This window comes from Tasmannia lanceolata, unplaced genomic scaffold (assembly GCF_043159265.1).
Source record: "Tasmannia lanceolata isolate RefF3 unplaced genomic scaffold, GAP_Taslan_0.1 ptg000002l, whole genome shotgun sequence".
NCBI classification, from domain to species: Eukaryota; Viridiplantae; Streptophyta; class Magnoliopsida; order Canellales; family Winteraceae; genus Tasmannia; species Tasmannia lanceolata.
Window position 1 is genome coordinate 45,009,489 of NW_027518679.1, and position 107,793 is coordinate 45,117,281.

A 107,793-nucleotide genomic window follows, 5' to 3' on the forward strand; every position below is an offset into this window, starting at 1 on the left:
TGTGTGCCTAAAAAATCATCTCCATATGATGATCTGAACCATCCGATCTATAGAGGTTCGAAATGGATGGTGTGGTACATATACGAACCATACAAATATTTCAACTTTTTTAAAACACTACAATTTTACTGGGACGTTTTGATAAAACAAACAAAAAACTCCAAAATAATTCAGGGATCTTAAAAAAAATTATTACAATATTTTCATTTCTATCATTTACAGTGAAAAGTATGGCAAAAAATGTCATGAGAATTTTACAATATTTTTAGGCTACTGATACCTGCATTACCATGTTTTGATAATGCCGCGAACTCACATCTTGTTTTTACATGGTTTAACCAGCCATCAAAGCCCATTGCAATCCCAAAAAAGCTTTCAACAGCCAATCAAAACGTGTAAAACAAGTGAGTTTGTCCCACTATCAAAAGACGGTCGTGCTTATATCAATACCCTATTTTTTTTTCTTAAATTAAATATTTTCATACATGTATGCGTGTATATATATGAGAAAACGGTTCTTACACATATGTGTAGAGAGTTCTCTACACACTAGCTTAAAAAACAGTGGGGGCCCACATTGTTTGGGTGATCCAAGCCATCCATTTTAAAGGCCCTCACATAGATAGGGTGTCTACAAAAAATCAGATCCATAGGATCATCCCAACCCTACGATTTGTGGAAGTAAAATGGATGTCTTTAAACCTTCACAAATTAGTCCATTTTTTGCCTCCACAGTTCGAATGGTTAGGATGATCCTATGGATCTGATTTTTTGTGGACACCCTATCTATGTGAGGGCCTTTAAAATGGATGGCTTGGATCACCCAAACAATGTGGGGCCCCACTGTTTTTTAAGCTAGTGTGTAGAGAACTTATCTACACATATGTGTAGGAACCGTTTTCTCATATATATATATATATATATATATTTTTTTTTTTTTTCAAATTTTAATTTCTTGATATAAACCAAAAATTAGCGGAATGATTTAAAATCTCCCAAGATACATTTCCAAATAATTTTTTTTTCATATGGTGAAATTTTATCAGATTTTCTGACAAATTCTCAAGACAAATATTTGTGACTATGATAGGAAACCTCTACAGATGGAGGGTTAGGATCATCCTGTGGAGATGATTTTTGTGGCCGGCCGATTTAAGTCAGGAACCAACGAATTCATGATTTGTATGGACTAATAATTCAGCATTTGCATATCAAATACAAAAGGGATCTTGCTTAATCAAACTTATTTGGACATGGTTTTAACAAAATAAACAAATGAAGACAAGGAATTCCGGGACAAAAACAAGAATTGTTATTATCTACTATCCCAGCAGCTTGCAAACTGAATATACAAATGACCAGAAAGAATTCCCAGACAAAAAATAGAATTGTTACAGGATATGGACAGGAATACAAGTGAGGGCTACTTTTTTTTTTCCATGGAAAATGAATATCTCAGTGTTTGATAAACTCATTCTTTTTTTTAATCACGGAAAAGTGCAAACCTAATAGACCCTGAAATTTTAGTTTTCATGGAAAATATTATTTTCCATAATTTTCTTTTCCCTAGAAATAAATGAACATCCACCATAGAACTCCATCAACAATGCCCCCACAAATCAACCACTTAGAGCTAGAGTTTTAACGTAGGGCCCAGCTATAGATTGCAAATAAACGTACAGTTTGTATCATTGAACAAGTGGGCCATACTAATACTTCTGCCGGCAAATATTTTTCTTGGAAAATTTGAATATTCACAGTGTGACAGCCCACAATGAGTAATTCAGTCCACGCGTTCATAAATTAATTTTTTTTTTCAAAGTTTAAGAACCTACCTTTGAAACTACAAATAACCAAAGGGGAATTAAAAAGAGAGAAGAGCCGACCAGTGGTCAAACTACAACAAACCAACAAAAAGAAAGATATAGAGAAGGAAAAACAAATGGGAATCATAACAATAATAAAGTGGGATTTCCGGCAATTTCGCAGAAAGCCATTTTGCAGGAGAGAACAGCCACCTCAGATGAATTGAATCAATAAGACAAAATGTGCTAGAAAGTGAACTTGTGTGGCTGTTCTCTCGTGCAAAAGTGGGCCGCGAATTGACTCCATGCGAGATTTCCTAGCAATACCTAATAACATAACAAGATGCATGTCTTTGCAAGTTCGCAAAAGCAATTTTTTAGCCCAACTTTTTCAACAGAGAAGTGCCACCTCATATGAACCCAGTGGAGAAAAATAAAGATTAGGGTATTTTGCGAAAGAAGTCGTCTACTTGCTTTATATGTAAAGAAAGACTTCTAGTTTGAGAATCTCCAAATAGTCATCACATTTGATTGAATTTGCAAATCAGGTCATGCCATCAATTTATGACAAAAATACCGTGGTAGATTTTTTTGGGCAGTGATATCGACCCGTATATCTTAATCGACCCCTTTTAACGTAAAACGTTAGGGCGTGTGAATAAAGCTTTTGCTAAAGTATAAAAGAATAAAAAAGGCCTTTCTCCAACAGTGTAACTAGTAGTGTAGTTTCACATGGTATAAGAGAAAGAATCATGAGTTCAAACTTCCCGAATAGCAAATTTCCACATGCAATGGCCAAACCCAAAAAGAGGGCCACATGTGCCATGTGTAGGCCAATCCAAGAAAGAGGGGCCACACGTGACGGGGAGTGTTAAAGTACAAAAGAACAAAAAACGCCTTTCTCCAACAGCTTAAGCTTTTGGAGTAATTTGTAGTTTCCCAGTTAAACACAGGACAAGTGTACAACTCACATACCCTAACTTTTTTGTTAAAAGAGGTCGATTTACGATATATGGGGGTTGATTTATCACTCCCCCTTTTTTTTTTACTCATTGAAAAAGACCAAAATACCAGAATTTTGCAAATCTGTGAAAAGACAAAAATTACCTCGTAGAAAGACCAAAATACCCATGAGTCAATGATATGTCATGAATCAAGGTTGTGGGTGTAGGATCGCGGTCCAACCATCTATCCCAAAATCAATTGGTGATGGGAAAGGTGCAAACATTATCTTTATTGAGTAGCAGCATCACGGTGTTTGGGGGCACAATGCCCTAAGACCACGCAGTCAACCTCCAATCTGGGTCCTAGAACTGAAGCCCAAGCTTGGGACCATGCAGCCACACTCTGATCCAGATCCCAAGGAGCATTTGTTGTTGGCACACTAGCGTAGACCATGCGGCCAACCTCCGATTTGGTCCGGAGTGTCATTTCTATAAATACTAGCATTCTTATGCATGGGTGTGAAAAAATGAGCCCACCCTATCAAAACTTCGTGTAAAAATGTGGACTACACCATATACATGGGTTCGAGTGGAGGTCATGGGGCCTACCTCATCAAAACATGAGGCAAAATGGTGGGCCCTACCAGATGCAAGGGTTTTAATTGAGTTTGTTGGACCCACTCTATCAAAACATATAATTGAGCATGACGGGTATTTTGGTCTTTTTACAAGGTAATTTTAATCTTTTCACACATATGAGGACAAGTTTCTCTTTTAAAAGTAAAAAAATTGTACCTTGGGTATTTTGTTCACAAATTGATAGCATGACCTGATTTGCAAAATTCACTCAAACATATGACTCTATTTGCAAATTGTCGAATAATAAGTTGTGTTTTTGCAAATAATGCAAAGTAGAAGACTTCTTTTGCAAAAATCACCTTCTGTCTTGAAAATCAGGGGCTGCAAAATTGCTTTGTGAGTTGTGACAAATGCGTTTGTACGAAATTGCTGAGACACAACCAACAATATAATAGCAATCATAAGTCCACACGGCTGAAAAAAGAGCTTCTCGGGTCAGCTTTCTTTCCTTTTAATTGCTATTCTCCAATTTCCCCGCTAATTTCTTCGGTCAACAGAACGCTTTGATCCAGTCAAATCTTACAAGCAATACCAATCTATCAAGTCATTGGTTCCTTCTCTTAGCTTCCTTCTATAAGTATCCAAATTCTATCCTACTTTCCTTGTGATTGATTGATAAGAAGAGTTTAAATCTTCTGTTTCATTCACTGAGACGTGTAATAACTAATAAGAGAGTGCTCCTTAGCCTATCACAAAAAAAAAGAGAAAAGAAAAGCCACCAGTTTCATCATCCAGTTTTCAATTCTTATTTGTATTCTGTGAGAAAAAGAAGGTGGAGAATGGCGGGGGGAGGCGGAGGAGGCAGTGGCTCTCGCTCTTTGGAGCAAACGCCTACATGGGCGGTGGCCGTGGTCTGTTTTGTACTGGTTGTTATTTCTATTTTAATAGAATACATCCTCCACCTTATAGGAAAAGTAAGTTATTCTCTCCTTATGTGTATTCAGCAACCATGAATTTTTTTTCCTTCGAAAATGATTATCCAATATTTAGGCCATGTTTAGCACCTTTGAAAATTTTTCGTGGAATATTGTCTTACCAAGTGTAAGATTGAGAGAGGGAGAGAATTGAGAGGGCATAAGTGAAGAGATGGTGCGAAGTGCGAATTGAGTGGAATATCTTTTTTCCTTTTTTTTCAGCCATTCTCACCCTCTCCTTACTGATGCCTTCTCAATTTTCAACCTCTCCCACCACCTGACAATCTTGTTTTTCATGGAAACATGCCCTTTGTTTTCAGCAATTACGAAAGGGAAATGATTTTAGATAGCGAAGGCTTCTTGTCTTCTGGCTTCTATTGGGCTGTCAAAAGGTTATTTACAGTTTCAAAAAGCTCCTGACACCACCAGTTAAAAATAAGAAGACATGCTACTTTGCCTTCCTATCAAAACATTGGAGTGTCTGGTTTTTAATTATGAGTACTGATATTGGCACCACAATGTTTTAATAATGGCACAAACTCAGCTTCTCTTTTATTTTTAATGGACTTTTGAGAGCTTTTTAGAAACTGTGATAAACTTTGACAGCTATTTAAATAATAACAGACAAATGAGTTAGTGCAATTATCAAAACACGACAATGCCAAGATCAACAGCCTTATATTATCTCTATATTAATCGAAACTCATATGTTTTTTTTTTTTTCAGTGGTTAACGAGGCGTCACAAGAGAGCCCTCTATGAAGCGCTCGAGAAGGTCAAATCTGGTAGAACATCAAAACCATTTCAATCAAACAAATATTTCAGGAATATGTAATTTCTAGGTTAGTTAATGGATTTTATTGGATTACTGGACTAAAATTTCTCCTTGTTTTTTATTTAAATTTTTTGTGTAGAGCTTATGCTGTTGGGCTTCATATCCCTTCTCCTAACAGTACTACAAAGCCCCATCTCGAAAATATGCATACCCATGAGTGTAGGTAACACATGGCATCCATGTAAAAGGAAAGATGATAATAGCACTGCCGCCGCCAGTACGGTTGGTCGGCGTATCTTGGCCGGAGGAGGAGGGGGTGAAGACGTATGCGGGAAAAATGTTCGTGATTTTTTTATAGGTCCCTTTTGTTTGGAGAAAGTTAGTAGTGATGAGATTATTTGTATAAAATTTGAATATGGTGTTGTTGGTGTGCAGGGAAAAGTTCCATTGATTTCTTCTGAAGGGATCAACCAACTTCACATTTTCATCTTTGTGTTGGCCGTGTTTCACATCATCTATTGTATTACCACCATGGCTTTGGGACGAGCAAAGGTACACTACACTTCTCTTTAAGAGAGAGAGAGAGAGAGAGAGAGAGAGAGAGAGAGAGAGAGAGAGAGAGAGAGAGAGAGAGAGAGAGGGAGAGAGGGAGAGAGAGAGAGAGAGAGAGAGAGAGAGAGAGAGAGAGAGAGAGAGAGAGAGAGAGATGCCAATGTGTATATTTTTGGATAGGAAAAAGATATTTTCACACCCTATTGTATGTTTTTTTCTCAGGATTGGATTGCAAGAAAAAACATTTCTTGAGGAATTTTTTTTGTTCCTGCAATTTAGAGGAAAATAATTCTTATAAATGAAAGGTCCCTGTAAATAAAACTTGAACCGAGGTGGGTCGAGGCTCTTTTTTTCATATGTAATCAAACAATGGAAAATTAAGCATGGAATTTTGATTTGTTTTTCTTTTCCGAACTTTTCCAAAAATATTCTTGCATTCCAAATATGGCCTAGAAATGAAATCAGTTTAAGAAAAAGACAAGCTAAGGGGGATGGAATAATCATTTTTCATATTTGACTTAAGGTTTTTTGATTTGGTTGCAGATGAGAAGGTGGAAGAAATGGGAACGAGAAACCAAAACTGTGGAATACCAATTCTCGCATGGTAATTTTTTTCTCTATGTTTGAAACGAATATTGGATTTACATAGAGAAGAAGGGGTGTTTGATGTTTGTATGGTTTTTCATGGCAGACCCGGAAAGGTTCAGGTTCGCCAGAGATACTACCTTTGGCCGACGACATTTGAACTTTTGGAGCAGTTCACCTGTTCTAATTTGGATTGTAAGATCTCTCTCTATGCATACATACATACATACATACATATATTTCTTAGCGTAGACATTTTTATCGTCAGGACTTATTTATTTCCTCTGGTAACCACCTGCATAAGTGAGGAAATTAAAGTCTTTAAGAAAAAGCCTCGGCTCGGCTTGCCTTGCCTACCTCCCATTTTTATACCTCATTCTAACCTTCTTCTTTTTTCATGTAATAATTTCAGGTGTGTTTCTTCAGGCAGTTCGTGCGCTCCGTTCCTAAAGTGGATTACTTAACCCTGAGACATGGATTCATCATGGTAACTTATAAACTCCCAATTACATAGCCCATGGTGGTGTGTCCAACACAATATGACTGACTAATATCTTATTTCAGGCACACTTGGCTCCCCAAACGACAATTAAATTCGATTTTCAGAAATACATCAAGAGATCACTTGAAGAGGATTTCAAAGTCGTAGTGGGAATCAGGTATGAGATGAACAGCGCGCCAAATATAATTAAAAAAATTCTAGTTTCTTCGTTAATTTTTATTCTACAGGCCTGTTTCACTGACAGATATTTTTCATATTTGCAGCCCAATTATATGGTTCTTTGCTGTGCTCTACTTACTATTCAACACACACGGTTAGAATTACTTCACCATTTCAATATCACAGTATGGGAAATGATATGTTGGCCCCTTTTTTAGTTGGGAATATTATTTCTTTCTATATAGTCTATATGTACAATAATTAATGTGACTAAGTTTGTCCCCTCTATATGTTTTTATGTACAGGGTGGTATTCCTACCTATGGCTGCCGTTTATTCCTTTGATTGTATGTATTAGTTGAAGCTTATCATTAAATCTTTTGAATGGAATAATGGATGGATGTGATTAACAATGAAAATTAAAGAATAGTAATAAGAAGGGTGGATTTTTGCAGGTTATTTTATTGGTGGGAACAAAACTTCAAGTGATAATCACAAGGATGGGACTACAAATTCAAGATCGAGGGGACGTCGTCAAGGGGGCCCCAACTGTCCAGCCCATGGACGATCACTTCTGGTTCAATCGCCCGAGTCTTATGCTCTTCCTTATCCACTTTGTTCTTTTTCAGGTATAATATCGCGCTTGATGCTTTTCCTTCTTTCTTTTTTTGAAATGGTTTCCTTCTTTCTTTTACTCTCTTCCATTTACATTTACACAATATCCTTCAAATTTTATTTAATTTTTTTTTTTTTGTTATGCAGAACGCCTTTCAGCTTGCATTCTTTATATATACCTGGGTGAGAACCACATAATCCAATCTCTTTATGTGTGTGTGTGTCTGTGTGTGTTTTATTCTTGCGAATCTGCTCTCCAGGAGGGATACATAGTATCCATCATTTACGGCTGGGATTACTGGCGCATATAATCCTATTTGATCCCCTTGCTATTCTTAGCATGAAGTTGGGAAATCTCATTATTACTACTTAAAAAAGCATGAAACACACACTACAACATCAATGTGGGGCCCAAGTGTATGTGGGACCCATGTGCATGATATAGCTAGGACTCATGGTAATACAATGCTTATCTGAAATGATTTTTCTCATCCAATTCTTTTGGCTTTTGCAGTATGAATTTGGCTTTCGTTCATGCTTCCATGAGAAGAAAGAGGATGTGATCATAAGAATCTCAATGGGGTGAGTGGCATTACAGCATGCTTATCATTGTCTAATTATTTTTTTTCCTTTTTAAGTTTAAAAATGAAGAGTGAAGGGTTCCATCTGTTCGTCAGATTTTTGGGAAATTGATTATCTCGACTGACCTCGCAATACCAAAACCCCAAGCCCCTGTTTGTTTTGGAATTTTAGAATGATTTCGAGTCCAAATATTACGGTCCTAATTGGGGGCCTGCCTAGGTATGGAACTAGGTAGGACCCAACATGCTATGTGACAAGTTTAAAGGGCACATCCTAACACGTTCCAAGAGTTCTTTGCTGTATTGGTTAGGTATCTAACATTTGGTATTTGAGTGAAACACGCCACAGAGTGGGCTGTGGGCTGTGGGCTGCAGGCTGCCTTTACGAAAGTGTGGTTGAATGTTACGGTTTTAAGTGGGGTCCTGCCTAGGTATGAGACTAGGTGGGACCCAACTTGGTATGTGATAGGTTTTAAGGGCATGCCTAGCCTAACACATTCCATCAAAGCTGTAGGGCTTTGGACATATTGGTTAGATACCTAACACAAAAACTGATTAGCGAACACAAAACTAAACGCTATTTTGAGTCCGAGAGCAGTTTTGGACTCAAAATCAATTCTCAAAATCTAAAACGAAAAAGGCCTAGATTGTCAAATTGTTGTGAGATTGATTAATGGGCCTAAGATTGTCAAATTGTTGTGAGAATGATTATCTCAACAATCTCTCGGCATGCAATACCAAAATGCTAAGACTGAATATCTCCTCCTTATAGGTCATGGAAGTGTCTGTACACCAAGGACTCATTCAAATGGGCCTAAAATAAATTTAATGTTCATTTGTTCACTTCAAAATGGGTGATAATTTTGTTTTATGCCCGTTTTACTTGAGAAACACAGCCCAAATGAAAATTATCCTTTACAAAAAGAGAAATACAAACAAGAAAATTGTTATCATCTCTAACATTCAATCTGGGTTCTTGGATCAGGGTCCTCATCCAATTTCTATGTAGCTATGTGACACTCCCTCTCTATGCATTGGTTACACAGGTAACAAGAAAAAACCAAAACTTTTCAAAGAAATTAAGAGCAAATTGTGTGAATTCAACTAATCTCTTACATGTACTCACACAGATGGGTTCCAACATGAAGTCCACCATCTTCAATGATAGAGTGGCAATTGCACTAAAAAAATGGCACCACACGGCAAGGAAGCACATAAAGCAAAACCAGAGGTCCGGGAGTGTAACACCATTGTCCATGAGCCGACCGGCCACCCCAGAACATGGCTTTTCACCTGTTCATCTTTTACGCCATTACCGGAATGAGGTCGATAGTATCCACGCTTCTCCCCAGTTCTATAATTCCGACAATGAGCCGTGCGACCACGAAGATTCAGCCTCACCATCAACCCACCATGGCCGCCGGGCCTACAACGAAGATACGGCCTCACCATCGACCCACCATGGCCGCCGGGCCCACAACGAACAAGAGAGAGACATGGAAGAGCTTTCTTCAACATCAATGCCTCAGGCTAACTCTGATCAACATGAAATCAGTATACATCCTGGTAATTTTTCCTTTGCCAAAAGATGAAGATGATCAACCGTACGGAGCCTTTGCCCATACATTAACACCTTTGTATTGTAGCCTCTGAGATGACACTTCTAGGAAATGGAGATATTTTGTATCCCATTATGGTGGAAGAAGTGAGTGATTTTTCGTGATGTCTTATTATTTTTCTCCCATGGATTAGTATCAGAGGAAGGGGAGAAGTACATTTGCTGTATACAAGAAAGCAGGAACTTGATTCATGGTAAAATATTATGTTTTTATGACTAATATTTCATTGAGGCTCAGTTTCTTTTGCAGTAAAATTTGTCACTTAAAAATGAGCGTAAAATTTGTTTTATGCCTGTTATATGTCGAAATAAATAGAGTTAAAAAAGAGATAGTAAACCTCTTTGGTGACAAGAGGAAAGAAAAATAAAAATCTAAGGCCAAGTGAGGTAACCAGAAATACATCACAGAAAGCATTTGCTATGAGATGGCAAACTTAAAACAAAATTCCATTCATCAATAAATATAGTCTCTCTTCCCAGAGGACAACAAGATTACACAACACTTTAATAGGCAGAAAGAGAAAAGCCTTACATATGACTTTTATCTTTGGTATTAACAAATTCTATGTATAGCCACAAATAAGAAGACAAAAGCCTTACAACTCTGCATACAGTTTTTGTTCTTTTTTCTTTCAAAATGGGCCTCAACTCTCTCAACATCATAAGACTACTTTCACAGAGAAAGTTCCCATCAAGTAAGCATATTCTACAACTTCTTGTATGTATAATCCTACCTATACAGCGATAGTCCACAAATTTCGCTTCCTCTCTTCCACTTGAATCAAGTCATATCAGAATGGTGTCTGACATAAGGGGCATGTTGCTTTAGGGGATGTCTTGAACCATTTGTAGAGGCATCGCGCATGGAACTTGTGCTTGCACGTCTTACAGGCTAGCCGCGGAAGGCTATGGTCATTAGTATGGATGATGCTGTAACAGATGGGACATTCTTCAACGCCTTCAAATTCTTTGTCGAGATTACTTTTCCAGATATTTATTGCTTCGGCTATGGCTCCATTCTGCACTTAAAAAAGAAGATAATAAGCGTGTTTTTACATTATGTTCATTTGGGTAAAATCAAGTGAAACAATGCAATATTATGGCAGAATCATAATGAAAACAAGCAGCAGAAAGCTAGATGTATATATGTACACACACACACACATGGACTCCGGGAAAAACAAAGGAAAAAGGAATAAACAAAAAAAAATACTAGTGAGATAATGATGTTAAAAATTAGAGATGCGTTAGGTTGATGGAGCAGGAGGAATGGGTGTGTATGGAGAGCATGCCTTGCATTTGGGCCAGGCTGCACAGGCGGTCTAGCCCACATGCAAGGGGACCGGCCAGAGGTCATCTCGGCCTGCTGCCCCCTGCAGCCTCCCCAAATCATTTTCCTACAAATTAAGCATTCAGCAAATTAAAAAGTAAATGTGAACATGAATTGTAGTATCCGAGAAAAGCATAGAAGAAAGAAAAGCTTGCTGTTTGGGTGGAAAGCTCAGAACTAAGTTCTTCTTGCTTCCCAAAAGTAGGGGAAGCGTGCTTACTACATGCTTTCTCTTAATTACGAGTACGTTGCTTATTTAGGTGATATTTTCCAAAAAGAGTGTTTTCTAATTTTGATAATATGCTGAAGAAGCAATTTTTTTTTAAAAAAGTGTTTAATAAGAACTCATCTTAAAACATGTGAATTTTTTCTCAAAAATTTTAACATTAAATCTACAAAAATAAAACATGTGACACTAAATTCTTATAACTAGTAATACTAATGAGTCGGAGAACGCTCTTTAGTACTTGACTACTTGTAACCATGGTTTTAAATTTCGACACCGAAATTTCGGATTTCGGTCGGGACCGAAATGAAATGGCACCAAATTTCGGAAATTTCGGCGAAATAATTGATAAAATAATATTATTTTAATCATTTACCAAATTTCAATCGAAATTTTGGCTTTAAAAAATGACATTTTGAGAGCTTTTACCAAATTTCGGTTTCGGTAAGGAGCAAAATTTCGCCCGAAACCAAAATTTAAAACCTTGCTTGTAACCCTAACCTACATTATCCTTCTTCCCTAACCTACTATAGCCCTACTCTTTTCATAGGCTTCTTGTTCGCTTCCAATGAGACCTATTACATGCTTAATGTTGACTTTCAACGAAACCTCCCACACGTTTCCTCTTTAGAGCATTTTGCATCCTGCATTTTCTCTTGCCTAGACTCCTCGCTTCCTACGGCATTTCTTCTACCCATATATCAACTATGAGATATAAATTTAATTTCATATCTTTACTTTAAATGAATTTGGTTGTAGTCTTGCCAAGCCTAATATTTTTCTGTTTTTTTTTTTCGTTTGATAACCTAAATGTCTAGGGAAAATTTATTCCAAGAACTAAGAGTTTCAACAAACACTTTGGAAAACAGAAAAAAGAAACAACCCAGGATCCCTCCCTCTCTCTCGGCAATACTTCTGGAAGTAAGAATTTCAACAAACACTCAGGAAAAAGAGAAAAAAGAAACAACCCAGGATCCCTCCCTACCTCGGCGACACTTTTGGAAATGGGAATGCTTCAAGTCACTCGCTGGTAAAAAATAAAGTCACTTGCAGCTAAAAACTATAATCAGACATTTTTTTCTCAGTTTTATATTTCATCATTTATCTTGTAATTCTGAAAAGCTCTCAGATTTTTTCTTTTCTCCACTCACTTTCTATTACTAATATATCTCCCTGGAACACAAGAAAAAAAACGACCTATTTCAGGGAATGCCTACAAAGCAGTTATCTCTGCGAAATCTCAGAAAAAAGCATGGGGTTTGTTGATGTTTTCTAGCAATTCCGTGCAGAAACATGAATTTCCTATTTTAATGATGACCCATTTCAAGAATCCTCTATGTTGGCCAGTTTCCTTTCTGGGTTTCTCTAATTGGAGCTGCATGAAGACTCATGGTGTTTTTTTGTGGTGACCTTGATGCCAAAGATGATATGCGAAAAGGCTATGACTATGATACCAAGATAATTGTGGAGGCCCAATGTACAGGATATGATATAGATTGTCGTATTGGATACTCATGAGAACTTTTGTTGGTAAAAATATGTATCGTGTTTCATAGATATGTCAATCTATTTGAATTAGCTATCATGTTTTTTTGCTTGCTCCTATTGGATATTTGCAATTACAACTGTGTCATATATAGCCTATACAAAATCTATTAGCAATTCCATCTGTGTCAAATCCAATTAAGTTTTATAATTTTTATTTACTTAAGCCGTGGAATGGGATAACTGTGTCTATATCTGTGTTCTTCACTTCAGACAATGCCTAGAAGCATCTCCCTTCTTGTGCCCATGTCTGTATCCGTAACTGGGTATCCTAGTGAAGAGGTGCTCTCAGTCATGTCGTCGAGTAAATCAGATATTATCTAGAAGAGAGAACAAAAAGGGGATTTGAATGTAAACTAGGACCATCTAAATGTGTTTGGCGAATCGAAATTGAGCATCTTGTTTCATTTGATCGAGTTATGGTTTGAAGTGCATTTTTATCTAATTTCTATTAAGAGATGTGTATCATTTTTCTTTAACTCTTGATAAATTACCAGTTCATAAGAAAGAAGATTGAAGAAGAAGAAGAAAAAAAAGAAATTCGTGGAGGTTTAAACCCAAACTCGTGACCTACTGTATTTATACAGAATCCACTTAACAATGATTACAAAGATGCCACTACTAGAGCCATCTATGATGAGCCCCTTCCTAATAATATAAATAACATAAAGACATTATGCCAAATCTAAAATGTAAATCTTTAACACTCCCCCCTCAAGTTGGAGCATGGATATTGTCCTTGCCCAACTTGGAGAAATACTACGAAACTAATTACGACCAAGTGACTAAACGAGTAGATCTACTAATTGATCCTTGGAACTCAAACACGGAGTAGATATCAATTTGCTAGCAACCTTTTCCTGCAAAAAATAACAATCCACTACAATGTCAATGAGTGTCTTAAACCACATTCACTCACACGCTATGTGATCTACCACACGATACTCTGCATTTGCATTGGATTGTGCAACTTCATTCTGCTTCTTGCTGAACCAAGTAACTAGGCTTCGTCCAACAACAGTAAAGCAACTCATAATTGAGTGTCTTTCTAAAGGTGATCCAACCCAATCTGAATTTGAAAAACTCTCTACCCTTTTGGTCATTTTTATTGACAATAAATCCTCTAACCTTTATCTCAAAATGTGTAGAGTTGCATCCTAAAGATCAAAGGTAAAGAGAATGCATACACTGACTCACTACAAAGCAACAATAGGCCATACAATCATCAAGTAAATGAGCCTTCCCACAAGGCGGTAATATCTACCAGGGTCCTCAAACAAATCTACCTTGCCCTCCGACATTGCAGAAGACTCAAATAATGTAAAACTGCACTAAGCATGAACAATATAAAATATGAGAAATCATACTAATATAGTAGGATGACCACTCTTACATGTCAACTAGAAAGGGGAGACACTGAGAGAGGTTTTCGTAAAAGAGACTGTGCTGAGGTCCCTGCTTTTTATTTGAGTTTGTTGAAAATACTTTCTGTTTAAATAATATAGATTTTCTTTCGAGCAGAAACTAAAAGCTTTGTAACTTGTAAGGCACAAATATCAAGAAACTTCACTTTCTGATGAATAATAGCAAACGTCTCATAGTCAAACAGCATAGCCACGATGGCTAGGCTGGGCTTGAACTAAAACAAATATCTTTCCAAGCATATGATTTTTTTGTGGACGTCTTTCCAAGCATATGATTCTCCAGAAATGCAAATCCTTTTCAAAATATCAGTTACATCTACAAGGAGCTCCATAAATAAATGCAACCAGTGAAATCTTACGATTCAAAACAGCAAGTCGTTTGGCAGTTAAATGCAAGATAGAGTACACAAGAAATGAAAATATGATGTTAGAAGTAAATTTTGAGGAATCATATCATTAGAGGTGTTAAAGAGAACAAATCTACTATTAGTTTATATTAGGATAGAAGATGACCTGATTTCGAATGATTGCAGTCATAGACAGCAACCATTTTCTTTGCTTTACTTCACTAATACCAAGACTCTTTGTGCAATCCACATCCACTGGGAGCAGTGGGTAACAGGAAGGAAGGCGAATAACCAAATCCATTCCCGTCTCCTCCTTTTTATAGGTAGCAGTTATCTCGTGCGGTGATTTGTTGACACTAACTGAAAAATTCTCATCAGCAACAACAGCACCTTTGACCTACATAGCAGATGTAGATAATCTGATAATTCATGATGTCTCCAGTGAAATATTCCCAAGTAATCCACCACAAGTTTAAGTTGCAATGAGCAAGCAACTGTTTATAAAAATGGTATCTTTGTCATTTGATGGCTCTAAGGAGGGTTGATCTACTCATCTAGTGATGGATTTCATCATGCCACCAAAATCCCATAATGTTGTCAATATGTTCGTTTGCCTACATCTTTAAATGATACAACGTACTTCAAAGGCCGCTTTCATAGGCCTGTTCACAGTACTATGAGAAATCTATGATGCTATAACAAAGGAGCTTGTACTTACACATGCCAACCTTTAAAAAATGAATATGTGGGCATAGAGACACTGATTTTATAGTTAATATTTAAGAGAAATTATATGATGAAGGGCCATATAAACAAGTATCCATCATCCCATCCTTGACATTTGATCCAACAGCAGCTCACTTTTTTAGGAGCTGCTGTTGGATCAAATATCAAGGGTGGTACTTCCGTCGTACCACCTTTACGTGTTTATACGGCCTTTCATCATATAATTCCTCACTATTTAAATAGGTTCAAAATGTTTGATATCAGTAGCTTTTAAATATTAAAACGACGACATAACTTTGAATTCTATGCCCAGCATTGCAACAACCAAGAATCAAATAGAATGTTGAACATTAATATTATTTTATTTGCAAATTCAAAGTGTTCACAAATTTTAGCACTAACAGCATGATACTAATGTTGCACAGCCCATGTTTTATAACTAAAATCATATTTGTCCGCATTACTCAAAATGACCCAGCTCCATTTTGTATCCTTTTGGCAGAAGTCTCACATAAAACATACAATTTGCCCGAATTGAAATGAATTACAGTTTCATGATTGTTAATGGTTTTAATGACAATCTTTTACCATCTATAGCTGGAGATGAGTTTGAACTGTAGGTAAATTAATAAGGTCGGATTCTTGCAAATATATGACAGGTGGGAATGCTTTATGTAGTCCATGAGCTCATAGAAATGTCTAGTAATGTTATCAATTGAGTCCAGGGTCATAGGTGGGCCGTCCATGTTGAGTCCAGCCAAAGCAACACTCCCATGTGCAAATGGGGACATTGTAGACACATCACCAACCGGACCCATGATCCCTAGTATACAAATTCAAACACTTTATACCATGCAAATGTTTCAATTACCATATAATTTTAACTGGTCACCTAACAATTTGCCACGTCATGGAAAAAGCTTACTTGCTGAAAATTTTGAAGTAAAATGTTAACCGGCCATCATATAAAGTGATAGTAACATACTTGAGACAATTCCTCCAGAAGGAGAGAAGGACTGCACCATACTTTCATGAAAGATTCAATTGCAGATGACGTAGAACGGTCACGCAAACCAGCAAACCAATTGCGCACAAAAGCAGGTAGAAGACGAAGCATCAATCCAAATATCGCACCGGCCATTGTAGCAATTTCCTCATTTCCAACAGGCCAAAGGGACTCCACGGCAAAAAGTAATGAGCTCGTTGTGATGGCACATTTAGCAGAAGTAGCAGCCTTAGATGCCTCCGCTGGAAGTTCAACTTCTTTCTTCTTCAAATTGGGTGTTGAACCCAGCTTTAAAGGAATATGCTCGAAAATGCAATCCAGTATAGCTGAACTGACAGAATCCTGTATATACTGAACAAGTCTTTCTCTTGCTTGTGATGTCGATGGTTGGGATTGCAGATAAGTCAGCAACAAAGCCCAGGCAATGAAGACATTTACCTACAGATAATAGAAATATTTGTGAATCGTCAAACTCCCAATAGAATGGACTTTACAAAACACAACATCAAAAGGAGATAAAGAGTGATGGTTTTAAATTTCGGCCGAAACATTTCGGGTTTCGACTTACGGTCGACACTGAAATCACCGGTACTCCAAATTTTACAAGATTTCGGCGAAGGAATTTCGCCAAAATTTCGGTTAAATTTCATTTTTTTAACCTTTTTTACAAAATTTCTACAGAAATTTTATGATTTCCACCGAAATTTCACTGGAAATTTTATGAAAACCGAAATTTTATGTTTTTTTTTTTTGCACAATTTCGGCCGAAACCGACACTTCAATCCTTGGACCAGACCATAGGACTAGCAAAAGATCGCCTGACATATTTACCCGATTTTGTGCTACTAAATCCATTTCAAGAAGTTCTGATGGAGATTTTTCAATCATGAAAGAGATCTCATCTCTCAAATGGACATGCTTTTCCAGTGATGATTCAACAGAACGAGAGTGCTCAGCTTCCTGGTTGTCATTAACATCCCCATCCAAGCAGTGCCTAGTATCTCCTTTGGTGATGCCCATATGTTGAACAGGCTCAGTTGAAAGGATAATAAAAGCAGCAACCTGTAAGGAGGAAATAGGTCTGGCGGAGAAAAGAAGTGCATACAAAGAGCTAATAGGCCCTCTGCTTAGTCCCCAAAGCTCAACAGAATGAACGGCCGTATTTCTAACATGCTGAGGAGAATTAATAACATTGGAAGCAACTAACTCCCAAAAATGAAAATGTGGAAGTCTGGTTGATGCTACAATAGACGAAGCCTCTTCACAGTAGGAGCTTGCTATTGATTCAGCAACACCTGTTGCAAAAAATAAGCGAAGAACACCTTCGAGTATCCGGTCTTTAATATGATCCCATTTTCCCATTATCAAGGAATGAAAAAACTCAGTATTTTCTGCCTGTTGGAGTTCAGAAAGCCCGAGAAATAGAGACAATATAAAAAGTGCAGTCCTAGAAATAATCATAAGAGAAGGATCTAAACGAACTGCTTGTTCAAGTTTCTCTACGATAACATCCAAATTATCAGAAGGCAAAGTATTTGTGACAATATCATCAACACTCTCCGCCATTTCCTCCATCGGGACTACTGTAGATTCTGTCCACCTATGCAATTGAGATAATACAAAATCCCAATCATCCTCACTGAACTGCTGCCAGCAATACCCAACTGTAATTGCCGTAAGCTTTGGCAGCATCATCTGTAAAGCTATCTGCTTGGCTGTATTTGGGGAATTAACTACACACCTTTGCTTCCGAAACAAATCCATCAGTAGTGTTTTCTCCAATTCGCTAATATCTATTGACAGTGCCATTTTTAGTGTTCCTATTCCTCCTTTGGTAGTTAAAGGGTAGCAAGATAAGGCCACTTGAATCCATCCTTCCAACTCTGGAATAAGAAGCAAAAAGATGTCACCAAGTTGATAATGGAAAGGAAAAAGTCTTTGATTAAATCAAATTATTAATTTTAGAAGGAATTTAACTTATACAAAAATATCAGTTTACCATGCTGTTCTGTTTGCCAAGAAATTAAAGGTGGAGAAGAAAGAGTTCTTCGAAGCCATGCCAAGATAGTCTCCTGAATCTGATCTTCCCTAAGAGAATCAACTGGAATCTCTTTATTAGTTTCAACTGCACTAGTGGTTTTATTTCGTAGTGGTTGAATAAGAACATTTAAAACAAAAGGAAGAATCCTCAAACAGTGTATGTTTACTGTTGTGCCAATGAAGAGTTTATTGGCAACATGTTCAAAAATTGCAACAGCCTCATCCTTTCCCCAAATACTATTATTGACCATTAGAGTTGAAAGAAAGGATAGAAGAGCTCGCAAGAATGGATTTTGAATATTCTCCACCTCATCATCTGAGGCAGCCCATAAATTGAAGAAATTTGATTCGCTGCTGGATCCATAATCGAGGGCCCCATCAAGTAAAATCTTGACTATGGAAAATATCAGACTTTCTTCAGGAGAAAAATTTTCCTTTTTTGCATATTCACCCAAGAAGGGTAATAAAGAACCTAAAGCACTGCCGCCCCCTTGCCATTTCCAAGTGCACAATATTTCAGCAGCAAGCCATGCTCGGGAATAAGAAGTAAGCAATGGGGCCTCCTCATCTGGGGCTTCTACTGTTGAAGATGAACTGAGAGTTTGGAGAGAACCAGTAATAACCCTACTGCCCCCAATACTTGAAATAAGTTTGTTAACAAAAGCAACAACCTGGTGATGCCTGGATGCCTGCAATTAGTGAATATTTTGGAAGAAGTTAATTCTATATTTATAAAGTTGATTACACTAATGCATAGTATTTTTCAATGATTTCTAAAAAAATAAGTACGATTTAGAGAAGTAGCATACATAGCCATATAACTCCATGCTACTATAATACATAAATGATGCAGAATCATATTCGTTGGGCTCCCCACAACTCAATTTTAATCAGCTTGAACATTAAACAAGTATGACTAGAACATAAGATTGGAATAGCTAAATATCCATTAACCACGAAGAGATATCTTGTGAAGTAACAAATATGAGGGGAAAAAATCCCAGTTCCCTTTGACTGAGTAGTGAATGCCTGGCACATCACCAGGCCACCATGCTGTCGTGACCGACTACATAGGATGAGACAAGGCATGTTCTCATTTCTCAGTTTTCCTCTTTTGATCTGTTTTTTCCAAGTTACAGCTCTCATTGTGCCATCGTGACCGCCGTTTTTTTATTCCATTTCTCTATTTTTCAAACAATAAATCTCTCTCTCTCTCTCTCTCTCTCTCTCTCTCTCTCTCTCTCTCTCTCCACACACACACATATCATCGGTAGAAGGTGGGGTCTTGAAGAGGAGAACCATCATCTTGACGGTATTTTACATTCAACACGAGATAAGTATCCCCAGACTTGGTGTCAGCAAGGTGTGGATGAGCAATAAAATCTTTAGTATATTTTGTCTGGCTTATCAAAATCCTCCAACCAGAAAAGAGAGAACTCTAGACCAAGTGTGTAAGATGAACAAAGTCCTTTGGCAGGAAAGAACATTAAAGAAACAACTTCTACTTAGAGATACCATCCAACTATTACTTGCAGAAAACAATTTATCAATTACAATATTTTTATACCAGGAAAGTTGAGAAGTGGGTTTGTGTTGAAGATTGAAAAACATGTTTATCACATCAGGTCGACAAGAAGCAAACCAAGAGTTGATGCATTATGCTCAGGTTATTTTTATACTTAATTCATCGCACTTTGGTTTTCTTTGCCATTATAAATCATGAAATAACTTCCGCTACAGAATAGTAAATGGCGCTGTATCTAGATTGGTACTATTTAGCACAGATTTACATGTTTGAGATGCTAGCCACAAAGTGAAAATTGATAAACAATAATCTTCCAAAAGTTTGCTGCTTCTAGAATCCTGCACATACTAATTAATACAAGATAATTATGCTAATATGTTCAAAACCCACAGAAATCAAAGAGGAAAGATGGCACAAAATTCACTTAAGTAATTAATGGTAACTGAATTCTCAAAAATGGATTTCCTTACTTGAGATTCCAAGAACTTGTGTCCATCTTTCAAAGTGGCGGATCTTTTTCCATCAGTGACAAGAGGTGCCACCCACAAAGGCCAAGACTCGCCCTCAGATAACAATTGGTCTAACATACTTTGCTCCTCATAGTGATCCCGGCAACTAATTTCAAGCACATCCAGCACCCATCTACAGCATAAAGCAGGAATTTTATCCGTATGAAATGTTTCTGTCTTGAAGAGAGCAAGCCTCACAGTCTGAACTAAAATATTTCTCAATCTCTGAACAGTGTACAAACTAAGACTTCTCCAGAAATGAATACTTATTTTACCACGAAAAGCATCCATGGATTCACCAAAAGTCAACTTAGCATCAACCGGTTTTGGCAAATCACCATCAATTACATTTCCACATGTTGACAAAGAACTTCTGACATCATTCTTTGGACTCCCGTCTATCTCTGATGCCATGTTACATTCCCAGTCAATAATAAATATAGCAGACAAAATACATGGAACCAGTTCACAGTCCCCATCTAATATTTTTAAGGAAAAGAAACTGCCCTCCAGAATTTGAAAAGCAAACTGAGCCATCTCAAGCTTGTTAATAAATGATAATTCATGTTTCTGCGCCAAATGTTTGGCATCATTGCGCTGTATCAAAGAACTTGCACATTTTGCCCAAGTAAAAGAAGATTCCATAAGAAGTGGGACAAAGTTTGTTAAGACTTCTTCAAATACAAGGATCATGGTTTCCCTAGAAACAAAGGAACTTCGTTCATCTTCAGATGATCCACCAAGGACAGCCCTGCAGCATAACATGAGGAAGATCTTTTACAGAAATAAAAAGATGAATATCATAATAAAACAGCAACACAAATTATTATATCTCAAAATAACCCCTCAACCTCGAGGCACGAGGCATAAGCCTCACTAAGAAAAGAATTTTCCCTTTTCTTTTGTAGTGATAATAAACAAGGGAAAAGTAGGGTGAGAATGGATGGGCTAATAGGAAATATAGTTCCAGCAGAGCTAAGGGGTCCATTCAGTAGCAAAATCAACAAACGGTTGGTTCACTATAAGATCTTCTTTCATCTCTTCCCCAGCTAGGAACTGGTTGAGCTAAAACAATTATTGCGATAGGTTTCCAGACCTTCAAATAGAAGGAAGACCACGAAACTTGAGGATCATTTTTACTGTAAGAGGCAACTTTTGTTATGGCACCATTCAACAAAGAGATGCCTTGGGATGCAGTCCAAACCCCATAAAATAAAGACCCTCTGGTTAAAGTGGTTTTTCGATTATACAACAACCTTTATAGAGGACTTGACATTTTCAGAACCTATAAATAGACAGCATACTTAATAGCTAAATTAATATAAACACCTATCTAGGTTGCACAATATTAACAAATAACTGTGGTCGAAACTCAATGGCTGATCCACACTTCCAGAATGCATGAAAAGAGAACCTCATTTAAGAAATGGCTCCATGTTAGAACATAACACTAACTAATACTCGAAAAAGATTAGTAGGGAAAATAGAAAAGAAATAAAGAGCAACAATGATCAAGCACCTCATTAATTGAGATTTACAGGCATCCATTTGGGTAACAGTGAAAACAACAAAGGCACCAGCCATCATCTGGTCTCAAAAACAGTAACAAAGGATTACATTCACCAGACTCTTTTAATGCCTGAACCATCCGGCTTTCTTCAACACTTCTATGAAAAAAAAAATCATGACTTCCAACTAGTAAAGTTACACAAAATTATGCCCCAACAAGTCTTCTATAATGAAGAATAAAAATAGCCAAGATTTAGGTGTATTTTCAGTATGCACCTGTAACCCAGATTGCAATTTTGGTACATCCAATTCACACCCGCAAGAAAAATCTGGCTGCTATTCTTCTTTTTAACTAGTACTAGCTGCTATTCTAGTGAGACAATTTCTTCAAAAAATTATGCAGAATTAGGGACACATATATACCCAAATAAAAATTTACATACCGTAGAAAGCGAACTTGGGATGAGTGGAAGGGAGGAGAAAGGCGGGCAACAGACAAGGCAGCTGAATTTAACAATTCATGATGCCAGTGTTCTGGATGAGAGGGTTTCAAATGATTGGAGTAAAATATCACCTTCTTGCTATCAGTTCTTCCTCTTATTTTCTCTATGAGCATTGCCAGCATAGCAATACGATCAAAGTCAAAGTGCCCAACTCCGGTTCCAGGAATTTCTTCAGATTTTGTAGCATATGTAACAATGCTACACCATTGTTTAGAGAAAAGATCATCGTCAAGCAAAGCAAGTAAAAGATCGAGTTGGTAACTAGTGGAGCGGCACTTCCCATGCAAACACCATGGTACAAAGTCACCCTCGAAGACTTGGAAAAAATAATTCAATTTAGACTCATCACTGCCTTCATCAGAAAAATTACTGTTGGAGTGGCCTTTATTGTTATCGAGGAACTCTGACAGTACTGTCCGTGGTCCAAATATCTCAACCAGAACAGTTAAAATTCTGACACCATCTGGGGAGTCCTGCAGGCATGGATGGCCAAACTATTAAAATGTCTTCACTTTTTTTTTGTCCTTCTGATAATTTAAAGATGAGAAGCATTGAGAAGAGCGATATAAGCATGTGTATTATGCACAAAATGGTACACAGTATGCTAGCATAATACAACCGGGAGGAAATGGATGCATAATCCAAAGAAGCACACAAGAATGTTGAAACAGACACCATAGTTTCCTCTTAATGACTGCCAAAAATTAAGTGTTACAGTTACGACCAAACATTCTTCATGATCAAATTCCATTGTGGCAGATCATTTGATAAAAGTAACAACTTCGTTTTTTAGTGGTGAATTGTGCGATTAAAAGTCAAGTCCTCCACTGAACTGAACTTCTGTTGGCGGAAGTTCGATGGGAAATCCGGGTATGGCGGTGATTGGCGGCGCGATTCAGGACGCCAAAGGCACCATTATTATGTCATACTCCGCCCCGGCGGGTTCATGTGATGCAAACGAAGCGGAAGCTAAGGCTTTACTCTTTGGTCTTAGGTGGTTCCGATCTCATAACTTGGGACCTCTAATTGTCGAGGGGGATTCTACAAATGTCAATGTTTGGGCAACGAACCTGAGTGCGGGCCCATGGAGATTGGCTGATACTGTGGATGAGATCCGTGATATTATACAGATTATTCGTCCACAACTGAAGCATATGAGACGGCTAACTCGCCCGCAGACAGTTTGAAGAAGGAGGGGGTATGGCGATCTGATACAGCTGTTATTTATGATGAATCAAACATAGAGGTGCTATAACTCCTCCATTGGGCGTATCTTTTATTACTAAATTGTGTGTCATTCATGGGGACATCTTGTCCCTTCTGAATGTACTCCTTTATATATGGAATAAAATTTTGTTATCTTTCAAAAAAAAAGAAAAAAAGAAGTCAAGTCCTCCACTCCAGCAATTAGAATATAAAAATCAGAAAGTTCAGGATAAGCTCCAATCCCAACCTAACTAGAAAAATCTAGAGCAAAGTGCAAGAATAATTCTATTTGATAAAAACATAATGCAAGACTATGAGTAAGATACCAAAATAATTCACCGACAATCAAACATCCTGGACAGTAGCTCAATATATCAAGATTGTTCTGCAAGAAACATATACACAATGAACAGCTATGTAAGCATAAGTAAGGTTTCAAATGTTGGTTTTGATATGGACTTCGGTTCCCACGAAAGTGGCAGTGATTAGTGGAAGTCCAATAAGCATGGTTTTAAATTTCCCTGAAATGACTAAATGTTTCTGTTTCCATCCCCACCAAAACAAAATCCCAATGAATTCCTTCTCAAAATTTTGATCGAAATTCCTCAAATTCCAAAAATTCGACCGTCCAAAATTTGATTGAATTTTTCGAAATTTGACTGAAATGGTCGAAATGACAAGAAAAATGAAAAGATGTTATGATTTGCATTTTATTTCATTTCATTAATGTAGATAATGATATTTGGTAAGCAACATCATTGAACTGCACAACAAAATAACTGTATCTAATGCATGGGATGTCATAACGGCATGGGACCAATAATAACTCGTGACTCTAAGTGGTATTGACATAGAGTTGGGGTCCTTGGAGGGGAGACTGGTCATTGTACTTCCTTATACTTCATTACATTGTCCTTCTAAAAAAAAATACTTCATTACATTGTACTTCTTTATTGACTTTACTGTTCCAGACATACGCGACAACGCATGTCACTAGGTGTTAGATGTGATTAATCCATTATGTGTGGCTTTTTTGCTTATGTGATGATTTCTAAGTATGCATTTGTGCTTATTCTAGCATTTCCCAGAGTTTTATCTTAAAATCTCATCATTTGTATATGTTGCCATACATTTCCCTGATTTTACAAGATTTCTACGAAAAACAAAATGTTTCCATTTCCGTGCTAACCAAAACCAAAATTTAAAACCTTGCCAATATGGACCCTCTTGGTCTGTTTCTTATTATTGACAGGATCTTTGGACCATATCTTAGACATTAAGCCACAGTTTTCAAGTCAGTATGGAGAAGGTAACTAATTAGCAGATTCCCCTGCCAACGTTGCTTGTGACATGAGATGCAATAAAATTTTTGGAAGTGAAAGGACCTCCCTAGATCTTCCAAAGGGGCTTTGAGATGCGATTAATTGAGTGTTCCTAGCATTCATTTTAGTTGAATTTTTCTTATGTTTTCGAGTTTTAAGGCTAGGCGGCATGTCCTACTCTTGATTAATTTCTTATTATTATATAAGAGTTTTTATATGGTGCCCGACTGTCAAGTACCGTGAAAGCGTTACCACCCTTGATATTTGATCCAACAGCAGCCAACTTTTTAAGTGGGCTGCTGTTGGATCAAATATCAAGCGTGGTACGTTTGACGTACCACCTTCATGGGACTTGATGGTCGGACCAAGGTTGCCAGAGCGGGAAGCGAAGCGGGAAGTGAAGGCTCTCAGGAAGCGGGAAGCGTGAAGGGTCGGATAATTTTTTTTAATAGTTAAATATTTAAAAAAAATAAAAATATACTAAAAATATAAGAAATAATTATATGAACCAAAGATTTTAAAAAATACTTTTTATTAAAAGATCCAACATTTACTTAAACGAAAATCACTATCAACTGAAATGCCTGTGTTGACCACCAGTGCGTTGATTAATGCCTGACAAAAATAAAAAAATTTAGAAACCAAATCATGAGATTTTTTTTTCCGGTCTTTAGAGAGTTAATAATGTTTGGACATGATAGAATTTATGAATTTTTAAAATAGGAAAAATACCCCATCGTTTGGAAGTAAAGATTTTGACCCGACTCCTTTTTTCGAATTTTGTACTAGAACTGGAAAGTTGACTTTTTATCCTTTTAGATTTGGCTCTTGAAACTATTTTTAATAGATTCAAATGTGGGTTATTCCCTTATTTACATGTAAATCTTAAGTACTTAAATGACTTTGTGTTAGGAATTAACAACGCAGCAGAATAACGATGCAAAGATAAACGAAAATCACAGAACAGAACACCAGATTTATGTGGTTCACCCAACTAGTTTGGTATGGGCTACGTCCACGGCAGAGCGACAAGCCAACGATTCCACTATTCTGAAGAAGAGATTACAAATCCTCACGCCTCTCACTATGGCGGCTTCTGATATCACATCCTTTTATATGGCGTTCTCAGACGCGTTACAATAAAGGGGAAAACCCTAATTCATGAAAGTACAAAACTACCCCCAGTATAAAAATACCTTAAAAAATTCGAGTCGGGGGCTACCGCCCCTGAACCCCCGCAGTCGGGGTAAAGTGTACAGTACTTCCAGATTAGACTGAGATCAGGCTTCACCAAAAACACTTTGCATCTAAATACTAAGAAGATGAAGAGAAGAGGACTAGCAAGAGACAAGGAGGGTAGATAGGAAACGCACTTTTTTTTTATTGGAACTTCCCATAGAGTGGGATATGCGTTTCCCGTAGAGTGGGAATCGAATTTCCCACAGAGTGGGAATCGCGTTTCCCATGTTTTCGAAATGGGATTCCCAAAAATCGGGGAATCGAGAAGATTCCCGTTTCCGAATCGATTTTCGGGGAATCAAGATTCCCCATTCTGAGTAGAGATTCCTGCCTCCTTGGGTCGAACACCATATAAATTCTAATTAAATAAAATTTAAGGTGTCGGCCCTGTTTCCTAGATAAATTCCAGATAAAAAATTCTGCAATTAAAATCGGAGTTCTTTCGCACTCGTCATCAATTAAAGGTTAGATCTCTTCTTCAATGTTTGGAGCTATTGATCGATGGAATGGTCTCTAGATTGATGGTTCAAGCTGTCGATTGATGAATCACATCCTCGGCTACAGTAAAACATGGGCTCTTCTTGGCTGGTTCATTTGTGGCTTGATCTTGAACTTCTATGGCTTCTAGTGGAACTTGGATTGCACCACAACTACAGTTGAGACACTTCAGGGGCTCTACCTAAGATCAAATATCCATGTGTTATGCCATGACAACCAAATGCCATCAAGTTGTCACAAAATCCCATCTTTCATGTCAGGACCAAGTATGCCGAGATCGACTACTAGTTCATTGGGTGAAACATTTGAGAACAAAGAATTCTCTCTATATTATGCTACGGGGCAAGAACAAATTGCAGATATCTTCACCAAAGGACTCAAAGCCAACCACCATACTTAATTAGCAGACAAGCTTAAGATGCCTCATGGAACATGTTAGCCCGAGGGAGGGAGTGTTGGAAATGGACAATTTAGGTGTGTTACGAGTATTACGGCCATTTTGACTAAACCCTGCATTTTTTCTGACAAACATTGACTAAAGTCACTAAGCCCTGTACATATGATTAGTAACTTGTTTTCATTATAAAGGCTAGAACTGAGTCCCTACTCCCAATAAAAATCTCTCCACTCTTCCTAACTATCGCTATTGATTCATCACATTCTATGTAGATTTTACATGCATGTTTAGGTGATTGGCTGCTAACACGTGTATGTGATCATATATCCTTCTTAGGTGCATATATAGGTTTACATGTTTGTGGCCCTATGAGAATAACCCATAATGAAAGCAGCTCATACATCCTTCAGAAATTTTGCTCAAGCAACAGTTGAAAAGCAGCACATGCTCAATAATCATAAAATTTCACAGCATATAAAATATACATAATTATATCCTTCACCTAATAGAACCAATCGAAATACGGAAATGAAAATTCGACAGCAAACAGGAAGACAATCCTTACGGATTCGTAGAAGAGCATAGTACATACCACAGATTTAATCAATGGAAAGGTTTTCTCCACCATTGGTCCCGCTAAATAAATCAAAGGCCAAGTTTCACCTTTTTTAACTGCATGCTGTTCAAGTAACAACAAGAACTTCACAATTTGTTCTGCATGCTCTGAATGTTCTTCGAAACACTCGGTCCGCTGAAACATCCCCAGACAGTAATTTTGAAAAGGTGTACAAAACGCACTCAGCAAATTGCATTCCTTCGAGGAAATATCTGATAGAATTTCAATAATGCATCTCCCCAAGTCCTGGATGTAGTTTATGGGATACTTAACATTCATAGTTTCCATTGGTTTTCTGTGGACATTTCGAGTGTAATCCTCCAACGATCTCTTACCAGATAAAAGCTCATCCTGGTCTTCTGGGCTTATTAATAAAAGAAAGTCACGCCACAAAAGCATTACAAGGACATGGTCAACAAGGCCGACTTGAAATTGATTAACGGCGTTTTCTCCAACAAAGTATCTGCATTTAAAGTGGCCCAGCAAAAAAACACTTCAAAAATCCAGAAAACCAATCCAAATAAGAGAAATTGAAAAAAAAACGTTCAAATATGCTACGCACGTGATCACCAAAGCACAGAAAGCTGAAGAGACCTATAATGAAAACTTAATCAGAAAAGCTCAGAAATATTTGCACCTTGATGCGTTATATATTGCCCAAATGAAACACTCTTTAAATGCCTTGAAGAACGCCAAACGATCTGCAGATGAGCAGTGGGATGGATTTCTTCCCGCCCAGAGGTTTTGGAAGAAGTTCAGGAAGAACTGCTCTCCCTCTATTGATTTAGGAGGCATGGAATCAATGAATATCAATAAAATTGGGTATGACACTTGCTGTGATCCATAGCAACCATTTCTTAGAAAATGCCAAAAACGGGCTAGTACAATCTTTTGAATATTTCCAAGGGACCAACTTTCGGGGAATTTTTTAGAAAATAGCAATATCATATCCCACATTGAAGAATGACATGTTGGATCCTTTTCATGGAAAGCACCAAGTATTTGAGCAGAGAGCATCTTCAAATTCTCTTCATTAAAAGCATGAGGAATATGTCTAATGAAAGATCCTAGGACTGAATATGCAGCTGACCGAACTCTAGGGTTTTGGGACTTGAGAAATTCTAGAAAATATTTGTGAGTAGAGAACATCATTTCAGCAGAAGAAATGGCAGTTTGCCTAGCCTTGGAAGCATTTTTTAGTTCGGTTATTACATTTTCAGAGTCTTGCTTTTGTAATTGTATCCCCAACAAAATATCAATAAGTGTGGCTAATGCCAACAATGACGAAGAGATCACCTGCAATCCAAGGAACAGATTAGAAAAAGACAAATGACAGCAATGGGTAATGGCCCACAACAAAGATAAGGTGAAGAACAGGAATACATGAAATAACATAGTGATATGTTGCATTCAAAGTATTATTATAAGAATAAAATCCAGGGATCACAAGCATGGATTTAATCAAAAATATATATCTATAAGGAGATCGATCGTTCCTTTCAACAGTAAAGGGGATCCGTCATTTCTTTTTAACAATTGAAGGAAATCCAAAACCCAAAAAAGTTTGTCAACAACGGTGCAGAACAACAGGAAAGAGTCAAAGACAAAATAGCCACAAGCTTGAAAATCATTTACATGTGCAATAGCAGAAAGAAGAAAAAACGCCATCAAATATTGTAGACAGAAAATGGAAACGTTAATATTCCAATCAGTCCGTACAGATAGGGGCAGTCAACATCAGTAAAAGTTCCGGTATCCTTTCAGTTAGGCCTTCTCATCGAGGGTTACTTTAAGAAAGTGCCATATCTCCTCTGAGAGACCTGTTAAAGGTAACAGCAACTATGGCTCCTTACATGATGACTTACGGCTTCCAGGAACAAGATTCTCATGACTGACTAGCTTCGGCAATGCAGTGTCGTCCATTCTGAGTGTTGTTTATATTGAAGTCACGTGGTGGAAAAAGATTGTAAAGTTGTAATCTAATAGATGTGTGGCCCATGTCAAAATAATTTGGGCCTGTGTACCAACTCGTAAATTAGAGTTGGGTGCTTCCTTTATTACCATAGTGGTAAATATCAGTCCAGAGAATTGCCTTTTTTTAATGATTTCTACCCACATCAGTTTGGAGAAAAGTAAAAGAAGAAGAGTGAACATTTTTACTATTCATATTCATGATGTTTTTTAATCAAAACTGTAAGCCCAATGGTTCCCACCTTGGCAATCTTCTATGTTTTGTTGATTCCAAACACAAGTTGATTTGTGTTATTATTCTAACTTGTTTGATGTTTTAAGTGTATGTATTGGAAATCCAATCAATCAAAATCAAAGTCAAGGGAAACGGCATGGATCGTGGATAGAAATTATCATAAAGATCAAGATGAGAAGCCAAAGTAAAGATGAAGGCTTGGAACATTCATGAAGATCTTGTGGAGCCAAGAGAATAAAAAAGATAATCCATGGTAACAGTGAAAACTTGAAGAGATGAAGTCGCTGAAGATATCTAGTGTTTGTTAAGTCTTAGAATGTAAAAGTCCAATCCCTAGCTTAAGATCTATTAGAGGCATCAAGGAGGTATTAATAAGGTCCCAAAGAATATAAAAGGATAACGTAAAAACACATGGATCCACAGACCAAATGCCAAAGTGAACCCATATGTGAAAAGCATCAATTTGGCACTTAAATGAATGACAATTGGACAAATCCTATGATATTCAGTTTAAAACATTTTTAAATTATTTTTTTAAATATTTTTAACATATAGATCTCCTTCTTCTGATATCTATAGAGCACAAGAACATCAAAATCCGATAAGAAACGAGGGAGATGTGAATTTCGCAAGTTCAGTGCGTAAAACAATTTTTTCTGTGCGGACCTCCGTGGTACCCCACGGAGCTCCGAGCATGGAATTCCGTGGGTTCTCACGGAATTCCATGGAGGGTTCTGTTGGAAAATAAAAATAGGCTAACGGCTAGCGCGGAGCTCCGCCGGTAGCCTCCATACTAGCCGTTGGGAGACCTATAATGGCTAGTTTTGGTCTCCCTTGCCTATTTAAAGGACTCTAACCTTCTTGAACGGATCTAACACACTCCCTAAGACTACTTGAACATATTATTGAGTTTACAAACCCCCTTGTGCCTCTCTTAAAGATCTAAGCAAAGGATTGGAACTAGGATTCATTTATACATCTTCTATACTTTGATTGTACCCTTGCAAAGGAATTTTTTGTTCTTCCTTCCATTGTTTGAACACATTGTATTGGCGAGTGCTCGGGGATGCAGAGCCATCTCCGTGGTGAGGGTTTCCACCAAGGTTAAAGGAAACAGTGTAAAGTTTGATCAAGTTAGTAAAGTCATCAACGTGTTTGGTTGGTGGAGTGGAGTAGGTCCCGGATGTGGACTGAGCCACTTCAAATCTATTGGTGCACTCTCTCTAACTCTCTCTTTGTATTTCTTGCATTTTGATTTATCCTTCTTGGTTTAATTGATTTTTTAACTTCAATTTGGGTTAATATTGAATTAAGTTTTCAAAAGAATAATTGTTTTTGATAAACCCAATTCAACCCCTCTCTTGGGTTGCCACCATTTTACTTAGGCCTAACATTGCATTTTCACTTGGTATCAGAGCTTTGGCTCTTAGAAGAAATTTTTCAAAACATTGGTAAGGTTTTCAAAATCTAACAAGGGAAAGATCGTTGGCAACTCGTCTAATTGTGAAATGGCAAACATGATTGGAACCGGGCTTCCGGAATGCCATTCCACAACTAGACCTCCTTTCTTTGATGGGTCTAACTATGGACATTAGAAGATAAGGATGCACATCTATCTTTTTTCGATAGATGTGGAGCTTTGGCATATTGCCTTCCAAGCCATTTAAAGAATAGAGTGTTGTGGAGAAAAGGCAAGCAAACTCGAACTATAAAGCTATAAATTCTTTATTTTGTGCCTTATCTACGGAGGAGTTTAATAGGGTAGCTCTTTTTTATTCCGCCAAGGTTATTTAGGATACCTTTGCCGTTACTTATGAGGGAACATCTCAAGTCAAGGACTCCAAAATAAACTTGTTGAAGAGCAAATATGAAATGTTTAAAATAGATCCAAATGAAAGCATCTCCGAAATGTATACCCGATTTACTAGAATTACTAATGAATTGGCTAACCTTGGCCAAGGTTTAAAATTTCAGTTTCGGTACCGGTTTCGGACCCTAAAATTTCGAAATTTCGACCGAAATTTTGGTCGAAATCTAGTACAAAAATCGAAACTAATATTTTATTCAATACTAAATTTCGGTAATTTCAGTGGAATATTAAATTAATTTATAATTAAAAAAACAGATTTTTTGGGTCAAATTTCAGAAAAACCGAAATTTAGACCGAAATTTCTGCCAAAATAAATGACTGTTTTGGTTTTTAGTGGTTTCGACGTCGGTCTCCACCGAAATTTCGGATTTCGGTCGAAATTTAAAACCATGACCTTGGTAAATCTTATCCCAATAATGAGCTTGTGAATAAATTGCTTAGATCACTTCCACCAATTTGGGATTCGAAGGTGATCGCCGTGCAAGAATCAAAGGATCTCTCTAAGCTCACTTTGGAGGACCTTGTGGGATTTCTTATCACTCATGAGATGCTCCTCAATAGCCGACAAGAGGAGAAAGGCCAAAAGAGATAGAAAAAGAAATCAAGTCCCTAGCACTCAAAGCCACCAAGGCGAACTCAACATTTTCAAGTGAAGCGGAGAACGATGAGGAAGAAGCTTTGAGAAAATTCAAAAACCTATGGAGAAAGAAGCACAAGAAAGATAAAACGAAGGAGGAGGAAGAAAAAGAAAGTGACTTAGAGGGTGAAATAAGATGCTTCAATTGTAAGAAGCCGGGACACAAAAGGCCAGAGTGTCCACTTTTCAAGTCATCATCCTCGAAGTAAATGGGAAAGAAGAATGATTGGAAGAAGAAAAAATGACTTATAGCCGCTTGCGATGAGTTAAGATCTTCAAGCAAAAGCTCAAGTGAAAGGGAAACAAAGGAAGATTTACGCTTCATGGCACTCACCCATAAAGATGACGTAAATTCGTACCCCTCTCATAGTTCATCTAGTAGTGATAGTGAAAGCATGACTTATAATGAATTGTGTAGTACTTTGCATTCCCAAATCTCAAAAAATAAAGTTCTTAAGAAATCTATTTCCAAATTAGAAAAAAAACTTGATATTTTAAAAAATGAATCGTCTTCTTCCAAATCTCAAGCTCAAGTGCAAATTGAAAATCTTAAACTTGAGATTGAAACCCTTAAGGGTAGTTTGGATGAGAAAACTTGCCAAATAGCTAAATTCTAGAATATGGAAGCTCTTCCAAATCTTACAAAGATGAGAAAAGTGAGTTTTTGAAACAAATAACTCATCTTCATAATGAAAATGAAGTAGGAGGCTCAAGAGTTTGATGGAGAAGGTTGCTCGGTTGTGGTGACTTCATTTCTCTATTCCTTCTGTCTCGTGCAGCCTTCTAACTCCTTTTCTTTGTTATTTTGCACTCCACCTGCATAGTAGTAGAAATAGGAGACAGAGATAAAATAGGAAGCGAAAGAAGGAATATGAACAACAAGAAGACTAGGAGACCTCTCTTCTAACACAGAATATGCTCCCCTAAGAGAGATACAGAGAGGAAAATTATGGGACAGGCTCAAAACATGTTACATCATCATAACAAATTTCTTTCTAGACACTTGATTGAAACAATTATGCTCTTTTAAGGTGAACAAATAATGATGGAATCAATGTTTTAAATTTCGGTTTCGAACACTACACGGAAACACTTAGGTTTTGGTTAGAAATTTTGGTGGAAATCATGTAAAATCGTAGAAATGTATGAAAACATATCCAAATGATAGAATCTTAAGAAACTTCAGGAAATGTAAGAATAAGCACAAATACACACTTTGAAACCGTCGCATAAGCAAGACAACTGTCCCTAATAGTTTAATAACATTGAACACCTAGTGGCATGCGCGGGCACGCATGTCTGATAATTCATTAAATACCACATTTCACATGTAAGTCATATAAATATTTATGCATAATACATATGCCATATTTTTTATGGAATTCATAGAAATATAATTATGTAACGCATACTGACCACTAATGCAGTTACGATTTTGGTTTCAGTATGCATTTCGATTTCGGCATCGTTTCAGTGGGGCTGGAAATTGAAACATTTCGGTCGTTTCATGTCAGTTTCCGTGGAAATTTAAAACCATGGATGGAATATACCCCAAACAAATTTGGGATCCATCTTAGTCCGGTAGGGAACAAGAATGTGAATAAAAGCAACACAACCAAAGACTAGCAATGGGATGTTGAAAGGAGCATGCCCAAGACACAATAACTATGAGGTATTGAACTGTAGCACACGGGATTGCATTCAACTAATCAATTACACTGCTGTTAACACTGCTTTAGCCCGGAACTTCTTAGGGACATTTTCCCCAAGCAATAGCCCAGGTGTCCCTTCCAACAGATGTCAGTTCTTTCGATCAGCCACCCCATTTTGGAGCGGAGTATACAAGCAGGTACTCTGATGAACAATACCATGCTCAAATAGGTAAGTAAGAGTACCTTCAAAATACACATTAGCATTGTCAATCCTTAAAATCTTTTACATTTTTTTTAAACTAGTTATTTACCATCTTATGAAAATTCGTTATAATTGGAGAAGATCCCACATATCTGTAAGCAAAAGATGAAAAGGAAAAATATTTCTTTTATTACTAATTAGGAATGGTGATCTATAATGTTTAAATAATTAAAAAACCTCGTATTGTAGATTAGACAAAACACACATATAAGTTTGGAAATAATGACCCCACTTTTTGAAATTACAAATGGCCTATAAATGAAATGGCATGACATAATTTCACTCTCACCAACACTATTACTATTTTTTTTTTTTTAAATTGACAGGAGTATTCATTGATACTGTGAAAGGTACATTGGGGATCAGAGGTCCCATCTAGTATTACATAGTATCAATAAAGCATGGCTAGAAGCATACTTCTAAGCCATGAAGAAAATAAAAGACCAAGATAGTGTCATACTGCATCTAACCAACTTCACCTCCCCTTCTTCACTACACTTCACTGCCAAAAATTCCAACACCAACCAAATCGAAAGCACTAAGACCCCACCTTCTGCACCAATGAGACAGTAGAACATAAAGACAACACACCATTAGAGAAAACTAACAAACCTCTTTCACAGCCCATCAAAACATTAACTAGCCACCAAGCAAAAGTGCCTCCGCAGGCAAAAGAACTGGGGTCTCTCAAGCCAATGATGGACTAAAACGATTGGATGCACCTCGGGAATTTTAGAGCACACCTTCAGGACAGGTGATGAGGAAAACCTACAAATAGCATCAAACCTCCTAAATAAAACTAACTCTAGCCCCCAGATTACAAAAAAAACGCTAAACTCTGTCGCACTCAAGCTTAAAAAAGAGACATCAAACCTTCTAAAAACTCTCACTCTATTCTAGAGGTACTCCTTCAACTCAGAAACCATTAACCAGAACCTTCCAAACCCAAAAACCATAAAAAAAAACTCTTCATGATTCCAACAAAGACTTTTCTCCAAAAGACAGATAAGGCCAAAGAGAAGCAAAAGAAAGCACAAAAGACCAAACCAAAAGATATTTACAAAAACAAAATAAGGGGGAAAACTTTCTAATTACTGGGGTCAGAAGAACCACCCTTTTCCTGACCCTGACTTTTGTTTTCTTCCTTTTCCTCCCATTTATCCTCTGATGGTTGGTCTTCCAACCCTGTCCCGAAGACATCCCCTATTGCCAGGAAATCGGCCATCTCATCCGCTGAGCTGACATCCTCCTCAGCTCGACAGATCGTCGATTTATCTGAAGAACTTACCTTAACCCTCTCTCTCGCCCTTTGCTCGGATACCCACCTCTGCCTCCTTTCCTCTCTCTTCTTCTAAGGCTTTCTTAAAAAACGGAAGCTTGTATTTTGGGACACTGATTTCTTTGACATTTCTCTTTCCAGTTAGAAGGAAGAATTATTCTATATTCTTTCTGGCATCTGCCTTGAATTGCTTCTAGTCCTTCTTTAGGATTTCCATTTCTATTTCCCTTGGTGTTGGAGGTCCTTCATAAGGCCTTCTCTCCTTGACTTTAGTTTTTTTACTTTCGTCTGCTGGTTCCTCCCATCCAGTCTTCCTTTTTTCCTTTTTTGTCCTCCCCATTATCTTTACCGGATGAATTGAGGCTTTCCATAAGACTTTGAGTAACTGGAGGAAATTTTTTCTTCTTTCCTGTTTTTTGGCGACCCTAAAGCTTCCTTTTAAAGATTAATAGACCTCCTTTAGTGGACCGAAGCGACGGTGGTTTGAGGTAATGATTATTTCTCTTGCGTTGGATGCCACCTCTCGAGAAGGAAACTTCTCCTTTACAATAACTTATCGAATTCCGCACAGAAGAGACACGTTTCCTTCGGAAGTGACGCTTGCCCTCCTTAGCCCAATTAAGTTTCCCAATTAACTTTTTGGGGCTCTCATTAGATTTCCTTGAGCCCATCAAAAGTCCTGATTGTATATCCTTTCCTTTCCATGAAACGTTTCTGATAGCCTTCGTTTGGAAGCCATTTATTTTGGGCATTAATGCTCTCTGAAAATCCTTTTGGTTGGATTTTCCTGTTTTTCTTTTTTGACTCGTCATACGAGTCCCTGATTCCTGCGGTTTGATCTGTGACACCCAGTTTGGTTCAAATTCAAAAAATTGGGATGACTCTTTTTCCTCCATTGCTCCTTTTCCTGGAAAAGCTTTTCCTTTGCTCACACGAATTGAATCTTTCTTTGGCAATGACATGTCGGTACTGTGCTTATTTTCCGCCTCTTGAAGAATACTAGAAATGTCTTCTTTGTTTACTGGGCACTGGTTTTCACTAGTTATTGTCCCTTCTTCTACCTCCTCAGTATGTATCAAGAAGCTTCCTAAACCTACCTTAAGGCGGATGAAAGGAATCTCGTATTTCCATTCCGACGATAAAACTTTAGCAAAGGCATAATTCATGCAATGATCGTGATTGCCCGTCAACTGAACTTCAATTACCTGCCCAAAGTACTTCCCCAAGGCCTCAATTGTTGATGGGGTCCATGCATGTAGTGGGATATCGTAGAATCTAATCCATCTAGCTTTCATAGTAGAGGTGAGCATTGGGTCCCAGGGTTTCAACGAAGAGAGGAAGTCAGCAAAGACGTGTTGTTTCCTTTGTCAAAGATCCGTTTTGCTAGGGATTCCGGCTCAAAGCTGAAGAGGACTAATAATGGGCCAATACTTTGCCCCTTCAGAAGAAACCGTGTAACATGGCATGCAACCTACTAGGCCACTACATCAATAGTCCACCTTACAATCAATCCTAATGAACAACAGTTTTTGGGTGCCACATTGGAATATGCATGTGTGATCTAGACACTTAATCTTGTAGAACATGAGGGAACCATATGGTCCAGGTCCCACACCAAACAGACATCCCATTACTAAACTAAAGTGCTTAAAGGAGACGTCGGCGAAGAGTCCAAGATGTAAAGTCCATCAACCTAACATCTACCAATCATCCTCCGGTGAAAACACAGAAACTAGGAAAGGAAATTACCCGACAGTTTAAATTTTCATACGACTACTAACAGATAGCAGATTTGTGGACAATTTAGAAGCATGAAGACCAAATAAGAGTCAAGTGATCGTTGAGTCTAATGTCTCATTTCCCAAAAACTGATGAGAGGGAGTCATCGGCCACTTTCACCTTATCTCTCCAAAATTATACATGATTTAAACAAAAAAGTGTAGACATACCTAACATGTGGTCTGAGGCTCCTTAGTCATTGACCCATGATAGATTAGAAGGGTTATGAAATATGTGGTCTGCAGATGCAGATATGCCTGATTGAGCAAAGGAGACAGATGCAGAAATACGAACAAAGGTACCTTCTAACCGAGTCCTAGAGGGACTTCTTCCACCTTTGTTCTCTTCGTAGCCTCCTATGTATCGCATAACATGGTATCATATAAGAATTTGATCTATTTTTCCAAATGATACCCTTTTCTTCTTTCAGGTGAACTCCCTTATTCATTTGATCTCCCAAATTTTTTTTCAATCTTTCACCTTCTGCTTGATTCTTCTTCTCACGCTTGTGCGTCTGAAAGAAAAGCATTTTTAACAAATTTCATCTAAAAAGGTATTGTCACAATTTGAAACCCTATTTCTCGAATTCTGAAACACATTTTTTCGTTAATCAATCTTTCTAATTTATTTGTCTTCCCTTACCCCTTCAAATCTTTAACTCCAAAACAAGTGGGTCATGACATTAGATCCATTCTAAAGTTGGATACATTATGGAAGATGAATCACCAGCTTGGGAAGAACTCCCAAGCTGCTGCTCCCTGGTTTTAGTGTATTAGTCCCTTCTTCCCTGTTGATGTTTCCCTGGTGTTAGTGTGTTTCTGCCAAGTTAAGTTTCAGTTTTTCACTGGTTTTTCTTCAGTTTTACTCTGATTTTTGACCAGTTCAGTTTTCTGGTAAGCCTCGTTCAGTTACTTCATCCCTTTCCCCAATCCAGTTAAGCTGCCTTAGATGGCTGATTCTGATGAGGATTCGGCCCCAAAGCTCTTTGGCAATCTGAAATATTGGTCTCCAAGAATTGGAGATTCGATCCCATCTTCTCCAGTCTTGGACTCTCGGTTGGAGAACCAGACCCTTGAATCGGGCTCTTCAGCCAAGAAGAAGAAGAAAAATAAGAAATCCAGGAAGAAGGCAAACGCAGGTTTTAAGCATCTCATTGCTGAGGAGTTGTTCTTATCTTATGAAATCAGAGTTATGAGTCTCATTAATGCCCCCCCACCTGAAAAACCTGTTATAATGGAACCATATCCTGATCCAAATGGCTCCATTACTACTTTGCAACCAAACGTCATCAAACCCATTTGCCCAGCTACTGGTATTGATAAAACCACTCCGGTTTCTTTCAACCCATTACCTGGTTTCCAACAACCTGGTTTGAGCCTTATTAATTCAGACCCCTCAAATCTGATGGCATCTGAAAAAGCTGATGCAGTCATTACTCTGCACTCTGCATTTAATGCTTATTTGCCTGTCACTAAGCCCCTTGTTGACCTCTGTCCTTGTGTAGCTGATCTGCAGGAGATAGCAAAGTACCAATCTGCTTCTCCCTGTCAATTGGGCATGCCAATTCGGGAAAAAGACAAAGAGTTGGTTGGGGCGCCCTTTATAGAAGCTAGTGCTAATCCCTCTTCAAATTTTGAAAAAGACAAGTTTTCCCGCCCAGCAGTTTTTAGCACTAAAGTAGGTGACAGCTCCATTGCCTGCACGAATGGAAAGTTGTCCATGGTCAGCACCAAAGTAAAGTCTATTCTTGAGAACCCATCCTCTGCAGATCCTTGTGATCTGAAGACTTCCCCTCTAAATCCCATCAATTCCCTCAAGTGATTGGATTATCGATCCACCGCCCTCAACCCCTGGTTGCTCGAAATGACAGCACTCTTCCCCTGTCCTCTGAGTTTGCTTCCAGTGAAGTTCTTGGGAAAAATTACCCTGAGATATCATCTAATTTCGATCCAATTCTTCCCAATTCACCTCTGAAAGCTAGAAGTGTTCTTCCTTGCAATCCTACTCCTCTGAAATCTGCAAAGGATGATGATGCTCGTACCAGGAAGAGTGCTTCTGATTCAGAAGATAGAACTCTCCCTCGGAAAAACCTCTTCAATGATAACCCTATCACCCCAGCTTCACCTAGCCCTCCTGCTCCTACCAAGCTCAACCATATCTTTCCAGGAGAAGAGGAAAAGGCTAGCATGGAAATTATGTTTCAGGATGAAGAAATAAAAAAGCATGAAAATCTGTGGGCAAACTGTCTTGTGGGATACTTCTTGGGGAGGTGCCCATTCTTCCCCACTCTCAAGGACACTCTTGTTCGTAAATGGAATCTTATTGGAACTCTTCAGCTGACTCCTATGGATCATGGCTTCTTTCTTCTCAAATTTTCTTCCGATGAAGAATGCACCAGGGTTCTAGAAGCAAACAGCCTGCACTATGGTGGAAAACCTCTTATTCTACAGAAATGGGACCTAGACTCCCCCCCTGCTAAGAAAAAACTTCCAGAAATCCCAATCTGAGTTCGCCTTCCTGGCCTCCATCTGAAATTCTGGAATCCCCACTGTTTGAGTAGAATTGGTAGCATGATCCGAAAACCTCTTTTTATGGATAGCCACACTGCTGAGGCTTCAAGATTAAGCTTTGCAAGAATGTGTATTCAAGTTTCAGCTGAGCAACACCTCCCAGACTCTATTAAACTCCGTACATCCTCAGGTGAAATCATTCAGGAAATTGTATACGATTGGAAGCTAAAAGCCTGTTCAAATTGTATGGACTTCAGCCACCACTCTGGTAATTGTCCAGCTCACTCAGCCCCTCCAAAGATGGTATGGAGGCCTGTCCAAAGGACAATCGAACCTGCCCATGAACCCATTAGGAGTCCTATTCATCTTGAGCAGCCTCTTAAAGCCCCAACAAGCCCTCCTTCTCAGCTTCTCTCTAACAGTTTTGCTTCCCTTCGGTAGAAATTAGCCCTAGTCCCAATCTTCCCATAGCCTAGGGCAATGAAAAGCTGAAATCACCACTTGTCGATTCAGAAAGTGATTGGCAAAAAGTTCAGAAAAAGAGGGGGAAACCTGCATTATTCCTTCAACCATCATCAAGTGTGCTTCCCTCCCTCTCTAAGACTTTCCCCAAAGGTTAATTGTGGAGGTCCTACTTTTGGGATTGTTTTGGTGTTGCCCCTTCTTTTTGGAGCTCTCTATTTGCTTGCCTTTTAGTTGCTTCGGGGCTTTTTTGGGGCCTTTGTTTATTGTTGCTCTTTGGTCTTTGCTTTTCTAGCTTGTTCCCCCTCTTAGTAGAGTTGGGGCTGCTCCTTGTATTCCCTGTTGTATCTGTTTTTCTTATAAATATATCTGGTGGGGGTCTTGCCTAACCCCAGCTTACCTATCAATAAAAAAAAAATCTTTAACTCCAAAATGCTCAGTTCTCAACTTCCTCCCTTGAAAACCTATTTTCCATTTTATAGAATCCTCGTTCTCCTCAAAAGTCAAAACCTCATTTGTCACAAACTTATTTGATAATCTAGTACTGGAACCCTATTCCGCCATCTATTAAACCCTATATCACCAATCGCATCCTTTTTCCATCGTCAAAACCCAGAATAATCAGCATGCCCTCCCTATTCTCAATATCACTTATTAAAAGTTGTTCATCCCTAATATGATGACATGAGTTCCTCTCCCTGGCAAGAAGGGAAGTTTCTACAACGGCTTTGGTTGGTGAGCGTGCACTGCCCCTCTTTTACTTGCTTCGCTGATTTTTAATCAAGTATACATTATCAATCAAGAAAATAACTTCGATAAGTTGTTTAATAGAGAACCCGTAGCGAATTTGGGAGAACTTGATAACGCTTTTGATGATACAAACAGGAGGTTTGTCCGTAGAATCCGAACATCAAAGGTAAGAGTAGCTATGAAAAAGATCAAATTAGGTAAGGCTATGGGGAGTGACGGTATTCCTATTGAGCTTTGGAGAAACTTGGGTGAGGTGGGTTTGCTTTGGTTAACTAGATTATTTAACAATATTTTGAAGACTAAGAAGATGCCTGATGAGTGGAGGAAGAGTACATTAGTACCTATTTATAAGAATAAAGAGGATATCTAGAGTTGCACCAATTACGGAGGAATTAAGTTTATGAGTCATACCATGAAGCTTTGGGAGGGGGTAATTGAGCGTAGACTAAGAAGAGACTAAGGTGTCAGAGAATCAGTTTGGCTTCATGCCCGGACGATCGACTATGGAGGCTATCTTCTTGATTAGGCGGTTAATGGACAGATTTAGAGAAAATAAAAATGACATTCATATAGTTTTCATTGATTTGGAGGAAAGCATATGATAGGGTTCTTAGGAGTGTTATGTGGTGGGTTCTTGAAAGGAAAAAGTGCCTACTAAATATGTTGATATGATTAAGGATATGAACGATGGAGCAGAAACTAGTGTCAGAACTACGGATGGCACGCCTAGTGAGTTTCCAATTACAATAGGGCTACACCAAGGATCAGCTCTAAGCCCTTATCTTTTTACTCTAATTATGGATGAACTTACGGAGGGTATCCAGAATGAGGCGCCGTGGTGTATGTTATTTGCAAATGACATAGTATTAATTGATGAAACCAAAGCAGGAGTTAATGCTAAGTTAGAGTTATGGAGAACTACTCTGGAATCCAAAGGTTTTAGAATGAGCAAGACTAAGACAGAGTATACGGAGTACAACTTTAGTAATGTAAGGAGGCGGGGCGAGGATGTAGCAAATACGACTCGACAGGGGGTACCTAAGAGGGATATCTTTCACTATCTTGTTTCAATCCTACATAAGGAAGGAGAGATTGAAGAGGATGTTAACCATAGAATAAGAGCAGGTTGTTTGAAGTGGAAGCGTGCTCCAGGAGTTCTGTGCGACCGTAAAATACCTACCAAGTTGAAGGGAAAGTTTTATAAGACAGTTGTGAGGCCAGCCATGTTGTACGGCTCAGAATGTTGGGCCACCAAGAAGCAGCATGTGCATGAGATGAGTGTAGCAAGAATGCTTAGATGGATATGCGACCACACAAGGTTAGATCGAATTAAAAATGAAGACATCTGTAAAAAGGTGAGGGTGGCACCAATTGAGGAGAAGATGAGAGAGCACCGCTTAAGATGGTTTGGACATATCCAATGTAGGCCTTTGGATGTTCTAGTGAGAAGAAGTGACTCGTGCCAAGTTGATGGAGTAAAAAGAGGAGGTAGGGGCAGACCGAAAACAGCTTGGGTAGAAACAATGAGGAACATAACAGAGAACATGACACAGGATAGGATAGAATGGAAGAAAATGATCCATGTAGACGAACCCAACTAGTGTCAGGATTAGACTTAGTCAATTTGAGCCGGTAGATCCTTTCACCTTCTTCATGAAAATTTTCTAAAGGATTCATTAGCCGACCCCGACTAGTTTGGGACAAAGGCTTAGTTGAGTTGAGTTGAGTTGAGTATCAATGAAGAAATAAATGTTGTCTTCTCCCAAGAACTATTGATTGATCAAAAGCAAGGAAAAAAAAGATTATATCAGAAATGAAATAATGTCACTGTTTGCTGTTACAGGCATTTATAGAAAACAAAAACTTAATGAATCATCTTACAAAAGCAATTGAGAAATAAATTAATGTCAAGGGAAAAGTTTAAATAGAGTTTAAATGCATACACGCTGGCGTATGTCTTCCAATTCATCCAATGGAGCTGCTTTATCAGTAATAGCCTGTGGTGTCAGCTTTAGGTTCTCATTTAAATACAGAAAAATCTCACTCACACATAAAATCAAGGCATCCCGTCTCCTTTCAGGTGCTGGGAAGGCTGCCTAATATTCATAAAAAAGACAGTTAGTTTAAACCTTCTATAAAAACAGAACAAGAAACACCATCCCAAATTTAATGAGCTCAATCTATTAACGATCAAAACAATGAGCTTAATCTAGTGGTAATTCAAAATTTCTGATTTAAAAATATGGTTTAGACAAGCCAGATTGGAGAAGAAAAGGTAAAGTATGTCAAAAAATCAACTTAGATAGTTATTTAGGTTAGACCCTGTTTGTTTACCAAATCTAAGAAAAAATTACCAACCGCTACAATTTAAAGTTTAAAGTCCCATAAAGAGAACTCACTTGACTATTTAGGAGCATTTAATTTTTATACTACTGTTCATTGTTATCTAGTTCAATGGCATGCACACAAAAACACTTTGGATGTTATTGGTTAGATACATAGGTAAACTATTTGTCCCTTTTAAATCTAAGAAATTACCCAACGGCCACATTTTTAAGGTGCACGTTCAATATACAAATACGAACTTAGTATTTTGAAGCATTCAATTTTCATCTTTAGCTAGAATTTAGCTGGTTCGATGGTAAATTGGTAACTAAATCTGATTCTATTTCTTGGTCTGCCACTACAGTGGAGTAGGCTTACTAAGTTCGCTTCTGGATCTAATTGGCTGACTATCTAGTTTGCTGTGCTTCATTAATTTGCTAAGCACAAGTTAATTGATCTAGTTTGCCCCAATGTGATGTTGTGATTTTTGTTACTTATCTCCTTAACAAATATTATTTTAGTAAACTCCACTAGTTAAGTTTCCAATAAAATGTTAAATGTGCTCTGTTCCCCTACAGATTGTGTTCTACTCTTACTTTTGTAATAATCTTTCTCGTGCCAGAACTTCCAGATTACATGGTTGAGAAACTCAGTGTAGAAGAAGGTAAGACCACTGATATGTGCAATCGAGTGTACAAAACTATGGGACCAAACAGCCGTCTCAAGGTATGTTTTCCTAACTTCTGATCTCAACATCTGTAATTGGTTCAAAAAAAGGAAGGGGTGTTGACTTTGGAAGTAAAATTAGTTTACATATCTATGCTGAAAAATCAAAATATTTTTAATTTTCAAATTTCTCTACTTACAATTAACCAGGTTGTGAATCTTTTCCTTTATATATTTTGGATTGAATATGCCAAAAACACTTATGCAGTGTTACGTGTTTATAATATGTAAAACAAAGGGTGAGTGCGGAGGAAATAGGAATTCAGTCTCACAAAATGTTTCGCTTTATAGTTCAAAAAAAGGGATACGCTTCAATTCTCATTATTTTTTAGCAAATGCAATGATGAGTGTTATACTTATTTGGCTGTACACAATGAAGCACAGATACGGGTACGGAGTGCGGGTACGTGGATGTGATTTTTAAAAAAAAAATAGGATACGGGTACCTTGGGGGTACGTTGAATATAATATATTTTTATATTTTATTACATATTTATAAAAATAAAAAAAATTAATATTCTGTTAAAAAATTCAAACAATTTAATTGGAGAACAATCAAATAACAATAACATCACCAAAATCTAATATTACTTCTAAGTTGTTAGGTTTTTAATTACGGGATATATATATTATAGATATTTTGATATATTCACCCCCGCTTTTGTTAATTGGGACAGCCCCTCTATTGTAAATCTGTAATTTTTTATTTAATCTGAACCGGGTGCGCACCCGATACGTACACAAACCCGAGTGCGTACCCGGTACGCACCCAAAGAGTACCCAAGAGCACTCGCACCCGATACGCACCCGACACGGGTACGTGGGCCTCCGGAGAGTATCCGTGCTTCTTAGGCTGTACATCTTGACTAAATTTATGCGTTGAGCCATTACAAAATCCAAATTGAAAACATGTTCAACAGATAGTATACTCCAACGATGAGGTGAGTCATAACTGTGAGATGCACAATGCCATTGGCCATCTATGATTACTTTTCTAAGTGTAATTACTTTATTAAGTGTAACTTTATCTTCTATTCGCAATTAGAATTTCACTAAGCAAAGGGAATATAATACAAAAATAAGGCCACATGGCCAAACAAATGAGGCTAGATAATCATGGATGATTATGTTCCCCCACAATAATCCCGCAATATCATGCAAGTAAGCATTATACAGTTAGTTGTGTCGATCAGGAGCAAGCACTATATGGACACGGTTTATAATATTAATTCTTTATTTATAGATGGGTTATGGTTAAAAGGATGCGAGGACCATGATGAGACCAGGTAAAGAAGATTAGAACCCATCACAGGCGAAAATATGTGTTCCTGACATACCACCACAAAGAGGCTTGGACATCAACAAAACAATATAAAGACTAGAATGTATAATTTCAGAACTCCATGCATTTAAAAAATAACATTCAGAACACTAATTATACATATCCATTAGTGGACCATTGATCTAAGAAGAGTAGTTCCACTAGCATGTTGAAACTAGAATCAAGAGACTTTGAGAGGTAAAGTAACTCTAGAGTCGCAATCTGCCACACACATGTAATTACTTTCTTGTGTAATGAACTTCCAATTCCATCTTTCAAATGTTTGAAGTTCCATTTTTATCCAAGTTTGTCCTTTCCAAGCACATTTGACACAGAGCCATAACAGATGCACACAGGCCTACATATCGTGATGCAACCAATAAGCCTGCGATTTTTTTTTCTCAAGGAAGCAAAATGCAACAATACGCTAAGTTTCACCAGAGTGTTTATTGTTGTTTTTAATGATTTTAGAATGGTTTGCCTAAGAAACATCTTTGTTTTGATAATTTTAAGGTGATCTATAATCATTTATAGTGTGCCGGCAAGCCTATCAACTGTACCCTGTGACTCCTGTTCGCTTGTATATCAATTATTTCTATACTACATGAACTAGCAGTATAGAAACAAGGAAGAAATAAAAAATGGGCTAGCTCAGCCTCTTTATGATAAATGATCCGCTTGCCCTGAAATGACCTAGCCCAATAGGGAAATCAAAATTCATTGGGGCTCACCCTATGAGAATCTGTGTCTCTGCTCCCCTTCTCTACACAGTATTTCGTCAAAGATTATTAAATATTCACAAGAAAGCAATATATATATATATATATATATATATATGTAGTAATTAAACTCTAATGCAGACAGGGTTGTAAATGTTGGAATATCATATACAGCTATTGAAGTCTGGCATCATCTTCCTAAGTTGTAATTGTGTATTCCGTCTCTCTCTCTCTCTCTCTCTCTCTCTCTCTCTCTCTCTCTCTCTCTGACCTCTTCAATGCCTTGTAGTCCTCATGTTTTAATGGATTATCTATTAAAGAATGGTTGAAGGAGCATTATTCAGTAATTGATGGCAGTGATTACACCCTAACCTTCATAAAACAATTGAGGTATTTCTACACCTCCAACACCCATAATTAATTTTGACTTTAATTTTTTCTTTCTCTAGGTCAATACTCAACTCAACAAAGCCTTTGTCCCAAACTAGTTGGGGTCGGCTAAATGAATCCTTTAGAAAAAATTCACGAAGGTAAAAGGAATCTACCCGGCTCTAATCCTAGTTCTAGTTGGGTTCTTCTACGTGGATCATTTTCTTCCATTCTATCCTATCCAAGGTCATGTTCTCTATTATGTTCCTAGCTATCAAGTCTTTCCTCACTGTTTCTACCCAAGTTGTTTTCGATCTGCCCCTACCTCTTTTTACTCCATCAATTTGGCACGAGTCGCCTCTTCTCACCAGAGCATCCAAAGGCCTTCGTTGGATATGTCCAAACCATCTTAAGCGTTGCTCTCTCATCTTCTCCTCAATTGGAGCCAACCCCCACTTTTTTACGAATGTCTTCAATTTTAATTCTATCTAGCCTTGTGTGGCCGCACACCCATCTAAGCATTCGCATCTCCGCTACACTCATCTTATGCACATGCTGTTTCTTGGTGGCCCAACATTCTGAGCCGTACAGCATGGATGGCCTCACAGCTGTCTTATAAAATTTTCCCTTCAACTTGGTAGGGATTTTACGATCGGAGAGAACTCCTGAGGCAAGCTTCCACTTCAACCAACCTGCTCTTATTCTATGGTTAACATCCTCTTCAATCTCTCCTTCCTTATGTAGAATTGAACCAAGATAGCGAAAGATATCCCTCTTAGGTACCTCATGTCCAGTCATATTTACTACATCCTCGTCCCGCCTCCTTACATTACTAAAGTTGCATTCCATATATTCTGTCTTAGTCCTACTCAATCTAAAACCTTTAGATTCCAAAGTAGTTCTCCATAACTCTAATTTAGCATTTACTCCTTCTTTGGTTTCGTCGATTAATACTATGTCATCTGCAAATAACATACACCACGACACCTCATCTTGGAAACTCACTAGACATGCCATCCATGGTTCTGATACTAGTTACTGCTCCATCATACATATCCTTAATCACATCAACATATTTAGTAGGCACTTTTTTCCTTTCAAGGACCCACCACATAACACTCTTCGGAACCCTATCATACGCTTTCTCCAAATCAATGAAAACCATATGAAGGTCCTTTTTATTTTCTCTAAATCTCTCCATTAACCGCCTAATCAAGAAGATAGCTTCCATAGTCGATCGTCCAGGCATGAAGCCAAAGTGATTCTCTGACACCTTATTCTATTTTCTTAGTCTATGCTTAATTACCCTCTCCCAAAGCTTCATGGTGTGACTCATTAGCTTGATTCCTCGGTAATTGGTGCAACTCTGAATATCCCCTTTATTCTTATAAATAGATATTAATGTACTCTTCCTCCACTCATCAGGACTCTTCTTAGTCTCTTTCTCTAGGTCAATGCAACGCAAATTATGACAATTCAAAATACATCTCAACCTAACCCACGTTCGCATTACACAAATTGTAACAATTCAAAGAGAATATTGGCATATCCACAATACTGTCTTGATTGAGGAACAATATAATTTATTGCATCTTTCTGAAGAAATTTCTTCAGAGGATGAGAAACAACTACTACAAAGATAAGAAGTAATGAGCTACAAATAATGAGCGAGGAAGGAATTATATCAAACCTGTAAGGATAACCTAGCTGCTTGAGAAACTTCAGAAATCGGATCAAACTGAGAAAACCACCAAGGCCCCATCAAGGACTTTAGATGCAGAGCCAAGCCTCTCCTGAGAAAAGGAAGGTTTAATTTATTACATGAATATTCTTGAAATAACACTGAAACAAGAAAACAATAATGAATAGTATGCTCCAAGGAATCAATATGGAAGGTTTTCAATAAGTTAGCTTCAAATTACGAACGTTTTCCACATGCAACTGCACATGACACCATGTTGTGCCCATATTCAAACAACCTTTACAAAATATTTTGAATCATAAGCTTTTTCCATATCCAACTTACACATTGTCCCTGATTTGTCTCTAATATGTCAATGAAGGCCTTCAGAATAAATCATAATTCCAAACACCATCCTTCATCAGCATGCTAATTATGGAGTCTTTTGGAAGCCTCCAATCATAAGTATTTCTTTTTTATAATAGGTCATTGAGAATTCCAAGAGGGTGCCATGGATTTTGTCCAAAATTTTATATTTCTCTATCACAAATAAGAGCTAGAATGCAAGGCTTTGCAAAATGCTTAACATTTAAAATAGTTCTCCAACCCCAAGATGCAAATGATGAAATAGTGATTTCCCAAATAGAAATTCACTTGATATACTTAGGGGCTGTTTGGATATGCAGATTTTAGAATCTTGGATTTCCTCAAAATCCTGGATGGCAGACAAGGGAAGGAGACCGTCCAGTCTTTCTCTGATTTCTCACCCCTCTATTTGTCGAGCGAAAGAGTAGAAGATTGTCCTAAATCCAGGTTTTAGAAATCTCTCCCCCTTGAAATTTTCTAAAACTTGGATTTAGGACGATCTCCTACTCTCTTGCTCGAGGAAAAGAGGGGTGAGAACTCAGAGAACGACGGGGCAGTCTCCTTCTTCCCTTGTCTGCCATCCAAGATTTTGAGGCAATCCAAGATTCTAAAATCTGCATATCCAAAAGAGGGGTGAGTACCTATCGTTGGTTGTGGGTACAAACGAAAGTAAAAGGAAACTCTCCCATAAAAAGAATTAAGGATCCTTGTAACAACACAAACATTAATCGTATCCACAATGACCCCCTCCAAACCAAAAGAAGGTGACAATAATACCAAATTTCCACAATATGGCAAGCGCCAAGAGAAGAATTAATCATATCAATTGTCTGAGGGTGGGGGATGAGTTGATTGAAGATCAAGCACGGATTAAGGAGGTAATTGTGGCCTTTTATCTATTCTAAATCCCATTCATGGAGGCCAAAGATAGACGGGGTACGATTCAAATTACTTCCCATCGATCGTAGAGAATGGCTCGAACGGGAATTCTCAATGGAAGAGGTTGAAGAGGCACTCCGGTCGCTAAAGAAAGAAAAGACACCGAGACCAGATGGGTTCCCAATGGCTTTCTACCAAAAATACTGGGAATCGATTAAATTCGAGGTGTTGGAAGTTATGAAGGAATTTCATGAGTGAGGAGTTATCAAAGAAGCCAAACCCAGAACCGAACCATATATAATCGGTTCCCTGAAATTGGAACCAGAACCGGACCATATATGTATGGAACTGAACCGAACCAGAACCATATATAATCGGTTCGGTTCTGGGTTTACCCAACCTTCACCAATGGCCCTGTAACCCCTGTTTAGTGTTTAGTAGATGTCCATTCTGCTAAACATCTACATGTGTCATGCGACAAGGCGCAAACCATAGTAACAGTAATAGTAGTGGGCTAGTAACAACCTGGGTGATATTTATTGTTTTTGGTCGTCATTTTACATTTGATTAAGGCATGAAAAAGCAGAAAATGAACGGTTTGGATATTCCTATGAAGTGGGCCAACAAATGAACGGTTTGGATATTCCTATGAAGTGGGCCATACATTACTTTTTTGAAAATACTAGATTTTAGGGCCACACCCCACACCCTATAAAATCTCGTGGAAATGATATTTCCATCCCCTGCATGAATTAAAACTTATAAGGGGGTGAATTAAAATGGGCGTGGGGTGATTTTATCAAATGAGGAGGTATGGAACTTAAGGACTTAAGGTGAGGGTCGGTTCTCGGTTCGGTTTTCGGTTCCGGAATCCCAAACCCAGAACCGAACCGAATTTGCACCGGTTCCCGGATTTCGGAACCGGAACCGAACCATATAGAAATGGAACCGAACCATATGTGCCGGTTCGGTTCGGTTCCTCGGTTCGAACCGGAACCATGTCCACCCCTAGCCAACACTACATTTATTACCCTGATACCGACAATTGAGGGAGCTGCTGAGTTGAAGGATTTTAGACTTATAAGCCTCATTCATAGCATGTTCAAGCTCTTGGCTAAGGTTCTTGCTCGTAGACTCTCGGCTGTTATGGGTAATATCATATCTCGGTACCAAGGCGCTTTTGTCAACGAACGTCAAATTCTCGACGGAATACTTATAGCTAATGAAGTCCTCGATAACGTTAAAAGGGAAGGAAAAAGCGGGTATAATTTTGCGGGTGGATTTGGAGAAGGCATATGATCATGCAGACTGGGGATTCCTTGACTACGTCATGATGAGGATGGGTTTCGGTGATCGATTTGTATCAGTTCTGCATCCTTCTCTATTATTGTAAATGGTACCCCGAAGGGTTATTTTGGCAGCACGCGTGGTCTGAGACAGGGGGATCCGTTATCCCCTTATTTTTTTATTATGGTGGTTGAAGCATTGAGCCTTCTGATTTCCAGAGCAGAAAACAAAGGATATATTGCGGGACTTAGACTGTCTCGGAATTCAACCACTATTTCGCATCTCCAATTTGCCGACGATACCATCTTCTTAATTGAAGATGGGGTGGATCAGATACGCAATATAAGGCGTCTCTTCTAGTGGTTCGAAATAGTCTTCGGTCTGACGATTAATTTTACCAAAAGTGTGGTGGGGGGCATTAATCTTGATGATCACAGAACTGCCGAACATGCCACGGCTATGGGTGCATGAATGTCAAACTACCAATCAAGTACCTCGGCCTACCTAGCCTTGAATATGGTATTCCAAAGTCGTCGTTGTGGGATCCTATGATAGAAAGGATCGAACGGAAATTGGGCACGTGGCAGAAGCAATACTTATCCTGCGGATGAAGAATCACTCTTATCAAAGCCGCCCTATCGAATACGCCAGTATATTTTATGTCGTTGTTCAAAATACCGGCTAAAGTTGCGCAACGAATTGAGAAAATTCAGAGACTTTCAATGGGAAGGTAAGGAACAGGGCAAAAAGTTGAAACACTTGCTCAAATGGGATAAGGTCTGCAGAGCTAGACGAATGGGAGGTCTTGGCATTGGGAAAATACAACCACGGAATAGGGCACTTCTTGGGAATTGGTTATGGCGTTTTGGGGTGGAGAAGGAGGCAGTATGGCAACAACTGATTAGGGACAAGTACAATTGTGGAAAGGGGGAGTGGGAGTGCTTTGGTCCATCATCAGGTAAGGGATCTAGACATCTAGTGCATGGCGTTATATTTATAAGGCACGACAATCGTTCTTGCCTTGTCTTAGATTTAAGGTGGGAATTGGTAATCAGGTTCAATTCTGGATGGACCTCTGGATTGATGATTGCCCCCTCAAAGACACATATCATGATCTATTTTGTATCGCGAGTAACCCGGAAGCCAAGGTTGCTGATTATATGATGTGCGGCAGTGTCTTCAGGAATATATTTTGGGACATTAGAATGTGGCGAGATCTAAAGGAAGAGGAAATTGCGAATTTTGGAAGGCTCATGGAGAGCTTATCTAAATGCTATCTATTGCCCCACAATCAAGACGAATGGATTTGGACGCCCGATACTGAAGGAGGATTCATGGTGAAATCTTTCTTCAAAAAGCTTAATGAAGGTAGTGGGCCACCTGCTAGACAGGCCCGGGTGTGGAAGGCTGTCATACCACCCAGGATTGCTGCTTTTGCTTGGACTATAGCAAACCGCTGCATCAACACTTGTGAACGCCTTCAGATGAAAGGCATTAGCCTTGCAAGTCACTGCGTTCTGTGTCGTAACGATGAGGAGAATCTTGACCATCTTTTGCTTCGCTGTCCTTATGCTCACAGCATATGGATGTCCATTATCAGAGCTTTCGGCATGACTTGGGTCCCTCGGCATCGCATTTCGAAGACTATTACGAATTGGGGTGGTGCTTATGCCGGGCGTCTCGGTCAACCTATGTGGACGGCTATACCACATGCAATTACGTGGTTTATATGGATGGAACGAAATAATCGATATTTCAAAACAAATCCAAGACATGGTAACATGTGGTTTTGGAAATTAAAATAGCAACTATTGCTTGGACAAAGGCGAAGTTGGTAATACCCTATCCGGTGGGAACCATTCTGAGACTCTGGAACCAAGTTATCATGGAAAGGAAAAAAGCTGAGCATATCTCCCCGAGGTGGACGCCGCCATCGGATGTGTGGCTCAAATTAAACTTTGACAGGAGCTCCGTTGGTAACCCGGGCAGAGCAGGCTTTGGTGGGGTTATCCGTGACACGGAAGGTAGAGTAATCATGTTGTATGTGGGATCCCCGATGCCAATGAAACAGAGGCGAGGGCATTGCTTTTCGGTCTACAATGGTACGAGAAAAACAACCTCCGCCCCTTGATCATTGAAGGCGATTCGGCCAACACTATCGCCTGGGACTCCAGTCATTGCAATGGCCCGTGGAAACTCTATCAGATACTGGACGCAATTAGGTATTTAGTCAGTGTGATTAATCCTCGGATCCAACACATGCGTCGATCAGTAAATTCGGAGGCTGACGCTTTGGCCAAGGGGTCAATTTGACGGAATCATGCATCACTTTATCTAATCGGTTGGCCCCTTTGGACTGAATTTTTTGCTTTTTCCTTTGTAATCGGAGGGTTGTCTCATGGGTAGTCTTCCGGGGTGTATATCCTTTATTTTGGAATTAAATTGGTTGTTACCTTTCAAAAAAAAATGACCCCCTCCAAACAAATGCCTAAAAATAAAATTCCCATTCGGTATAGTCAATTCCATCAAAATTAATAGAAATTGTGTCAGATATTATATGCCATATACAAAACCAAAGAGAAAGAAAATGAAAAAAATGCATAAAAGTGACCGGAAAACACCAAATTTAACAAAGAGTTATCACGATTATGGCAAAGTTTGCCCAAAATCTTTGATCAAAAGTAGATCAAACCCAAGACACGAGCAAAACAACACGGATCTAAATCAAACAAGTAAAAGGAAAAAAGTAAAAAAAAAAAAATCAACATCCAACAAAGGTAGATTCAAAACCCTAACTAGGGAAAAGTCATCATGGAAGGAGAAGAACCACACCTTCCATTTCAAGTAGGGTGATGCGAATCTAGTTCTGATACCAATTTATGTGAACCTAGGCTCTAATATCAAATTGACGCAAATCTAGTTCTAATAACAAGTTTGGTGCAGCCTAAGCCCTGAAACCAATTTGATGCAAACCTAGGGTTCGCATGTGATTTTCTGGGAATTCAGTAGCATAAAATGAGTTTCAATTCAATAAAATCAGCAACATGCATTCCCAAATCGGCATAAACATAACATAACAGTCAAAACTTATCTAACGTTTTCAAAGAAATTCTAAACGTTAGAGTTCATTCACCAGAAGAAATTAGTTCATCCCATAGTTGCCGCAAAGTTTCTTGTTGGATGGGAAGATCGCTTCCCAGGAATTTTCGCTTCGGAAGCTAAGTTCTTTTTGCTTCCCAAATTTCCTAGATGCTTCCTATATAAGCCACATATTATGATTATGGGTAACAGATTTTGTTGGTATTTTCTTGGCTGAAAGAAAGGAAGGAAAGAGTTTTTGTAATCCCGATATCAAAATAGTGAGACTCTCTTCTCCCATAGACATAGGCATGCTGACGAACCACGTAATTCTTGTATTTCTTGTTTTGCATTTTTGGGTTGTCATTAGCTGCAGATCGAGTCTGATCACATTTTTTTTGTTGCGTGTGTCTGTGGGTGCGTGGGTGGGAGCACGCGCGCAAGGTTCTAAATTTCGGTTTCGGGGGTAATTTTGGTCCTCACAGACCGAAATTTCAGCCGAAATTCAGTAAAGACGCTTGAAATGTCGTTTTTGTGAAATTTCGGTAATTTTCGCTGAAATTCTGTGAAGGAATAAAAGATTAATATTTTATCAAAAATTTCGCAAAAAAATACTAAATTTTGCCGAAATTTCATTTACCAAAGTATGGTAAATTTCAGCAATTTCGGTTTCGGAATGTTTCGGTTTCGATCCTCACCGAAATCCTAAATTTAAAACCTTGCACACGCGGCCGGGGCGTGGGGGGTATGGGTGGGTGTATATGTGTAAATGTTGGAGGGAGGAGGGAGGGACTAAACAGGGTTTTTTGTTTTTTTGAATGGTGAGGGACTAAAGAGGTTATGAATATTCTGGGTGAAGCTTTTGAGCTTTCCCTTTCTTTTGCATGGTTTCATCAAAAGTGTAATTGTATGTCCTCTCTGTTTCTATTTTGCACAATTTGATCGGTTGGCTTTGTAGGGTTGTTGTATTCTATAGCAAGTTCTGTACTTAAGACTCCTAGTAGCTGACTTGCATCAAAACTAAACTAGCACTATCAAAACATAAGCACTCCACAAGACGTAAAATGCTATCACAGACCTCATTTATAAATCACAATTGTATATTTAGCTTGGTTAACATAGTTGCATTAAGCAGAAGCTTCTAGCAGCAAAATCATAAACCAATCACAAGTCACAAGTGAAAAATGTATGAATACATATTTTTCAGGATTTATGAAATGCAATTACAGTGCGACAAATAAATTAGACAAGCAGGAACTAATGATACAATGGATAAGATAAGCTCAAACCCGACGCTGCTGACAAGATTAGTCATGGCCTCATGAGTAGCACGACGGACCTCTCTATTGTAGTCAAGCAAAAGCCTTTTGTACTCAAATACCTACAAGACAAACAGAGTGATGGAAAAGATCACTAGTAAAAGGATCATCGCAAGCGAACAACAAAAGTAAAAGTTTGAGCTTAGCATCGAAAATAAAAATAATGTTTTAAACTGATGTCCTTCCGACAATCTTCACCAATCTTAATGTTCACTATAACAGAAAAATTAACCTGATAATTATTATCAGGGGAGAAAATGGTCTTAAATATTGGCTGTTTCTGATAAGAAGAACAATTTTCAATTTATAAAGATTGTGAAATAATAGGTAAAAATCATTTAAGACAAGTAACAGCAGTTATTAAATGGTTTAAGAGCCAAGGGAATGACATTTTAACTTTTCTGAAATGCATGAAGTAATGGTTATACAGCATAACACTATTTATTTAAAATATTCTAAATCAATAGTAAAGGCCACTTTGAAGTACTATAAGCCTTAAATAAGTAAAATGGGTTTATAAATTCCTCTCATTTTCCCAAACTTGATAAAAATTCCAATATTTATAATTTTTTTCAAATTCTTAATTTTAATAAATTTTCCGTCCTTCTAAATGCTTCAAACCATTCAAATCAGAAGTTCACGTAAAATATCCCTTTTTGTTCTTAATTTAGTCTATTGCTTGAACCCAACCATGCTTTTTTTTTTTTTTTTTGACATTCCATTTGTTTTAGATTTCCTTGTGATAGCATTCTAACTGTTTACCGTGAACATAATACAGCCATAATTGTCATTAAAATGGAGGTGCCACTGTTTTCTATTCTAGAAGCCTTCGATAAAATCTCAGTGACAACTTTCCATGTTTTTTTCTTTATTATTATTATTTTTTTAATGGAGACAATTTTCTGTGTTCACGCAAAGTAGTACGGTATTGGTGGAAATGAAGTTTCATGAGCAAATATTTCAATATTTGCAAACAACAATAAATGAAGCTTACCCATTGTGGAATAATCTGCACAACTTCTTCCCCAGATCTTTCCTTAAAGAGTGCACATAGAGATGTCAAACTTTTAAGCTGTACAAGAAATCATGGGCAAAGAGTTTTCATTGGAAAACATCGAATAATACTCCTTCCAAATCGCATGTCATCAGGCTACTTATGAAATTAAATCATGCAGACTACTATAGGGACTGCAATATCAGAGACAAGTAAAATTGAATCCAGATGGAGGATTACAATTTATAGCACAGAAGGAAAACCTCGGGACATGTTCTCAGCAATCAAATTTACTCTCCAAAGATATTCTCACATGAGAGTGATCCTATGGTAGGAAATAGAAAATGATCATGGTTTTAAATTTCGGCCGAAACGTTTCGTTTCGGCCGAAATATTTCGGTTTCGGTGGAAAACGAAACGAAATTCATAGTGAGTCGGAAAAGTACCAAACTTCGCCGAAATGTTTCGGAAATTTCGGCCGAAACGTTTCGTTTCGGTAAAATTTCGGTGAAGTTTCGGAAATTTCGGTGAAACGTTTCGGTGAAGTAAAAAATTTCGGTGAAATTTCGGTGAAACATTTCGGAAATTTCCGAAATTTCGGTGAAATTTTTACAAGATTTCGTCCGAAATTTTGTACCGAAACCGAAACGTTTCGGTTTCGGTGATGACCGAAACCGAGATTTAAAACCTTAATCCCTATAACCACGGACATCTAAAGAGAACATCAAATGAGTAACACTGTCACCATTAGTGATGAATATACAAGTTATATCCCATGAAACATGAACATTCTACACTAAAAAGGGAGACGTTCTCAAGACCAATAATTGTAAAGAAAACGACTTCCAGAGATATATAAGCAAACAGATACTGCCCGCACTAAACAATGACAACAGAACTAGGAATTCATTAATCTATTTCTGTCCATTGGATAGTATATATGTTCTCTAATCCTCCACCTACCCCATCCAGGCATTAGAAAGATAGTATATATATTCTTCTAATACTCCACCTATCCCATCCAGTCATTAGAAAGATAAAAACAAGATTTTTATCTCATGATGCTTCTGACCTGTAGAAAAATAATCAGCTGGACCCGTATAGTATCCTCACGCATACAGCATATATAGGGTGGTATAGACCTTATATTTTGGGCAGAAGAATATATTTTCAACAAGGAACACCCAAAGATGTGGCAGCTAGTTGATTTTTAGGGATTTATATTATAAGAGTCTGCAGTTCTGACTTGCAAGAGACTGAACTCCTATGTAACATTTCTGGCATATATGGCATCTATGGATTAGATAACAATGTCTGCATAGAAAGGATTTCAAGCTTTGCCCTGCATTCCTATTCCATAAATGCACCCTATAGCTGGCAATATTCCAAGCCGTTTAATTTCTCCAAAGGGGAAGCTTGCATCTCCAAGAATAGGGCCTAATCAAGGTTACCAGCAATTGGGTCTCCCATTGCCAAGTCTGTCAAGGTCAAAAACAGGCTTTCTTGGTTCTTCTTTGAAAGATTACTGCCTTTTAGACTTTTACTTTCGTTTATTTTCCTTTTCCGCTTCTTCATTATTATTATTTATCTTTCCTCTGGTCCTCTTCCTTGTAATCTTTTCTTCATTTATATATTCACTTGTTCAAAGACAAAAAAACAATACACAATAGACAATCTGCTAAAACTCAAAATATCTGGATTTTGTAAGATAGGCACAAAATTACCTTTGTTGTGGGATCCTTTCTACCCAGCCTCTTTAAGTGTTGTGACACTTCACCATCCACATCCTACATCCCAAAATTATTTAGATATTAAAGGCTAAGCTGTCATAAGGGGGAAAAAAAGAGCTTATAGAAAATGTATGCAAAGATAGATGATTACAATATTAGTTCACACTTCATATTAGATCAATATATCTAAGATATGCATCCATTCTAAACAAAAATACATGAAACCATATGAATATGATGTAGTGAAACCATATAAATATCATCCAGAAAAAGAAGTGAAACCATTAAATATGATGTAGAAGTACCAAAAAACAAGAGAAGAAAAGATATGCAATAAAATCTTGATCGAAAAGCTATGCCGTGAGTTCAATGCGTGTATCCTACCTGACAATCATAAAATAGCACATCTTTGTCTCATAAACTAGAAGATAAGATAGAGCAATGCAATTAGAACCTAGAGAACACATTGATTATGAAGAGGGACTCAACAAGCTAAAGAGTCCCAAATCATCATAGAAAGAATTAAACATAAGATTAATCCATGCAAACAGAAAATACCGGAAGCTTTAAAACAGAAACTAAATGTCGAAATAATAGGGCATAGAAAAATAAAAGAAAACTTCAAAGATATAATGGCAACATTTTATTCAGGGAAAATACTAAGCCCTAAAAAGTAATAGTGAGAACTGGAAAATACACACCAAAACATCTACCTCAGAGAAATGTCCAGAACATTGTAAGTAGCGAAAGGGCTAAATCTCAAGAAGAAATCACAGAGCTGGAGTTGGACGTAGATCAGAATTACAAATTTCAGGTCTAAAAATACAGCAGTGGAGATCTTTAATCTTGTAGAACTAAATCCATAGGCATCTTGACTTTATAATCGTAAATGAAACAAGGGGGTTAATAGAGATAAACTGGAGAGACAGAAGAGGAGAAAGAGTAGAAGGAGAGAGAAGAGAGCCAAGTTGGAAAGAGAAAAGCAGAGAGGGGAAGACGAGATTGATTTGCAGGTGTGAAGATAACAAGAAAAAAAAAATTGTTCCACACGACCACAGTCGAAGTCGAACCCATGACCACTTGATCCGAAGTCAAACGCGCTAACCCACCCCAGTATGCAGTCTAAAGCAATCCTCAACTCAACTCAACAAAGCCTTTGTCCCAAACTAGTTGGGATCGGCTAAATGAATCCTTCAGGAAAATTTCATGAAGAAGGTGAAAGGAATCTACCCGGCTCTAATCCTGGCTCTAGTTGGGTATGAAAATTTCATGCAGTCTAAAGCAATAAATTAAGAAAATCAATTTGGGTTGTCTTTGTTTTCTATGAATTCTTCTCATTTGCACTGAGAATTATTACATTTTCCTCATGCTTTGCTGCTCCAAGATGGACTATTCTTTAACAAATGTAGATTTATTACTTTCCTTTCTGTGGTGGGTTTTCTTTCTGTAGTGGGTTTTCTGTAGTGGGTATTTTCTTCCCTATGATTTGGCCAACACTTAGAATTTATTGCCGACCCACGTGTCGTGTCGTGTCTAACATGACACCCGTGTCCACACGTGTCGACACTCCTTTAGACACTTTTAAATGTCTATAGGACCCAGTTATCGAAAAAATAGAAACACGCTTATCCACTCCACCTGGAAAAAGAGCTTGATCTCGTTGGAGGTGAGAATCGGAGTTTCCTTAGGTAGCCACTGACCTACAGTCATCCTTAAACTTCCGTGCGTGTCTTGTCCAACATTCCTCTCTATTACTTTTCTTTATTTAAATGTCCCATGGTTGTTATTCATCGACCCAATAATCTTTTCAAGTGAAATTCTGAACTTTTGATCATGGTTCAGTTACTTAATGAGTGGTTAACTCAGCCTTAATATTATAAAATTTTTCAGAGTGACTGTGAAAGCCAGAAAATAGTTCCTGTTGAGTTAATTTTGGCAAGCGGCTTGGGAGAGAGGTGTTACATATTTCAAGCTGTTATGTGAATCGGTGGATTATAAACTTTTATCACTTTTTAGAGGTGTAGGGTTATATGTAAATAAAAAAGGAAGAAACACTATGTGGGTTTTTTTAGTTTTGAGCCTAAAATGTTTAATAGACTCATGGTTGTATTTCCTTTCTAGTTTTTCTCTGAACTATGGTTTATTAAATGAAAGTTAGATCTTCATTTACAATATAGCCATAATTGATTGATTGTGGAAGTCACTCCCTAAGATTAAGAAAGATTCGGGTCTTAGGGTATGGCATAACACATGTCCAATAGTCCAACTCAACTCAACTCAACTAAGCCTTTGTCCCAAACTAGTATGGGTCGGCTAATGAATCCTTTAGAAAATTTTCATGAAGAAGGTGAAAGAATCTACCCGGCTCAAATTGACTAAGTCTAATCTTGACACTAGTTGGGTCCAATAGTCCAATAAAAGAAAAAATTAAATCTAATGGCTAAGAAAAGTCACATGAGGAATTACACTCTCTCTCTCTCTCTCTCTCTCTCTCTCTCTCTCTCTCTCTCTCTCTCTCTCTCTCTCTCTCTCTCTCTCTCTCTCTCTCTCTCAATTCCTTCTTGTTGTGGAACATTACTTTGCTACTTATGATTGCCCTCCGCTATAAACCTTTGAATTATGGATTCTTCGTGGAGTATTGTAGTGGATGCAAATAAAAACGGAGAAGATTAATGGCCCTGCACAAGGATGACATGCACAAATTGAGAGATGGTCCATATTATCAGAAGAAGTTACACTCTCTAATATGTTCATATAATTATGGTGTTTATGGTGCAGTTGTAATATAGTTATTATGTAGTTGTGGGGATGTGTTTTAGGGTTATGGGTGTTAATTATTGCTCAAGTGTCATGTAACTGGGTTAATAAGGTAGTAATGTGGCAGTCCTTTGTGCTTTTATTTAAGAAGTTATATCTTAATGAAAATGGAGAGAATTTGGCAACAAAGAAACTTTGCCTCAAATCAAACCTTCCCCTCTCTTTTTCTATCTATTTCTTTGTTTATTTGTGTTATGGTCAATTGGGCACGTAACACTCACTATCACAATCCTTTTTAAGAGGTCACTAGTTAGAAACTTCTTGTGGGTTCATTTTTCAAAAAATAAAACATGTGGGAGGAGTTGGTCTATTCGATTATTTGGTTTCTTGCATTCATCAATTAGCCACCAAAGATGAAATCATGCACAAACTAATAGATAAACATTACCAATAACAAGAACCCAAACAAAAAAAAAAACAAGATAAACATATGTATGAAATTAAAAGAGAATTACCTGAAAAGGGGCGCCGGGAACTGCGGCATCATCGGATGCAAGGCGAGAACTGCCGACATAGCCTCCGAATCCGACGCTGCTCGCTCCCGAAGGTAACAGGGATGCGGCGAGACTGCGAAATTCAAAACCCAGATTACAGAATAGTTTGTAACAATCTGAGAACATTTTTTCAAAAAAAAAAATATGGATAGAGGAAAAAAGAAAACCATATTCAAAAAATTAAACGGAAAGGGGGAAATTACCTGCTGCTGGAAGGGCGAGTCTTGCTTCTGTTTGCATCTGCTCCTTTTTCTCTCCCCATGCTCAACAATTTTCTTTGCTCTCTACAAACGCAGAAAAAAGTTCAAACCCTAAGATTGGGACTTCAGAATTTAGACAACAAAAGAAAATATCGAAAATCGATTAAAGTAATCTTTTTTTATGGAGTGTGTAGAATCGATTTTCAGATGGAGAGAGGAGGAGAGATGTTTTGTTATGTTTTTTACTTTTTAAAGGGGGGAAGCGAAAAATTACTGCATGTTCGGAAGTGGATAAAGTTTTTTTCTTGGAAAATTAAACTTCTATTTGTAAAACATTTTATAGGTATTTTTTTCTAATGTTTGGTTGCAATATTTAATTTTCCGAATTTTTAAATTGTACCGTTTGGTTGATGTTAGATGACATTCTATGGAATTTTAATATAAAAACATAGATTAGGATTGTTATTTAAAGCCCTATATGTATTGCAAGAATTTTTTTGGAAACGTTTGGAAAGGAACAACTTTTCCAAAATTGGTTGCTTTTCAATTATTTGGGCTTTGTTTGATACACCTTGTTACTACCTGTTTAACCATATTTGCCTCATATAACATATTCTATATACCAAGGCCCTGTTTGTTTTGGATTTTGAGAAGTGATTGTGAGTCCTAAATGACCCAATATCAGTAGCTTATAAGCGTGTTTGGCAACCATGAAAAATATTTCATTGAATATTGTTTATCTAGTGTAAGAGAGAGCTAGAGATGTAGAATAGAGCATGAGTTGAGGCTGAAAAACAGAGAAAAAAATTTCCTATTTGAAACAGGAATTTCTTTTCTTTATTTTCTAGCCCCATCGTATGCTCCTCTTAAAGATCCTTGCCTTCTCAGGTCTCGCTCTCACCGGCCCTCTCTACTTATTCCATGAATTTTTTTTTCATTGTTGCCAAACATGCACTGAGTTTTTATTTTTTGTAGGACTTAAAAAAGTCCTTTTACAGTGACTCATGCATGATCGCTATCATTAGATAATGTAAAATGAGAAGAAAAAAGTCACTTTTACACACCTCAAACGACCTTTTCAAGCTCTATTAGTATTCATGCCTTCTTTATGTATTCGTTTTGGATTTTGAGAATTGATTTATTGGAGTCAAAACTAAACGCAATTTTGAATCCAATAATCTGAATGTAAAAGGCCAAGAAGATCTTTCGTCAATCTCTCCAAAACAAAAAAACTCAACTCAACAAAGCCTTTGTCCCGAACTAGTTGGGGTCGGCTAAATGAATCCTTTAAAAAAAAAAAAAAAAAGCAGATCTGGGTTTGTTAAAACAGATTATGAAGAAGCAACCAAATACTAAAGCAAAGGAATCAAGAAACAATGACAACCATTGGAGTAGCTTATGTCCACTATACAAACAACAGGTTTAAAAGCTATACATCCAAAAGGGTACACTCTTTTTGCCATCATGACTTTTGAACACTACAGTTTGTTCCATTACCTTCCAACATTCCAGGCTTTGAATTTGACAGAAAAAGCTTGTTCTAGGCAAGATACATTGACAAGAAAATATGTAGGTGTAAAATAGCTTTAAATGCAATAAAACAGACTTTGAAGAACTGTGTATTGAGCATTTGGGCAATCTTACTTCTTTCAGGCCCATCATTATCATGAATTTGGAGAAGGAATCTGTGGGGTTTTGGTTAGAAGTATTTTAAATGCATTGGAGCAGCCTACCTTTAAAAGTTTATAATCACAATATTCCATGGTCCCAGCACTATGAGCAGCATTTCAGTTGTGGTTCTTTTTCGGGCTCATCATCGATAATGAGCGTCCCTTTTGTCGGCGGACTAGGAGAAAAGCTTCCGGCACTGTCTTTCTTTTTCTGTAAAACTCCTGCAGGAGAGAACTATTAACAGAACCATTCGAGAGAGAGAGAGAGACAGAGAGAGAGAGAGAGACAGAGACAGAGAGAGACAGAGACAGAGCTAATAACAGAAGTAACGCAGTTGATTACGACGAAGATCTGATCAATACAGAGACAAACATAATATGTAACAGATAAATAAAAAAACCATAATCTGTGTCATATAATTAAGTACTAAGCATAGGGTCAGGTCCTTGTTAAATAAAATGAACAGACAAAGACAGTGGACAAGTTAATGCTGAACTGATACAGATGGGTCCACATTTCAGCTACATCTGTTTAAATTGGTTTGAATCTTCTCGAGCCCAATTGAATCTGGCTCTGGTCCCACCTTCACTATAACTAACCTTAGTGAAGTATTTTTCTGATTTTATCTGTTTGAGATTGATCCATGAGTAAATTAATTTATTGAAACAAAGTAAACAAAACGACACGACAAATCCCAAAATGGAAAACAAACTCAAATAAATAGCTGTGGCAACAAATTTGTGCTGTTCCAACAAATTATGAGGTGTGAGGCAAATGTTGGTCCTATGAACCCAACTATTAAGTTGGACACCTCCTAAACATATGAGAACTAGTCCCCATGGAATCTGCGAGGCCTTGAATATCATTGATAATACTACATGGCTCTATAGGGTGGGGAAGTCATGGTCAATCCAGCAGATGAATTTGAAGAACTATTTGCAATCACTGGAAGCATATTATCTGCCAAAATCCAGCTGTCATTGTTTTTTTTATGGTTACAGTCACTTTATTGCAAACTCATTAGACATAAGAACAGAAGTTAAAATAAAGAGAACGGTACAAGAAAGAACTGCACAGTTGCAAGGGAAGAGTAGTCCCATCTACAAACAGAAATCAAACAAATTGCATTATTCCTCTGGACATTAATCCCATCGTCCCCAGCATACACCCCTTTAGCGGATGTCTTGGCTAAAGAGGGGGTTCTTTTACCGGGTTTTCGATAAGTTTATCAACCCGTATCGGGCTCACCTCCCAATTAGGGGCTCCTGTACAAAATGGGGCTTTTCCATTGATTTTTTGAGAAAATTACAACTTGAAAACAGATTCCAACACAAAAAATGAAAAATTCCCAATAAAAAACTGCACCTAAAATCTTTGAAGAGCCTTCCTTTTTAAATGACAATTTTCCTACAAAAAACTGCACTTACTATCTTTGAAGAGCCTTCGTCTTTAAATTTTGAACTCAAAAGTGCTTTGGAATGGAGTCTTCACCAACTTGGATCCTTCTTCATTGCTTGGTGTTGGAATTCATAGTGTAGATGACAGGATGAGGGGTGCCGATATCAATTCAAGGGGCTTATGTTAGGAGGCTTTTTCACCTCCGCCGCGACTTAATGTGTCGCTCAAAATCAGCCTATTCACTTTTGGGGGACTGGTTGATATTTTAGTCTAACTGAAAAAACAGGTTTTTTAATCTCAACATGCACCCCTTCAATTTCCCCAAAAGATGTCCAACAGACCCCAACTTACTATCGGACTGGACTACAGTAGGAATGAATTGTTGGTGACTAATTCCTCCCTATCTACCCCTCCCTTCGCTATTTGGTCTGTCATTTCATTAGCCGATCTCAGTTTATGTTGCATTGTGGATTAATCTTGATTCCTGAGACAAATGACAAGAATATCCGAAATAACTTGAACTAAAATCTCCATGGTCCCGTAGCTTCTCTGCTTGCCCATTGTATTACATTAGTTGAGTCACCTTCAATGATCAAGTGTCCACTTTAGATAAGAAATAAAGATCTTCAAACCACATAGTAATGCTCATGCTTGTGCCTCATTAGAATCAATCACATTCTGTGGCTGATCCGGAGAAAGCCACCACTACATTTCCGCTTAAGTCACGGAACACCCTTCCAAGCTGGCTCGGCCCAGTTTCCATTTGGAACTACCATTGAAGTTTAGTTTGATCCAACCACTATGATGGCTGACCATTTGGAGGATGCTTTGGCTTTCAAACGCTTTTTGCATCAAGGATTTCAAACCATTTTGGGGGATGCTTTGGTTTTCGTAGTTTGTTTTTTCAAATGATGTTTTCCCAATTCCTAATTCTCTATCGAGTGTAGTGAACTGACATTTTTTGCTATTCTAAACGACGAGATCAATTTTTATATTCATTATCACTCTCTTCTCCAAATCCTACACTTCTCCTTGAAAGTTCTATTATTCCTCTACTTCCATATTTTCAACACCATGAAAATATGGCCCCAGATTATTTTTCCAGCACCCTGAGACAGACTCCCACCACAGTTAAGAATAATTTCCTCAATTGAGCATGGGAATACCCATGAGACTTCGAAACTACGAAGAACACTGAGAATTAACAATGTACAACTAGATGATCTAAGGCTTCCTCTTCCTCTTTACAGAGAATGTACCTACTAGCGAGTCACAAGTCCTCCTTTAGAGTCTATCAAATGTGTTGATCTTTCTTGCTGCAAACGTCCATGAGAAAGCTACAATCCGCAGTGGAGCGATAGCCTTCCAAGCCTTGCAAGAGGAGATTTCCACCCTTATGATTCCAAAACTCAACTCAACAAAGCCTTTGTCACAAACTAGTTGGGGTCGACTAAATGAATCCTTTAGAAAAATTTCATGAAGAAGGTGGAAGGAATCTATCCGGCTCTAATCCTGGCTCTAGTTGGGTTCTTCTACGTGGATCATTTTCTTCCATTCTATCCCATCCAAGGTCATTATGATTCCAAAACGAATAAAAAAAATTCTCAACAATAGTGCTCTTCCCCAATGACTATATTTGTGCTCTTTCATCACGTAGGATGCAGCGACGTGAGGAGAATTATGTCAAGAGGTAGCAAGTTCTCCAAGTTTCCAAGCTTAATGTCAAAACACCGGACTTTATACCATTTTTCAGTTCCAGAAGGGCCATCGGATGTGAGTGGACACTATCTTGGGTCTTTTGTGGACTCAACCAGATATAAATTGCATCTCCAATGTTGTTGATTGAATATCCAAGTTGGCACACTTTATTACAAGTGGAAAAACACTTAATGCTACAAACGTAGCCGATTCATATTTCAGAGAGGTTGTTTGATTGCATGTTGTTCCAAAGACAATATTGTGGTTTGATATTGTGGTAGTTGTATGGGGTGTTAAGGTAAGGTAGGGGTATCATGGTATGGTAAGGGCTAAGGGGTAAGGAGTGGAATCTAGTAGCGTAGTAAGCAAAATCGGCAAAGTTTTAGTGATGGATAAATCTTGCGAGGTGGGTTGAGGATATGCAAGAGGAAGGATACTCCTTATGGCCTCTGTCGAAGCGCCGGAGAAGCCGAAGTGCTCTATGTGCATTGACGAAATCCTATACTAGGTTTCGGCTAAGCACATACACACTATTTTGCCACAGTCTGAAGCAAGGGGAGCCGATAGTATTCAGAGGGATGATTGGAGGGATCTAATAGGGATCTAATAAATGAGTCATTTTCGCTAAGCATCAGAGAAGATGGCCAGAACCTCCTTTCCAAACAGGGGCAAGTTGCAGATGGAACGCGTATGTATTGAATTATCACACATGCTCAACAACACGTCACTAGGTGTTCAATGTTGTTAAATTATTATGGATGTTTATCTTGCTTTGTGCTTATTCTAGCATTTTTTGAAGTTCATCTTAAAGTCTATCACTTACATATGTTGTGAAGACATTTCTTGGGACACCAGTCAGAACCTCCTTTCCAAACAGGGGCAAGTTGCAGATTGAAAGCGTAGCCCGGAGATGACGGCAGTGTACGATAACATGACAATGCTTGATACCGAGGCCACCCAGCCTGGAGATTAATACGGCACCTGATAGCGTGACAATGCTTGATACCGAGGGAATTAATTTTCAATCCGAGAGGTTATCATACGCCTCTGCTCTTTGCTTAAAAGTATCCCAATGGACTGATACACTGTTGGTCGTTGTGATTTGAAGGGGGCTGGGGGCCAGGGCGAAGTGACACCTCCTATTTATACGAGCACGTTGAGAGAAGGGCTGAATCCCGTCCGGACATGTGGTAGTTTGGATTCAGACTTCATCAGAGATCAACAACAGGAACCAAGCTTTTGCACCATGAGTGGGCCAGTGGACCTGGTCTTAGTTGCAAGCTGGGTAAATGGATTTATCAATGGGCTAGAACATTAGTGGAGAAAGGGCCCATTTATCCAGTAGAAAGACTACCGGCCTAGAGTGCCCAAACAGTTTGGTCTTCCTCTTTGAGAATCTCCTTTGTCTTTTGCTTGTCCCTCTTGGAGGGTTATCATGGCATGTATCTTTGTCTTCATCTTATATTGATTTCCCTTGTTGTATTGACCATCTCCGTCACTGGGATTCTCTCCCCATTTCATCAATAAAGTTCGTTGCCATTTAAAAAAAAAGTGGAAGTGTACCTATCGGTGCCTTTGGTCAAGAAGTGAAAGGCAGGCCTTAAAAGTGCTTGTGTGTGACCATGCATATTCAAATAATACAATGTGTATTTCTGCATTAGTTAGCTAGTTCAACTTCAAATATGTCAATTATAGCCATCAATAGCTTACAAAGAATTCCAACAATACAGTTTATTTCAGCAAAGTGTTTATAGTAGTCGTGACTCACGAGTTGCAATATCAAGGAAAACTTCATCTATTCCAGTGCCCAATTTGGCAGATGTAACGAAAAGCCTCGCTCCAATCAATGCTGCATAGCTGCAGCAAACGACATGCATCACATGTTAATTCAAAGTCAACAATACTGAAAATAAATTGTTCTGATATATAACTTTTATTAATGTTGAAAGAGAGATTAGAGAGAGAGAGAGAAAGTGAGATGGGCATCTCCCCCTCACTCATTTATTAATAATAATGAAAAGAGAAGTACAATGACCAAATTGCCCATAGACTTGTAGGCTTATTCTAACAATTAACATTTCCTCTAAAAATTTAACGAGAAGAGAAAAAAGGAGAAAACCTCTATGATATATAGCTTTTATGATCAACAACCCCACGCCCCCCGCCTTTCTATCAAACTCTATCTTGTACCAATTAGAGTATTTCGACTAATAACAATTTCATAAAGAAATAATGACCTTGGTGAATAAGTCCTTCGTCTACTGGTCGATGGAAATATGTGGAAGGGCAATGAACTAGTGATGCATCAACTAAATTCATGTGAAAAACTCAAACTCCAATTTGTTAGGTTCACTTGTGAAAAACTATGACATTGTTCAGTACTTGGATTTGAAACAATTATCCTTTTTCATGCTCTTCAAAGAGAAATGTGAGGAATCAAGAAGCAAGAAACATCCAATAACCAATAGTCGGAGTGTCAATGCTCCCAAGCAATGTGAGCCTGCATAGGCAGCTGCAAAGATGCCTCTAAAGTAGGCCACCCTCCGTGTAGAGTGTAACCAATATACAATATGATGGACAAAAAACATGTGTCTTTGGAGGAATGGCCATCAACCGATTAACAATATGAAGTGAAAAAAACAATGTGAAGACAAGTAGCAGTCAGGTAAATGAGAGCAACAACAATTTTTCCATAGCGAGTGGGATTAGGCAATAGATCTCCCTTATTTGCAGTAAACTTCACGTGCAGCTCAAGTGAGGCGTTGACCTTTTCACTATCCCTGGATGTTGCCAATCAGATCCCGTGTATTCTTAAGTTGCGATAGAATGTGTACCCTACTAGCGAGACCAAGCAAAGTTTTAATGAACTGCGAAATTGGCCAACTAGCTCTCGTGGAAGTAACTCGATAAATGCCACATAGAGAAAACATAGCATGGACTATTACCACTGATGCTCTTGAAAAAAAGAATAGACAAGTGAATCACGAGATGCATTATCATCCTCATAATCTTTATGTTTAATCCTCTTATCTTTAAAAATGTCTCCTTGATTGATCATCGGCAAGAAAAGATACAGCATATATATATACATATATATATATATAAGGAAATAAAAAACAAAGAATAATGGTAAAAAAGGGAAATAGTGGGGACTGTTAAAGTATAAAGATTAAATAACGCCTTCTCCAACAGCTTAAACTTTTGGAGTAATTGGTCGTTTCACAAGGTATCAGAGCAAAGGTCATGAGTTCAAACCTCCTTGATATTAAAAATCCACATGTAATGGCCAAACCCAAAAGAGGGGCCACATGTGCCACGTGTAGGCCAACCCTAAAAAGAGGGACCCCACGTGAGGGGGAGTGTTCAAGTATAAAAGATTATATAACGCCTTCTCCAACAGCTTAAGCTTTTGGAGTACTTGGTCATTTCACAGGGACAAAAAGCCCTTAATAATAACAATAATCCCTCCCACTAGGGAAAAAAACAACAATCTTCAAAATATTCCCACTCAAACTGGTGCATGGATGTCAAGCAAGCTCCAATCGAATGTGTAATCCCAATTACTGACATTGGCTACCGACCGAAAGTAATTTGATTATAATTCAATTCGTGACGATCATAAGTGGAAAGTTCATTACCATTCAAAAAAAAAAAAAGTGGAAAGTTCATTTTACTCAACCCTAAAATCACATGATAGAGTGCCAAAATAATGCCTTGTTTCAAATAATCATCTGAGAAAAGAAGAAGCATACCTTTCAGCCTCTTGAAGATCAAACTTTTTTGACCTCACCAAATCACTTTTATTTGCAGAAATTGCCATAATTATGGATTTGGGCGCCATCTGCTGGAGTTCTTTCACCCAATTTCTGACACGAATGAAGCTATCATTGTCCATGATGTCATATACCAAGAGGGCCGCTACAACCAGTCATGGAAAGATACAATATGAGGACAAACTTGAACATTGTGAATATAATATACACAAATCAAAAAAAAAATATCTGAAAAAATGTTAAATTCCTCTGTGACACCAAAAACACAATGATGACACAACTTGAAATCAAATACAAACCATCTGCATCACGATAATAAATAGGGCCCAGCGCATGGAACCTTTCCTGTCCTGCTGTATCCTGCAGCAAAAAAGGACAAGCAACATTGTGATCTACCCTATCCACTCAACCAAACAAACATTGCTGAATAAAAAATATACCAAGACATTAATAATAAACGACTTTTTGGTGTAACAATAATGTTCTAGTAAGAGGGTTAAGTCCGAGCCTACCATGACCTGAGTTGACTTCGAGACATATAATAAGTATTCAATAATATAATAATATATAATTGACTAAATAATATATAATTAAATATATATTAAATATGTTTTTTTTGAAATATATAAAACATATTTATAATTAAATATGTTTTTTTTTTATTCTATGAATAAAATATATAAAAAGAAACAATATATCAACTGCAACTATCGTATTATAGTATAAATATCTTATATACTTTCAACTATATAAGAATAAGATAACATGCAAGACGTTCGTACTTGATTTGCATGAGACAATTTGCTTCTTACGCGGCTGTCATGAGTAGCTACCCCCAAGTAATATCAACTAGTTTTGGTAACATAACTAAAGATTTGAAGATGTGGGGGTAGCAGAGGACACTGTACTTGTGTACTAAGGCCTGTTGGGAATAAGAGAATTGAACAAAGTGGAAGCCCGTACTCTAAAATTTCAAATTGCATTTCGACGGGATTATCTGTTAAAGAGGATCCTCTAATGCAATCAGGTGGACCTCTAGACATGATCTTGGCTATTGGAGATTAGCTCCCATCATCACAGGATCAGAGATATTCCTAAAAATTCGAGTGCCCTCAGTAATCATGTCTACCTTCGGAAATGCATAGTGCACAGTCTATCTAGCAGATCCCTCAGTCCAGTATAGGGCATTTTTTCCTCTAGGAGCAGGCTGTTTTCAATTGTGGGCTATCTTAGCCCTCTTGTTTTTCATTTGGTTTCCTTCTCTAATAAATTTATAATTTTTCAAAAAAAAGAAGGTTTGAAGAAAACATAGGAAAAAGTGAATACCAAGAAAAAAAAAAATTTAAAAAGTATTGTAAGAATAATTGTTCTTGAAAACTTAACTGCGGCAATAGATATACTACAAGAAACATAACATACAACCATGGTTTAAATTTTCGGTTTCGGTACCCTGAAATTTCGACCGAAATTTGGTAAAAAATTAAAAAAGAGTATTTAATAAATTTCGAAATTTCGTCCAACAGGTTTTTTTTTTTTTTAATTACATTAAATCGAAATTTCGGACCGAAATTACCGAAATTCCGAAATTCGGTGAAAGGCGAAATCCGAAATTTCGCCAAATTTCGATTTCGGTCTCCACCGAAATTTCAGATTTCGGCCAAAATTTAAAACCATGCATACATCGCTACTAAGGTTTTGCTTTGTAGCCTTCTTTTTGCAGAACTGAACATTATTGAGAAGCTTCAAGGGGGTGTTTAGATCTGTATTTTTTTTTAAAGGTGTTTAGATCTGCATTTTAAAAAAATCAAGTAATTTTGTGTCACTTTGTTGAATAATTTGAGTTTGATGTAATGAACATATCCATGGATATGTAATGCTTTGCCAACTTGGCTGTTTCTTGGGCTCTTTTTGATTCATGAGCCTTTAGAGATCCTCTTAGATCTACTGCAAATGAGATTATTTGCTGATGCATAATTTGGACAACTTTTAGGTTAAATAGTTGTTTGGAGATATCATCTTCAATTTATAGTTGAAATAACCCTATTCCGCAACTATAGGGTATGTAAAGTGGAGCATTCACAAATTTGGTTTTGATGGATTTAGACCTTTTGTGTCCCAGATGATGTAGCCGTGTAGGCCTCCTAAAACTAAACAGATAGCTTACCAGATATGGATTTAGACCTTTTGTGTCCCAGATGGTGTAGGCCTCTTAAAACTAAACAGATAGCTTACCAGGTAAGGATGAGATTTTACTAAATACAAAAAAAAAAAAGATAATCTCAATATAAGAGCTAATGTATAACCAGCGGTTAATATGTGAATGGTACTTTCTCAAAGGCCCAAAAGATAAGAAAATAATTCAATTAAAAGGAATAGATAAGGAGAAGAAAACCCACCCAGATAGCAAGAGTAATAGGCACACCTTCAATCACAAGGCGCTTTGTTAGATAGGAAGCTTGCACTGTTGCTTCTTGTTTCTCAGAGAAGACATTATTCACATACCGCAATACAAGAGATGTTTTCCCAACTCTGCCTGCAGAGAAAAAACAGTAAATCTCGATAAATGAAACCTCCAAATGAATAGAAAAAGATAACCCTCTCTCTCTCTCTCTCAAGAAGAGCAGCCTAACTCTTCCCACATGATCCCTTAACATACCTCCAGTGTAGGCCTAAATTCCCTAGGGGCGCAACCACCTAGCAACAGCTTTATTAGGAATCTCAAAGCTAGACAGATAATATCCCCACAATATTCAAAGGTAAGGTGAAGCAACACAATGGAAGGACTTTTCCAACACAATATAGCAAAGACACAGCCTCCAAAGAGTCTTTCATCTTATTGGCCAAAAAACATGATTTTACTAGAACCCCCACTGAGTTCAACATAGCTCAGGAACACACAAAGTGGGATAAAACCAAGTTCTACATATTTAAAGCAATAGAGCAGTCACTGAGAAGTTGGTTGATCTATTCCTCGGCTGCTCCACACGTAACACATCAGTTATGAATGCTCCTCTAAAGATGAATTAGGTGGTCAGTTGTAAGGAGTTCATCTAACCTTGCTGTCCAACAATAGATGATGATTCTGGGAGGACTTAGGAAAGTCCACAATATGTATGTAGGGGCTACCATATCGCTATGACTGGCCTTGAAATAGAATGACCAGACAATGAAAATCTTGTTGGAGTACCACGTCCAGAAGCTCATGTCTTGCCCCTCACACCTTAAATATGTGCCTTGTAGCACCACCACCAAGGTCACATCAATTGTGACATCCTCGCTCACATAAGGAATCGATCATCCTAGCGTCCACTATGTGTTCCATTGTTTAAAAACTCCTCGAGTAAATCATCGAATCACTCGAGTTTGCACCCTTTTACCTTGGCTGAGTTCTCATATGAGTGTGAGTCTTGCCCTACCAAGTGAATCAAAACTCCTTTGACTTGCCCAATTTAATGAAAACTGACCACATCAATTGTTGACTGACTTGGGTGGACTCCCTTTTACCTTGGCTGAGTTCTTGTCTGAGCCTAAGTTTTGACACATTTAAGTGTACAAGACAGTAGAAGTCCCCAAGCAGAACATTGCAGCATCAAGGGTCATCCCAAAATTTAACTTTGCCTCCTACTCCCACCATGTACGTTATTTTTATAGCTAAGGAATATGACACCCTGCTTAATGCCCTCAACACCCCCGATCCTACAGATTCTTTTTCCTACCAGGAAGCCAGTCCCCCTACCTGACCCAGTATTTGTTGTAACTTTGACCTTCATGCAATCAATTTATTTTACTCAATATGCGCAGTTAAATTGAAGAAGGATCAGCAACACTAGATTGAAATGAAAAAATTGATGAATTTATTTTTGGGTTTGCAACTAGCTTTTAGTTTTACTTTGTGAATGAAATTCTTTTGAATCTCATTTATCAAATTCCTCATTTGAACTATGTACCAAGGATTTTTGTCAGCTAAAGAGTAACAGAAATCCCTGAGATGAAGCTCGAGAAGTAACCACGAGCCCATCACATTTCAGCTGTTATGCAACACTTAAATTACACAATTAGCAACAAAGTTAAACCAAGCCATTCAAGAAAAAAAAAAAAAAAAAAACATACCATGCAAATTACCCTTTCAAAAAACCTAGTCATGTAGTTGGTATTTAAACTACATAAAAATTAGCATACCTAACTAGATGGAACATTTAAAACTCCGATCGAGTAAATTACCCAATGAGCCATTAATGTACGTTTAAATTACCACTTGAATTATAGAGACACAAATGGTCTATTAGAATCTTAAACCAATCATTCAATCTAAAACAATTCCAATTTGAAATTTAAAAAATAAGGGGGAAGAAAGAAAGAAAGAAAGAAAAATGAAAATTACAATCAAACCCTAGACATCATTCACCAATTTGTTTTCTATTTCAAAAAAAAAAAAAAAAACCCAATTAACCAATAAATAAAGAAAGAAAAAAGAAGCAAACCCTAGACGAGGGATGATTATGGGAATTCAAGAAACTCAAAACCATAAAAAAATCACAAAAAGGCAAAAAACTTAGAGAAGATTATTGAAAATAAAAGATAGATTATTGAATAATGAAGGGTTTGAATTACCGTCGCCGAGAAGGACGAGCTTGAAGGTGAGATTCTGAGGTTTGGAATTCATCGTCGGATGTTTTTTCAAAAGAGATATTTGTTGGATATTTCATAAACGGGGAATAATAGAGAAAGATTGAAATCTCTGGCGAATTTTTCTTGTCAACATCATTTGGTTTTTTGAGCTTTCGATTTTCTCTTCTGAACGTGAAATTGCAGAGAGAGAGAACGCGTGAAGTTCAATCGCTTACAGTTACAGGGGGAGAAAGGTCAAATACTCAAATGTACTGGGAGATAATTTTTTCGCCCCTCTGCAGGATAATACACCCCCCTTTTAATGGCAGATTGAAAACTTGGTAGGGCTGCAAGTGGGTCTCTCCAGTGGGCCCATAGTTTTTGGGGCCCATTACTATTGTAACTCATCTTATAATTGGCCTTAGACTTTAAGGCCGTTTTAAAAGTGACCAATGGGCAATCGGTATGAATGACAGTCCGATTCCAGGCCCAGTTAAGGTGGGATTTATGAGACATTTTTGCGGAAAGCCATTTGGTGGCTCACTTTTGGAAGGGAGAAAGGCCACACCGGCTCACTTTTTAGCAGATTTTGTCTTATTTATTTAATTCATTTTAGTGCGAGAACCATAATCCTAATAAGTTAATTTCATTAAATTGAAAAGTTTTATATAAGTTTAAAGAGCTCTTCATGCAGGGCCGGAGAAGGGCCCTTGAATAGATCCACATCATTTTTAAAGTCGGTTGAGAAACTGAATTCAGTTGCACTCAATGATGTGGATCTAATTCAAGGGCCCTTCTTTAGCCCTTGTAGGTTCTTGCATCTATCATGCCTCAAGTTTAAAATTTTATTTTTCCCAAAGAAAAACATTTTGAAAAGGGAAGCCCGTTCTCAAAATAAAATAAAGAAAGTGAAGATGACCACCGATTTCAACATTTTCACATTGTTTTTAACAGTGGCGCATTTGGCTAGATTCGGATCGATCGAACTGACCTAATATAAACTGCTGCATTGGGCTGGATCGGGATCAATTAACCCGAACTAATACACACGGCACAAAATGGGGCCCAATAAGTGACTAATAGGAAGAGGCCCGAAAAAATACCTCACATAATCTTAGTTTTCATCCCAAATGAACATTCCATACGTAATATAAAGGACTTTTTAGGCATGCGAGTAAATGAGGCTTGATAGCTCAAGGCCCTATGATCATTAGATCAAGGTGCATTTGGCGGGATCCGGATCCGGAACAACGGGTCGGCCACATAAGTGTATGTTAGGAAGGAAGAAGCCCAACAACCCGTTGCTCTGTTTGCATGTCGATTGCAAGGGATCCCCAGGCAATCCTAAGTAAAAAAAATGCACTTTTTTGGTAACTTTATGGTGTTTGTTTGCCAATTTAGCATCACAGTCCTTGGAGACTACAAGACAAGAATCGTAGCTAATTATTGTTTGTCTAATGTGGTACCCATGTTCTCTCCTTCTATGCCTCATTTCTCCAAAGGAACAATTACCAATGGGGGACAGAAAAATGACATAATTATCAATAGGACTCATGCTTTTCTGAAATTATCAATGAGGGACAAAAGAGGTCTTGTTAGTTAAAGCTCGACGAAAATGCCCTTTGGCATTTATAACAAGTTTTCACCTTTTTTTTTCTTTCCTCCCTCTTCTTTTACTTTTCCATTTTCACCTTTTTTGATTTTTTACCCTACCAGTCATCTTCTTCCTCATTCAGCCACCATTGTTGCTGGCGAGTCTTGAAAACTTGAAAGTTGAGTTTTTTTTACCCTATTAGTCATCTTCCTCTATTTTTGATTTATCTTGTTTAGGGTTTAAGCAGTTTGTATTTTATTTTGTGTTCTGGAGATGATGCATGGGTGGCTTCACTCACTTTACAAGTGGTTGTATAAGAAAATTTCGATGCCATTAGAAGAGTTGCTATAGGCAGGGGGTTTTGTCGTAAAAGGGGTTTATCAACTCTCTAGAAGGGGGTTAGCAACTCTCAAAAGTAGGGTTACCAATTTCCGAATGGGCTTATCAAGTCCTCGATAATTGCCCGAGGGTACTCGAGTTTTGGAAGGGGGTTTTCAAGCCTTTGGGATTAGGGTTATCTAGTATAAAAAACGGAGTTACCAATTTCCGAACAGGCTTATCAAGTCTCTGAAAATTGGCCGAGGGTACTCGAGTTTTGGAAGGGGGTTTTCAAGCCTCTGGGATTGGGGTTATCTAGTATAAAAAATGGGGTTACCAATTTTCGAACAAGCTTATCAAGTCCCTGAAAATCGGCTGGGGGTACTGGAGTTTTGGAAGGGGGTTTTCAAGTCTCTAGGATTTGAGTTATCTAGTATAAAAAATGGGGTCACCAATTTCCGAACGGGCTTATCAAGTCCCTAAAAATTGGCCGAGTGTGCTGGAGTTTTGGAAGGGGATTTTCAAGCCTCTTGGATTAGGGTTATCTAGTATAAAAAATGGGGTTGCCAATTTCTGAATGGACTTATCAAGTCCCTTATGAACACGTTTTTACTTCCTATTTTTTTCACACATTCATTTTCACCGTTTTTTCTTTCTACCCTACGATTCATCTTCATCATCCGCCATTGAAAGGGAGAAGGAGAAATGTAAAACCATAAAACGAATGAAAAACAACACCTAGATACAGAGAGATAGATGGGAATGGCCTCACGTTTCAAGTTTTCGAGACTTCTCAGCGACACTGGTGGTTGAACGATGAGGAAGATGACTGGTAGGGTAAAAAAATAAAGTTGAAAATGGAAAAGTAAAAAAAAAAAGAGGGAAGGAAGAGAGAAGAGGGAAAAGTGGAAAAGTAAAAAGTGTTGCTTAAGAAAATGGCATTTTTGTCTAGCTCTTATTGACGAGACCTCTTTGTCCCTCGCTGATAATTTCAAAAAAGCATTGGTCCTGTTGATAAATATGTCATTTTTACATGCCCCATCGGTAATTTTTCCAATCCTTTTCTTCTCACATTTGCAAAGAAATACCCCTAAACCCTGAACGACAAGTCCTTCAAAGCCCCAAAAACACCGCAAGAAATGATTGATATCTTTTTTAGTGAGAGAGAGAGGGTGACCATGGGAAGAAAAGGGGGCTAATATATCACTTCCCACTTTTATATACTACAATCTCCTGTCCGTATATTTGTGCGTGTACAATAGACAGATCTCTCAAATTCTACCCCGAAGACTGAGGGATAAAATAAGAAGAAGAAGATGATCACTTGCATTGCTGTGGTGGCGCTCCAGATGCGTATATCAAAACCCCATCTCCATATATTCGCTAAATCTCCACCGTTCATCTAGAATCTAACGTCCTTGATCTTCCATTCACTGTCTGCAGAATAACCCATTATATATGCAGAGTTTCACAGAGGCTGATGATGCCCTGAAGCTCCATCACATCGTTCACTGTTTATTGGATGTTATCGACGATAGAGGTTCTTTTTAACCCCTCTTTTGTGTTTATATGTTAACATGATCGATCTTTTGATCATTTGCTTGTTTAGAGGCTCTCTTCTTTTCTTTTTTTCAATTTTGGTTTTCTTATTTGATTTATGAGATTCAATAACATAACTCATTATGTGAAAATGGAAAATATGAGTAAATGAAATGTGGTGCAAAACTGTGTTCATATTATGACTGAAAAAAATGAAATAATAGAAATAACCACTCCTCACAATTTGTTCTGATAATACATGTGCAATTGAGAGATTGGACACGTGACATTCATCTAGTAGTGGAGTCAAGATGAAGGTCAAGTTCAATCATAGTGGAGTCACAGTGTGGAGGATATCTTAAAACAAAGACTTAAGTTTTGCGAAGTTATTATATTAGACAGAGTGTACTCGGGCAATCAAATTAGATTCTGGTATGACAAATGGTGTCAAGCATCTGCCCTCAAAGATACATTCCTAGATCTATTCGCAGTGGCTGTGGATAAGGAAGCTTTTGTGAAGGAGTGTTTCGATTGGGTGGACTAAAGGATCTCTTGGAAATTAAGGTTTTGAAGGAATTTCTTTTAACGAGAAGCGGATCAATTGCCAAGAATTTTGCAAATTCTTCAGGCATGCTATATAAAAAGGACATGAATATGGTGATCGTCTGAATTTTTAGTGTCAAATCCTTCTATTTTAATTTGGCTATGACCTCTAGTCCTTCGATTCTAGCCAAGACGTGGAGCACTCCAGTGCCTCCCCAAGTTACGATGTTATCTCTCTAGATTAATCATAATCATATCAATAGTCACTAAATTGAGGAAATAAATTTTTTTTCTAAAGAAAGTTTCCTGTGATAAATGTTTTCTTTGCAATCATAACAAGGGATCATCGATGCGTAGTAGTTTTTCTAGAATAAAGTAAAAAATGATTAAGTGGCAATTGAAAACAAAAATATAAAAAATAATGATCTTAATCGAGGAGTTACAACTAACACCTAATTCATGAAGCATCAATAACTTTAGACTTTGTTTGGATTGCCGAAATTTCTTGAAAAGTTTGGAAAGGAAAGTTATTTGTAAAATTTTCTACTTTTGTACAATAGGAAAAAAAGGACTTTAACCAGCCTATTCAATTTTTATGTAGATGGACCTTCCATTAACGATAATATCTGTCTAAATTAACCATAATTGTATCATTTTTCTTTTAAATTGTGTAAAGAGTAGACGTAAAAATATTTATCTTGCAATCCAAACAAGGCCGAAATCAAATCAATTAAGTACACAGCGGAGACTCAAAGCCAATGGTTCCTTCAAATCAAATAAGAAATGTATATACAAAGGGACTGATACTGACAGGTTAAAAATAGTATTTTAGGAATTGAAGTAGGTATGATTTCAAAAACAACCTTCTAGGTGGTTAAAAACAGTCTTCGGCAGTCGTTCTCCATGACATATTTGGCAACCATGAAAATTTATTCCATTGAATAGTTGGTAGCTCAAAGGCGAGGTAGGAGCTGTGGAGGGACGGAAAGAGAGGAGTGGAGAGTACGGAGAAAGATGAAAAACCCTAAAGACAATGAATTCAAAAAAAAAAAAAATCTTTTTTTCAAGGGTTTTTCATCTCCCCTCATTCCCTCCCTCACAAGTCTCTCCTCTCTGCCCATCTTTCACCACTAGCCCCTGTAGTATTCAATGGAATATTTTTTTACATGGTTGGCAAACATGTACTGGATTTATTTAGGCTCAGTTTCTTTTGACGTAACTAGTGTTGAATTAGTTAACTGCAAACGACTCATATGAAAACTGCAAACCAAAAATACGGTCTAAGAGAGTAGTAGAACTAGTTAACTGGGAGGAGACAAGCATTGGATTTACCTGGAATTTATCTCGGAGAATAGTTGTAACTAGTGTTGGTTGTCACATCACCAAAAGTAGCGGGTGTCATTACCAATAGAGAGATAGAAAAGTGGGAAAGAGGGGACAGGGGTGACACTTCACCAGACATACAATTATTAGCTAGGATTGTAGGATGTCAATGCTCTATTGGCAACAAAACAAGGGGTTTTGGTGATGCGACACTCAAATGCCAAGCAAAACCCCTAAGCCACCAGGCCTTTGTGCAACCAAATGAAAATGATACATTGGCCCACTCAACCTTATCTGGTTCACCACGTTTAGTTTTTATACGGTGTAAGCCCCTATAGTTTAATATTTTTCAAAAAGTGCTGTACGGCTTACACCATACAATGATCGAAACCGTCCATTTGATGGGCCACAACGTAAATAGGGTGCGCCGACAAAAAATCATTTCCATAGGATGATCCTAGCCCTACAATCTATAGAGAACTGCATATTGTGAAAACCACTACAAATCCGAGGGTTGGGATCATCCTATGGAAATGATTTTTGGGGCACAACTGCACAAGGTATCTACGTTGTGGCCCATCAAGTGAACGGTTTTGAATCTTTTGATCACCCTATGGTGTAAGCAGTACTGCATTTTTCTGAAAAATACTGGACTGTAGGGCTTTACACCACTTTTTCACCCCTTGCAGTGTTAAAAAAGAATCACTCACAGATGAATGGCTTAGATCATCCGCCTCACTATACCTCTTTCCAACGGGGGCGTGTAAAAAAATAAAATAAAAAAAATACACGCCCACGTCTCGTATACAATCTCGTGTTCATATATCCGCGCGTTTGGGAGAGAGAGAGATCAAATTCTGTCCCGGAGAGAGAGAATAAGAGGAAGAAGAAGATGATCGTTTCCGTTGCAGTCGTTGGGCACCAGGTGCGTATATTACAACCCCATACCATATCTTCGCTAAATCTCCACCGTACGTCGAGAATCTAACGTTCCGGATCTTACTTTTCTTGCCCTCAGAATAACCCTCTGTATCTGCAAAGTTTCACAGAGGCAGATGATGCCCTGAAGCTCCATCACATCGTCCACTGCTCATTGGATGTAATTGACGAGAGAGGTTCATTTTCCCCCCTTTTGTGTTTATATATTACCATGATCGGTCTTTTGATCATTTGCTTATTTGGGGGCGCTCTCTTTGTTCCAAAATATGAGTCAATGAAATGTGGTGCAAAACTGTGTTCATTATGAATGTAACTAGAGACTCACAATTACTTCAACCATGTTCATATGTAATTGTGCAGATGAAGGGAATGGAAATTCCATCATTAACTCATTATGACTTTCCCAGTGTGAGAAGATGTTAGGTACCTTACCAATATGCCAAAAGCTCTAGAGCTGATGGAACATGCTAGGCCCTTTAAACCTGTCCCATACCTGGTTAGGTCCCACCTAGTCCCATACCTAGACGGGCCCCCACTCATTACCCTAGCATACCTCCACACTTTCACATCCGCTGTTCTCGGTGGCCCACTTTGTGGTGGCTTTCACTCTTGCTTGTTTCCCAGCCACATGAATATTTTTCATTGATGTTGCCATCATTCCGTTGTCGTCGCAAACTACCATTGGCCTTTTGAAGTACTAGCTACACACTATCGAATCATCCTGGTTCTGACTTCTCTCGACTCGATCAACATGGTCAGTGCACATGTGTAGCTGTCTACCTGTTGACTCACCTAGTCAACCTTGGAGAGGTATTGATCCATCCTCCCCAACGCAGGTACCATCATCTTCTCAACATAATCTGCAACCCGAGAACCTGTCTCTGCACCAACTGCAAAAGAGATCTTATGCGTGCACGCTCTACCACTCTGTTTCCAACTAGTCATCAAGATCTGAGGAACACTGGTTACGGTATCCTCAATCAGACGATATAATCCGTCACACTTGTCTCCTTTCATCAGAACCATACAGTCGTGTGTGATTTTCATGGCTCCACCTACATTCGAATACCTGCATGGCTCCACCTACAGTCGAATACTTGCATGGCTCTACCTACAGTCGAATACTTGCAACCTCTGGAGTCCAACTAGCCAAGAGACACTAGATTCTTCCCTATCTCTTAGACATGGACTATACCACCCAAAGTACGAACGACTCGGTCGAACATCTTAATCTTCACTATCCCAATTCCTCTGATATTACAAGTAAACCCGTCAGCGAAGGACACAACACATACCCTTATCTCCTAGAACTTATCAAAATATTCTCTCCTAGAGCATACATGAATAGAGAACCCTGAATCTAGAATCCACCCATCATGAAGAGAAGTGATTACCTGTAGAGACTATGAAACGTCTCCAACCGCTTTGCTTTGTTAATCCGGTATAGCTACCATCGTATTTGTAGCACCAATGTCCGATTGGTCAACTTGCTTCGGACAATCCCGCTTGATGTGGCTATTTTCTTCTTTCAACAATAATATCGCGCATCCTTTTCGCTGACTCTGTATCTTGACTTGCCTTTTCCTGATCCTCTGTCAGACGACCTTCCTCTTTGATTCCCACCACGAACAACTAGCTCATGCCCTTGACTCTCATCAAGAACATGTTTCTTTCGCATCTCATTCGACAAGAGCACACGGTTCACCGTGACCTCCTCTAACTTCATTGTATCCATGTGATACAGTAAAGTTGTCACCAGGTTGTCATATGAATCCGAAAGCGAAGTAATAAGCAAAAGGGACTTGTCTTCTTCCTTCAACTTTTTATCAACCTTGTGGAGCTGATCCACAAGCCTGATGAACACAGTAATGTGTACCAGAAGATTCCCGCTATCAAATCACAACACCCACAATCACTCCATTTGGCCTTGATGATCACTCCAACTTGAGCTCGGTACCACTTGTTGAGAAAATCCGTTGAGCAAATCTGCTTGCCACAACCCACACCATTCATGTGATTTTGGGAGACTATATATTAGGTTTTCTAAAAAACCTAAACCGGGCCACTTTTCCAGCATAACTAGAAAACCTAGTTAAACTAGGAAAGGGAAACAAGGTAACTTCCCCAACACTTTTGTTGGCAGAAATTTTCTTAGAAAAATACGAACAAACATCAAATAATTAATCCATTGTTGGCCCACATGATGTAGATATGCCGTGCCTAGAAAATCTTCTCTATAGTATGATCATAACCCTCAGATCTGATTTTCTAGGCACGACCTATCTACATCCTAACATTTAAATATTCGTATTTTTTAAAATTAAATAGTTCTCGTCCTTGAACCCAACTAGAACTAGGTTAGAGCCGGGTAGATTCCTTTTACCTTCTTCATGAATTTTTTCTAATGGTCCGTTTGGTTGCCAGATTTTTTTTGGTTCTTGGGATTTTTGTGGAACAAAAAACTCCCTGGGAGATTGGTGGGAAAAAAAACTCCCTGGAAGTACCCCGGTAAAATAAAAATCCCATGTTTGGTTGACCAGACTATGGTGGGGGGAAAATGCTTTGTTTGGTTGCTTGAACTGTTGGGAAGAAAAAAAAATTCTTCTGCAAGCTTATTTTTGGTTCCAGGGAGTATTTTTTTTCCAGCGTAGGGTTTCGTGCGGGGTTATTTTGGTTCCTGGGATTATTTTGGGCCCACTATATAACCAGCAATCAAACATGGGTTTCCTGTGGAAATTCCACAAAAGTCCTAAGAACAAAAAAAATTCCGGCAACCAAACGGAGCATAAAGGATTCATTCAGCCAACCCCAACTAGTTTGGGACAAAGGCTTCGTTGAGTTGAGTTGAGAAATAGTCCTCTTCCTTCTCTTCTCCTCTTAGCACTCCCCTTCTCCTATATTCAGGGTAAAATAATCCCCCAAGTGAACATACCCACTGGGCTGAAAATCTCAGGCCTTTAGATTTCCATATCCCCTTTCCTTTTCTCCCCTTCTACCTTCATTACGTGGCCAGAAACCGGTGGAAACACACTGGTTCTTTCCTCCCCCTCGTTATGGTCCTCTATCTGCTTTGCCCTCCTTCTAATATCCTTGCCATATTGGACCCACCTAAATTTGAGCCAACCCTATTCAATTTTTCTTTTGAGGAACATTGAGTTTACGATGTTTTCAATCTAAATTAATCATAAACATATCATTAGCTCCTAAATTGAGGAAAGCAAAAAATTTTCTAAAGAAAGTTTTTCCTGTGAGAATTGTTTTCCTTGCAATCCTAACAGGGATCATTGGTGCTTAGTAGTTTTTCTAGAATAAAGTAAAAATGATTGAGTGGCAATTGAAAACAAAAATATAATGATCTTAATCGAGGAGTTACAACTAACACTTAATTCATGAAGCATCATTAAGTTTAGACTGTGTTTGGATTGCCGGAATTTTCTTGAAAAGTTTGGAAAGGAAAGTTATTTGTAAAATTTTCTACTTTTGTACAATCGGGAAAAAAAGGACTTTAACCAAACCTATTAAACTTTTACGTAGATGGACCTTCCGTTAATCATAATATCTGTCTAAATTAACCATAATTGTATCATTTTCTTTTAATTGTGTAAAGAGTAGAAGTAGAAATATTTTTCTTGCAATCCAAACAAGGCCGAAATCAAATCAATTAAGTACACAACGGAGACTCAAAGCAAATGGTTCCTTCAAATCAAATAAGAAATGTATATACAGAGGGACTGATATTGACAGGTTAAAAACAGTATTTTAGAAATTTTAGTTGGTATGATTGCAAAAACCAACCTTCTAGCTAGTTAAAAACAGTCTTTGCCCGTCATTTTCCGGAACATGTTTGACAATCATGAAAATTTATTCCAATAGTTGTTAGCTAAATGGTGAGATAGGAGCAGAGAGAGGATGAAAAATCCCTAAAAACAATAAAAAAGGATACGCTACTTCAAATTGTTCTTTTTTTTTTTCTTGTTTTCAAGGGTTTTGTCTCCTCAGTCCTCACTCCCACGCACTCTCTAGCCTTCTCCTCTCTACCCATCTCTTCCCAACTAGCCTCAGTAGTATTCCATGGAATATTTGTTACATGGTTGCCAAACATGTACTATATTTATTTAAGAAAATTTTGAAGCCTACTGTAAAGAAAAGGGGTGTCCCTGGGAAGAAAAGGGGGGCTAATATATAACTTCCCACTTTTATATGTTACAATCTCCTTTCCGTATATCCGCGCGTGTACAAGAGACAGATCTCTCAAATTCTTCCCCGAAGACTCTCTTAGTGAGAGAGAGAAGAAGAAGATGATCGTTTGCGTTGCTGTAGTGGGGCACCAGGTGCGTATATCAAAACCCCAGTCATAATATGAACACAGTTTTGCACCACATTTCATTTACTCATATTTTCCATTTTCACAGAATGGGTTATGTTATTGAATCTCAAAAATCAAATAAGACCATAGAAAACCAAAATTGAAGAGAGCCCCCCCTAAACAAGCAAATGATCAAAAGACCGATCATGTTAACACATAAACACAAAAGAGGGGCTTAAAAAGAACCTCTCTCGTTGATAACATCCAATGAGCAATGAACGATGTGATGGAGCTTTAGGGCATCATCAGCCTCTGTGAAACTCTGCAGATATAATGGGTTATTCTGCAGACAGTGAATGGAAGATCCAGGACGTTAGATTCTAGATGTATGGTGGTGATTTAACGAAAATATGGAGATGGGGTTTTGATATACGCACTTGGTGCCCCACCACAACAATGCAAACGATCATCTTCTTCTTCTTCTTCTTCTTCTCTCTTACTAGGAGAGTCTTCGGGGAAGAATTTGAGAGATCTGTCTCTTGTACACGCACGGATATACGGATAGGAGATTGTAACATATAAAAGTGGGAAGTTATATATTAGCCCCTCTTTTCTTCCCAGGGCCACCCCTTTTCTTCGCAGTATGCTTCAAAATTTTCTTAAATAAATCTAGTACATGTTTGGCAACCATGTAAAAAATATTCCATGGAATACTACTGGGGCTAGTTGGGAAGAGATGGGTAGAGAGGAGAAGGCTAGAGAGTGTGCGGGAGTGAGGATAAAAGGGTTTGAATATGGTGCTCGTCTGGAATTTTTAGTGTCAAATCCTTCTATTTTAATTTGGATATGACCACTAGTCCTTCGATTCTAGCCAGGATGTGGAGCACTCTAGTGCCTCCCCGAGTCAGTGCTTTTGGATAGACTGCCTTTTAAGACAAGAGCCTCACAGTATATCACTCGTGCAATCAGCATGTGTTGATTGTGGACCGTTGTACCCTCTGTGTGCAAGCTGGAGAATCTGTAAATCATATGCTCCTACGTTGTCGCATGGCTAGAGAAGTATGGGGCAAGATCGTGAGAAGGTTTGGTTTGTTGTTGGTCTTCCCAGCATCCTTATTCGATCTTTTGGAGGAGTGGTCATGTGTGCCTTGGTGCTAAAAAAGGAAGACACTCTGGAAAGTGGTTCTACTTGCCACTTTATGCATCATTTGGAAAGAAAGGAATGCGCGGGTCTTCAAGGGCAAAGTTAAGTTGTCTTATTTTATTTATATAAAAGTAATTGCTTTGTCATTGGCTAGAATTTAAAAAAAAATGTATTTGCTTTGTCCACAGCATGGGTCAAAGTCCCCCTGAGTTTTCAGTTTTCTTCTGCTTATTAGTTGTGGCAAGGGTTTTGACTAACATCCTGATCTACCAACTTTCTCTGTTTAAATGCCCTATGAGTGTTGTTGGCTTAATTGAACAAATTCAGAGGAGATTCCTGAGAGAGAGAGAGAGAGAGAGAGAGAGAGAGAGAGAGAGAGAGAGAGAGAGAGAGAGGAAAGGTATCCCTTTGGTAAATTGGAAAAAGGTATGCATGCCCTTAAAATGTGGGATGTGGGAGGCTGGGAATTAAAAGAATTAAGGAGACAAATTTGGTGCTATTGGATAAATGGTTGTGGAGGTTTGGTGAGGAGCAATCTCAGCTGTGGGCCAAGGTTGTAGAAAGTAAGTTGGGGCGAAGTTGGGCCATTGGGAATCATGACATACTTCGAATTAGACATCGATTCAATTTGGGTACAAGTTCAGGTTCTAATCTAGAGATCACATAAAATTTTGGGATGATGTTTGGTGTTCGGTTAATCCGTTGAAAGATACTTTTCCTTCATTGTTTTTGGTGCCAGACCATAAAGATGCCTTTGCCAAAGACTGCTTCAAAAGGAATGGGGATAGTGTGTCGTGGATACCGAGCTTTAGAAGGAATTTCTTTGATTGAGAACTAGATTTTGTGGCAAGTTTTTTCAGTTTCTAGATGGGTGCCACATCAAAAGAAATGGGGAGGACAAAAGGATATGGATCTAGGACTCTACTGGCATCTTCTCTGTTAAATCCTTCTACAAAAATCTAGTGCTTCTCTCTATACCCTCAATTGAAGCATAAGTGTGGAAAATCCAGGCTCCACCTAGAGCAAGCATATTCTATTGGGCAGCTTTTAGCGGCCGAATCCTGACTATTGATTTCCTACGAAAGAGGGGGATGTGGCTTGTAGATCATTGTGCTTTGTGCATTGAAGCCGGGGAATCGATTGACTATATCTTCATTCACTTTAAAGTGACTGGATCAGTTTGGAGTGGTATCTTGTCCAGATTTGGTATAACGTGGGTCTTCCCATCCAAGCTTACTGATTTGTTGGAAGGGTGGGCGGCGGCTCTGTGGAGGAAGAGAGGTGATGTGCTTTGGAACACTTGCCTTCTGACATCTTTATGGGTGCTATGGAAAGAAAGGAATGCTAGAGTATTCGAGGGTGTGGCAAAATCCCCTTACTTTTTGTTCATCGAATCTATTGCTCTGATTATTGAGTGGGTTAGAATTCTTCCAATGTTTAGATTTACATCGGCTTTTGACTCGTGGGAGGGTTGAAAGGAGGTGTGCTCTAATGTGGAGAGGCAGGATTCATATGTTCAATCTTGGGAAGCTCGAGTGGATGCTTAAGCTAAACTTTGATGGGTCTAACTTAGGTAACCCCGGGCCGACATGCATTGGTGGAGTTCTAAGGAATTCGAATTTGGAAGTTATTTGGTTGTATTCGAGTGCAATTGGGACAGCAGATGCCACTGAGGCGGAAGTAAGGGCAGCCCATCAAGAATAAAAGGTCTAAACAGAGCCTCCTTGGATATAACAATAGTGGAAGGTGGTTCTTTGAATGTCATTCGGTGGTTGAGAGGCTCGATTGTCTCTCTTTGGAGATTTGCTCATTTCTTTGATGAGATCCAAGATATGATAGGCGAATCTTCCATTGTCTTCAACCACGCAAGCAGGTCGGCGAATTGTGTGGCGGATGGCCTTGCTCCTTAAGGAGTGGGAAAGGCGGTTTTCGAGATGTTTGATTTTCTTCCCCCGCGATTGTCGCTATTTTTGATTTTTTTCTTTGTTGTACTTTCTCTACTTTGGAGTTGGCCATCTCAGTCTTCTCTTTTTCTGTGAATGAAATTGCAACCATTCCAAAAAAAGAAGTTGTGGCAGGAGTGGAGAGATATTTTTTTTACTTATGAAGAGAGGTTAGTTCCCTTGCCAGAATGGAACTCTCTGATCCAAGGTCTTCAAATCCAAACTTTGATGGTTCTAATCTTGGTAATCCATGACCAGCAGAAGTATGAGGTCTTCTGAGGAACAAGCATGCAGCTACTAAGTGGCTTTTTTAGGTCTCATCGGAGCTACTAATCCTGGCTTGAGCAGTTTTACAGGATTTGCGTCTTTTAGAGACCATTCTTGGATAATTTTGTAGTTGGAGGAGACTCCCTGAATGTTATTAGATTGCTGGAGGGGAGTTGTCCACCTCCTGGAGGTTCGCGCCTTGGATTGATGAGATTCATGAGCGAGAAGAAAGCGTCTCCATTTCATATAAGCTTGTGGGGAGATCAGTCAACGGCAAGGCCGATAGATTAGCCGGGGCGGGTGTTTCCAGAGTTGGAGCTGTTCGATTTTCTTCCACTCTGAGTTCCTATCTTCAGTTTTTTGTTCCTTCTGGCGTTTTTTCTTTCCTCTCTTTGACCATCTCGGTCCTCTGTTCTTTTTCTCCTTTTTCAATATTTTTTTGCCATTAAAAAATGATATTTTATTAAGAGCAATAAAAAGACTCGCGACCAAGAGGGCAAGCGATACACAAGAAAAGCAAAAGAAGCACAAGACGAGCGATAAGCAATATCAAGAAGGTAAATAATAAAAAATCTCCAAAATCGGCCTATCAACACCCTCATAGGCAGGGTGGTCCACCTCTCCCTTCGCTGACATCTGGACATGCTGAAAACAGACCGGATGACCCTCTACACCCTCTACATGGTCTAGAATCTCATCAATCACCCCTACAAATCTCCATGTGTGGGAGCGATTCCCGCCTATCCATCTAATTACTTTGAGGAAGTCTCCCTCCATGATTATATTCTTGATACCTGTAACTGATGGGGTTCTGGTCAGTTATAAATAATATTTTAGCTTTATTTTATATTAAATACTTGTTGTAGAGGTTTGAAAAATGGCAGTATTTAAGGTGTTCTAGATTCAGTTTTCTTTCATATATATTTTTTTGAAATGGAGTTTCTTTCATATATTATCTTTTCCTTAGGTTTAGTATGTGGAGTCTTTCTGCTGGTAAAGTTGAACTCTGAATCCGGCCGGTTGCTTGAGTAGATGGCCTAAAAAACTTACGTCATTTGACTTTATGAATTTGTAGGGAAAAGGAGCCAGTTTGACCCTTTTTTTTCTTCTAATGTTCAGTAAACAATCCGAAGAAAACTGGGCCTACATTGAACGAGACGTTCCTTGGTCTTCTCTATCCTGCTGAGAACTACAAAGTGTATGTTTCTTTTGGATTTTCTATTTTCAAACTGCTGTATGACAAACATTTTAGTTATTTGTTTCTCATTCTTTCTGTTTCAATCAGTTTTTTGTTACATTTCGTTTCTCATCACAGTGGAGTCTAATGCAGTTATGGATATTTGACCAACACGAAGGTGAAATTTATTTTGGTGACAACTGACCTAGAAGCCAGAGATGCAGATGTGAGAAATGTAAGTGTGTTGGTCAATTATATTTTGCTTCTTAGTCTTGTGTACTTTCTTTTTTCAAGATGTATCTGCGGGAGTTTTTTTTTTTTTTTTTTTTAATTTGATTCTCAATTAGAATGTTATGTCAATTTAGCTCTATTCTTACTTTTTCATTTCATGTTTATTTGATTGCACGTGATGATGTATATATGATATGGATATGGCCATAATTAGTTTACGTGTAGTACATTTCTTAGTCCATCCTTTTTCTTTTTTTCTAAAATCTTTACATGGGATTTTAAATCTTCATCTGTAGTCTTGGGGGATAAAAGTCCGCCTGTAGCCCCTTGGGGAGAAAGAAGATATGGCTCAAAGGCCTCTGATACAAAACACACAGTCCCCACAAGAAACCACCCTTGGTCCTCGTGGGATAAGTTCATAAACAACAACAGTTAGTGGCAAGAGAATCACCAGTCACCATAGATTGGAAAAGCATTAGTTGTTCTAAAATCAATAACAGGTCGGTAGCTTTTAAAGAGAATCCTGCAGTCACTGAAGTAACCATGGCTGTCACCATTGTTCTCCTTCACTAGGGGGGACTAATCCACATTTGTTTTGGATAAAATAAAAGTCTCATATCCTTTTTCAAAGTAAAGCTTGCCGTCACTGTGAGATGCAGATTGGATTAGGCAAAGGGCATATTGGAGGAAGTTCATATTCTTGTGTCGGGGAGTAGTAGGAGGGTTTGGGTTTGGAAGAACACGGCTCCTTTTTATTTTCTTCAATGTCCTTCCTTGGCATTAGGTTTTCAGTGTTGGGGGATTTTCCTTATGTAGAGCATCCAAGTCTTTATGATTGCTAGGAATATGGATTCCATGTATGTGATATTGTGATGTCTATAGGGGATAGCATAGGAGGTATTGTAAGTTTGAAGAGAGTGAATCTGTGTTGGTGTTACTAAGCATGTTAGAGGAAGTTGATATTCCTAGGACAGGGAGTGGTAAGATGGTTTGGTTTTGGCAGAGCCATGGTTCCTTTTTTGTTTCCTTCAATTTTCCTTCCTTTGTTGATGCTGTCTTTGCCTTGATCCAAGTTGTGGGATGCTCCTATTCCGGCATTCTACTAGATTATGTCCATGGATTACTTGTGATCATCTTAAGAGTAGAAAACACAAGCTTGCTAGTATGTGAAGAAAAGCAGAGAACCATTTATATTGTCGGGAAGGTTGCCTTGTTTCCCACTCCACTTACCTTTTGATGGGAAACTAAACTGGAAACGTCTTTAGTTTTTTAGAAAACGTAAGATTAAAAGCCTCTTCTTTACATGACCAGTTGTGTGGCGGCAAACGAAGGGCGTAGTAGCTGAGAGAGGAAGAGAGGAGAAGGGGTTCTTCTCTGGTTCCTCTGGTTTTCATTTGGGTTTTCTCTCGGGTTACTCTCAGGTATATGTTAGAGTGTATACCCTAAAAGCCAACAGTTGCTGTATTGAAACTGTATTTATTGGTTCGTGACATCTATTGGGTATTTGCAGGAGTGTGTGATGTGCTTCCAGACACACGTTCGTCCTTAGGTAGCACCGTAGGGTGGGTCATGCACGTAGAGATAATGTGGCAGGGAGATATGACCATCCGGTTCTTTGCAGACCTAGAATATTCCTGGTTGGGGTTGAGATTGGACATCTCATACCTGTACACAACCATCATTGATCCCGCTTCCATATATGCATTGGGGTGGCCTATCTCGGTCACTGGGGTAGTTGACCCTAAGCAGCTGGAATGGGTGGCGATGATTGGATCACGCACGCACTGAACATATCACTTTACAGAATAACCTGTGGATAAGGATTTGGATATGGTTATTCTGTTTGACATGACCCTTGGATATGTCCTTAGACTTGAGGGGTCGTAATCTGTGGGCAAGTCTTATGGCTTTGGTCTAACTAATCGTAGTCCAAATAGGATTATCAAAGGTAGTATTGGGTCATTGATGCAGAGCATCCCCTAGTGCATCAGCTTTTCATTGGACTGCATTAGCTTAGGGGTAGTGTAGTGCATTTTGTCTTTCGTGGGTCCTTATTTCTCATTTTCCCCTTTAGTGATATCTTTTTTATTAGTTTGTAGTTTCATGTCCTTAATGATCATTGTTCTTACTATGGGTAGTTTAGTCCTTTTATATTGTAATGGGCTAGTGTATAAAGCCCCATGGTCTCTCATTTTACTTAGTTTTTTGGATGAATAGAAATTTGTAGAGAATTCCTTCTCTTTTGGGAGAGTCTCTTGTATCTCCATCTTTTCTTGTGAAATGTGAATTGTAGGCTAGGGATTTTAGTCTTTTTCCCATTTCTCCCATCTTTTTACTCCTTGTTGTATGCAAGGATCCGTTTCGGATGATCCCGTGCTTGATCTGACCTCTTGTGTCCCAACGCTTATAGTAAAGATCAAGATCCCTATCTTATATAAAAAAAATAAAAAAAATACAAAATCTTCTAGATCTGATCCGATCCGAAGATCGTCGAAGAACGCTTCCGAATCTCTCTACGTCAATTTGGTATCAGAGCAAGGCTGCAGAAATTAAAAAATTTCTGCAGATCCTCTTTCAACTGATTAGTACTGGAGTTTTCTTCTCTTGAAATTTACTCCCAGATTTCTCTCGGTTAACATCTGGTAAGAATTCTGTTGTTTTGTTGTTAAAATTCATTGAGAAAGGAACTTCTTTCAAGAAATTGACGCAAGAAAACAGAAGATCTGCCCTCGGTAAATTGAGCATCCCCTTTGTTTCCAATTTTTGCATTTTGTCTTAGCTTTGAGCCAGATCTGCCCTCGGTTCTGAGCAATTGGAAATCTGTGCAGAAATGTAAGAATCCTAGCTCAGATCAACATTTCAGACATTTTATAATCAGAATTATTGCCCCTGTTACAGATCGTCTACATGCATTCAAAGCCTAATAGCATTACCATTGCTAATGTCTAGAAAAGATCTTTGATTGAGTTTTCCTCCCCCAAACTCATGAATTTCAAGAAAAATTAGCTCAGTTCTGTATTGTGAAACCATCTGGAATGTTAATGACATTTGAGAAGCCTTTTCCATCCAAGCTCTGCCCGAAGATCATATACCAATTGAAGTCTGCATGTTGTTCATTGGGCTTTGTACAGTTGCTAATTGTTTCTTATATCTGAGAATTGAGGAATGAAACATTTTATGTGAATTTGTGCACTTGGTTACTTGAGAAAGTTGAAAAACCAACAAGTAGTCCATCTCCTTGTAACGGATTGAACCCTCTTTCTATATTGCCTACAAGAGTGCATGTTTAGTGTTTGATGAAAAGCATGTGAAAGAGGTTGAGATCTATAAGATCATCTTGGCCCTATGTGGACAGTTGTTAGCACTAGAAACATCTCGTTATTTGGTTGACAAAACCTTCACACAGCTGCCTTTGGTTTGCAATCCAATAGTATAATAATCCTCCATGTTATTATGATGCTTGAAGACTGGATATAGAATGTCTGTTGAAATGCCTCAATGTGTTACTGTTGGGAGTTGGAGAAGGCAAGATCCTACCAAGACCCTTAAGCTCTTGCTTTTGGTATGTTAAGGTGCACAAGGCATGTTTGTCTTAATGCCAAATTGAGTTTGGTCTAGTATTTGCTATTGGAATGAACATTACATCACTTGATCAATAGAGAGAGCAGAATTCTGCTCTTACATTCGCTCCTTCCTTGTCGGACATGCAGTCCTGAAGTTTCCTCTTAAGGCTCAGATTCCTTTTACTCGTTTGGCTCTCTTGATTTTTGGAAATCCATTTGGAGGTTTCTTAAACCTTGGATATTTTCATTCAATGCATAAAAGAACAGACTTGTGCTCAAGCTTAACCGACATTGACATGTCATTGTGATGGCTGTTTATTAAAGGGTGTTCATAATAGTTTCATCTACACTGCCTTCATGAGCTGCCATACAAATTGAAGGGTGACCGGATTAGATTGGCCTGGAGTTTTTCAGCCTTCAAGCTATCTGCAACAACAAAGTTTCCAGCACTATCATTCTGGATGAGTTTTGTAAGTGTCTGAACCATGCCTACTTGGATGTCACTTTGAAGAATGATAGGTTCATCACTGATGGAAGCCGAGCACTATTGTAACTTGTAAGGTAGATCAATTCCTTAGCCCCTGTGTTGAAAACATAGAGAATTGAGGGTCCGCATTGCTACTAATTACTTTAGTGCTGAATTCTGATCATGGTTATCTGAACTGCTTGTTGGGTGTTGGCCTTTAATATAGATTGAGAAAAGGGACTATCATTGTACAAATCAGCCACCACTCCGGTGGATTCAGAAGGCCAATAAAATTGTTTTCAGTTGGTTTTGTCTAGCATGCAAACTGTCACAGCACCATAAGGCCGAGCTGGAACCTCTAGAGTTGAAAGTTGGGAATTCTACAACCTGTTACAGAGTGCTGCAGCTGGATTATTTTCTCTACAGTAGTCTGATTTGCTTCATCCATAAGTGCTACATCAGTCAACGGTCCTCCACATCAAACTTGAAACTATCAATCTTGAAAGTCTCTACAGCCAAAGAACTGGAGTTGGAAAGCTGCAACTTTTATTGTTGTAATCTTCCTGATTAGATCAGGTTGCATGCTAGTAGTACAAATTTGTTGGCAATGGTAGGTGTCATAATTGAACTTCAGGAGGACATAATGGGCACAATCCATGGTGAGCATTGATTGAAGTTGACTGGAATTCCGGAACAGTTGTCCAATTTTGTGCAAGACACTATCAAATTTGAGGCATTGATATCTGAACAGCTCCTTCACGCCTTGCATTTTTCTTCAGCTCACTACTAGTTGGGCAACACTTTCAGCAGACTCACTACTAGTTGGGCTACACTTTCATCAGACAACAAACAGATCCGAACTGAGTCAGGACACTAGACTGCAGATTGTATTAGAAATTCCTTGCGACAGCTCTATACAAATTGGAGTCTTTAACATGTTGACAGGTTAAGAGCTCCAGCCATGAAGTTTCTCGTCTAAAATTGTGGATTATTCATGACATGCTACTTTAGGAATTGAAACTGCGATATCATGCCTTATTCCTATTGTTAGTGCTTGTATTTTGCTAGTGCTTCCATTTCGCTAGCTGACTTTGAACAGGTCTTGGCACATTCACTTACCGACTTAGTAGACCATACCAGTGCTTCTTATTCTATCTATGGCACCACCATTTGTTCCTCACATCTATGGTTATGGTGATGTTGAGACCGATTGCATGATTTGGGCTGATGCACTCGATGCATATCACAGATACTATAACTTCAACCATCGTGAGACATTACGATGTGCCAGAGAGACTGTCAGACTTAGTGCAGAGTCTATGTGGATGCTCGTAGAAAGAGAGCGTCATGACGTGGGCAACCCTCCGTTTCGCCGGTGGGAGCATGTCCGTGATCGCTTGTTGAGGATTTATGCTCCTACAGAGTATCGAAAGATAATCTTGATTTCCTCACTATGCAGTTGCAGAGACTCGAGCGACATGCACATACATCTCCTTCTCCAACCCTAGAGGCCAATGATGAGGCTAGCGAACAAGAAGGGGAGGAAGAGATAATGGTTGAGTCTGGAGAGGTTGTTGGAACCATCATTTTAGAGCCAGACAGTGATGGTGGCGTGCTTGACAACCGTGTTGTTGATGATATTAGTGGTGAGCTTATTGTCCTTGATAGTGAAGGCGTCGATGATGATGATATTGAGGTTGCGACAGAGCATGCCGAGACAGAGTCTTCCGCACCACTGGTGAGTATAGTTGCAGATGAGGTGCATACACACATAGACATTACAGATGACATTACCTTTGCCACATGCACAGATAGTGTCTTGGCAGATGTTGTTCATATTGAGATGGTGCTGCCTATAGTTGTTACACCCGACATAGATGAGATATTTGGTGAGATTACAGTTGGTTGGCATGGCAGACCACTATACCACTATCACTTTCAGCAGAGGCTTGTTTTGATATGGACTACTACTCCTCCAGACTGCTACATTTGCAGGGATGATCCATTGCTCATGAGATGCATGGGGCGGAGTGACTATTATGGATGACTACTCTTGATGCGAGATTGGGTCATCTTCATATTTGATCCTGGAGGACATGCTCGACTAGAGCTGATGCAAACTCGAGGTTGAGTTCTTCTCAAGAAGGGGAGTTTGATGCAGAGCATCCCCTAGTGCATCAGCTTTTCATTGGACTGCATTAGCTCAGGGGTAGTGTAGTGCATTTTGTCTTTCGTGGGTCCTTATTTCTCATTTTTCCCTTTAGTGATATCCTTTTGATTAGTTTGTAGTTTCATGTCCTTAATGATCATTCTTCTTACTATGGGTAGTTTAGTCCTTTTATATTGTAATGGGCTAGTGTATAAAGCCCCATGGTCTCTCATTTTACTTAGTTTTTTGGATGAATAGAAATTTGTAGAGAATTTCTTTTCTTTTGGGAGAGTCTCTTGTATCTCCATCTTTTCTTGTGAAATGTGAATTGTAGGCTAGGGATTCTAGTCTTTTTCCCATTTCTCCCATCTTTTTACTCCTTGTTGTATGCAAGGATCCATTTCGGATGATCCCGTGCTTGATTTGACCTCTTGTGTCCCCACGCTTGTAGTAAAGATCAAGATCCCTATCTTATATAAAAAAAACACAAAATATTCTAGATCTGATCTGATCCGAAGATCGTCGAAGAACGCTTCCGAATCGCTCTACGTCAGTTATCACACAAACCCATGTGATCAATAATGATGCCCAACAAGGAATCCTCCACCTCTCTTGTAGAGGAAATTCATTTACAATTTCGATCTCAACAAGGCCCCTTAAAGAATGTCTGGCCAGACGGATTTGATAAATTGTGTATCAAAGGTTTTCGAAAAACACTGTTTGTTTAAAAAGGATTTGCTAATGCATTTGCAGGCCAAAGTTTGGGGACACAATGACGTGTTCTTAATATCTCGATGGCTATAGAATGTGATTAGGCGGGGACAAGATTCGGATTCGAACCTGCAGTCTTCAGGTCATGAGCCTGATGAGTCAGCCAATTCCTCTACTCTGTTTCTTCCCCTTACCTTACCTCCAAACAGTTTGGAAACAGAGTGATGGCATGCACACATGTAGGGTCTCTTTTGCAGTTGGGCATAGACGGGTTTCCAAGTGACAAATGATGGTGAGAAGGTGATAGTTCCTGCGATGGGGAGGACGGATCGAGATCCCTCTCCAGGGTTGACTGGGTGAGTCGACGGAATGGGAGCTACACATGTGCATTGGCCGTATTGATCAAGTCAGGTGGAGTCAGAACCAATGATGGTTTCGTCGATAACAAAAAATCTTCAGGTGGCACTGAAACCCCTTTCCTTCTTTCACCCCAACGAATAGCATTGAGCAAGTCCCCTTCAACCCCTATGGTGTCAAGCAGTGTTTAAAAACGCATTGACTCAGCTCGGAACTCGGACGAGTCGACGCAGATTCGTGCCGACCGCGTTTCTGAGTCGCAGACTCGGCGAGTCCTAGCCGAGTCAAGCCGATTCAAACACGAAGTGGTTTTTCAAGTAATATACGTTGGATATATCACTAACATACCAGTTGATAAAAAATGGAAAAAAATCAAAAGTATTCAAACACGAAGTGGTTTTTCAAGTAATATACGTTGGATATATCACTAACATACCCTCGTAAATCGTAATATTCATTCAAAAATATAAAAAAATATGTATAATAAAAAATTATAAATAAATTAAAGAATAAAAATAGCCAATTATTCATTTTTTATCCAAATTCATTAATTCAAACAGAAACTACCATGATTAGCATTCAATATCGTAATACAAATTATTTGCTGACAAACTTGACACATACGAATCATCTAATTCTCATCCAAAACCATGCATCTTGGTTAATAATCTTTAAAAAAAGACACAAGATCATATCAATTCTCAAAGTCTCAAACATCAAATGACAAATATCAATCATAAAATCGGGAATCGATGTTGTCCTTATTATGGTAGTCTCCCACCTCGATGTGAGTAATGCCCTCAACAAATGCTTTGTGCTCGACCGGTTCGATTTGTTCGATGTCCTACTTCTCCTCTGTCTTCTTCCTTCTAATGAGAGGGATTTCAAAGGCTTCTTGTAATGTAGAAAGGAAAAGAGGTCTTTTCAAAGAAAGACATTTTCTTTTATACAAAACTTAATTTTGATAAATCGCATAAATCGTATGAATCGTACGATTTACGATCGAATCGTAAGATTCAATAAAAAATCGTAAGATTCATACAAATTAAGATTCGATCATGGGATTGAAATCGTTTTGCCTAAGAATCGTAAATCGAACCGTAAATCGTAAGATTTTCAAAACAATGACCCAAGCTATTATCACTAGACCATATTATGGACAGTCGATTTTCAAAGTAGGGCTAGTACAGATGATCATCTCCAAAACAAGTTCTAAATGATTTCTAGATTGTCATGCTGATTTAACTGATAAAGAAAAATGTTACGTCTAGGGATTTCTGTGGGAGAGATCAAGAGTAATTAATCATGATGAAGAAAATTGTTGTGTGTACTAACGTGTGACCCACAGCCTGATCATAATAACCTTTACTTGCAGAGCCCTATCTCAATTAATCCATCACTATGCTGTTTGAACTGGAAATAGGAGAGGATTTGAAGCAAGATTGTGGACAGATAACCAAACATTCTAGCATATCAACCACACTGGGATTTATATAAGAACAGGAAAAAAAAATAGAATGGTTTTCCTAACAATTGGAGCACTAATGTAACATGCATTGGCCCATGTCTGTGTGCAAATGCATCCGTGCTAAAATAAATGCTTACGCATCCAGTGGTAACTACGTTCACATTTGCACATGTGATAATAGGTTCTAGTTTACTCATACTACAATTGCATATTTATATGTCGCATTCAATTTATGTTCACAACTTAATTTGTTGTGTAGCTTTCAGTACTATAATACAGGAACCTTCATTATTTCCTCCTTTGGAGGCTCTCTGATGTTCGTTATGTTCTTCCATGATTGTGCGTTGTGCCACATAGCTTCTTGTTCTCATGTTTAGTTAATACTGTATTTGCTATGAATCTAAACGACACTAGTCTAACATATTACTACTACTTCTCATTCTCTTTTTCCATCTTCTTTGTTGGAAATTACACAGTTTTTCAGGAGGTTCCACTCAGTATATGTAGATGCAGTTTCAAACCCATTTCATGTACCAGGGAAGAAAATAACCTCCACCACTTTCGCGGAAAGAGTCAGTACCATTGTCAAGTCTTTTGGGTCGACTGTGGCCATATAAAGACATTGTCAAGGTTAGGATTATCATGCCCCCATTTGAAAATTGTGAAGCTTATTTTCATTTTCTTCTTGACTTTGTTCCACCTACTTCCAATGTGAAACCATCATTGAGAGAGGAGGCAGTTATAGCCAAACAGTTTCAAAGTTTTGTCTAGTAAGTACATTTGAATTAAGATTTCAAAACATGTGCCAATATCATTTTCCTCTCTTTATCTATGTATATGATGATGTGATACTAGGCTCTATAGGGAATTTTACCAAACACCTGAAGGGTGCTAGATAAACTTACCTAAGGCATTTAATTAAAAGAGACTGAAACTGGACTTTTATCGAACACTGTCGCAGGGGGGGATGAAAATGAATGAACCCTATAAGAGGCCTAAGCACTGAGATTTGATACCAAAATGATGTGAACCCTTGACAACCAAAAGAAATAAAGAGAAAGGAAATAGCGAATCAAAGATCAAGAAAAATAATCTTGATTAAGAAAAGAGATCGAGATCAAGACGAGAGATCAAGATTAAGAAAAGAATTAGATTAGGACCAAGAAAAGAGGAAAACAAGATCAAGGAGAAGAAAGATAAAGGAAAAGGAACGGTTTATAAACCCAGTCAGGAAGGCTACAAAAAGTGATGGGAGAAAAGAGATGGATAAGAAAATAGAGAGAAAAAGATGAGTTTAGGAATAGAAAACTGACCTAACATGAAGCATCATACTTGACTTAAAATTTTCGTAATACATATGCAGGCTCTATTTAAAACACTCATAACTTAAAGAACATAAGTGATTTTGATGGGAAAAGACCGTAGTACCCCTACAATAGGGTTGGCAATGAGGCGGGGCGGGGCCGGATGTTGCATTCCCCTTCCTCGTTTAGGGGATGGCGGGGAATCCCCGTCCCCGCCCCACGGGGAATATTTAATCCCCATCCTCGCGCCACACAGTAAAAGGCAAAGGCCAAAGGGTATATTTGGAATTTTAAAAATATAATTTTTTTTGAAAATACATATTATGTACAGATAATGGGGTAATGCAAGGTATTAAATCGGGGCGAGCCTAGAGTAGTCCCTGCTTCCGCCCCGTCCCCGCTCCGGAGAAATTTTTAAGTCCCCATCCCTATCCATGCCCAAATCAGGGAATTCCCGCCCCGTGCGGGGCGGATCCCCGTTTTTTCGGGTGTGATTGCCAGTCCTACCCTCCAATAACTTAAAGGGCTTTTTTGAATGGCAACTTAAAGGACTTAAAAATACCTAAATAACACAAAAAAAATTAGAATATGGGCCCAAGGATGGTTCCCATCAGATGAGCATCGGATCTAGTTTAAATATTTAATCGATGTTAATTTGAGAGATTAACATAGGAAACACATCATCAACCATGTCTTTGGGTTATTTCATCTCTTGCACAATAAAGAAATGGTTTAGGGAAAACTTAAGTAGGATGAGACATTGAAATCTGAAATGCGAAAAGATAGCTTTTATTTATTGATTCAAATTCATTAAAATGCATCGTTATGACATAAAATATGATACTATTAAGTATTAACGTGATAATCTACAATTATGTTCTTCTGTGAATATTCCATCCCCAAATCATTCACTATCTCGTGGCCTAGTCATAGACTCATAGGGATAAAAGAGTAGCCTTGAGGTTACAGGTTCGATTCCAATTTTCTCCTTCCCATCCAATAAAACTTAAGAATGGCGGGCAGCTTTGATAAATTAACACGCACGCCTCTGCCAACCTTAAATCTTGAACCCTAAACTACAATTAGAATTGTACACTGCTAGTGAAAGTCTGGCCAAACTGCCAATTTGACGGGGCAATGTCAGGAAAGAGTCGAGTTTATCCATCTGTTGTAGTGACCTGAAAGGATAGAGATTGGCCATTCAAATAAGAGTTGGCTTGCCAGTTAGCTCCCGAATTCCTTGACATTACAATCCATCCAGTGTTTGAACCCTTGATAGAAGCAGATTTGATTGAACCGCAGCCTCCAACGTTGAGTATGGTAACAAGCTCAAAGTAGTCTCTCCCGTTGATAGTGAACCGAACACCACCGTGCTTCTTGCACAGAACTCTGTATCAAACAAGATATGGGTATGTTTAGCCATCAAGTGTTTGACATTAGATCATAGTTTTAAATTTTGGCCGAAACCAAAGTATTTTGGCCGAAATTTCGGATTTCCACCAAGACCGAAACGGAATTCGTGTGGAATCGTTTTTTTTTACAGTATTTTGCTGAAATTTCACTGAAATATACGAAATTTCCACTGAATTTAGAAAAACTGATTTTTTTCCATGAAATTTACAAGTTTTTGGCTGAAATTTCCACAGAAATCGAAATATTTCGATTTCCATTGTGGCCTAAACCGAAACCGAAATTTAAAACCTTGCATTAGATAACTGGAAGGGAAATTAGAAGAGAAGAAAAAGAACCAACCTTTGGAACGACACGGGTACAATTCCACCACTATAGATAGCGATCTTCTCCCAAGCAGGTTGTGCCATGTCGAAATGTTGGAGTGGAGGATTGCACCACCCGCCATTGTTGCGTGGAAGATCTAAATTGGGAGGGCAAAAGTTTGTCGCGGTTACGGTCACAGATCTCCCTTTCAAACACCACCTCGAATCTGTTTGGTAATCGCAGATGATACGAAAGCATTCCCCACATGAGATCCCGTCGTTGAATAATGCAGTACTTAAAGCTGCTGTCCTAGTACCTTATCCAGTTTGGTACAAGTTTCCATATCCACAGGCTTCACCTATAATTATCATCCACTAAGATTCAGTCCTATGTCGCATCGATTCGTAAATAAATAAATACAACAACTAAGCTAATTAAGCAAAGTAAACGATACAGCAATAAAGCAAAGTAAATTAGTCATATACCCATAGTCCCAGAAGCATCGCTGCCGCCATAAAAAGTAGCATGGCCTTTAGTCCACCCTGATGGGTAAACACTTTGACATTAACAGAAAAACAGAAACCCAACACAAAAGCAAGTGCACAATATAATCTTATTTGCCATTTTCCCTCTGGCCTAGACAATGAATGTAGGAGGAAGAAGGTGAAGAAGGCAAAGATGAGGGTGGAATTTGATCACATTTAATGGCTTTAGATTGAGGGGCTTTAATTAGGAAGCATAACCCACTTGGGTACAAGTCCACATGTGATTGCTGCAACTAAAAACTAGCTGTGTAATTTTTTTCTAGTTCATTTCTTTATTTAATGGGCAACCTGTAACTGACTCTATAACTGCAGAAACTGGAAAAAAACCAGAGCACTTGCAATTATTTTCACGTTCTCTTCCCACATGCATTACTGAGAGAAGAGATGTGAGAGAGGGTCAAATACCACGAGTCATTTCTTCTTTTTTTATTGTACTTCTTTGTTGCTATTTGAAGAAATGCAGATCTTTTAAATAATTCTTTGTATCTGATACCCTTCACATGGCCCTATTTCTCTCTTCTCTGCATAACCCTCAAAGTCTAACTGTGGTGCACATGGGCTCCATTTCACATTTACTTTCTTCTCCAGAGATGGTTATTGACTCTCAAGTTTTGCTTTATTTTTTGTTCAATGATATTTCCACCTTTTTTCAGCATTTCCACTCCCATTCTTTTCCCAAAAATGTCTGCATTTTCAGCCCTTTTATTTGGCTTTTCCTAAAACTAAAGTCATTTTAAGGAAAAGAGAAACAAAAGGGGGTGAAATGCTGAGATGGGGGTGGAAATAATAATATTATTTGAGAGAAAGAGATGTTCTTATGGTTGTTCTTCATTTGATAGAATGAGAGTAACTTTTTGGGGCAGTTAATATCATTTGAATGAATGAGATCTTGTGAGGGCTGCTAATGTCAATTGAGATATCTGATGGGAGCTGCTAAAATCATTTGAGAGAATGAGATTTTCTGTTTGTGGGCTCATAGTTCATGTGGCATGTCGGTGTGATCTTGTGGGCCACCACGAGACTATAAGGGATGGCCGTCGATTCCTATACCTTTAAAAAGAAAAAAAAAAACTGCGAGATCTTGTCCGCTCAATTGAGACATGCGGTTATCAAATGGTCATTTTTTTTTCAAGAAACCACTTAAAAGCTACAATTTGATCAATGGATTAAGATCATCTGCGAAATCTTATACCTTCTTTTCCTTTCCTGCAAGATCAATGGTTTAAATAAAATACATTCACTCAAATGAGTGACATTAGCATTGCTCCAATTTATGTTGTTTCTTTCGGCGTAAAATAGGCGTAAAGAAATTTTCCACTCATTTTTTCACTTAAAAATGGGGTTAAGTTTTGTTGGGAAATGAAATATTGGCCTATTTTTTACTTGGGACAGCCTCTGGTGTAAAAGAGTAGTTTACAGTCTAAACTAGAGGGGGCTGTCCTAAGTAAATTTTCCACTTAAAAAGGGGAGATTTTGTAACTAGTCTATGGATAATCTGTCCCTTGCTGCTCAAAGAGAGAAAAATGATTCCATAATGCTCTATTTCTTTCGATGTAAAATGGGTGCAAAACAAACCGGGAGAGAAATCATCTTCCTCCATTAGAAACCAGCATAAGAAACTACATAGATATTATTACTATTCATTTAACTCAATCCTTTCATGATTAATGTTAACAACCCGAAAGATTAAAACCAAGCAATCCTCTAGTCTAAAAGAAAACCCTGGTCATCTCTCTTCTCTAAGTTTAAACCTTTCCTTTTCTTCTCCTTTGCATAAGGTATACCGGTATTTTATATACTTGGGTCTTCTAGACCCAAGTGTCTCTTTCTCCCTCCTAGTCCAACTTGGAAACTAAAATTAAGCACCTTCACGTCTAAAGCACTCTTTTTCTTAATAACACATCATAATAATTTCCACCTTGGCTTATTTTCCAGTTACCCCCGGAGATTTTTCGTTGGCATCTTCACCTGTTTTTCATCATCCACGAAATTTCAATAGCCTTTTGAAAACCACTAGTTACACACACCATTGAATTACCCCCCCCGCCCCCCCGCCCCAAAAAAAAAATAAAAATAAAAATAAAAAATAAAATAATTGATGTAATACATGAATGGATGGCTACACATTTTTTGGTGTACTTAATTTTTTTGTATTACATGAATTGGGATGTAATACATGAAGCACATTTGATGAATACAACATCCATTTCTTTTATTATTTCTATCATGAGCAGAATTGTAATGCCATTAGAAGAGTTGTTATACACAAGGGGGGTTTGTAGCAGAAGATGTTTATCAACTTTCTAGAAGGGGGTTAGCAACTCTCAAAAGTAGGGTTACCAATTTTTGAATGGGCTTATCATGTCCCTGAAAATTGGCCGATGGTACTGGAGTTTTGGAAGGGGGTTTTTAAGTCTCTGGGATTTGGGTTATCTAGTACAAAAAATGGGGTTACCAATTTCCGAATGGGCTTATCAAGTCACTGAAAATTGGCTGAGGGTACTGGACTTTTGGGAGGGGGTTTTCAAGTTTCTGGGATTGGGGTTATCTAGTATTAAAATGGGGTTATCAATTTCCGAATGGGCTTATCAAGTCCCTGAAAATTGGTCGAGGGTACTAGAGTTTTGGAAGGGGGTTTTCAAGTCTCTGGGATTGAGTTTATCTAGCATAAAAAATGGGGTTACCAATTTCTGAATGGGCTTATCAATTCAACAAAAATTGGCTGATGGTGCTAGAGTTTTTGAAAGGGGTTTTCAAGTCTTTGGGATTGGGCTTATCTAGTATAAAAAATGGGGTTACCAATTTCCGAACGGGCTTATCAAGTCCTTGAAAATTGGCATAGGGTAGTGAAGTTTTGGAAGGGGGTTTTCAAGTCTCTGAGATTGGGATTATCTAGTATAAAAAATGGAGTTACCAATTTCCGAATGAGCTTATCAAGTCCCTTATGAACATGTTTTTACTTCCTGTTTTTTTTTTTTTTTTTGACTCGTTCATTTTCACCGTTTTTTTCTTTTTACCCTACGATTTATCTTCCTCATCCGCCATTAGAAGGGAGAAGGAGAAATGCAAAACCCTAAAACAAATGAAAAACAAAACCTAGATACAGAGAGATAGTTGGAATGAAGTCACGTTCAAGTTTTCGAGACTTCCAGTGACAATGGTGGCTGAACGATGAGGAAGATGACTGGTAGGGTAAAAAAAATAAGTTGAAAATGGAAAAGTAAAAAAAAAAAAAAAAAGAGAGAAAGAAGAGAGGAGGGAAAATGGAAAAGGAAAACTTGTTGCTTAAGAAAAGGGCATTTTCGTCCATTTGTTACTAACAAAACTTCTTTTGTCCCTCGTTGATAATTTTAGAAAAGAATGAGACCTGTTGATAATTACATCAGATATTTGTCCTCCATGTAAAGAGGTAGCACGTTCTCCAAGTGTCCAAGCTTAATGTCAAAACACCGGACTTTGTACCATTTTCAGTTCCCCATGGGATGTGAGTGGACGCTATATAGGGTCTTTTGTGGACTCAGCTCACTCAACCAGATATAAATTGCATCTCCAATGTTGTTGATTGAATATCCAAGTTGGCACACTATTAAAAGTGAAAAAACACTTAATGCTACAAACGTAGCAGATTCATATTTCAGAGAGGTTGTTCGATTGCATGTTGTGCCAAAGACGATCCCTTTGGATCACGATAAAGTTTCTCCAAGCAAAATTTGTTTTCAGCAATTGAGAACTTCTCTTAATATAGTTTACCATCCTCTAATAGATAGACAAACCGAGAGCGAATTCCAGTTTGGACGATCTTCTGAGAGACAAGGCAAGGCAATGGCATTTGTAATTCCCATGACCTGGGTCTGCATTCAATAATTCAAAGAGTGGGTCAACTGAGAGTGCTCCATTTGAAGTTGTATGCGGAAAATTTCCGAGGCATTCTCTTGATTAAGTGAATTCACCTGAGTTGTGAGACGGGTAATGATGTGAAAAGCATGGTGGATCACTTGCATAAATTGGTTGGTGATGTTAAGAATATGCTCACAGATTGATGGTGATAAGCACAAAGAAGTACTATGCCTATGAGACCCAGTGTTTAAAAAAAGGGAAAAAGTTCAAAATTGCTTTGACAGAGAGTCAGAGACCCATTTACTGCTCTTCTACATCCGATGGTGACACTTTATTTTCTTTATTCTGTCTCTCGTTTCAAAATGGATTGAATTCACCTCTTCTCGTTTCTATGCAAAAGTTGAAAAACCATTTTCCTAAGAAAAAGTTAGCTGCAATTAAACTTTTAAGGTTGGATAATCCAAACCGTTGGATGATCCCTTATTATATCTATTTTACTTGGTTTGATCATCCAAGCCGTCCATTTGATAGGAGACAGCATCGGTAGGTTGTGCTAAACAATTCATTTCAATATTTATTACTTTATATGGTGTAAAACTTTTGGATCATCACTTTTCGATGCAACTCTGTTTATAATTTTATATGGTGTATTTTTTTCATGGCTTATGCCATAGGATGATCCAAACCGTCCATTTGGTCGGCCACAACGTAAATAGGTTGTGCCAAAAAATCATTATCGTAAGATGATCCTAATCATCTGATACATTGACAACTGCATATCTATCAAATGTAATGTATTAATTTTGGAAAATGATATTTGCGCCAGAGTGTTTTGATAAACATGCGCACGACAGACAAGTGGAGCGCATGTTTATCAAAACACTTTGGCGCTGATATCATTTCCCTTAAATTTTTTATAGAAAAATATGATCCATTTCACTAATGATTTAGTTACTAATGATACTTTAATACTTATTTTTATATTATTTCTATTTTATATTTTTTTTAATAAAAATTACGGATAATCTGACTTGGCCGCGTTGACCGCGTCTGCGCCGAGTCCACAAGGATTTTCTTCAGCTGCGTTCCGCGTCGAAAATGCGTCGAAACCGCATTTTCGACGCGTTTTTAAACACTAGTAGAACTCCCCAAGCAGAACATTGCAGCATCAAGGGTCATCCCAAAATTTAACTTTGCCTCCCAATCCCACCATGTACGGGTTATTTTTATATCTAAGGAATATGACACCCTGCTTAATGCCCTCCACACCCTCGATCATACAGATTCTTTTTCCTACCAGGAAGCCAGTCTCCCTACCTGACCCAGTATTTGTTGTAACTTTTGACCTTCATGCAATCAATTTATTTTACTCAATATGCGCAGTTAAATTGAAGTAGGTTGAAAAAAATTGATGAATTTATTTCTGGGTTTGCAACTAGCTTTTAGTTTTGCTTTGTGAATGAAATTCTTTTGAATATCATGTACCGAATTCCCCATTTTAACTATGTTCAAAGGATTCTTTGTCAGCTAAAGAGTAACAGAAATCCCTGCGATGAAGCTCAAGAAGTAACTACGAGAGCCATTAATGTACATGAACACTACCCAATTTAATCTTCTACCATGTAAATTCAAGAAACTCAAAACCATAAAAAGATCATAAAAGGCAAAAAACTTAGAGAAGATGATTGAAAATAAAAAGATAGATTGAATCATGAAGTGGGTTCGAGAAAGATGAGCTTGAAGGTGAGATTCTGAGGTTTGGAATTCATCCTCGGATTTTTTTTCAGAAGAGATATCTGTTGGATATTTCATAAACGGGGAATAATAGAGAAAGATTG

General features: G+C 38.2%; 4 protein-coding genes, 1 non-coding gene and 1 pseudogene across 7 annotated transcripts; 3 read left to right on the plus strand and 3 right to left on the minus strand.

The window, feature by feature from the left end:
- The first annotated feature begins 4,001 nt into the window (after positions 1–4,001).
- LOC143885384 (MLO-like protein 12) lies at positions 4,002–9,924 on the plus strand. Its single transcript, XM_077389536.1, has 15 exons — positions 4,002–4,302; positions 5,029–5,086; positions 5,216–5,415; positions 5,512–5,628; positions 6,172–6,232; positions 6,320–6,408; positions 6,626–6,700; positions 6,778–6,872; positions 6,979–7,028; positions 7,180–7,220; positions 7,329–7,502; positions 7,636–7,671; positions 8,003–8,070; positions 9,055–9,115; positions 9,200–9,924. Exons 1-15 carry the CDS (start codon positions 4,168–4,170, stop codon positions 9,659–9,661), a joined length of 1,722 nt encoding a protein of 573 aa, XP_077245651.1. The 5' UTR covers positions 4,002–4,167; the 3' UTR covers positions 9,662–9,924.
- Positions 9,925–10,113: 189 nt separating this feature from the next.
- On the minus strand, positions 10,114–61,524 carry LOC143875034 (HEAT/U-box domain-containing protein). Its single transcript, XM_077376934.1, has 16 exons — positions 61,371–61,524; positions 61,129–61,240; positions 57,851–57,913; positions 56,127–56,204; positions 55,103–55,194; positions 48,213–48,315; positions 43,006–43,158; positions 28,293–28,951; positions 27,632–28,118; positions 22,318–22,850; positions 20,327–21,116; positions 18,291–19,020; positions 17,123–18,174; positions 16,271–16,729; positions 14,726–14,956; positions 10,114–10,706 (listed from the first exon to the last, which is right to left on the minus strand). Exons 1-16 carry the CDS (start codon positions 61,427–61,429, stop codon positions 10,479–10,481), a joined length of 5,829 nt encoding a protein of 1,942 aa, XP_077233049.1. The 5' UTR covers positions 61,430–61,524; the 3' UTR covers positions 10,114–10,478.
- LOC143846245 (U6 spliceosomal RNA) lies at positions 60,479–60,580 on the plus strand. Its single transcript, XR_013234715.1, has one exon. It is a non-coding gene; the product is annotated as a U6 spliceosomal RNA (small nuclear RNA).
- Positions 61,525–62,733: 1,209 nt separating the features above from the next.
- On the minus strand, positions 62,734–74,809 carry LOC143875051 (uncharacterized). 2 transcript variants are annotated; one of them, XM_077376936.1, is made up of 6 exons: positions 74,519–74,809; positions 72,304–72,440; positions 70,207–70,267; positions 69,887–70,052; positions 67,903–67,991; positions 62,734–63,248 (listed from the first exon to the last, which is right to left on the minus strand). In XM_077376936.1, exons 1-6 carry the CDS (start codon positions 74,568–74,570, stop codon positions 63,214–63,216), a joined length of 540 nt encoding a protein of 179 aa, XP_077233051.1. In that variant the 5' UTR covers positions 74,571–74,809; the 3' UTR covers positions 62,734–63,213. The 2 variants fall into 2 exon arrangements, with proteins under 2 accessions (XP_077233051.1, XP_077233050.1); XM_077376935.1 differs by having other exon boundaries at positions 62,734–63,259; positions 74,519–74,806.
- A 5,795-nt stretch (positions 74,810–80,604) lies between these two features.
- Positions 80,605–99,400, plus strand: LOC143875077 (SNARE-like superfamily protein). The gene is made up of 5 exons (XM_077376937.1): positions 80,605–80,757; positions 80,851–80,947; positions 89,551–89,629; positions 89,762–89,843; positions 99,030–99,400. The coding sequence occupies exons 1-5, from the start codon at positions 80,725–80,727 to the stop codon at positions 99,168–99,170; spliced, it is 432 nt and encodes a 143-aa protein (XP_077233052.1). The 5' UTR covers positions 80,605–80,724; the 3' UTR covers positions 99,171–99,400.
- Positions 99,401–100,684: 1,284 nt separating this feature from the next.
- Positions 100,685–102,488, minus strand: LOC143892261 (expansin-A11-like; annotated as a pseudogene). Its single transcript, XR_013255466.1, has 4 exons — positions 102,418–102,488; positions 102,059–102,209; positions 101,610–101,931; positions 100,685–101,246 (listed from the first exon to the last, which is right to left on the minus strand). The product of XR_013255466.1 is annotated as an expansin-A11-like (transcript).
- Between the last annotated feature and the right edge of the window lie 5,305 nt (positions 102,489–107,793).

Excerpts from the sequence above, each read along its gene's own strand:
- LOC143885384 (XM_077389536.1), top strand. The coding sequence starts at position 4,168 with ATGGCGGGGGGAGGCGGAGGAGGCAGTGGCTCTCGCTCTTTGGAGCAA. Across the intron at positions 7,672-8,002 it reads CATTCTTTATATATACCTGG|TATGAATTTGGCTTTCGTTC; the intron begins GTGAGAACCACA and ends TGGCTTTTGCAG. Across the intron at positions 9,116-9,199 it reads TCTATGCATTGGTTACACAG|ATGGGTTCCAACATGAAGTC; the intron begins GTAACAAGAAAA and ends GTACTCACACAG.
- LOC143875034 (XM_077376934.1), bottom strand. The coding sequence starts at position 61,429 with ATGGGGAGAGAAAAAGGAGCAGATGCAAACAGAAGCAAGACTCGCCCT. Across the intron at positions 21,117-22,317 it reads TCCCAAGTTCGCTTTCTACG|GGCTGTCCTTGGTGGATCAT; the intron begins GTATGTAAATTT and ends GTTATGCTGCAG. Across the intron at positions 19,021-20,326 it reads ACAAGTTCTTGGAATCTCAA|GCATCCAGGCATCACCAGGT; the intron begins GTAAGGAAATCC and ends CACTAATTGCAG.
- LOC143875051 (XM_077376935.1), bottom strand. The coding sequence starts at position 74,570 with ATGAATTCCAAACCTCAGAATCTCACCTTCAAGCTCGTCCTTCTCGGC. Across the intron at positions 72,441-74,518 it reads GCTCGTCCTTCTCGGCGACG|GCAGAGTTGGGAAAACATCT; the intron begins GTAATTCAAACC and ends TTTTCTCTGCAG. Across the intron at positions 63,260-67,902 it reads TTTCCTTGATATTGCAACTC|GAGTTTTACAGAAAAAGAAA; the intron begins GTGAGTCACGAC and ends TCTCTCCTGCAG.
- LOC143875077 (XM_077376937.1), top strand. The coding sequence starts at position 80,725 with ATGATCGTTTCCGTTGCAGTCGTTGGGCACCAG. Across the intron at positions 80,758-80,850 it reads TTGCAGTCGTTGGGCACCAG|AATAACCCTCTGTATCTGCA; the intron begins GTGCGTATATTA and ends TCTTGCCCTCAG. Across the intron at positions 89,844-99,029 it reads GAGATGCAGATGTGAGAAAT|TTTTTCAGGAGGTTCCACTC; the intron begins GTAAGTGTGTTG and ends GAAATTACACAG.